At 44.8% G+C, this 143,204-nt stretch overlaps 3 protein-coding genes and 1 long non-coding RNA gene across 4 annotated transcripts; 2 read left to right on the top strand and 2 right to left on the bottom strand.

Annotated features, from left to right (window-relative positions):
* The first annotated feature begins 40,912 nt into the window (after positions 1-40,912).
* CCND2 (cyclin D2) lies at positions 40,913-69,740 on the top strand. The gene is made up of 5 exons (XM_037152889.2): positions 40,913-41,404; positions 43,187-43,402; positions 45,936-46,095; positions 54,915-55,063; positions 64,408-69,740. Exons 1-5 carry the CDS (start codon positions 41,210-41,212, stop codon positions 64,555-64,557), a joined length of 870 nt encoding a protein of 289 aa, XP_037008784.1. The 5' UTR covers positions 40,913-41,209; the 3' UTR covers positions 64,558-69,740.
* LOC128626910 (uncharacterized) lies at positions 56,431-58,363 on the bottom strand. The gene is made up of 3 exons (XR_008391023.1): positions 58,309-58,363; positions 57,665-57,718; positions 56,431-56,491 (listed from the first exon to the last, which is right to left on the bottom strand). It is a non-coding gene; the product is annotated as an uncharacterized LOC128626910 (long non-coding RNA).
* Positions 69,741-87,569: 17,829 nt separating the features above from the next.
* TIGAR (TP53 induced glycolysis regulatory phosphatase) lies at positions 87,570-119,850 on the top strand. The gene is made up of 6 exons (XM_037152895.2): positions 87,570-87,682; positions 105,381-105,418; positions 111,165-111,286; positions 114,294-114,371; positions 116,837-116,947; positions 117,825-119,850. The coding sequence occupies exons 1-6, from the start codon at positions 87,642-87,644 to the stop codon at positions 118,254-118,256; spliced, it is 822 nt and encodes a 273-aa protein (XP_037008790.2). The 5' UTR covers positions 87,570-87,641; the 3' UTR covers positions 118,257-119,850.
* Positions 119,851-130,685: 10,835 nt separating this feature from the next.
* Positions 130,686-137,977, bottom strand: FGF23 (fibroblast growth factor 23). Its single transcript, XM_037152885.2, has 3 exons — positions 137,774-137,977; positions 132,689-132,792; positions 130,686-131,241 (listed from the first exon to the last, which is right to left on the bottom strand). Exons 1-3 carry the CDS (start codon positions 137,967-137,969, stop codon positions 130,795-130,797), a joined length of 747 nt encoding a protein of 248 aa, XP_037008780.2. The 5' UTR covers positions 137,970-137,977; the 3' UTR covers positions 130,686-130,794.
* Positions 137,978-143,204: the final 5,227 nt, after the last annotated feature.

The raw sequence follows: 143,204 nt of genomic DNA, 5'->3' as shown, positions 1-143,204 counted from the left end.
AAAGTCTGCCCCATGCGTGTGCAGAGGGTAGGCATGGGGGAAGGGAATAAGTGACCTCCTCCCACCTACAAAAGAGTCTTTCCTCTCTTCCCTTCTCAAATGACCTCTAGAGCAGAATGACCTTGGCACAGCAAGCTGGGAAAGTCCCCAGATATCGCCTAGGCGCAGCTCCCAGGCCAGCCATGCACAGCTCCCTCTCTCCACCTGCAGAGGGTAAAGTGACATCACAGGCCCCCAGACGCACGTCCACTTCCTCTAGGGCCAGACTTGCTCTGGCCCCTCTTCTTGGCCCCTTTCCACCTCTGCAGCCTTCTCTTCTGGGCTCCAGGCCCAATGTCTAGCCCTTCTTTGCTTCTCCTTCTCCTTCTTTATCTGGCATTGTTTCTTTCTCTGCTGCCCATCTCTGACAGACGCTGCCCTTGTCCTTCCTCACCCTTCTTTCTCACTCTCTTGCCCTCCCTGAGTGAAGTGAAGATCCTCCAAGGAAGACAGACAGGCTTCTTGCATCCACAGAGAAGTGGACAGACCCGGGAGAACTAGGAAACAGATCTTGGAGATAGGAGGTTTTAGGGGGTCTAGTATGGCGCAGTGGAGAACATGTGTAAAGAAACTTACACATGCTCATTACACTTGATTGGACCTTGGAATAAAATCACTTGTCAGGGGTCAGGAAGTCTGAGCCAGAAATGCAACCTGTCCCTTGCTAGTGTCTTAAACTGGTGGCCTGAACTTTTTTGATTGTGTGTCCCTGTCAGTCTTAAAAACAGAGCAGTACCCTCAATATAAGCATAAAAACCTATTTCAGTGTCATAAATTAAAACATCAGTTTTAGCAAAGAGTGCTGGCTGCCTCCTGTTGTCCCTTTTCCATTCTTCTAAAGTATGAAAACCCCTGTGTTCACTGCAGCGTTATGTACAATCACCAAGATATGGGAGCAGCCCAAGTGTCCATCAGCAGGTAAGTGGATAAAACAACTGTGTAACAATCACACAGTGGGATTCTACTCGGCCATAAAAAAGAAAAATTTACCCTTTTCGGCCGTATGGATGGACCTGGAGAACATTATGTTACGCGAAATAAGCCAGTCAGAGAAAGACAAAGACTATAAGATTTCATTCATACGTGGAACTTAATGAGCAAACTGAACTAACAAACAAAATAGACACAGACTCATAGATGGAGAGCAGGATGACAGCTAAGGGGGTCGGGGAGAGGGGTGGAGGGATGGAGCGAAAAGGAAAAAAGACTCATGGACATGGGCAACAGTGTGGTGATTGCTGGGGAGACAGACTAAAGGAGTTAAAATGATGATGGGAAAATGCAATAAAAATAAAAGTTAAAAAAATGAAGATTATATTTTCCATCGTTGAATGTCTAGGTGTAACTGTTGCATTAAGTTCTGGCCAGTGTGATTGGAGGAGGAGTGATGTGTAAATTCTGGAGCCCGCTCTCCCCCTCCCCCCGCCATTTCCCTCAGGCTGCCTCCTGGGGTGTGGACTTGGTAGCAGGCCACCTTGGACTCCATGGAGCGGGATCTAAGATCTCGCTTTGTCCAGGCGACCAGAGAGTAAGGGGCTGGGTCTCTGGATGGCCGCATGGTGTAGGGACTGTGTGCTGTCCTGTGCCATCGGCCTGCAGATGCCTCTCTCAAGTTCGAGTCCCATTGTCATGCAGCTGAACCTGTATTTTGAACTATGCTGTACTTTTATGATAACATGTATATCATAGAACACATACAAAATATGAACTATGAAAAGGGTGATATTTTTAAACAAACTTTTTATTTTAGAAAACTTTAGATTTACAGAGAATTTGTAAAGATAGTTTAGAGAGCTTGCACACCCAGTTTCCTCTATTACTAACATCTTAATTGAGTGTGGTGCATTTGTCACAATTAATGAACCAAATACTGATACATTACTATTAAAAAGCCTCTGGTGTACAGTGGGAGTTTTAAACAGAAGGTTGCCACTTTCATCCTAATCCCATGTGTCTTGTGTGCCTTCTGTAGGTGTGTACCTGGGGAGACCATTGCTTTCGATGGTTCCCTGCCAGTTCTCTTGCTAGTCATATTGCCCACGAACGAGGCACTGAGAAAGGGCACCAGGAAAGGGAGATCGAGGAGGCTGAGTACTGAGAAAAAGAAGTACTGGTATCACCAAGGATAAGTCCATAAAGCTTCTTGGAAGTCAGATTTTGCCAGGAGAGAGAAGGACTGTGGGGAAGAAGGGTCTGGCATCTCCAAGGTGAAGATGACCGAGTACAGACCCTAGGAGTGGGCAGCAGCAAAGGTGAGGTGACAGCAGGTGGGGTGGTAAGGTAGCTGCATCAGGCACGTGCCCTTGGAAGCAGCACAGAGCAAGGCTGAGTCATGGTGGTAGTGGCAGATTTCTGCCCTGGGTCTTGGGTACTTTCCTTGTTGCAGAGCTTGTCTGAATTTTTTATTTTTGTCTGTTCTGCTAGGATCTGTATGTCCTGGCTCCTCGTTGAAACAGTGGGATTTTCCTTGACCCTGGGGAGCCTATGTATCTGGAAGGCAGCCACAGTCTTGGAGAAAATTCACAGCAAGGCTCCCTCTTTCAAAACAGGCCAGAGATAAGTTCTATCAGGAAAATCAAGGCCTTTTCTGTCACATATATGGAATACACCCACTGTACACACTGCACTTCCCTTACTGACCTATTCAAATTCTGATTCCTTGCTAGGGACAAGGACCAGGTTTTACATGGCTGGCCAGGGAAGACGCCTGTGGATCGAAGAAGTTCTGGAAGCAGGGTGCCTGGGATCACCTACATCTTTTCTCATTTGGAGAGAAGTGAATCCAGGGGGTTGTGCCCAGTGCCCCAGCACCCTGGCCGTCACCTAGGTCTGGCTAATAGAAACAGAGGCACAGAACAAGGAGGTCACAGACAGTCATGGGTGGGAAGAATGCAAGCACACTTACAATGTGCTATGGAAGCAACCCATTTATTTGTTTAAGCTGTGAGTATCCCTGAGGATGGGAGTGGGTTTCATTCTTTTTGGATTTCCATGTCTTGCTCAGTGCCTGGCCTGCAATATGTGCTCAGTGAATGTTTGTTGAATGAGTTGTCCACCTAAACATACTCAGCTCATTGGTGATGGGACCGAATGGACCCGGGATCCTGAGGCCTGGGGCCTACTGTTCTTTTCACTCCACTGCGCTACCACACTGCTTCGGAGGAGCCTGGACCTGGCTTAGCAGAAGTCCAGGCTACCGTTTGGTTCTGCCTGCCAACTTACTCCTCCACCCAAGTATGTCCACTCCTGCTCCTCAACTGAGCTAATTAGAGCAGTAGGCTAATGAAGACACTTGTAGTCTTAAGGTCGTTGTTTACCTGGGCTGGTTAGCTTTGACCAGGCTGAGCGCCTGGGTCCTGGCAGTCTGTTTAGGGTTGGGAAGGAACAAACAAGTGCAGAGAGTTTTGTTCAGATCAATAATGTAGTGCCTGTAGAGTAAAATGCAAAATCCTTCAGGTAGACTGGGCCTCCATACCCTGGCCAGAACCCCTGCAGCTCCGACACTCTTCCTCAAATCCTACTCTAATCGTCCATTTCCCCCAAATGTGGATGGCTCAGTCACATTTAAAATTTACCATTTCTTACAACATTTCTTGTTCCCAAGCCTTTGCTCAAATCTTCCTATGCCTAGCAGTGCCACCCCTTCTCTCCCTACCCAAATCTTACTGCCCTCCAAATTCTGAATTAAAATATCACCTCTACTAAGCGTCCTGTTCCCCTGGCCACCTGTCTGTCAGCAGGTGATGAAAATCTCACATCCTCTATATTCTCAGAGCCGGATTTACTTCCCAATACTATGGTTAATTTTACATACTTCTGTGTCTGGCTATGCAGAGCATGGAGGCCGGCCCCTTGTTTCCTGCTCTCTTACCCTCAACTCCAGCATTGAACCCAGGAAAGAGTCCCAGTGTACCCCACACTGAGGGTGGGGGAGAGTGGTCAGTGGCATCTCTTCTGGTTGGAGGAGCAGAACTTTCTTACTTGTCCACACTCTGAAGCAGACCCTCCTGAATGGACCGGCCTTCCTTAAGCTAGGTGAGGCCATTACTGTGTGAGGAGGTGACGTTAGATCTTGGGAACCATGAGATTAAGCAGAGGTCGTGTGAATTAGCCTGTCCACTGGCAGGAGGAGGAGCTAGGCTGGGCCCAGTCCTTGGGAAAGGTCACCCAGATCCCCAAATGGGCAGGAGGACTGGGTTATGGATTCGCAGGAGGCTCAGTGGACCTAGAGTGTAGAGAGAGCAAGTGTAGTCATGGCCATGAACCCATGCAGCCCCTCTTCCTGCTCTCTCCTCCTCCCATATCTCATTGTTCTGCCTTCCCTGCCTCTAGGAAGAAGAGACAAGCAGGAGCAATGGCACATGGGAGAGATCATGTCATGAGGGTCTTTTCTTTTTGGAATATTCTTCAATACCCTTGTCAAGAGGGGCTCCACATTTACAAGGTGAAATTTTATTTTCAATCCAGAACAAAACATATAAAGTTAGTATTCTTTGTAAACCAGCCCCCTCTCCCTCGGCAACCCAGCACAAACAAATTATTTGTTCAAATTAATGTTTAAAACAGTTCCCTCCAAGGAAGGGGTCTCCCATTGCAGGCTGTGAGGATGCCTGTTAGGTCAGCCGTCCTGCTGGGCAGCGTTCATGACCCATCTACCGCTTTCCTTCTCCAAAGGTCTCCAGAGAAACACCCAGTAGCCCCAGAAATTCACTAGCCCAGAGCTTCAGCAGAGCTAGTTCCCATCATCTTCCCCAGTATCTTCCATGCACCCCTCCCCCTTTCCTGTGCCTTTTCCTTCCAAAGGCCACTGGGATCTTTGGATGGAAGGTGCTTGGCAGCTCCAGGGGTTTCCCAGGCAACTGCTACCCGCCCTCAACTCTGAGTGCTGGTGATCTTCGCCCTGATGCAGCCTCGACCCTTGGGCTCAGAATCAGAGTCATTAAATTCACCTCCCTCATACTTTCCAAAAAGTGTGGGGCTGGTTTCTGGGAAGCAACTGGACTCCCCACTCCCCTGAACTCTGTTCAACTTCTGACTCTGGGAAAGAACAAGGAAACAGCCTGGGGTTCGCACTCCACGAGACTTGAGTCCTCGAGGAGGGCCAGCTCACCTGTCTGTGTATACAACCAGCTTTTCCTCCAGGACCTGCCGGGTCTCCCACGCCCCCAGGTAAAGCATGGGGTGTCCATGCTATGGTGAGGGAGAACAGGCCCAGATAATACAAAATCAACCAATTCTGTTTGGCTTTGGAGAACTTGGTGATTTTTTTTCTTTTCCTGCAGGTGACTCTTCTGACTCTATCTGGACAGGAATGGGGGAAAGCTGATTCCTGATGAGATCTGGCTATAGGCCTGTCTCAAAAGGGACAATCCACATGGAACTGTCTGAGAGGCTATTTTCTGAGAACTTTGAAAAAGTCACAGGAATCGAAAAGCATCTGAGTGCTGTATGTGTTCAGTATTTTCTCTGCTTTGAAAACAAAGTCCAAGTCATAAACTATTGATGTGGGAAGGAGACTTGGAAACTATGGCATCTAACCCACACTTTATGTAGGTGGGGAAACTGGAGCCCTCGTAGCAGCGAGGCTGCAGCTTAATACAGCCACCCTCTCCTCCTCTTCACCAGAACTCATATTCCCTTTTACCCAGAAGCCAACCTGTCTAGCCCTTCTCAGCCAACAGCTCCTCAGCTCCAGAGATTTCCATCCAGTTGCTGGATGTGTCCTTTTTGTCTGGGTCATTATGTGCATCTTAATGATTTATTCCCCCTATTAACCTATAAGAAACCGAGTCCTTGGGGTTCTTCTTGTACACTCCGAGTTAATGACTCACTACCTAATAATAACCAAGTGAGTGCTTCCTGGCAGCCATGTTGGGGCTCCTCCAGCCCGTATCCAGGGCTCCCATCCTGACTCTGCTGCTGTCCATTCATGTGATCCTAGGCAAAGGACTTCGCTTCCCTCTAGAAGTGGCACTGAAGAAGAGCTTCAGTCCTCACTATTGCCATCACCACCCCCAAACCACACAATGGCAAAAGTAAACACAGTGTATAGCAAAGCCCAGCATTAGGACAGTTCTCCTGGTACCCTCACACCTGATTATAGCCCATAAATTAAGTTAATTAAGGTTCTGGAGCTTCCACTGCTCCCTCCCTCTCAATGTCCTAATATGGAAAAAGGGTGAAATAATATCCTACAGAGCTATGGGGAAAGTTAAATAAGTTATCTGTGTAAAGTACCTGGCACTTTGAAAAATTACCCAGTGCATGGTAGGCCTGGGCACTGTCATGGGGACTGGGGCACAGTGACAGACGAAGCCTGGCCCCAGCACTGAAACGTTCACAGGTCCATGGAGGAGAAAGACAGGTCCTTCAGTGAGGACTCTGTGCAACTACTGATGCAATAACAGCAGGATGAAAAAGACGGTGTGCACCAGAGGAGGGAGCAACTATCTCCAGCTATTTAGGGAGGAAGGTCTGGGAAGATTTCACAAAGGAAAAAGTGCTTGAGCAAGAATCTGGAGCATGAGTAGGAGTTTCCTGGGCAGGCAAGTGAGTATAAGGCTAGCCAGAAGGAACACCCCATTAAAAAAAACAACACACAAAAAAACAAGAGTTTTTAAATGTCATAGCACCTTCACGGCTCATAAGAAATTAAGAAAAGTGAGAAATAGTGGCCAATGAGGCCAGAGAAAGAGAATGTGGAGTGAAAGAAAGGGTATGAGCTTTGGAGTCAACGAGACCTGGGCTCCAGCTGCGGCTCCACCACCAACCGGCTGTACGAGCGAGTCCCTTTATCTCTCTGAGCCTCAGTTTTCTCATCTGCAAAAAGGGAAGGATACCAGAACAGCTACAGCAGTCCCCCCTATCCATGGGGTGCATCCCCAGACCACAGTGGATGTCTGAAACCATGGATCATACTAAACTATATACAGTATATACTATGTTTTCCAATACATACATAACTATGATAAAGTGCAATTAGGCACAGCTACAGATAAACAACAATAACTAATAATAAAATAGAACAATTATAACAAGATCCTAAATAATGTGAAATGTGGTCTTTCAAAGTATCTTACTGTCCTGAGTTCACCCTTCCTCTTGTGATAACGTGAGATGATTCAGTGGCAGCGAGGTGATGAGACAGAGTGAGGTGGGCGACAGCCACGGTGTCAGACCACTGCTGACCGTCTAACGACATGCAAGAAGGAGGGTCATCGAGACAGGATGATGTCTTATACCCATAAATTTAATGCTCTTTCATCTCACTAAGCCATTACGGTGCGCTGGACTTGTAATTTTTGCATTTTGAGGTATAACAGTGAAACTGGCATGAATTTCTTTTTCCTGCTTCACAATTTCATGGATAGAAGATTCTTACTGTAGATCTTCTCTTTTCTTACCAAGTTGAAAACTTTTTTACCTTTTCACTTAGAGAAAGGCTTTACCACCCTTCTTTTGCACATTCAAATTGTCGGCATCACTACTCTAGTGCTTCGGGGCCATTATTAAGTGAAAGAAGAGCCACTGGAACGCAAGCACTGGGATACCGGGGCAGTCCGTCTGTCTGATGGGTGACGACGAACAGAGGGCATCCTGAGCGTGGCCACGTGGGACAAAGGGACGATTCATAGCCTGGGTGCAATGGAGCAGGGCAGTGTGAGATTTCTTCACGCCACTCAGAACGGTACACAATTTAAAACTTGTAATTGTTAATGTCTGGAATTTCCCTTTTAATATTTTTGGACCAAGGCTGACCACAGGTGACTGAAACTGCAGAAAGCCAAGCCAGGGTTGGGGACTCCGGGACTACCGGTACTGCGCAGCTGCCAATCGGCAGCAGCGCGCGGCCTCTGTGCGCCTCCTCCCGGTCTGCTCCCAGGCGCCCCCAGCAGCCTGGGCTGTGTCTGGAAGGCTGCGGGGTTTTGGCCTGGGAGCGCATGCGTGTCAGAAAGAATCATTTGGGTGGAGATCGTCACAGTGAAGGAGGCATTCTTTGTCTGCTTCAGTATTCCAGAAAAATGCTGCGGAGGGGCTGAAGCACACATGGCCATGGTGGGAATGCCTACGAAAGGGGAGGGTCGAGATTCCGTGGGCTCAGAGGCAGAATCGACAGTTTGGAGAAATTTAAATGAGATCAGTGATAGAGAAGAGAAATTGAGTGAAGGCCTTACCAGCTAGAATGATATAGTCGTTTGTTTATGTGTGTGTGTGTGTGTGTGTGTGTGTGTGTGTGTGTGTGTGTGTATTAAAAGGGAAAAAGTGGAGAGTAAACATTAAGCACACAATCAAAGTTATCATAATTATTCCTCTTATTACGGAGTTTTTTTCTGGGGGGGAAATCTGGCCATATCCCTCCTTTCCAAGATGGAAAAGCTGAGGCCCAAAGAGCTAACGTCACTCTCCCAAGACCGTGGGCAGGGCTGAGGCCCGGGCTGGGGCTGAGGCCAGGCTGGGAATGGCCAGCAATAGGGACTGGAGTAGAAGGGGCCTGGAAGAAGGCAGACGGGACTCCTCGGGCCGGGAAACCAATGGCACTGGTTCAATAGCCTCATGTAGAAATAACTGTACGTTTTAGTGTTTAAAACCATGTTATGTGCTATTTAAATTAATCTTAAAATGTTGTGCCCTGCAGGAGGGGACACAGACCCTTTTATGAGAGGCCAGTTGATGCCAGGGGCCAGACACCCAGTGTCTCCGAGGATGAAAATGCGGCCTTGACAACCCAGGGCACTGAGTGGCAGCAGTCACACCTCATGACGCCTTTTCTGTCAACTCTATGTCACCGTTCCTGCACTGGGAGCCATCCTGCTCAGCTAGGTGGCCAGATGGGAGGACTGAGCAAGAGCGGGCAAGCACATGTGAAAACAGGAGCAAACTGGAAAGCCCTCTGCCTTTGAGTGCCCCCACCACTGCAGGCTGGGGCTGTGTGTGTATGGGGGTTGGGGCTGTCTTTTGGGGAGAGAGAAGTGAGGGTGAGAGAAAGGGATACAGGTGCTCTTTGCACACCAGGAGCAGCAGGTGAGTCCATGGCCTTTCACGTGATTCTAGCCAAGCAAGAAGCCTCCTTTATTGGAGGGAGAGCCAGTGGGGGACTGCCAGGCCAGACCCAATCCCCCTTCTCATCTCAATAGGCAGTATGCACCTTATGTCTTGCCTGCTGGCCCCCTACCTCTGCAGCATCCCACACACAGGCTCCCCAAGCCTCGCCCTGCCAGAGCCACCCACACTTGGCCTACGCTGATTGCAGGCGGCAGTCCCCAGGCCCAGCACAGGCTGGCAGGAAAAGGGCTCCAACTCCCTCCAGCTCAATACCCGCCAGCTGTCGCTTCCCTCCATGCCCACCATTTGGCAGCGTGTGGCCCCACCCCCACCCAGTCTGGTCCAGCAGGCACAGCTTAAGTTTCCACAGAAACTCCGACTTTCCTGGGGTTTGGAGGGCCAGGCAGGGGGGAGGCCGGGTGGTTTGGGCCGGCTACAGCCCTGCTGCTGCTGGTTTCTGGAGCCCCTCTCCTTCCACAGCTTTTGGGAGGGTACAGTCACCGTCACCAGGCAGGCTTGGCAAATTTTGGAAGAAGAGGGCGGGGCACACTATAGTTGGTTCCTACTCCTCTGCTTTCTGAAATCCCACATAATAACAATTATACTTAAATGTCATTTTTAACCTTTCAAAGAACTTTCCAAATTTCATTTCATGACTCAACCCTTATGATTTCCCTATAAGGAAAACAGGATAATGAGGATTAAACCCCTCTTGGACAAAGGAGAAACAGCCCAGAGGCCATGAAATGACTTGCCTGTCCCATGGAGAGCTAGCTGGTATGACCCAGCGAACCTTTCTCATGCCATATTGTCACCGCCATACCCTCTCTGGGTGGTACAACATACTCACAGAGGTCACTGCAAAATCGTCCTTACCGCCCTGGCTGGGTGGCTAAGCTGCTTACAGAGCACTGTCCCGACAAGCCAGCTTGCGGGTCGATCCCCGGTCAGGGCACATACGAGAAGCAACTGATGGAGTAGAGCAGCAAATCAGCGTTTCTCTCTCTCCCACTTCCTCTCTTTGTCTCTTAAAAGCATAAAAAATTAAAAATTTAAAAAACTGTCTTTACAGTCTTCGTAGCCTCCCTTTGCGTACTAGAACCTGCAGGTACCGTGTTCGGGGATCACGCGGGGCAGCCCCACCCACCACGTCTGAGCAGCAGAACCCGCCCTCCCCGCTCCCCCCCAAAATGAAGCCCCTCCCGACTTGCTGGAAACATGTGCTTTGTGATCAGCTGTGCCCTGGGAAAGTCTTTTTTCTTTATCAACACAAAAACTCCTGAAGGAAAAGTACTTTGTGCATTTCTAGAGGGGTAATGGAAGCTTCAAAGGGTAAAGGAAATTAGAGAAGACTGGGAAGTATGAGGGCAGAAGAGGACAAGGTGTGCAACACGTGTGCGGCTGGAGGCAGGCATTTCTGGAGCTTGCTCACACTCACCGACCCCTTGGCAGTTTCTTGTGGGGACACTAACTTGACCCCAGCCTGTCTTAAGAAGAGAATGCCTCTAAGGGTGACCCATGACCCCTCATTCTTAATCTACAGGACCAAAGTCACTGAGTCCGTGCTTCTGCCTCTGTGCTGGTCCAGGGCTGAGTCTGAACCCTAGTCTTAAGCATTTCCAGACAAGGAGATGTCTTGATGATCTCTTCCTGGACCTCCAGGCTCTAGTGATTTTGATGTGCTGACTTAAGTCTAGCCTCAATCATTCCTGCTGCATTTTTGAAAGACCTCTTTTTCTGTTCTCTGTGGAGGAGAGTGGGCATGGTGCCAACAGGCAGGAAATGAAATCCCACCGCCGGTCACTTCCTCCTCTTCGTCCCTCCTCTCTCCTCCCCCCTCCTCCCATCGCCCGCCTCGCACCATCCACCCCCCACTCTGAGGCTGCTTGTCAGATGTTTTCACTGTGATGAGCAAAGCCTGTGTGTGCAGTGCCTTTATGTGCTGGAGATTTTTGCCGTAAGCCTTCAGGCTTCCCCTTGCAGCTCTGACAAGGGAAATCCCATAATGAAGGATTTCACGGAGCTCCACAGGCTGGGAGAGGCTTTTCTCTCCATCTGTCATTTTACTTCAAGCCTTGACCTTTCTGTTCCCATGTGAGGCAGGGCGAGGAAGAAGCTCGGGCTGGGAAGCAAATGTCTGAGTAGGGACCATGGACTGGGCAGGGAAGGAACTAGAGCCAGGGGTCTGCGTGTTTCTTAAATGGGGCACTTAAGGACGATGGCATACACCTCAGGGTGGGTGGGTGAAAGGCGGGGTGGGGGGTGAGGAGAAGAAAGGAGAGCCCCTGGGGCTGGCGGTAGGTCCTGCCTGCGCGTCAGATGCAGAAGAGCCCAGGAGCCTCTGAAGAGCTATTCCTTGCCAGACAGGAAGGGACATGATTTTTGCCTAGGAAAACAGAGACTTGGGATTCCCCAAAATCTAGGTTTAAATACTGGCTCCACCTCCTTGTTCGGTATGACCTTGGGCCAATCACTAAACTACCTTAAGCCTCAGTTTCCTCATTTGGAATTCAGGGGTGTTGACGCAGACTGCACAGGATTACTCTGCAGATGGAATGGGATACTATCTGCTGCTCAGTATCACACCTGTCGACAGGTAGCGCAGAATCAAGGGTGGCTTCCAGCACTCTCAGATGAGGAGAGAACCTCAACACCACCTGGAAGATAACAGGAACCAGAAAGCCCTGCTTGGCCTCTCCTGTCGCAACTCTTTGAAAGGGCTTTGCCCCAGGACAAACAGCCAGTGGGAAAGAGAGCTCAGGGCTTTGATGCCAGGGAAGGGCCATCTTCTCAGCAACTTTCCCATGTCAGGTCGATAGGGAGACCGAAAAAAAAAAAAACCACCCCAGTCTCCAAGGCTCCACGACCAAATACCCGCCCGGCTCAGCTCTGAAAGGGCAAGGCCTCCAAGATGCACAAGGATTGTAATTGTTTGAAATGTTGGTAACATTTCATCTTCCCAGAGACCTTGTTCATTTATCAGGGTTCTTAAAACCCTTTTGTTCATAAGCTTGTGGTGAGCACAGAAAACATTCTATCTAATATCAGAGCACAGCTGTTCTGCGACAGAGAGACTTAGGGAGAAAGCCCCTAAAACAAGGACAGGGGGGGAACTTCACCAGGGATACAAACATGGGAAAAGGAGCCATGGAAGGGGGGTGGGGAGGGGAGGCAGAAAGAGGGCCCCTGGAGCAACAGCTGCCTAACAAGAATATGCTATTCGCAGAAGTGTGAGAAACAGCACTGCCACACTGACAGTGGGCCTCCGAGCTCTTGGTAAACACTGTGACCACGGCAAGCCCCAGAGCTGGGTTCCTCCTCTCTGTGGGGTTCCTGGCAATCATGCAGGAGGACCGACCAGAGCCCCTAAAAATGTTTGAAGTAAGTGTGGAGCCCTGAGTAATATCTTCTTAAGGGCCAGTGTGGCTGGTGGGGGAGAAAAAACCTAGTGGAAAACTCTGCCCATCCAAGACCATAGAAGACCAGGAAATGTTTTCTAAAAGGGCTTTGATTGCTCCTGAAAGCACAAGACGGACAGAGCAGGGCCAGGCCCAGGCGTACTGCGTGACGCTAGCCGCTGGCTGTGTGAGGTGGGGGCAGACAGGTCTGGTGTGGAAGGTTTATTGGCAGCTCTTAACGATTTCGTCAGGAGCTATATAGACCTTCACATACACAGATGAAGGAACATCATGTCAAGTTTAGGACATGTGTGGATAGAGGAAGAACATGTCTTCATTTATGAAGTGTCTGAAGAGTAGAAATTGTTTAAATATAATCCCATTTCATATCTAAAGCCAAATGCAAGAAGGGGAAAATAGGTAAGTTGATGGAGGTAAATTTGCAACCCCGAAAATTACCAGTGCCTTGTATACAAATATACAGTGGTATATTCCAGAGGTTATGAGCCTGAGCTCTGGAGTCAGAAAGACCTGGATTTAAATGCTGGTGCTGGTGACCTTGAGAAAATATTTCAATGCCTCCAAACCTGGGTTTCCTCACCAGTGAAATGAGAATAAAGGCACCTTCTTCACAGGGTTTCTCTGAAGGTTCTGTGAGTTACTATATAAAAGTGTTTAGAAGAGGGGGTGCCTATTGAGCCCCTCTCAAAGTAAAAGCTATGATTGTAATAAGATGGGGGTTTACGACATTTTGTTGTAGTGACAGGAAGAAACCTAATTGGATCTTGTGTAACACCTCCAGGCCTCAACCTCCTCTGTCTGAGGCATGGGATTCCTGGGCGCCCTCTCTGACATGAATGTGGTGGGTCGAAGGAACATAGGAGCCCTGACTGGTGTGGCTCAGTGGTTTGGGCATAGTTCCACAGACCAAAAGGTTCCTGGTTCAGGTCCCGGTCAGGGCACATGCCTGGGTTGAGGGCCAGGTCCCCAGTTGGGGTCGAGTGAGAGGCAGCCAATCCAGCTTTCTCTCCCTCTCTTCCTCCTTCTCTCCCTCCCTCCCCTCCTCCCTCCCTTCTTTCCTTTAAGTAAGTAAGTAAGTAAATAAATAAATAAATAAAACCTTTAAAAAAGAAGCATAGGAAATGTAAAGGCATATACAAATGTGATCTATGATTACTATAAAGAATTCTTATTATGCAATTTATTTCCCTGTGTTCAGCAAGCATTCTAATTAAGCAAGAGCTTTGAATGATCAGCTAATTATCCCACCTGACATCAGAGATCTGATCTCTAGCTTTGTTTGGGTCCTGAGTCTAACAAATCAATTGCAAAAGAGAGACAGACAGACACAATTGGGGAAAATTAATGATCTCAAGGAATTATCAATTCTTAGTTGTGATAATCACATTATATATATATGTATATATATGTATATATGAAGGTTCTTGCATAGTTACACAGGGAGTATTTGTAGATGAAATTACATTATGTTTGGATTTGCTTTAAGATCATCTGCGGGAGGGGGACTAGGGACAGGTGTGGATGAAAGAAGATGGCTATAGGTTAATAATTGTAGAAGCTGAGTGAGGAGCACATGGGAGTTATTTAGATTATATTCTCTACCTCTGTGTTTGAAAATTTTCCACAATAAAAGGAAAAAATAATACCAAAAATATCCAAAAGGAGATCAATGATTAATTATCCATGATGGCAGCTGAGGACCTGGTAGAGGGTCCTAGCAGGGGACAGGGGGACAGGCGGGATGTGAGGGGAAGTGCAGCGAGAGGAGCCAGCTGGACACTGGACATGGACAGCTTGCCATGAACAAAGACTATGGATGACCGAGGCGCTTCACCTCTGCAGCTCCTGTCTCCTTGCTTCTAAAGCGAGCGGGTGCCACTCAAATGCCTCTTTCAATCTTAATATGTGATATTTAAGGATTTCAAAATCAAGTATACTTCAAGTATTTTCTGAATGGAACACATAAAGCTCACTTTGAAGTGAACAAAACCATTTAAAACACACCAGACATGCTCTCAGTTTGAAGACGTGTTGTGGGCAAGCATCTGGCTTAAGCAACTAACCTTTTGGTGAGGTCTATGCCTTCTTCCCCAATTTTTTTTGTGGCTTCTGTTTGCTTGTTACAGTAAAAGGTCAATTGACCAAAACACAGAGTCTGCAGAAGCTTTTCCAAAGTCTGTATTTATGAGCTGAATGTTAACTTGAAAAAAACCTCAAAACCTTTATGTTTCAGTTCTGTTCCAAAGAAATCTCTAAGAAACAGGAGTCTACTTTCCTGTCTTAGCAAGCACAGAGAAACAGAGGCAACCTGCTCAGTGATCTGGGCTAGAGACTTCTTCTGGCAACAATTCTTACTGCCCCCAAGCCTGGAGATGGAGACAGGGGCTTGGAGACAGAGTTGAGCCCATACCAATGCCATGGCATCTTCTGGAAGGTACACTGTCAGCATTAATCCTTGTAAGAATTAGTTTTATCTTATATTCTCCTACATGTGGAGTACCGAAGAAAGAAGAGCAGATAATGAAGTGCCTTTTTATTAGCTGAGTCAATTAATCAAAGTTTTACTGAAATGCTTGTCTCTCTGAACCCCTCATTCCAAACTACTTCTTATGCTTCCCTTTGCTTCTATCACAACACTTCTGACACCAGTTGTGTGGGCTGTTTCTCCACACCAACCAATTCTCCAGTTCTTTGGACACAAACTTGGTGTCCTACAGTTCAATTAAATTCTGACACTACTTGGAGTTAGCACAGAACCCACAGCTTAAGGGCTCAGGTCCCGAGGCTGCACCCACTTAGGACACAGCCACAAGCCTACGTTGCGGACCGTAGTCTTGACTGACAGCACTATGACTTCAGTGGTTCCCACACACCCATCTTGGATGGGATGGTTTGGGAGAGGGGTTCACAAAACTCAGCAACAGTTTCCTGACTGTTACCAGTTAATTTTAAAAGATATAAAGGATACAAATAAACAAATGAAGTACACAGGGTGAGATCTGGAAGGATCCTGAGCACAGGAGCTTCTGTCCTTGTGGAGTCAGCATGCACCCCTCTCCCAGGCGCGACTGATGAACTCATTGGCCACTGATGATTAATTAACTCCATCTCCAGCCCCTCCCCTCTCCCAGAGGCTGGAGGGGGCATAGGGGGAAGTGGGAACCTCGAAGTTTGCACTCTCCACCCATGTCTGGCCTTTTCGGTGCCCAGCCCTTATCCTGAAGCTCCCTGGGGGCCCACCATGAGTGGCCTCATTAGAACAAAAGACCCTCTTATCACTCCTATCACCGAGGAAATTTCAAGGGACTTAGGAGCTCTGCGTCAAAAACTGGGGACAAAAGTCAAATACGTATTTCTTATTATATCACAGCTACCCTGAGGACTTGGGATAAATTAAAAAAAAAACAACACTGCCTACAAATCTCACTTCTTCCAAAAAGAACATGATTTTGTCAGCAAGGATTCAACACTATTTTGTCCTCTCAAAAGCACCCTAACTCACTGATCACTGAGAAAGCAGATCATAGATATCTTTGGACAGTCAATAAGCCAGCACTTATTGAACAACTATTATGTACAGGCACTTGCTAGGAGCTCTAGGAGATACAGAGGAGGCAGATGGTCCCTGACTTCTTTATGTTAAGGACAAGTCAGAGACAAACCCCAGAATTTGACGCCTGGGGTTTCAACATCATGTTCAAGTTCCAGCTTCTCCTTCGCTCCTGAGGACTTGGGCCTCTTGCCTTCTATGTAATATGGTGACAATATTAACATTGACTCAGGACTGTTGGGAGAATAATATGAGATAATCCCAGAACAGCAGTTACAATAGTACCTGGTATATGGTAAGTGCTCCATAAGTGTTATCTGAGCATCTGAGAAATGTATTCATGCAAGAAGCTGCTAACACCAGGAGGCATCACACCACAGAGCAAATGAACACTCAAGGCCAAATGAACAGCAGAAGAGGGTGACTGGGGGGAGGCAACCTGGGACTGACTGGGCTGGCTTCCAGAGTGCCTGAGGCTTCTACCAACAGAGCAGAGCAACTGGACTGAGCCTCAGCCCACTGGGGGCTTCTGCCCTGAAAGAATGTGGGCTGGCAACCTCAGACAACCTAGGTTTTCTGTCCCCTGAATGGGACTGTGAGTTCTATGAGTATGTGGGGGGTTGGGGGAGGGGAAGTAGGTCAGGAAGGGCTTCATGGAGGAGGTGGCATTGGAGCCAAGGCTTCAAAGATGGATAGGGTTTCAGAGGGTTGGGGCAGAGATAATGAAGAGGACAGCTTAAGGATGGCCCGTCTTCTATCTCTAGAGGCACAGGTCTGTGGCCATCTTGCCCTGGGCTGAGCACTGTACACTGTTGGGAATGTGTCCTTCCTTCTCCTTGAAGTCCCCCTGTTGCTGCCCAAATAAAAACCTACTTTTTTCTTACCTGGCTCTTGGGACAGCTGCTACCAACCCCCCCTATCCCACAGAACAGCTCTCCTCAGATCTGAAGGCTGAACTCGTGCCAGCCCTTCCCCTGGTTTTCTCCCCTCCCAAGGACCCGGTTCTGCTGGGTTGGTCACTGTGTGCTGCCCAGCAGAGGGGGGGCCAGTCCATGAGCGGGCTCTGAGGCCTCCCCTGGCAAGACCCCAGGCCTGTGGCTGCCGTCTCATCACCCTGCCCACCTCCCGCCTTCTCCAGAGTTGCAGGGACGTGGTCACTAGCAGCCCTTTCCAGTTCAGCTCAGAGACTGTCTTCTTAGTACCCTGGCCTCGCCCACTCCAGGCCAGCCCAGAAGATCCCAAGTGAAAAACAAGATGAAAACTGAGAAGTGTCTTCCTATTTTATCACGGCATATAAGCAGCCAAAGAAAACCCCAGCTGTGCCACTTACCAGATTGGCAAGGTTTAGCAAATTATACCACCTTTCTGTGCCTCAGTTTCCCCACCTGTTAAACAGGGATGACGGTAGTCCCCATTGCAGTGCTGCTGTGAGGACTGAATGGGTCACCGTAAAGGAGGATCTGGAGCAGGGCCTGGTGCAGAGTGGGGTGCCGCTCGTACCACGTTGCTTTGTTTCTGTGGCTAAGAGGGCAGGGCGCTGGATGAGCAGACACAATCAACCTCTCTGACTTTTAGTTTCTGCATCTTCTTAAAATGGACATAATAATACCACCTCCTTCATTCAATTGTTGGAGAACCAAAGAGATGTTACATCTTCATAGTGTTAATGATTACACTTCATAGTGTTAATGATTAAGTCAGAAAAGGTTTACACACAAAAAAAAACCCTTGAAACAAATAAATAAGTAGCTAGAAAACGCATGCCCCGTCTAGAATAGTAAGGAGCAAACTCACTGGAGATCTCAGACATGCACCCCGCCTCTCCGTGCTGGCGGCTGCACCCTGCCAGGGTCTGCAGCCCCCCCAGAGAGCCCCGCCTCTGGGCCATCCCTGTTGTCTGCCACGGTGCCTAGCCAGGGGTCTTGCAGAGCACAATCACTGAGGCCAACAGCATATTTAATATGCCTACCTGACCGCCAGGAAGCCAGGAGAGTAAAAAGAATCCCTTTTAGAATTTTTCTGAACTTGATCAACTCATAGAGTTCCCCGACCTGGGAGGGTGGCTGCTGTGGGCAACAGACTTCGCATGATCAGCCACATGACTTTGAGTGCAGTGGTCAGGGGCCCAGGCTTTGGCTTTTTTGAAAGATAGTGGTTCAAGTCCCGATTCTGCCAGTTGCTGGCTACAGGATTCAGGTAAATTTCTTGCTCCTTCTCAGCCTCAATTTGCTTCTTCATAAAATGGGAATTGTAAAAATCACCTCATTACAGAGCTTTGAACACTAAATAGATTGTCTGACACAGTGCCTGGCAGGTCTAAGTGCTTAGTAAATTTCAGCCACTATTATCCACTCTGGGCTTCTCAAACCCCTGAGGACAGCAGGGCATTCGGTTGAGGAAGGTATTTTAGGGGGAAATGTGGTATCTGATTAATTTTTCTGTTGGGGGTCAGGAAAAGAAGGGTGTGGCCACGGCTTGAACCCCTGGAATGCTTCTGCCCCATGGCCCAGCATCACCGACCTGCGTCCATCCTGCTCTGGGGGCAGCGTCCTCCTCTGACTGCAACTGCCGTTGCCATCCCCATTAACACCCTCCTTCTGCAGAGACACGAGCACTCGCACAGTGTTTCTTCAGGCCAATGGCTTCTCTGGCCTGTGATTGGTACCCCAGAGATTCCATCGCAGTGCAGGCATGCCAGCTATGTCAACGTGACTCAAGCTGTGTGCGGCTGCCATCCACATGGCCCCGGAGAAGGCAGGCTCCAGCGAAAGGTTATTTGGAATGCTGCTGAATGTTGATATCTGTCAAGTTATCTTTTGGGGGTTAGACCATTAACATTGCATCTAATGTTTTATGGAACAAACAAGATAAACTGCCTGTTGAATTTCATGGAGCATGGAAAGAATTTTGATGGCTGTAGGCTGGGGTTTTTTTCCCCCTAAAACACCATAGTGTTTCTTCTACATGGTTATTTCACTTGAATTCAAAGTGGAAACAGCCCCCAAAAGTGAAGCATACAGATTGCCATAGTAACAGGTAAAACCTGGGGCTACTAGGTCGCCTATAAAGAATGTGGGTCCATCTTTCTGGCTCATATCACCCCAATCAGAGAGCTGTCTGCTCTGACCTTAAATTTTCTGCCCAACCTTGATCACACCCTGAAGAAAAATTCTTCTCCAGTCAAATCTGAATCCTCCTGGGTGCTTTGTCAGTCCCTGCCCCTGACATCTCTCCCCCCACCCGCCTCCTCCCTTCTGTTCCCCTGAAGTGAGCAATGCTCCGGATACTCCAGCCAACACCAGCCAGTTCCTGGACCTCTGAGTATACTGTGCATTTTCCAGTTTTGCTCCTGAGCTTCGTCTCCATTGCCAGAGCATCCTTCCTTTCCATCTCTGCCACTATTCATCCACCCAAATGGTCTAACAGAGTCCAACCAACTAATGGGCATATTGCCAGGCAATGATAAAAATGATGGGCAAAGCATCAGAGGCACCTCGGACTCAGGTAGCACCTCCTCCTTGCAGCCTTTCCAATCATCCACTCAACTGAATCCCTGTCTCCATCTCCCTGCACTCCCGTCACATCGAGGTGACCCCATCTCCCCTCTCTTATATTAAAGTGAAAGCTGTGTGTGTGTGTGTCTGTTCCCTATACACTGTAAGGGTGTTGAAGACATTCATTTTTTATCTTAGTCCACTTATTGATAGAATGAGAACCTCAATATTTTCTTTCTCCTATGGACCCCAGAATGCACAAAGAAGCAAATACAATGATGCTTGATGGACCATATTTATAAAAGCAAAAAATTGGTGAGAGAAGGCATCCAAATGCCTATTAAATATAAGAAGTGGTTAAATTATGATACTTCCTTACTACTCAAAACCACCTGCACTTATAATGAATGAAATAGGCCTATAGGTACTAGCACAGAAAAACTCCAGGAAATCGTTGTTAACTGAAAAAAAATCAAGTTACAGAACAGTGTATTTGGCATGATCCTGTTCAAGTTGTTAAACTCATTTTTAAAAAAATGTAAAGATCTTTCAAATGTGATTAGGAAAGTGATGAATTATCTGAAAATGTTGGGAAAGTGAGAAATCATTCTAAAAATTCATATATATCTTAAACATTTCTTTGAAGTTAACATACACTTATTTACCAATTTTTTATGTTAGTCCAAAGCTTATTTTTTAGCACAGGCCTGATGATTAGAGTTCCACACCATCTTTTACGTGTGCGCCACACCCATAAGGCACTGTTAAGGCATTCTAGTTTTATTTTCTGTGAAGTGGAATGAGAACTTAAGGACAGGGGTACAGTCATTGGAGTTCAGGGTTTAATTAACGATATGTAAAAGCCATGTGACTTGTGCAACTGAAATAACCTCACTGAGCATCAGTTTCTCATCTGTAACACACAGCATAATAATAGTAGTCACAGGTAACTTAGAGGAAAAAAGATGATGTTTGTCTAAAATGAAAAATGCTTAGTGCTCGGTAAGGCTTAGCTAACCTGCGAAGTATTTCATTCCTTATTATTATAGCACAATAAGGAGCAGCAGCAGAGGACCACCCCGCGTGGCCCTCTGGCCAACTTCTCTCTCTGGCTCCAAGAGGCTCAAAGTGCATGGATGGCAGGGGAAGTGAGTCCAGTGGCCTGAAGTCCAGGTGAATGAGACCCTGCTGTGTGACCAAACTAGACCAGGTTGCACAGCAGTATAGAGACCATTAAGTTAATTTTTGTTCTGACGGGCATTATGATTTAATGACAAAAGGTTGAACATACATGGGAAGATAATAATAATAAGATAGGTATGGTATTTTTTGGCTGCAAATGAAAAAAAGCAGCTTAAATACTAAAGTTTTTAATTGACTCAAGCGGTGGAAAATTCCAGAGGTTGGAGGGACTTCAGGAAGATACTTCATCAGCCCTCTTGTCTAGTTCTCTTTGATTTCTCAGCTCAGCCTCACTACATGTTCTCAGGCTTTGTGCTCAGGCTGGCTTCCTGCTACTAAAAAAAAGGTGACTCCAGCAACTCCAGGTTTTGTGTCTGAGACCACGTCACCAAACTACAGTCCTGAAAGTAACTCTGGATTAGTCAAGTTCACATACCTACTTCTAATTCAATAGCTCTGGCAGGATGAATGGAATTATATTGACCAGGTTGGGCCAGAGAGGGCTCACTCTTAGACCTGGTGATGGAGTCAATTTATTGAATGCTTCTTTCATGTGTCAGGTACTGTGCTACTTGGCTCTACACATGTATCTTGCCAGAAACCCTATGAGGTAAGAGCTACTAGCATCTCTAATTTGAAGTTGAGGAAATTGAGACCCAGAGAGGTTAGTAATGTTCCCAAGGTTGCACAGCTGGTAAGTATTGCAGCCAGATTCATACTTTGGTCCTCCGACTCCTGACCCCACATTCGTAATCACTAAACCACAGAATCCGCCCAGGCATCAGTCCAAAGGGCAAGCTGGATGTGTATTGCAGATGATACGTGCTGGGTAAATTGAAAGAGAAGAGAACTTGGCCAGGCTGAGGTGATGAGAAGGCAGGACTTGTGACAGGTCTTAAGCAAATATGGGAAAACTAGATCCAGCGAACCTTCAGACACAGGAATCACATTATAACACAAGTAACAAATGCAGTGGGTTCAGACAGCTGCCAAGTCTGCCACTTGCATGTAAGCCGACTGATTTTTCCCAAGTTCTTTGACTTGTCTGAGCCCGAAGGTGAAATAAGAAGTCATCAGAGTGAATCAGAGGTCCATGGGGAGACTCTAAAGAGAAAAGAGGGCAGAGAATACAATCTTGGAAACCCTGAAGGGGAACAGTAAGAGTCAGCCAAGTCGTATGAAAATGGAAAGGCCCTTGGGAGGATGTAAAGTAGGAAGCCACAACACATGGCCTCACTACAGTGACAAGTCTGGAGTAATTCTACAGCAACCTCATCACTGCCAGCAAGGAAACAGGAAAGCGAGGGGGAAACATGAATCCTTGGGAACTATAAGACTATTCTAATAAAAATCACTCCTTACAGTCACCCAACTCTAGAGCTGGATGGGGCAACGGACAACCTGTAGTACAACCAGTTTATTTTATAGATAAGAAAGGACACAATTGATAGGAAGACACATTTGACATATTATATATAGAGGCTTGTAGGTAAAGTGCCTAAGCACAGTGCCTGGAAATCAGTAGGCACTCAATAGACAGTAATTTTTATGATCTTTTGAAGTAACTTATCCAGAAGTTGATTAGTCACCAAACAAGATGAGTATCCATGACTTTTAATGCCCAGTGTAGCTTTTTTCCTTTTAGTTTTTTCTTCTATGACATATTCGAGATGAAGAATGCCAGAAACCACTGAACGGAGGAGGAAGAAAGAAGAGTTACTTAGTTTTCTCTCTCACTCAAAGCCAGCAATGGTCCTTAGTACCCAAAGTAGGGGAAACCACGAGAGCAGGAAAATGCTGGAATAAGCACTGCACAAGGCATTTTTGGATGCTGGTCTGCCATGAATCCACTCAATTATCTGACAAGTGTGGGTGCCAGCTTATTCATCTACACAATTAGAGATTTGAAAAAAGAAGTAATCGCAGTTTCCTTCCAGCTCTGAAATTCTGTGAAAGTTGTTCTGCTCTTAACAACACAGTAGCTTTCTTTATAAGAGAATAATTGAATTCTATGAAAAATTTTATAGGGCAAAAGTCACATAAAAGCTGAGCGCAAGGAAAGACATGGGAGTTGAGTTCAAACATGTGAAAAACTCGCAGTCATGGAGCCATTAGACTTGCTTTGTGTGTGGCTCTAGAGGACACAAGTGACACCACGGAGCAAAAGTGACACTGGCAGGCTTCTCTCAGTGCAGAACCAATTCACTTTCATGTGTTTTGGGGGCTCTTTTATTATATGCGTATCCGATTATAACTATTAGGGCTTCCAGAAAAATTGACTTTTTAATTATTATAAATTGTTCTTTTTCATCCCCGTAATATTTTTTGTCTTAAAGCCTATTTTATCTGGTATTAGTACAGCTACTTCAGCTCCCTTTGGGTTAGTGTCTGCATGGTATATACTTATTCATCTTTTTACTTTAAACTTATTTGAATCTTTGAACTGATATTTTGTCTCTTGTAGACAAAATTGAATCATGATTTTTAAAAATCTATTCTGACAACCACTTCCCTGTGATTGGAGTGTTTAGTCCATTCATATTTAATGTAATTACTGAAAAGGTAGGATTTATGTCTGCCATTTTACCATTTGCTTTTTATACATATTATGTCTTTTTTGTTCTTTTCTCCCTTAATGTCTGCTTTTGTGTTAAATAATATCATATACTGTGTCATTTTTAATTATTATTATTTTTCAATCCTCACCGAAGGATATGTTTACTGATTTGAGAGAGGTAGAAAGAGAGAGAGAGAAAGAGAGAGAGAAACATTGGTCTGAGAGACAAACACTGATTGGTTGCCTCCAATATACACCCCAACTGGGGACAGAACCCACAAACTACGTATGTGCTCTGACTGGGGATCGAACATGCAACCTTTTTAGTATACAGGATAATCCTCCAACCAACTGAGTCAGTGTGTCATTTAAATTTTGTTTCAATTCTTTAAAAAAAATTTATTTTCTTATTGAGTGTCATGGGGATTACAAATAGCATCTTAAAACAATGTAGCTTGAATATCAACTTAATTTTAATAATATGCAAAAAATTTTACTCCAATACAGCACTGTTCTCTTCATTCTTTTGTGCTATTATTGTCATACAAATTACATTTTATACATTATAAGCCTATCAAAACAGTTTATAATTATTGATTTATGTAATTGGATTTTAAATTAGATAGAAGGTTGTTACCAAAAAAAGGGGAAAAAAACCCTACATCTACAATGTCTTTTATATTTACCTATTTGTTACATTTATCAGTGTATTTTATTTATTTGTGTACATTGGAGCTGCTCTCTAGTCCTTCACTTAAACCACAAGAACTTCTTTTAGTGTTTCGTAAAGAGAAGGTCTGCTAGCAACAAACTCTCACTTTTTGTTTATTTGAAAATGTCCTAATTGTGCCTTCATTTTTTTTAAATCCTCAATTGAAGATATGTTTTTCTTGAGTTTTAGAGAGAGGAAGGGAGAGAAAAAGAGAGAGAAAGAAACATCGATGTGAAAGAGAAACATCAATCAGTTGCCTCCCATACCCACTCCAACTGGGGACTGAACCCAAACCCCAGGTAGGTGCCCTTACCAAGAACTGAACCTGCAACCTTTCGGTATACCAGATAATGCTCTCAAGTACTGGGCCACCCTACCAGGGCACACCTTCATTTCTGAAGGATAATCTGGCAAATATAGAATTCTTGGTTGACAGTCTTTTTCTTTCATCACTATAAAGATATCATCTCACTGCCTTCTGGCCTCCATGGTTTCTGGTAAGTCAGCTGCTAAATTAATTGAGGTCCACTTGTATATGATGAGTTGCTTTTTTCCTTGCTGTTTTTAAAATTCTCTCTTTTGAAAGTTTGACTATGATGTGTATATTAGTGATGTCCTTGAGTTTATTCTACTTAGAGTTTGTTGAGCTCTTTGAATGTGTAGATTAATGTTCTAAGATAAATTTGGGAAGTGTTCAGCCATTAATTCTTCAAATATTCTTTCTGCCTTTTGCTCTCTTCTTCTGTGACTCCCGTTATGTGTATAGTGGTGTGCCTGATGGTGCCCACCGGTCTCTGAAACTGCTCATCTGTCTTCATTCTCTTTTGTTTTTGTTCCTCAAACTGAATAATCTTAATTGATTTATCTTCAAGTTATCTGATTCTTTCTTCTGTTAGTCCAAAACTTCTATGGAGATCCCCTAGTGAATTTTTCCTTTTACTTGTACTTTTCTACCCCAGAATTAATATTTGGTTCTTTTTAATAATTTGTCTCTTGGTTGATATTTTCTATTTTCTAGACTGTAATTCTTTAGAGATGGTTTCCTTTAGTGTTTTGAACATCTTTATATTTGAAATAACTGATTTAAAGTTTTTATTTAGGAAGGGCAATATCTGGGATGGTGTCTATTGATTGCTTTTTTTCTCCTGTGTACAGGACATTCTTTCCCATTTCTCTGTGCGTCTTATAATGTTTCACTGAAAACTAGACATCTTAAGTCATATATGGTACTAACTCTGCAAATCATATCCTCCATGCATTTCTGGGCTTATTGTTCCTGTCATTGTTGTTGATGCTGCAGTTTGTTTACTTAGTGACTTTACTGAACTAATTCCATAAAGTCTGTATCCTTGGTCAGGAGCAAACACTGAAGTCTCTGTGAAGTTTGTTTTATAGTCAGCTAATGATTAAACAGAGATTTCCTTAAATGCTTCAACCAATAAATCTCCTAGCCTTTGCCAAGGGACTGTGTGTGTGTGTGTGTGTATGTATGTATGCCTTCAGCAATCTGACAGGCAGTTTACAACTCTGCCTTAACTATCACTTTCTGCTTGCACAGAGGCTCAAGGTCAGCTGGTGGTGAGTGCTTAGAGCTTTCTCAGGTCTTTCCTGGACACTTGCATATACATGTGGCCCCCTATACTTCCCAAGAACATATCAAAGCTTTTCAAAGCCCTATGGATAGCACATTTCCCAGAGTTTCATTTGAATTCTTTCAGACAGCCTCTTGTTAACTGCAGTGGATATCGCCATCTCAGGTAGTTGAAATATTGAACAATTGCCCCTGATTTGGATGACCCTGCTGGAAGTAGGCTATTCTCAGAGAGCAAGCTCTGAGTCAGATCAAATAGGGACAAGCGCTGAGAAGAGAGCTTTTCAGAAAACTGCTAGAATCAAATAAGGACATTTCTCTGCCTTTAAAAGGGCATAAAAGTTTGAAAATGTGATGGAACCAAGGGAAAATTACTTGAAGTGGCAAGTCACAGGCAGTGGTAGCCTGGTAAAAAAAAGGCAACCAGTTCAAAAATTCAAAGTGAAAAAATCATTAAAACAAAAATGCCCATAAGAAATATCTAAGGCCCAGACAAGATGGAGGCGTAGGTAGATATACTTTGCCTCCTCACACAACAAATTTAAAAACAAAAACCAACCAGAACTGCCAAAAAAACCCTGAACTGTATGGGAGTCTAACAACTAAGGAATTAAAGAAGAAACATTCATTCAGACTGGTAGGAAAGGTGGAGACAGGCAGCGGGGTGGAGAGAACTCCCAGCAAGGTGGCAGCTGCAGGATAGGATGAGGCAGTGGCTGGCGGACCAGGTGGTCCCACATTTGTGTGCGGATAAACCAGGAGGAGCAACTGGGGAGCAAGACAGAGCACACAACCCAGGGTTCCAGTGCAGGGGAAAAAAACCTTAAAACCTCTGACTGTAAAAACCTTTGGGGGTTGTGACACTGGGAGAAACTTCCAGCCTCACAGGAGTTCCTCAGAGAGACCCACAGGGTCCTAGAATGTACACAAACCACCCACCTTGGAATCAGCACCAGAAGGGCCCAATTTACTTGTGGGTAGTGGAGGAAGTGACTGAAAGCCAGCTGAGAGCTGAACAAGTGGCATTGTTCCCTCCAAGACCCCTCTCCCATATACAGCATCACAAGAAAGTGAGTTTCCCTACCATGGTGAATATCTAAGGCTCCACCCATTATAACATAACAGGTGTGCCCAAAGAAATATGGTCCAAATGAAAGGACAGATCAAAGCTCCAAAAATAGAACTAAGCAATGAAGAGACAGCCAACCTATCAGATGCAGAGTTCAAAACACTGGTAATCAGGATGCTCACAGAAACGGTTGAGTATGGTCACAAAATTGAGGAAGAAGTGAAGGCTATGCAAAGTGAAATAAAGAAAAATATATAGGGAACCAACAGTGAAGGGAAGGAAACCAGGACTCAAATCAATGATTTGGAGCAGAAGGACAAAGTAAACATTCAACCAGAACAGAATGAAGAAACGAGAATTCCAAAAAGTGAGGAGAGGGTTAGGAACCTGTGGGACAGTCTTAAACATTCCAATATCCGAATCATAGGTGTGCCAAAAAGAGAAGAGGAAGAGTAAGAAATTGAAAACTTATTTGAAAACAGAATGAAGGAAAACTTCTCCAATCTGCAAAAGGAAGTCCAGGAAGCTCAGAGAGTCCCAAAGAAGTCGGACCCAAGGAAGCACTCATCAAGGCACATCATAATCACATTACCCAATATTAAACATAAGGACAGAATCTTAAAAGGAGCAAGAGAAAAGGAGACAGTTACCTACAAAGGAGTTTGCATAAGACAATCAGCTGATTTCTCAAAAGAAACTTTACAGGCAAGAAGGGGCTGGAAAGAAGTATTCCAAGTTATGAAATGCAAGGACCTACATCCAAGATTACAGTATACAGCAAAGCTTTCATTTGGAATGGAAGGGTAGATAAAGTGCTTTTCAGATAAGGTCAAGTTAAAGGAGTTCATCATCACTAAGCACTTACTATATGAAGTGTTAAAGGGACTTACCTAAGAAAAGAAAAAGAAGGTGATCAAAATTATGAACAGTAAAATGACAACAAACTCAAACTATCAACAACTGGACCTAAAACAAACAAACAAACAAACAAACAAACAAAAACTTAAGCACACAACTAGAACAGGAACAAAATCACTGTAAAGAAGGGATATCAGTGGGGAGGCGGTGTGGGGAGAAGGGGAAAAAGTGCAGGGAATAAGAAGCATAAATGATAAGTACGAAATAGACAGGAGGTGATTAAGAACAGTACGGGAAATGGAGAAGCCAAAGAACTCATATGTACAACCAATGGGCATGAACTAAGGTGGGGGGAGTGCTGGCGGGAGGGGGTGCAGGGTGAAGAGGAGAAAGGGGAGAAAAAATGGGACAACTGTAATAGTGTAATCAATAAAATATACTTTTTAAAAAAGAAAAATTTTTAATCAACTTATGCAGAATAAATATGTAGATCTGTTTGTATGTTAACCATACCTCAATAAAGTGATCTGAAAATAATAATAATAATAATAATAATAATAATAATAATAATAAAGAAGTATCTAGGGCTATTAAGAGAAGAGAATGCATTTGTGAAATAGAATATAATATTGACAGGAGAAACCGGGAGAAGAGAGAGATTGTAACGATATAGTGGAAACGAAAAGAATTCCTGCCGGGACTCAGTTTCTTTGGTTCCAGGACATTCTCACGCCACCACTGCCAGGTGTGCAAGTGTGGGCGCAGGTGTCTGACTCCTAGTTTTCTAGGAAAAAATTGGAGTTTATTTTACAAATTTTAATATTTACATATTTCCTTCCTGATTTTTAGAAACTATAGCTATCTAGCACTTCAACTCAATTTTTAAAAATTGATGCCTTTTTAAAACTTAAAGACCATTATAACATTTGTAAAATTATAAGTTTGATATGTTGCATTTTTTCTAATACCCTTTAAAATAAACCTCAAACTATTAAAATACGAAATAGGCCTCCATGTGCCAACTGCCCACTCTGGTAAACAAGGATTCAATGTGTAATGTTTCTTCTACTTCTGGAATTGTGCGAGTGGGTTTTCCCCTGTCCCCTCTACTCAGATTACCTCTTATTACAAGTCTCTCTGGGGACAATGTAATCTGGAGATTTAGAATAGACTGGTATGAGATTAAACCATGTTAGCTGCAGCTGCTGAGTGATAGACCCATGGCTGTGGAGACATCCCACAGCTGAGATCTGTACAGAAATGTTGACACTTTCATACAGTATTTGAAATGCATTAATAATTTCATGAAGTCCTAGAGCTGAGAGAACACAACCAATAGAGTTTAATGAAAACAATAAACCCCACTTATCTGTCTTTAAGGGCCTACTGTGTGGGGGCGACTTTGCCCTCAAGTCCCCCCGTCTGCCACAGATGAAAGTAAACACTACCAAGACATGATCTGCTTGGGGAGGAGAGGTGGCCAATCTACCAGAGGAAAAAGGCTGGAAGCCCCTTCCTCAAGGGGTTTTTATTGGATTGTAATGCACAGGAATACAGGGCGGCAAGGATCAAACGGTAGATAACATTTCAAAGAATTCTGAGGGCTTAGTCTGAGTCAGTGTCTGTCAGGAAAGGGGGTTTGCAGAAACTTTGGAAGACATACTCATTTCCTGCTCAGACCCTTAACATATGAATGAAAGCACTCTTAGCAAAGCAGGTTTCACAGGATCTTTAGGAATTCTTTCTCATGCCAGATTTCTCCCCAGATACTGCTCTAGCATAGCAAGGAGCTGCACCTCTCCCCACACAGGTTTTTAGGCTTAAGTGGATTAGAGCCAGGAAGCGCTTCTCCCAGAGGACATGGGGACTCAGGCTATGTCACATAGCCGGGGGACAAGGGTCCATTGTTCCCTCTTTGTCCCAGCCCCCTAAGTACTTCCATTATTGCCTCCCAAGTGATCGAGTCTGGCTTAGGTTGCCGCTCCTATGAGGAGTCTTACCCGTCACTGACTTCTGACCATGCTTTGGGGCAAGGGGAGGAAACTGAGACAGCATTCCGTACCAGAGACAAGCCTGTCTCCTGTGGCTCAGCACTCACTCATTCTTAGCCATGGGGGGGTAGTTACAATTCCTGAAACCAGGCAGAGCAGTCCCCAACACTACTTTACTACTAGGACACTGTGCTAAGCACATTACAAACCTGTATTCCTTACAACAACTCTGCTAGGTAGATATATTCCCATTTTACAGATGAGAAAACCAAAGGTCAAAGAAAAATACTGACTCATCAATACCCTCTCAACATCCCTAGTGGGTTTCCTGGTGCTTTATTGATCACTGAAGGGCACCTCTTGCTGCATTGGGATGTTTTGCAGAGAAAGCTCATGATACGAGCTGAAATATGCCTCCTTCTAATGTTTTATCAGAGACACTCATTTTGTTCCTCAGTGCCACAGAACACAGATAAGGAAAGATCATGCACAGTTTAATTCACTCAACGCATAGTTGAGAAAAGGGGGTGCAATTTGGGGTTTTATTAATAAAAGCAGCCTCCAAAAGATGGGATAAACATTTTATATTTCCTGTCTAGACAGGTAAATCTTCCATGGTACTGGGGGATGCTTTGTTCCAGGAATGCAGGGTGAGGGAAGGTCCATGGGCCTCGTTTGTCTTGCTGTAACCACCTTGATTGTCTGAAGGTTCCTTAAGTTGTCCCTAGTTGTTTTCTCATTAGCCTCACATTAAGAAGGGCCACACTTTAAGGTGGATATCAATGAACTCTTCGGGATCTATAGGAGGGTGGCCTGCTAGTGAAGGGCTGGTGTCCGACTGAATGGCTGATGAGAAAGGGTAGGCCAGCCTGGGGGAGAAGGATGAGGGGATGGCATCCTCAAATATTCGACCAACTGTCAGCATCAGTGAGGGAGATGGCTACTTCTGCCTTGTATCAGCAGCCAGAGACAACATTTCTGGGCAGAAATTGCCAAGAAGCAGGAATTGGGGGGCCCTTAAATAGCCCTTTAGTAAGTGACCTTTAGTAAGTTATTTAACCTTCCTGCCTCCAGGGTCTTAATGGCACATAGTTCTTGGGAAGATCCTCTAAGGCAAGGGACCTAGCTCAAGGCCCACCAATGGTAAGCAGACAGCAGTATTGCTAAATTTAGATGCAGATAAAGCATCCTGTTCAATCTAAGAACAAAACACACAGGCTTAGAATTGATAGACAATGAGGTTACCTCATAAGACACAAGTTCTTCATCAGTAGAAATATTTGAGCAAAGACATCACCTTTAGGGATGTTCTAACAGGGTTCCTCTGTGATAGACAGGGCTATGCACTGGGAGAACCATGGGATTCCTTTACAAGCCTAAAGGGTTGTGTTCTCATACAGATCTTGCCCCCAGCTTGTGGCATAGCAGGAACTAGAACCAACTTCCCTGATCCTAAGTCTAATGCTCTCTCCACACACCATACACCATACTTTTCAAAACATTATATAGGACACTATCTAGAATCTACCCCAAATGTAATCGTTTACTAATTACTACAATTTTCTCTTTTTCAGTAGTCACACTTTAAGAAGAAAACATGACTATAAACACAAATTTATAAAGGAAATAATTTATATCTAAGTGAATTTTATCAGAGTACAAAGGACCCCAATACATGCAGCTCCTCACACATTGAAAGTAATGAAAGTGGGGAAGAACAGTGGGCACAGCAGAAAGCTGCACTGTCCCTGGTGCCTAGAACATGCCAGAAAGCAAGCAGGGACATCTTGTCTAAAGTTGCAACTCTAGGAAATTTGCTTTATTTCGTTTTCACCAAAAGATCCATCTGATGCTCCATGACTTTCGTGAGTCCCACAATGCTCTGAACTGTCACTTAGTCACCTAAAGAAGGATCTGCAAAGTAGGGGCCATTCAAAATTGAATGTCTATGTGTGCTCTGATGGGGGCTGTGTTTGAGGTATAGAAATAGGCATTCGGTAAGTCTGACTTCTGTGCTGGGATTAACTTAAGCAACCTGGAACAGTGATATATTCCACATCTTTGTAGATTCCATGTAATTTTGAAAACTGCCATCCTATTCTATTGACTTAGGGTAAGGGAAACAGCCTTCTCCTTCATCTGACAGTGTGCATCGTGTCTGTCTACAGAAGAGACTGAATTTAAAAGGTTGCAACCTATGATGAATTAATATCTCCCAGATACCTAGGGAGTGAGAATATACCTAAATCTGCAATTTAAGAAATGTTATGTAAAACATAAAATATATTAAAGATGCTGTAAGATATGATTTGTATTTTTATGATGATATTGATAAAGCCATTTGGAATGTTAGAAAAGTAGAGCTGAAAGGGAAATTAATGTCTTTTAGTACAGCTAGCTAAATTTCGTAGATAAGGAACTTCAGAAATAAAAATGTCCAAGTGACCCCCTGGTTGCAGTGCTGGCTGGTGGTAGGGTAGGAACTGGAGTGCAAGTATTCTGACTTCTAGCCTATTACCATTTACTTCACCAAGGTGGTGCCATCGACAAGGGCAGTATTTTCTGCATCAATTTTAAGAGACATCCAGACTAATAATCAGTGGTCTATGTTCTGCTCTGCCAATGTCTGGGTGACCCAGGACAAGTAAATGAGCTACTATGACATTAGCTTCCCTAACCAAAGGAGTGAAACACTAATCAATACCCTGTCAGATTCAGGGTGGGCTCATTCAGACAAGAAACAGATGCTCTCGGAAATACAGCTACTCAAAGAAAGGAATGTTCTCAAAATGGTGAACTAAGAAAGCTGCTCTATCTTTGGCGACTTTAAAAGCACTAATAACCCCAAATACGTGACCCAGACATTCAGCCAACTGGTAGTTCCAATGGATTATAAACGAATTAAGGACATAATTTAAGAACATAATAAAAACACTATGTAAACCAAGTAATAATTACTTCATCGGACTAGTTCTGAAGAACAGGTAAACGTCCATGTCCCTGGTGTGAGGTAGGCTGTATAACATGGATAAAACATGCCATTTCACTCTATGCCCTTGTTCTCTGTTCTTTGTGATTTTTCAGCATTTGCTTATGGAATATTAATTCTTTGCCATATTTAATCACTAAACAATATGCTTCTTAGGGACAGGGACTGTGGTATTCAACTCTTTTCCTTCCTGCCTGCCTTTTAAAACACTCATTGGGTATCTAACTATGTGCCCTCTACACAGCCATGCCTCGCACACTGCTTGGCACATGCTGAACACTCCATTCTTAACAAATAATTTAATGAATAAATCACAAAAGCCAAGGGCATTTCTGAAGTACAGAAATCTCAGTGTACTGTATTTGACTCCTCCGTTAAAACCATTTAGATTCTACCTCACAGATCGGAAGCATGCCCTCGGTGTGCTCTGCAGGGTCTATGTACAGACCTGTGATGCTATCACTTGAACACATATGCGATTGCTCAGCATGAACAACCCCGGTGAATACTGTATAGAATTTCAACCACAGACTCGCAGACACAGAAGGCATATTCTATGACTGGTCAAAATGTCATGAGGTTCTACAGTGTACTCTCCTTTTTCCAAACATGACTGTATCTAATCTATGGTAGAGAATAAGGCTTTCCTAAATCTAAAAGATCTCCACTCATTGGGACTTACAAGTAGCCTAGGTAAAGTCTCACTTGTCTAAACGAAAAGTCAGACTTTGATTTCTTAAGGTAAGTATGGTTTTCATCCCAAGTGGAGCAAATTTCACTGGAGTGCCATTACCGACTGACTTAAATCATTTGCTAGATGACATAAAATTGCTGGTAATTACACTATAAAGAGTAATTTTATGAACTTTTCTTGTACAAAGGCAAGTAAATTTAAGCCTTGTTCAGCATTCTGTTAGGGAAATTTTACATTAGATATACCATTTTATTCAAAAAGGGTAACATTAGAAGACTATATCTTCAGAAGCAGGGGGTAGAAAAACTTGCTATTTACCAGTTAATTGGAATCATACCAAAGAGATCTCTTGTGCTGCTCCTTGAAACAACTAAATTTCCTGAGTTTAAATGATTTCAGGGAGACCCTCACACAAAATGGCCTGCACACATTTAACCTCTGATAGAGACTGCTCTCTCAAAATATATTTTTTAAAAATAATGTTTCATGATCCTGCAAAAACTTGCATCCATGGGATGCCAGATGTAAGACACTTCACCTGAAACCTTATGTAAACTAACCCAGACCATTTGCTTCAGACATTTTCCTTGACACTAGGAAAGAGTCTGGGTCCCGGGTTTGCATTTGCTTGATGAACTAGCTGCTCTCAAAAGCGGAAACATATGTGGGCACTATGAAGGAAAGAATTTGGAAGTTAGGCAAAGAAAGTCTTTTGTTTTTGTTTTTTTAATCCTGGGTGCTTTTTTCTTCACCTAAGCAATAGGTTATGTTAAATTTTGGTGACTGTTTATTTTCGAATACACAAAAATTTAGTGCTTTTGGTGTTATTTTCCAGGACGAAAATCTGACTTTAGAATCTGTAATTTCTTAACAATTCGATGACAATTTTTAAAGAAAAATAAAGTGAAGGCTCACATACACACTCACTGGAAAAAAGAAGAGAAAGAGGAATTATCATCATCATCACCAACGTCGTCATCATTATTAAATAGGGTTTGAAGGAACTTGCCTCTATATATCACAAGGAAAGAATTATTTGGTTTAGACCAACTAATGGGACCACCAATGGGACCACAATGAGAATGTGGTATGAGATGGCTAACAGCAGAAATAAATTAGAATTTTTTGCTCTAATTTCATGTTCCACAAAACCCCGTCAGCTCTGGGTATGTGCTTTTTAAAGTTATTTACATAAAGCATAGGCACACACTTTACTTCAAGTTTATGTAAGAGCAGATGCCCTTACTTTAGGCTGAGCAAAGAGGAAATGCATTCTTCCTAAGAGTCGAAATCCAACTTAGTTTGGATTGTCTAGCATACTTATACAAACTGCCTGCTTTCAGGTTAATCCTAAAATAGAAAGAAATCTCTCTCTAGAGGTGCACATTTTGATGATCATACAACTTTAAAAACAACCTGTTTCACATTTCAAAACTCATTCCTTTCAATGCCAACAAAAGACCACCAAGAAAATAACTTTAGAAAAATTTTCAATCTGCCTCCTGATAATTGCCTAAACAAGGGGGGAAAAAGCCTAAACAAGAAAACTATTTCTCCAGTTTTTGTTAATTAGTTTTTAAATATTTGGAGAATATGAATTCAGCATGTTGTAGAATTATGTTACAGACTGTACTAATAGATGCTGGCAATCCTTGTGTTTAGAGATAGAAAAATACAATATAAAATGAGGAACATTTACTAGAAATATTTTATATCACTTTGATTTGGTTGTAACTGATACAGAGTTGTATAAAACCATGAAATTGAAAGAATATTCAATCATACTAAGAAAGTGGACATTTTAAAGGGAAATGAGTGTTTGAGCTTTGACGAAATTAAAGTGTTTTAAAAAAAACAAACAAAATATGACCATTGCTCAAAAAAAATTCTGATTGGGGTAGTCTTGACATTTTACTAAGAATTCAGATCTACAAAGTTCTAACTTGACCTCCCACAACTTAAATGTCTGAAATTAGGCAGGAGCAAAATTTAAAGGACACTTGTCTTTTTGCTCCTAAAATTTAAATACTTCCTTTGGTTCCAGTTCTTTTTTTCTTCAATAATTTACCTTTTTTCCTATCTTTGTACACATGAACCAAGGGTCCATCAAATCAGGCACCATAAAGCAAGCACTCAAATTCACTTCATCCACAGCAAGTGTTGACATTTTTATTAATTTTAACTTTCTTTTTCAGAAGAGACACAACAAAGCCAGTTGGGTTAGATCAGCAACCATTAAACGAAAAACAAGTAAATAATAGGTTAAAAACAGAGTGACTGTTAAAATGAAGGAAGAAAGTACTGCTCATAACCAAACTGTCATCGTAGAAAAGAAGTATTTCCACACTTGAAATCTGATTCTAACAGAAAGCTTTTTCTTAACATTTGAAACAAATAATTCCAACTCAAATCCACATTTTCAAAGAAGCCTCTAGCTTTCCACATCTGACTCTTGCCACAATTTCTTTATCTCCTAAAAGCCAGTTCACGGTTACTGTTTTTCTCGCAAAATTCCCACTCGTAAATTTCAGCATAATCTTAGAATTGCTACTGTGGGTTTTAAAATGGCATTTCAGATAGTACCCTCTAGATTGGAAGATTAAAAACTCTGCCCAAGTTTAAGAGAAACGAAGGTGCGTGGGCTCACTCTGCAGATGCAGCTCTCAGCCATCGCAGGCTCGGAGGTTCCCCGTCCGGCCCCGGACGGCCACGCGGCCCTGCGGAGCGGGAGCGGAGCCCCTGCACTCTGCCCGTCTGGGCGTGGGGCGCTTTGCACGAGCCTGTTTGTGGACGAATTTGCTCCTCACAGAGCCAGAGTGGCGTGAGTGTGCTCACACCCGTCCTCGGAGGACAGACCTTTCACGTCACTATCTCGGCGTCCACCAACTCAGCTGGTATTTAAACAGTGAATGGGGCGGGCAGCGGGGAGGAACTGGTCTCGCGTGAAACGCTCCTGGTGTAAAAGTCACCGACGCGCGCCCGGCCCGGGGCCGAGACGCGTTCGCGGCCCCTCACGGGGCAGAAGGTAGAGGCCGGGTGGCGGGGCGCAGCGACCAGCAACCGCGACACTCGGGCTACTGTCGCTACCGAGCGGAACTGGACCCCAAACCAAAGAAATACACCTTTTTCGGGTCCGGAGCTGCTTGGGATTTCAAAGTCAAGCACATAAACAAACAAACCAACCCTGTGGGGGCGGAGACGGCAGGGGCCGGGGTCTGGGGCAGGGCCAGCACGCCCGCCGCGCCCGCGAGTCCGGTGCGCCCCCCGCGGCCCCGCACCCGCGGCCGCGCCCGGCCCGCTCCCGCCCGCCGCCCCCTCCCCCGCCGCTTCCTCCGGCTCTCCCAGCCCCTTCCCCCACGTGTGGGTGACGTCAAAATTCCGCGAAAAAGCCGCGTGGTGGCTCCCGGAGCGGAGGCGCGACTCCGCCGCCCGGAGGCCCCCTCCCGGGGCGCCCGAGGGGCCGCGCAGGCCGGTTCCTCTTCCTCCCGGGAGGCAGGGCCCGGCTGGCGCCGCGGGCCGGGCGCCCCCCGCCCCTCGTCGTGCGGGGAAATTAACTTTTATAAAGCCGATGCATTTCCAGAGCTATTTTCAGCCGCGCGAGGCGTGTCGTGCATCTGAATCAGACAGGAAGAGGGGGAAGTTCGGGTCTTTTTACTTTTTTATCTTCGCAAGGGAGGAAAGAAAGATGCTAGGTGGGCGAACGGACGCAGGCGCGATCCCTCCCGCCCCACGCGCGTCGCATCTGCCGCCCCACGCGCGAAGCCCGGGCCCGAGCCGCCGCGCGCCGCGCGTGCCCCCCTGGGCGCCCCGGGGACGCGGCGGGCGGCGGCGGGAAGCCCGCGTCCCCCTAAAGCCGCGAGGTCCGGGCTTGGGGACGACTCCCGCCGGCGCGTTCCTGCCCACCCGCCTTCCCCCGCGCGGGTTACCGACCTCTCCCTCTTTTTCTCTGGCACGTTTTTTTCCTACTTTGCTCTCACTTTCTTCTTATTGTGCACCTCCCGCCCCGCAACCCTCGTTCTGTTCCCTGTTCCTCCCCGAATTCCAGGACCGCGAAGCCGGGACTGACATACGTCGCCATGTACTTTTTCTGTAACCGTCGGGCTTTCGGTTCGGGTTGTCTGAGCATCCATCCCTCGAAGGAGAAACACATACACAGTTCTACTCTTCGGAGGAGGTCGGGGAAGGCAAGGGCCCCCATTCCTGCGCCTGAACTCACTCCCCACCCCCATGTTGGCCTGAGAGGCCGGACACAGAGGCGGCGGGACTCGAACTCCCGCGACTCTGAAGCTTGGAGGCGATGGCGGGATCACCTGGCTGGGCGGCATCCGCCAGGTGAGGTTAGGAGTATATGCGCATAACGTTGCAAGTTCCTGCAGAAATGTGCCTATAAACACCCAACACCCGGCTGCACCCTGCACCTACAGGGTTTTGTACACTTTCCAACTGAAACTCCAAAATGCAAAGAGTAAGGAGTGGGGAGTCGGCAAGGGAGGGAATAAAAATCCAATTAAAATTGCTTTCACTCATATTTATCATGGATACTACAAAGGGCAGGATATTTTTTTTCCCCGTGAGGGGTGAAAAAGGGATGAGGAAGAACCAACATTCTTTTTTTGTTTCTTTCTTCCTCCTCCCTATCCCTTCCCCCTCCAGTTTTTACCTCAAAGCCACAGCACAAGCGCTTGGTTTTTCTCTAAACGTAGGTCTACACTCAAAGAAAACGCGCACTTTTGCCGAGGAGGCAACGTGTATTCCACTACCCCCCCCCCCGCTTGCGAGGTGGAGTGCTTTTTACGCAGAAAAATTAAGGTTTTAACACATGGTCGGAGTTGCGACCAGAAGGGAGTACTCGGTTTCCAGTCCAAGCCTCCCGGAGACATTCCTGCCACCCCTGCACCCGGTCGCACCCCACCCAACGCGCCGGAGACTGACGCGGGGCTGGGGGCTGCTGCCGGGCGAAGCTGGTGTTCGGGAGCAGCCTGTGATAGGAAGGGGAAGTGATTGGGGGAACTCGGCGAGGCGAGCCCGCCGCGCGGGAAGCGGCGGAACTCGTGGGTCTCAGTGAATTAAGAAGGGGGAGGCCACCCGCGCTCCTCCCCTTCTCAGCCACCTCTGCCCCCGCCCCGCTCCCCAACGGAATTTTCTCTGCAAAGCCAGACTGGGGTAGGGGTAGGGGTAGGGGCGGAGGGAAGGCGAGAGGGCCAGGGACTGGAGGGCTCGCCACCCAGGCTTTCTCCACAGAGTCGGCGAGGCCCAGAGGACGACCACCCGCCTCTTCCCTGCCCCCCTCCAGGGGACCCTGGGCTGCGGACGCTGTCCCCGCAGGGAGGTGGAGAGGGGACCGCGCCGGTCAGTTTTCAAGAGGCTGGAAACTTCTGTCCTTGCCTGTTGGGGGCAGATTTATACTTTAAAAATACCTCTCTCACGCCCCCACCCACCAGCAGCTTTCTTTGATCCATTCAAAGGTGGCTGAGGTTAACTTTGAGTATTTCCTTTATGGGGGTCTTAGAATGTAACTTAATGTATTTACCCAGAGTGACTTAAAAGCTTGAGCCGGGAAGTCCAAGCTGAGTGAAATCAATAGGTGATTGTTAGGGACCAACCCTACTCCGAGGGACACTGTACTCAACCCGCGTGTCGTCGCTTTGCGTTCGTCATCCCAGAGGGTTTCACTTTAAGTTTGCAATTTGGGTTTTTCATTGAGCTTTTTTACTTTCTGAAAGCGAATGGCTTCCTCAGCAATTAGCCATTTTCCTCACCAGCCTCTTCCCTCCCCTTTCTTTCTATACAACAGATCGGACGCTAATTCCCGCGGCTATTGATAAGGTCGGAGGCGCCCGGCCTCTCCCCAGCCTCGCCCGCCTGTCCCCGCTCTCCTTCCGCCTTGCTTTGGCTTCCTTTTGATGTAGCAGGGAACTCGTCCTACTAAAAAAAAAAAAAAGAAAGAAAAAGAAATAAAGAAAGAAAAGAAATAAAGAAAGAAAAAAAGTAAAAAAAAAAAAAAAGAAAAAGAAAAAAAAAGAAAAGAAAAAAAGTAATCTGCCCGGTAACAATCAGCGCGCAGTAGCAGGAGCCCCAGAGCCATTGGCTATGCAAATAGAGGGAGGGGAGACGGCGCCCCAAACTCTTACTCACCCTTTTAAAGCGATATCCCCACCCCCCCACCCCCACCCCTTCCGCCCCACCCTCTTTTAGAGGCTGGCCCCGGGGCCAGAGTTAAGCGGAGCACCTCTGGTTTATTCACTCCCCGCCTGCTCTGTTCCGCCCCCCTCCTCTCGGGGCACTGAGGGAGCTGCTCGCCCAGCAGCCCGCCCCCGCACTTGCTGTCCACACCCCGCTCCGGGCCCCAGTTCTCGGTGAAGGAGGCGCTCCGCTAACCTCACTGTGTCCAGAGCCCCGAACCACGTCATGCTCGCTGCACGTGCCGGCCGAGCCAACACACTGGGGCGCTGGGCTCACTCCCCTTCCTTCCGAAGGGGAACGACACCGAGAGGCAGGGTGTGGGGTGGCTAGAGGAAGGAGGTGAGGAAAGGCCACCGTATCCCCTGAGAAAGCAGCCTTGACCCGGGGATGTGTACGAGCACGTGTCACAGCCGACCACGCGGCCAGCGTCTCCACCGCGGTCCGGCTCCCCGGGAGAAAGCCTAGTTGGCAAGCGAAGCGTGAACTCCAGGGGTCGGCAAGGATACAAACGCAGGGCCCTGGGTGGAAGTCGGGGGCCCCAGAGAAAAGGGACGGGTGGCGTTCCTGCGGGGGGGGGGGGGGGAGCCAAACCTAATCCCTCCCTCGCCACCCCTCCCCTCCCTCCCCCCCGGGCTATTTCCTAGAAAGCTGTATCAGTGTGGCCACGCTGGGCGCAGACACTTCGGGCGGCTTGTCAGCAGATGCAGGGGCGAGGAAGCGGGCTTTTCCTGCGTGGCCGCTGGCCGCGGAGGAACTGCTGACCGCCCTGCCCCCAGCCTGCGGCAGCTCCGGGCGCCCCGCCGGGTCTCCCCATGGCGCCCGTGGCGCCCCCCAGAACTGGGCGGTTTCAGCCCGCCCAGGGACACATTCTACCACGTCGGAGCAGCCGCCTCCTCCCTCCCATCACGCCCCCCTTCCTCTTCTTCCTCTCTGCACACTCCTTGCGTGGGCGGGGGGGGCGGGGGTGCTGGGAGGACGGTTTCTAGTCCCTTTAATTGGGCTTTTCGAAATGGTCAGGAACATAAATTTCAGGATACGACTTTTATCTCTGGGTATGCGAGGTTGCAATTTTCTACAATCGCACTCCTTATTTCTCTTAAGAGAGATCTATTTCTAAGTTGAGCCCGCCCCCATCTTCAAGTAAAATGCCCATCAGTCCTGGACCTTCAGTACAAGAGCAAGAGTAACAGGATGAGCTTTGAAGAAGCCCGTGTTGGAGGGTCGTATTTTGCTATGAAGCATCTACACAGTGTGAGAAATTAAAGGGAATAAATAAGAATCGATGTTTTTTGTGGGTTTCCCTACCCGGGGCCCCTGGCATGCGAGGCTGGATGGAGGGAGACGGCCTCGGAGAGCAAGGAGAGGGGTGGGGGTGGGGAGCGGGGGACCGCGTTTGAAGTTAGGTCGGGCCAGCTGCTGTTCTCCTTAATAACAAGAGGGGAAAGAGGGAGGGAGGGAGGGAGGGAGGGAGAGATTGAAAGGAGGAGGGGAGGGACGTGAGAGGAGGCAAGAGGAGGAGGAACCAGAGAGGGGAGCGCGGCTAGAGGGAGGAGAGCTGCCCATCCAGTTTGCGTCACTGCCTCGCAGAGCAGAAGAGGAGAGCGAGCTGGGGAGAGCGAGGCTGTCTGGAGGGGAGGGCAGGCAGAGTCAGCGGACCCCGCGGCTCTCCTCTCCCGCCGCTCGTCTCTTTCCCTCCTGCTTCCCTTCTCCGCCCTTCACTTTGCCCCGAAAGCCTTAATTAGCCAAAGGAAGGAGGTCAGGGGAACCCTTTCCCCTCCCCCCTCCAAAAAACTTTTCCAGTCCGAAGAGAGCAGGGGACTGAGTAGTCACCCGCTGGCCATGGAGCTGCTGTGCTGCGAGATGGACCGTGTCCGCAGGGCCGTGCCCGACGGCAACCTGCTGCACGACGACCGCGTTTTGCAGAACTTGCTCACCATCGAGGAGCGCTACCTGCCCCAGTGCTCCTACTTCAAGTGCGTGCAGAAGGACATCCAGCCCTACATGCGCAGGATGGTGGCCACCTGGATGCTGGAGGTAGGTCCGCTGACGGACGCTGTGTCTGTTCCCACCCGCATTCTCGCCCCCGCCCTCGACATAGGGACCCTAAAGCTGGGAGAGCGACAGCCACCGTGAGCGCCTCCCTTTTCCTGTGTCCGAGGATACCCCGCGCCCTTTAGCGAGACGCGTGGCTTTATTTCTGTCCCTCGCAGGACCCAAGATTAACTGGGGGGGGGGGGGGAAGGAGGAAAATCCGAGAGAAACGAGGCTGTCCTGGGGCGGGGGTGGGGGAGCATCTCGAGCGCGTGTGCCCGCAAGTGGCGGCTTCTTCCCACCCTCATTCCGACCTGTCCTTTGCGGAGCCGCGGTTGCTTTCAGGGCAGTGAAGAAGGGAGTAGGACCGTGAAATCGGGAACCAGGAAAATAAAAAAGCAGCCCCCCTAAAGGCCAGAGCGTGTTCGTGCTAGCCCCAGGTCCCCGCATGTGGTCGCGACTCCGCGTTGGCACTTCGGGGGGGAGGGGAGGGAGCAGGGCGGAGGAGAAGAGGAGGGAGTTGAGGAGCCCTGGGAGTCACACTGAAGAAAACGCGTGTTTTAGGGGAACCCAAGCGAAGCAGATCTTTACTCTTGCTCCAAATCTCTGCCGAGAGTCAGCCGTGTGCCCACGTATGCACGGCTCTGGACCTGCCGTGTTTTCGCCATGTTGCTTTGCAAAACTCTGGTTGGAAAGGCGAGGCAGCATCGCCGCTCCCCTCGCACCCCGTTATCGCCGCGGCTCCGCTGCCCCTCGCGCCCTCGCCCCCAGCCCCCATTTCCCCGCGGTTACTTACGGTTTGGCTCGCCAGTTCCCTCCGCGCGGAGATTTGGGTGGGGTAGGAAGGGGAGGAGGTGGTGTGTGTCGGGGGATATCGGGGCACCCCGAAAGGAGAGATCTGGGCCCCCTGCCTCTCTGAGGCGGCGCCCAGGTCCCCGTCTCCCCCCAGCTCGTCCCGGAGTCCCCGAGTCTCTGCCCTTGTGGGCCGCAGCCGGACACTCCCGCCACGGCTCTCACCCCTTCGAGTTTCCCCTCGGGATCTAAAGCCCCGGGGGTCGAGGAGCAGTCCTTTCCGGCGCCCGAAACCTCCGTTTCGGGAAGTCTAGGGCCTCTCGGGGGTTTTCACGCCAAAAGGGCTTTTCTAGGATATTTCCTCGATTTTTAATTATTTTTTGAAACCGTCCCCCCCCCTGCGCCGACTGCGGCCGCCGCAGCTGCGGCGCTCTTCCTCCTCCCCGCCCTCCCCCTCCCGTCCCCACGGCTCCCCACCCAGCCCCCAGATAGCGGCGCCTGGGCCGCGGGGACCCCCCGGGACATTTTTTCCAATTGTCGGGAATGATAGAGAAGGGTCTGGGGGTCCGGCGGGGACCAAAAAAAAGACTCCCGGAGCCTCCAGAATATTTTTATTGATTTTTTGAAAAGATGACGAAATCCAAAAAAGAGTGAGTGAGTTAGAGTGAGCGAAGAAGTGAGGAGCCAAAGGGAGCGGCGGCGTGGAGCTGCGGGCGCCGCTGCGCGTTTCTTTGCCTCCGCGTTTGGAATCTTTAATTCACCTTTCTCTCTCTCTTCTTTTTTTTTAGGCTTCTGGGGATACCCCAGCACGGATGGGCTATTTAGATGCACCCGAATTTCCTCATCTTTATTATTCTTATCACACTGTCCCCCTCCCCCATCCACAAAAAATTAAATATTTTTTGTAATTCCCATACATTATGCCTTTTCATTTTTTTCTCTTCCTGATGTTCTTTTCAACCCCCCTCCCTCCCACTCTGTCCCACATTGTAGGTCTGTGAGGAACAAAAGTGTGAGGAGGAGGTCTTCCCTTTGGCCATGAATTACCTGGACCGCTTCTTGGCTGGGGTCCCGACTCCGAAGACCCACCTTCAGCTCCTGGGTGCTGTCTGCATGTTCCTGGCCTCCAAGCTCAAAGAGACTATCCCCCTGACGGCAGAGAAGTTGTGCATTTACACCGACAACTCCATCAAGCCTCAGGAACTGCTGGTAACCACTGTCCCCTTTCTCCTCCTTCCAGCTCTCTCCTCGCCTCTTACACTTCTACCCACAGTTCTCCAAACATTCTTAGGAGAAGAATAATTACCCATCACTGGAATGTTCACCCTTATGGGAGCTATTTCTTTTCATGAGAGAGGTGTGTGTGTGTGTGTGTGTGTGTGTGTGTGTGTGTGTGTCCCCACTGTGTGCAGGACACTGCTAAATACTGAGACGGTGTGCACGAAGAAGATCCGTGGGAAGACATGTCCTGCTGAGATTCATCTGCAGTGGTGTGTGTGTGTGCCCGCACACGCGTGTGCAGGGAAGGCACGGAACACCATGGTAATACTTTAATAAAATTCCAAGTTTTTAATCACTGTTTTTTCAATGTGAAAAAATAGCTCAACTTCCCATGGGAAGCAGTGTGTTCACATGATGGCAGTGTGTCGTGTTGTGTCCCTTGAGAGCCTGGAGTTCAGAGGGCATGCCTCATCGAAGTACCTATAAAGTCTCAAGATACTTACCCATAGTAGCTGTTTTTGAATATCAACTCACTGACTTTGCAGCAGTCAAAATGTGGCCCTGGTCGCAGGAATCAGAGACATGGGTTCCTCCCTCTAACGGGGCTGTGCCCCTGCGACCACCAGCAAGCCTGTTCCCCACCCAATCTAACTCTTTTTCCCTACACCTGCACACTTAAGACGTCCATGTGGCGACAGTGGACTGGTAAAGGGGACCTCCTTCAGTGGTCTGCACACCTTTCTCTACACTTTAGAAAAGAGGGCCCCCTCCTAACCCCTTCCCCCTTCTCACTGGCAAGGCCTGCACAAAGTCCACAGAGCCGACTGGCTGCTAGCACTGAGGTCTTTGTGAGAGGCCTTCCTTTCTGGGGCTGTGCTGCCATCTAGTGGCAGACATGTGCAAGGGTGGGGGAGGAATTGCCGAGAATGTAGAGGGGCCTGAATGACTTCACCTTTGAACCGCTGCCAGATTTCAGCTGCTTCTGGTTTGGTCTGAGAGGCCCAGAAAGGTGCTTTCTTCTGGGAGATCTGCTTCCTTTAATAATGGTACAAGATGGGTGGTTTTTACTCACATTCTCCAGTGAGACAGAAAGGGCTGAAATTTCAAGATGTCTCAGAAGACACGGATTGTTTAGTAGTCTGCGAGGTATTTTGTTTTACCCCAACACTCTGTACAAAGCCAAGGCAGACTTTAAACTGGGTAAAGAAAAGATTGTTAAAATTGGCAACCAGTCTGTTTTTCTCACAGGAGACCGGGAACACTAATCTTCATGTGTTTGATTTGTTTCCACATGATGGTGGACTGAGTTGTACTTCGGGACACCCCAATTTTTCCAGGACCAGCCAGGCTCATTTATACTGCTCTAGACAAACATGCCTTTTCATCCCCTGTTCTTTATCCCCGAAGTGGGGATCTGGAGGAGTCCTCGCATTGTACAGCTGAGAAAGCGGAGCCTGAGGAAGCGAACCAGCCCAGGCCCCAGGCCCCCAGTCAGTGGGTGCTGGGGAGCAGGCCTGGGGCCCTGGTCCCTGGCCCAGCAAAGGGAAGGGAGTCAGTGTGCTGAGGGGTGGGGGGCAGAGTGCATGGCAAGCTGGGTTCTCTGCCTGTTGTGCTCCTGAAGATGACCAGTAGATAGGCCCATTTTCCCTTAAGTTACACATTTTCAAGGCGTTCTTCTCAGCTTGTTTCCCTTTGGACAAAATTCCCCAGAAATATCTCCATAAGGGAGAAAAGCAAGGCATATTACTGCTGGCAAAAGGCCCCCGGGATGCAAGTTGTGTTGTTCCCCCTCAGAGTTTGCACTGAGAGATTCTGCAACCCTAGACAAGCACCTTCAGGTGCACAGTAGGGTTGCTGATGGCCATCCTGGTCCTTTAGTCATGGCAGCAAAGGCCTTTGGAACATGGAGGTAAAAGGGTGCTCCGTGGCTGAAGATCATAGCCCCAGCGATTCCGCATGTACGTATTGAGGGGAAAGTTTTAACAGCAGAGAAAAATGGCATCTTTTTGGCACCAACTACAAGCAAGCTAATTGGTTGCCAAGGATTTGGGCCAAGGAACCTTATTTTGAGCTTTATCTGTGTGCATCATTTTTCCATGAGGATAAAAAGACTTAATCCAGTGATGGAGACATATACAATAAACTACTCCCCAAGGGCCACAGTGACCTTGGCAGCATCGAACTGTAGGTTCAGCTTTCTGGGCGGGCGGGCAACAGCATCCCATGGGAGTCAGGGTTGGGTGGGGGCAGGGCAGCCAGAGAGGAAAAGAAACAGAAGAAAGGAGAATCTTGGCAGCTGCTACCTGGGCTCTCATTATTTTCAGTGGAGCCTGACATTTGAAGCACAAGAAGAGCTGTCAGCAACTTCAAAGCTTTAGGGGCACTTTGACAAATGGGCGGCCTTACAATCTAGTAGCTTCCTAATGAGCATCATTAAAACTCTGGATCCCAACCTGCCAGTCGCCCCCATGCCAGGTCAGCCCGTGAATTTTATCCTCCTCTCTTCTCTCTTCCCCACCAGGAGTGGGAGCTGGTGGTTCTGGGGAAGTTGAAGTGGAACCTGGCAGCAGTCACTCCTCATGACTTCATCGAGCCCATCCTGCGCAGGCTGCCCCAGCCCAGTGAGAAGCTGCCCCTGATCCGCAAGCATGCACAGACCTTCATTGCTCTGTGTGCCACCGGTAGGAGCGGGCTGGGTTGAAGAGCCAGTTAGTCCTTTGGGGGGTGTGGTCAAGGGAAAGCCCTGGGGGGGGCTTGGGGACTAGTGGAGGGGTGGTCCTGAGTAGCCTAGAGTCCAAGGTTTCATTCTTGGGCTGTTCTTTTCTTCACATGAGCTGGCATACTTTCATTCTCTACTGAACTCATAAATGGTTTATGAGGACAGGTGTGGTAAGGAAAAAAATAGTGCCTGTTAAAATATTCTTTATGATATCTAAAGTACTCTTTGAAGATTATATACACTGTTCTCTGGTTGTGTTTAAATCTTTAATCTTTTGAGGAAAAGGATAGCTTGGAGATAAGCCTAAGAGGAAATTTGGGGGTGGGGGCAAATACAGGTAGGTGAAAGAAACACTGTCGAGATAGATACATTGCCTGCCCTGAGAAGTGGTAAGGGAGGCCAGAAAAATTCTCTGGATTCTAGGGCATTTGTGGCCTCCTGGCTGTTCCCTCTGCTGGGTGTGGGGGTGAACCTGGTTTGCTTTCAGCAAGGACTCACTTTCTGAGCCTGAGTTCTGATGACCTCCCCCATGTGCTCCTTTTTTGACTTGGGTTGCAGCTTTAATATATAGCAGTGGCAACAGCAGGCAGTGGGCTTTTTCACGTGAAAACTTTTCTACCTACCACGTTGATTCCACAATTGATACATAGTGCTTACTGGCCCATTTGCTTTGCATTTTCCAGGTAAACTAAAGGCAGTATGGTTTGGTACTGTCTCAAAATGAACCCTGGCCAGTGTCTACCATTTTCCTTGCGGTAGTGGCCATGGGGGAGAACCTGGGACTTGAACCATTCCAGGGAAAGATGTCAAGAATTAATATTTTCACAGTCAGAAATATTTGGTAAAGATCTGACAGATGTTTTTCCGGGAGGGGAGTTTGGCTCACGTTTGCCAAGAGCAGTACGAATTGTATGGGTGAGAACTCTGGGGGGTTAACTTCCTCAGCACAGTGTTACCTGTTGCTCCTGAGTGTGCACAGATGGTCGTACAAATGCAGTGGTGTATATGCTGAGTGTTCACAGTCAAAGGTTGGGCTTTGCTACTTATATCGGGTGACCTTAGACAGGCCACGTAACCTCTCTGAACCTCCATATCTTCATGCTGGTAAGTTCACGATTCCACAGCCTTTTCAGAGTGGTTGGGGATGTAAAAATCAGAAGAGGATATGCAAGAAGTACTTGTGAACTGGGGGATGTGTAGGGCAATGTGCTGTGGTGCTAATTGTGAAAAGGCCCGCCCTTCTGACTTTCACTGTCCCAGCTGAGATGGATGTGATTATTTTCCCTCCTCCGGTCCCAGTGGGCATCCTGTGCTTTGTCTTCACCGGCTTGAAGGGAGGGTTCCGTGCCACCCACATTTGATTCCAGGGCTCAGGATTCCTTTTACTGGCCTCCTTTGGTCCTTCCAGGTCCAGACCAGGCCTCACGGGTGTGTATCCTGCGCCCCTTCGTGGGAGAGTCAGCTGCCCTTCCTGCAGCTGAGGGGCCGTTCTTCAGAGCCCCTGTGGACTCTTGCTGCTTTTAGACAGTAGCCATTCTTCTGCTTCCTCCCTTCCACTGTCTGTCCTGAACCCCAGAGGTCAGGTCTCATTGACTCGTCATTTTGACCCCCAGACCCTGCTGTCCCTTTGCTCTCCCATGCCGTGATTCACTGTAGCGGGAGGGGTCAACCAGTCCTTTTCTCTCTGGCCCCAGGACAGCTGACCCCGACTCTCGGTTCCCCCATTGCCCAGCTGTTGATAGCCAGAGCTCCGCTTTGACCTTGTCTCTTGACTGACAGACCTTTTGGGTTCTGTCCACCCGTTTTCCTCTCTCCTCTATGACCTGTGATTGGGATAGGGTTGGCGGGTAGAGTAACCCAGGCGTGGACAGCTGCCCAGGTTCTGTAAAGGCCCGTTCTCCAAAATTGGGGATCCCATCCCCCACTTCTGGCCTTCTTACCCAGATCTTTGGGGTGGCTGCCAACTTTGGGGCCAGAATAGGGAGCCTGGGATTCAGGGACTGAGGACGGAAGTCTGAGGGGAGGCAGAGGAAGTCACAAAGATTGCCTTCCTTTCGGGAGCCTGGAGCTGGCTTTGGGTGGGGGATGGGGACGGACAGGAGAAAGAACACCTCTCACCAAGTGGAAAACCACGGGCCAGGTACTAAGCCCCAGGGATGGGACTGGTCAGAGCAGAGGGAGTTTCTCAGAAGTGTCCAGAGTCTAGAAAGGGTGTCCCTGTCCCTTTCCCTGACCCACCCTCGGGCTGGTGTGAGTGAGTGGGTCATACAGAATCCCCACTGTGTGCAGGTTCACACAGTCGGATGGACAGGACAAAAGCCAAGGGCTGCTTTTTTTCGAAAGAAACACCCTCTAGTTAGATGAGATTCTACATTCTGGGGTCAGAGTGTGATGGTTGGGGGCGTGCCCAGGACCGACTGGTAAGTAGCAGGTGCAGAGTCACTGAGAACCACAGGTAGGTGTGACACTGAGCTCCTCCAGCCTGCTGCCTATATGTCACATCTTTCCCCGAAATCCTGGGTCTTCTGTCATGGAGCTGAAGAAGCACCTGCTTCTTCTGAGGCCCGCTGGGGTCTGGAGGGGGGGGCGGCCTCACTCAGGCTGCGTGGCTTGTTTCAGGCAGAAGCTGGTTGTGAAAGAGCTGGCAGTGGTTGTGCAGTCTGCGGAGAGCGTGTGTGTGTGTGAAAGGGGAACAGAGAACCGAGCCGGAGCGCACCGAGGGGCCTCAGGAAGGGTAACGGAAAGTCAGCCTTCCTTCCAGGGGCTGAAGGGCAAGATGGTGGCAAGACAGAGAGGTGCCCTCCTGCCCTTCCCTGCTCAGCCCAAAGTGGCTTCTGGAGAAGAGATTGCCTCAAACTGCCTGGCAGTTCCCTCTGAGCTGCCCTGGGCAGCGGAGGCAGTGGGGTGAGGCCTCGGCCTTCGCAACTGCTAGCTTCTGACATCCCCTTCCCCACAGCTCTGATTCTGGGCGAGCATCCTGGATGCAGAGCTTCAGCACCCCCTGCTTATAGCTCTCATGGTGGGGCCCCCCGGTCTGTGAGCAGGGAAGGTTTGCACTCTTGCCTTAAGAGGTTTCTCCCTCTTTTTTAAAAAATCCTCACCGAAGGGCATGTTTATTGGTTTTTTAGAGAGAGGAGAAGGGAGAAACAGAGAAATGTTGATGTGAGAGAATAACATCAGTCTGTTGCCTTCCATATGCACCCCGACTGTATAGGCCCCAACCACGGACCCGCCCCGACCACAGACCCGCCCCGACCACGGACCCACCCCACAGCCTTCTGGCGTGTGGGACGTCTCTCTGAGCCGCTGAGGCCACTCGGCTGGGGCAGGAGATTTCTTGAGGCAGGAAAAAATGCTCCACAGATGATTCCAGTTAGTCTAGAAGAGCCAGTGGCATTGAGTTTGATGTTGGTGTGGGAGTGGGGAAGTAAATGCTTAACCTCCCTGCCCATGATACCCCACATCTCCTCAAGATGAGCCACTAGGCTATTGGTGCCAACACAGGAGGGCCCCTCCCCAGGCTCCCTCCTCAGGGACTGAGCCCCTGTGACAGTGGTGACTCTGTGCTCTCCTGGACCTCCTCCTGGATTTGCCCAGGGAGCATCATGACTTTCTACCAGCAGGTACCATTACAGTGAGACAGTGGGGGCCCAGGGAGGGTCGGGCCTTGGCCTCCGATCCAGAAAGGGAGGCTGGCCTCCCTCGTTGCCGGGAAGGAAGAATTGAAACTGCCTTTCCAGCTGTGAGCCTCCAGTGGCCTCCACAGCCGAAAGGTCATGGGGCTGAGGGGAAGTGGCCAGTTGAACTGGGGAGAACCCAGACTCTTGGTTCTGTAAGTGCCCCCCTGTGGGGACAAGCAGTGTAATGTGGGCTATCTCACTTCCCATCTAGCTGTCAGATGAATGAGAGCAGGCATCTTGCCATTCTCCAGACTCTCCCTCCCCTCTTCCTCACACTGAGGCCTTTGGAGTTAAATTGGCATTACTTAGTCATGGCATCCTTGCCTCACAAGGACAGGGTGTGTTATTCTGGGGATGGTAGGTCAGGTGTGTTCTGCCAGCGTCATTCGTTGGCTGGGGAGCAACCTGGGTTCTGGCCTTTTTAACTTCCACCTGACTGCAGGTTGGAGGGAAGGGAGTAGAGACAGATAAATGCCTGAGTGGGTCAATTCTCTTTTCTTGGGCCCTTCAGCCTCTCGCCCTCTAGTGGTGAGCAAAAGCAAAGCAATCGTTCTTGTACTTCAAGGATTTGGCCACCAGGGTCAAAACCGTCTGTGCTAAATTTACCCGCAAGGCCATGGAATCAATGATTTTAAACCTGTTTAGTGCATAACTCTTTCTGCAGTGAAACCTTAACAAGCAGTTCAAACGCCAAGCCGACAAACATGCGCACGTCTCAATGCCTTGCCCTGATGAAGGATCCCAGTGGCCTCCAGGCCCTGTGGTGCCCTTGGCTGGTGAGAACCGCTTGCGTGGCTGGCACAGCTCGCTGGTGGCTGGGACCAGTGCCCACCCCTTTCACCCTTCAGCCAGGGCTCGCTCTCCTGGGCTTTTTTTCCACCCCTGATAGGAGAGAGGACCCTGTGTTCCCCAGGTGACCGTGAGGAGTATTTGCCTTCTGGTAAGTTATAAAGATCACTGGGTCCAGAGTCCGAAAGTTCTGGCCTTAACCCCAGGCCCAGCATTAGACATTAGACAAGTCAGTTAACCTCTCAAGATTTCATTGATTCACTGGTATCGATGAAGGAAATGTTTCACAGTAGATGAATTTTACATTGTTACTAATATTTCACTTTCCCTACCACACGGATGAGCAAGCAGATGGCTCAGAGCCGCCTGCATTCACCGTGGAGCTGGGTTCCCCTCAGGTGCACCCCCTACCCCCACCACCTCACTAGCCTGGGGGAGGTTGTGCCAGAGGCAGAGGCGTCGTGTGTGTGTGTGTGTGTGTGTGTGTGTGTGTGTGTGTGCGCGCGCGCCCGCGCGGGCATCATTCTTTGGCTTGGGTGGAGCACACCTGAATGAGCATGGACTGTACTGGGAGGAGAGTTGCCACGTTTTGTCTTTCATTGATTGTATGCCCACGACCTCTTTCTGTTCCCCTGTGCGCTTTCAGCTGTTCCCATTGCTGACAAATCAGCACATGTCGCTGGGGACTCGACGAGGTTACTTCTGGGATTTATCCACCAGTGGGCTCGGTAGATTCTCCAGGTAGCACAGAGTCTGCGTCCTCCCGGCCTGGGCATGTGTGGCCTGTGCTCGCTCGGTGCCGGCCCACAGTCTGGGGTGCAGGTGCCCTCCTCCTCACTCCCCCCGGACAGACTCCCCAGCAGTCAGAGCTGCCCATCACAACTCCATAGCGGGTCCCAGCGGTAAGGACAGTGGTGGTGAGGACGATGAGGGTATGGCATCGGCTGACAGGTTGTTTACCATGAGCCAGGCTCTGTTCTTCTACGTGAATTATTTTAGTTGGTCCCCAGACCAACCCTGTGAGGTGGGTATAATTATTACCCTCATTTGCAGGTGAGAAATCAGAGGCTCAGAGGTCAGGTAGTGTGCCTGTCTCCACACAGCTCTAGGGCATCAGCCTCCATGCATCCCCCTTCCGGTTCTTGGAGCTCCGTGGCTCTGCTGCCCAAATCCTACCCAACTCCTTGGAGAATACACCTAAGTGTCTCCAGTGCTTCTGTCCACTTCGGTGCCTCCTTTCCTTGAGAAGTTTCTGTAGAAGTTACCCATGTGTACACCGAGTCATTTGGCATGCACCGTGCCATGCCGTACCACTGTGCTGGGGGACCATCTGCGTTGTCGGGAACAGCGAGGAACATGTTGTAATAACTCAATCAGAATGGGTCACTGGCAAGTTTGTTGCTTCTCACTCTGCTTCAGGAGAAGGAGGGATCTCAGGGATCACAGACATCTCACCTGTCCCGGTGGGCAGCTGAGGGTGGAGACAGAGTCTCACTCTGAGTGTCTTCTGTACTAAGATGCGGCTTCTTAGAATTTTTGACCAAGAGCCTTACAGATTTTTACTTGTTAAAAAGTAAAATGATACTAAAGGAAAATTTACAGCATTTTATTTCTTCAACCTAATGGTAGCAAACTTCATATACACATTTTTCGTGTATGCTTGTAGTTCATCTCTATGCATGTATATATTTATATACTTATGAAAGCTTGTGATATTAACACCCATGCATGTTTTTCTGCCTCCCCCCACCTTAAGTGGATATCATGAGCATTTCTCAGTCCAGTCGTGTAGCCAAAGTTTTAAGGTTTCCAGGAATGGCTGGATTAGGTAGAACCTTTAATGGGTGAGCATGGGGGTTGGCTGTCTAGAGCTATTGCAAGGACACGACCCTTCAGATGTTACAGTCTTTTGTTTTTCTCTGCTGTTTCCCCACCAGCAGAGGGATGTGTCTGTGAGGTGGTCCTGGGGTAGCCCCTGATGCAGTGCCGAATGAGATGCCTTGTGACTGCTGGCTGGTGGGAGCCATGCTGCCATCCACTGTCCCTTCCCTGCTTTTCTCTTTGGGCGTGGTTCTTATTCCAGGTATTTGAGTAAAAAAACAAATGAGAGCTGGAAGGTGCCTGGGAGATTAGCTAGCCTAAGGTCTTTAAACTTTTTGACCTAAACAGTAAGGGGACAAAGACATTTTATAACACAACACAGGAGACACATAAATAGGTCAGACTATTACAAAGTTCCTCAAAATGGTATTTACTCTTACTACATGCACTACCTCCTGATACTTTCTATCCTATTCTTATCCATTAAACAACAACCAAAAATGCTGGCATGCCTCACTAATGAATTTCAAAACCCGCTAATGAGTTGCACCTGGAGGTTAGAAGAAAGGCTGATTTTAACCTCACCCTGAATGAGACACATGGCATTCCAGGGGCTGAGTGAGGAAGTGACTGGTTCAAGGTCCCACAGTCTGCACCTGGCTTCTTAGTGCCCATGTCGCCTCCTGTCTGATGAAGCACGCCAGCTGGGCAGCTGCTCCAGGCTCCAGATCACACTGGTCTGCTGCCATAAAGGGTGGCAGTGGAGCAGCAGCTAGCCTGACTTCTAGCAGCTCCTCTCGCCCTGGGAGGACTCTGTGCTACCCCGATCTGTCAGCAGGCAGCTGTCTTCATGCACACTGTGCTCCCCGTTTGGGGGGATAGAGGACAGTACCACTAGGACGCCCTCCTTCGTGTTTTTTTAGCAAAACAAGAAGCCACTATAGTCCTGCTTAACTCCAGTGCCTGCTGCACCCCTGGACCACCTGTATATACCTCCTGGCTTCCAGACATTAATTAATTTGCCATAAATAGGAGTTAGTTTTGCACGGAGAGGGATGAGAACGATAGGTACACATGAGGTGGATATCTCTGGTCTGAGGCCTAAGTGAAGGGAAGGGAGGCCAGGGATACCCTCCTGCCCTTCCCGGCCAGATGCTCCCACCCAGCCTTCTGTGGGCCCAGGGCCATGGGCTGGCTTCCTCCTCTGCATTATGAATGTCACAGGGGGAAGCTAATTAGGTTATTGGGCAGAGAAACACTCCTGTGACCCCATGTGGAAGGGACCTACAGCAGAGTAGGAGGCAGGGGACTTGGCTTTGTTAGCGTCCGTGGGGATGGAGACGGACTGGAGGAGCTGGTGGGCAGCAGATTCGGGCAGAACATCATAGTGTGTGTCCCTCAAGGGGTGGAAATGGTGAGTGGGCTAAGGAAAGAAAGCCAAGGAGAAAGACAAGACAGACCGTTGATCTGTCAGATGGCCAAGCCTGCTGTGTTCATGGGACTCAGCAGGGTCAGGAGGGAGGCGTGTGCAGGGCAGCGATTGGCATGTTCCTAAGAACACCACTCACTTGTACTGGACAGTGTGGTCACTGGTAAAAGTGCTTCTGTGGACTGTGTTACAATCTGGCATTATATGGGAAGAAGAGGAAATACTAGTTGGAACTGCTTGTGAAGGTTCAACCTAATATTTATGCTGTAAGTTGCAGTGCAACCCATGTCTCCCCTCTATACACCCCACCCCACTTCCACTTGTAGCAAATTCCCTGGAGTGAAGCTCACACTAGAGGTAGCTCACTGGGCAAGATATGTTCCACTCCAGGACTGTGACTAGGAGTGAGCAGACTAATCTCTTTAACACATCAACACAAGGCAGGCGGAGGGGTCGTTTCAGATGGTTAGAAGTGTCCGATTTCTCCTCCACAACACTAGTGTAATAATTGTGTGCACCTTATGTGGCTGCTGTGTGGACTGTGCCCCCTCAGTGGACAGCGCAGGGGCAACCTGCTCCCTGCTGGCCACCAGCTCCTTTTGAGGAGTACTCAGAGAAGACAGAGCCATGTAGGCTCCCCAGATGAGCCTTCTGTACAGTGGGAGCATCCTCTGTATTCACTTTTGTAGAAGTGGGAGTAGAGGGGGTTGGGGCCCTACAGATTTACCCTCATCTTGCTCTTCTTTAGCAAACTACTTTTTTTCCCCCAGCAAGAAAATGGGATCTTCGGGCCATAAAATCTAAACCAACTTACCCATCTGATGGGGGTGCAATGGTTGATCTCAAGTGATATTCCTGTGTACTCTCCTTGGGTGCTGAGGGTTGGAGAATAAAGGAAGGGTGACCTGTGCATGCAAGTCTCAGGAAGTAGGGTCTGTAGGCTTGGGGTCACTTGGGCAGCCGATCCACCCCATTCAGTTTCGGAGCATCTTCAGGCTGGGGAGCTCCTGGATCCCAGCCCTTCCTGTGCATGCCCTGACCTTCTGCCTCTTGTTTTCGCAGATTTCAAGTTCGCCATGTACCCACCATCGATGATTGCGACTGGAAGTGTGGGGGCTGCCATCTGTGGGCTGCAGCAGGATGAGGAAGTGAGCTCGCTCACTGGTGATGCCCTGGTGGAGCTGCTGGCCAAGATCACCAACACCGACGTGGTAGGTGGTGGCCACCTTCTTGGTTGTGACCACGTCTCCTTTCTCGGCTCAGGGAAGGAGACGCTTTGATGAATGTGTGGGAGGTATTTTTGTTGTTCTGGTTTCTTTGATAAAAGAGCCATTCAAAGAAGTACAAAATCCAGCAGGTAAGGCCTTTTCTGAAGGTTTTGAAAGTCTGTGTGCCATTCATGGAGCAAAGAACTTAGCAGACGGATGCAAGAGGGAGGGCAAGCTGGTTACTCACTTTCCTTCATAACGCCCATAGCATGAGCTTCCCGGTACCTCGGAATCGTCGCTTCCTTTCCGTGTGCGTGTGCGTGTGCGTGGGGCTCTCTGTGCTCCACTGTGGAGCCCTTGTGTCTGCTCGCACAAGGGCCGGAAGGCACAGGGAGGGGAAGGGGCAGCCAGAGCAAGGATCTGCGGTCCTGGAGGGGTGGACATGCAGATCCCCCCCCCCCACACACACACACACACGAGAATGGTGTCAGCCTTGACCGACCCCTTGACCCTGCCTGCCTACTTTGCTTCCCTTTTGTTCAACCTGGTAATGGATTAGAAAGCACTGTGAAAAGAATACAGTGCCATGCAAATGCAAGGAACTATTCTTAGATGTAGATTTTTCCATGCTGAGTGCCCGTTGGAAGGCCCAGAGGCTGTACTCTGGTTGTTGGAGTTGGAAACTCCTTACCAGAAGAAAGGTTTTGAGACAGATCAGGGTCAAGTGAAGCTCTTTCTCAGCCTCAAGAGGTTGCAGTCCTCAGAAGGTCCAAGCCAGGGTGGTTCTGGGAGGTTGGGAGGTGAGAGCGCTGAGGTAGCCAGCCTGGGAGGTGGGGGAAGGGTGCTGGGGGCAGTGGCAGGGCTGGGACTAGAACCTGGAAGCTCTCATGGGGGTCTGGGAACTTTGCACTCCATCCTTGCTGCAGCTCTGGGATCTTTTTATTTGAAAAAGGCCTTTGGTTTAAAGGCACCTCGAGAGCGGGGCGTCAGCTCCAAGGCCCTTGTGAGTCACCATGGTGAGGCTCAGGAATGCAGGGGAACTTTGTGATGGTCCCTCTGGGTGTTCCAGGGGGATTCTGAATGTCATGCCGTGGAAATATATTGAGTTAGGGATAATGTGGTTGACAGGCCTGTGGCCATTGCTTCCACCAGGGACGCTGAGCAGAAGGTTAAACCCCAGAGAGCCCAAGGCTGCTGCTTTCTCACCCACCCACCTTGGCAATTCTGACCACCCACAGGAGACAACTCGGGGAGGTGTTGAAGGTGTGCTACAGCAAACCCAGGCCCTCCTCTGGTGGTTCTCAGATAGGCTTTTAAAATGTTGGCTCCAAAATGCAGGCTTCGAACTGTGGTTTCCAGAATACAGATGGAAATGACTCCTCCTGTGCAGCTTCAGGTGAAGAAGGCTTTTTGAATCCTCTGGAGACAAACCTTGGACAGAACTTAATGGTTGTAGAAATGGCACACTTCCTCCCTTTTCTGAACATCTCCCATTGCAGCTGCCTTGCAACGAAGACTCCCAACCAGCTTAGGACAAGCCCTTCCTTGACCCCCCCCCCCAGAGACAAAAATGTCAGGGACAGGAGTTTGACCCCCAGGCACTGTAACCTTTTCAGATACTTCCATACCTGCTGCCCCACTCAGTGGGTGTCCAGCCTTCTCCCATCCCTCTCTTTGTCACCCCTTACTAGTTTCAAATGGACAGAGGTCACTGTTGGGGTGCCACCAAGGCTCTCGGACTACACCTTGCATTTCAGAACTGCGAACTAGGCTCTTGTGTCCTGCAGAAACTGTGTTGCCCCTTTGGGGCACAATGTAGCCAGTCCACTCTAGTCGGCTGCAGACTGGGTGAATGCACACCACCCCTCAGTTTCATAAACCCCAGCTGTTAACTGGGTGCATGGGTGTGCCTCCTTCTCACAGGTGGGCCTGGGGTTGAACACTTTAATATTAAAAAAACAAGCATGTACCTAATGGAATCTAAAATTTAAATTTATACCTTTTTTTCAGAGAACAATTCAAGCCCTCAGTAAGCTCCAAGCTTATCTCTGGTTATTCTCTTGCTGAGAAAGTTCTTAGCGGAAAGGCTTCAGCAGCCTTGAGCCAGGCAATCTGTGTATGCCTCACTTCCAGGGCCGGGCCGAGCCTCCTCCCACTCATCAGCCTGTGTTCTCTGAAGCGCTGCAGCTTAGAGTGAAGGAGTATGTAAGGGCTAGCATTTAGAATGCCTTAGCTTTTAGAGGGAGGTGAGTTTTTTCCCTGAGCTCTGTTACCATTTTGTGAGTTAAGAAGTGGTATGTTTCATTCGCCCACTTACTCCCCACTCTCTTCTGGAAGTGTGCATGGAAGGCCCGCTTGCTGCAGGCTGTTGCGTTGTGAGCAGGGCATGGGCCCCAGGTCCCACGGTAGAAGTTGGGAGGGATGGGGGTGGCTGGTGCATGGAAAATAAAAGATGAGTTTCCTGCCTTCAACCTAGCAACAGTATGGAGAATCAGGAATGAAGTATGTAAAACCCTCCCAAATGCAGATCACAAATGAGTGGATGGCAAATAATGTGTTAGAAGCTATACATGCAGTAGAAAATCAACTCAGGAAGGTGCTCACCAGGCCGGATGTAAAATGCAGGCTTCCCAGCTGCCTAAACTGGACAGAAAATGCCTGTGGAATGGAAAAACAACAAGTGTCCTGAACGTGCAACAACGTTACTCAGCCTTAAAAAGAAATGAAGTTCTGGTGCAAGCTACAAATGTGGTCAGATCTTGAAAACATGCTGAGTGAAATAAGGCAGACACAAACAGGCAACTATTTTACAATTCCACTTAATACGAGCTTCCCAGAATAGTCAAATCCATACAAACAGAAGGCAGACTACAGGTGACCACGGCCTTGGGACAGGGGTGGGTGGGGGTACAGAGAGGTGCTGGTGATGGGTGTGGGGTTCAGTCTGGGCTGGTGACAAAGTTCTGGGGCGGGACATGCTGGTGCTGGCCCAGCAGACTGAATGGCCTTGGTGCCAGTGCACACTGAAAAGTGATTGACTGTAAATTCTTATGTTACCCACATTTTGTCACATAGAACACAGGTGTACCAGTACACATGCATACAGTGTCCCTGGGCCATGCTGTGAAAGGCCCACAGGTTCGTCTGGGGCTCTCCCACCAGGAAGTCAGGCATGCAGCATTGCACTACCCCCCCCCCGCCCCCAGCTCTAGGCACTGAATGAGAATCAGGAGGAGCCAGCATCTTACCCTGGAATCCCGCAGCTCTCTGCCTGCCCTGGCACCTTGTCATTTGTGGTCTCTTCGAGCTCACAGTCTTCGCTGTGTCGGGATTTCCAGGGATCAAACTGTTGAAAAGGGGGTCCCTTGATTGGTTTGAGACAGCCAGATGAGCTTCTGCAGCTCCCTGGCCACTGCAGAAAGCTTTGATGGAAGGGACCCATGCGGCTCTGAGAAAGTTGGTCTTTGTTGCTCCCTCTGGTTGCCAAAATAAACCAGAACGCTTCATTCCAAACAGAAAGCTGAGTGAGAAGCCTGACAGTTTTACAGGGAATAAAAGTCTCAGAGGGTGGTATATTTTAAGTACTTTTTCCTTCCACTCATAAGTGTTGCTAAAAACAGGCACCAGCCAGAGACACAGTTCTGGCTTTTGGTGATACCTCCACCGGGCTTCCGTTGCCAAGGGTACGTGTGGGAGGAGGGATCAGCTGCCCCGGTCCCCTTGAACCTTTCCCTGCTTCCCCGGCAGAGTCAGGGCTCCTCTTCCGTCCCCCGGGCACTCCACTCATGCCTTGTGCCAGCGTTTATCTCACTCTCCACTTGTCTGTGGAACTTCTTGAGCAAGACCCAGCTTTTACTGGGCTCTCTCTGCAGAGCCCCTGGCAGGGGTGTTGGGGAGCACTGCCGAGGGCCAGGGAGGAACAGAACAGAGCGTGGGCACGGGGGTCCAAGGGTGTTTATTATCCTCTGGTCTCTCCATGGCTTTTTTCCGAAAGCGATGTTATTTCTTAACGTTAATTGTGTGTTAGGGTCCTTGGAAAGATTTATCTGACTTTCTCTTAAAACAAGTCATTTCATTTTCACGTGACACAATTTTACTGACTCCCTAATGAAAAAGTAGAATTGAAACTGACAGGTTGTGATGATGTCGTGAAATTATTGGAAAGTATTTAACAGAGAGACATAGACTTATAATGTCACCTGGGCATTATATCTGTCCTCTTCCACCTAGGTTACATCAAAGCTGTCTTACATTCTGAATGTCGCCCAGAGAAGGTCCTGAGCTTATCCCTTCCTGGGGGTCATTGTGGCAAGTGATGACCCTGGTTGTCACCGAGCTGTTGCAACAGCTCACAGTGAAGTGGAAGAAGTGTCTCTTTTGACTGCATTACTCCTGGGGTCCCTAGCATTGTGTCTTGGCTCCCCTTACCTAGAAGCCCCAACACCTCACAGCATAGCTTATCCTAAAGGCCAATCCTACTGAGACTGTCCCCTGTGGACCATACAGGGCCTGTGGTCAAGAACCTTGTGAAGAGTTGCTGGAAAGGAAGCTGGGGGTTGCAGGGGGGAGTGGGTAGAACTGGAGGCTGGTGCTTCCCTCACTTGCCTTATTTTTCTGTGGGACTCATTTGGTATGCAAGGAAATAAGCCAAACAGCCTGTGAAGAAAGGAAGAATGAGATAGTTTCCTAAGTTGTCTCTGCCTGAGTTGGCTGCGGGTCTGGGGCTCATTCAGCTCTTTGTACCCCTGTTGAGTGCAGTGCGTGTGTGGTGACAATGGAGTGATGCAGTTACACTGAGGGCTAATGGTAGGAGTTCCGTCAGCTCATTCATGGAGGCAGAGGAGGGTGCAGGGTGCAGAGCTGGAGCCAGCAAGCAGAGGAAGTCCGGGGCCCATGTAACGAGCTGGAGATCACAAACACAGCTGTCAGGGCTCCGGGGCTGGGGGCGTGGGCAAGGAGGGGGCCTGTCATCGTCAAAGCTGGAGGCTTGCCCGACCTCCAGTGCTGTGGAGAGCCACCTGTCCAGGCTGACAGACGAGCATTATGGCTCTCCTTTTAATCAGCTTAATTTGGGGCATCATAACACAATGGCTGGTACTTTCGGAGGCTGATGGAAAGCAGAGGTCTCAGAGCTGCTGTGCTTTACATGCACGTAGCATCTCTTCCTTGGGGATGCTGTATAAGTTTTTTTTCCAGCCATTTGGGCTAGGTCTCCTCCTTTCTTGGAGATTCTCAGGCCTACATGTCTTTACTTGGAGCTGAGAAGAAAAAGAGGTACATAGGAAAAAGAACTCTGAAACTGGGAGACTTGCCTCTTTAAGGCCTCTCTTAGCTTTTAACTAGTAACTTGGGGGCAAGTCAGGCTTAAGTTTGTAGCTTAATAAGGGTATTTTGCTGTCATATCTCCAAAAGCCCTTTGTACTCCCAAATTCTCAGATTCTGTAATTATCTGTATATGTTGTCTTTTGGAAATACTTTATCCCACTCTTCTTAGCTTCGCCTCCTTTCCCGAAACTTCCAGCTCTTCAACTGCCCCCCCCTTCTATTGCCTTCTCTCACCTTGACCCCCTAGCGCAGGCAGCTCTGCCGGGTGGGAAGCGGGGCTCCTCTGTCCTCCAGGTCACTGCCTGCCCCACCCCAGTCCCAGGTGCTGCGGTTGGGAAGCAGGGAGCTCGCTCCTCAGGCGGGAAGAGGGTGCTGAGTGCAGTTGGCAGACTGGTTGCAGGTAACAGCACTACCATTTATTTCTCCTTCCACCTGCTCCTTGCAAGTTCAGGGAGGGGTGAGCACTGTCTGAAGGAAGGGCGTGCTGATGATGCTGAAATTCTCTCCCACCATCTGAGAGTAGGACGTTGGACATCATTCACATAAGACAGGCTTTTGCCCTTAAGTTCCCCATCTAGCTAAGAGCAAGAGATTTGTGCATTTGAAACTTGAGCTGATAATGGCCAAGCCATTGTGAAGAATTAGAATCTACAGAGGCAGAGACCTCTGAGAGCTTTTCAGGAATGGGGGCGTGATTGACCCCAGAGAGCTGAGCTCCCTGCTCTGTCATGGATGAGTCTAGAAGAGACCATGGAATGGCATCAGGGTCCCCCACTTCTGGGGTAACTGCTTTAGTTGTTGAAAAGGGAGTGAAGAATGCAGAGTTGTATGTTTTGTATGAAATCTTTTTTTCATTTTATTCAGAAACTGTTGTGCACGTGTTTGTGGCTGGAGCTTACACAGATGTGACACTGGATGCAAGTGTTGTACTGAGCTCCTGTGGCTCTGAAAGTCCAGGGGAAGTGACCAACTGCCACATACCCCAGCCCTCCCTGGAGGATTCTCTCAGGCATTTTCCTTTAAGGTCTCAGTCTGCTGGAAGAGAAGGCCAATACCAGGAAAAGTAGGAACGCTGGTGGCTCAAAAGGGAAGACTCTACATGGCTCTAAATCAAGTCTTTTAGCTTTCTGGAGCCCTGTCTTCCTCATTTGGAAGACCATCTACTTTAGGGATGCTGGTGTGGTCAACACCGTGGTCATATTATTGGTGTAAGGGGTATGTGGACCAGATTACCTACCTCTCCTCCTTGGGGGAAGATGGAGCCTCTGAGGTGGGAAAACCAGACAAGATTGGCCGGGAGGCACGAGGTGCCTTGTGGGGAGGCAGGGTCTTCCACAGCAACTGCATAGCAGGAAGTCTTCACCAAGCAGCTGTGCCGAATGAAGCCCTCCAAAGAGAGCTTGTTGCTGACACCTGTCGGACGTTCCTTTTTTAATGCAATGGTTCAGAGCTGTTGTCTGTCCATATACACGGCATACATACATGTGCATGCATGAACACATGGTCCCTTTAGGTAGAATCCTGCCATCCTTTTAGATAACAATAGCTGTTTCATGCTGTATGCTTCGGGTAGGATTTGTCTTCCATGGAAACCACAACTACTAGTTTAGAAGGGTTCTGATTAATTCCCCTGACTCCTGAAAACAAAATTTTAAACATAATCTCAGTGGCTCCTGAGGTACCTCTACAGTAGAAGGGACATCACGTACTAACTTCCTGGATTCAATTCATTATTCCCTGCAAGGAAACAAAGAGGGGTGGGGAGAGAGAAATGGTGTTAGCTTCAGTTCTATGGCCAGTGTTTCTCAGTGAGGCATGCAGGGGAGTGAGGAGAGGCATAGCTGTTGAGTCTGTACCTCTCACTTCTGGGGGTACATCTCCCCACACCGAGAGGATTCTAGCATTTGAAGATGGATGATATGCCCACCACACAGCCCCTAAGAACAAATCAGCCTCTTCAGATGGTGTTCAAATGGAGCACGAGCTGTCCGTCCCAGCTTCAGAAGCAAAACCAACAGTTGGACCCACTTCTGTCTCTGCAGGTCCTTCCTGAGGGGCGGTCAAGACTAGTTTTGACTCATCATGTCCTGTTTTGCCTTATATGTTAATGCCCACATTAACTTTCACTTTCAGGTTACTTTTTTAAAAAAACTGGAAAGCTTTAAGGTTTTCAAATGTCTCCTACTCAAGTGCCAGTGCCCTTAGAAACATGACATCTTTAGCCTTCACCACCTAGACCTCTCAACAGGGGGTGAGTGACTTAGCAGCCCCAGTGCTGCTGTGTGGCCTTGGAGGGGAGCACGGGAAAGGTCTGAGCAGCTGGTGAGAGGCCCGCCGGCTTCCTCACCACTCGTGAGAGAATTATGCGAGGTGGAGGATGTGACCAGGAGAAGCCGCAGGAAGGAAGGTTGGCAGGTGTCAGTAGGTCATCTGGCTCCATAGCCTCTGCAGGGTAGCACAGTCCCTGGTTCCATAGCCTGTGCAGGGTATCACGGGGCCCTCTGTGGCTGGGTTATGTCTGTCTTCTTTGACCTTCAGTCTGCAGTGCCAGTCACAGTGTCCCCTTCACCAGTCTTGAGCAAATGCTAATACATACCTCATTTTGGAGAAATCTGAAGAGTTACTTCAAATCTAAAGAATTCTTTCTGGACTGATTATCTATTGTTACTCATTATTAAGAATGATCATTTGTTGAACTGCCTCGTAGCACTTCATAGGTAACGTCTCAGTCGACCTTTATCCAGGTAGAGTTTCATTACCCTTGTTCTACAAGTGTGGAAACTTGGAGAAGTTCAGCAACTTAGCTGCTGCCCACAAGTGTGGTGGGAGGACAGCACATCACCAGCCTTCGTCCTTTCGTTCTTCTTACTTTCTGGGTGACATTTCGTCTCTGCCCTTAGCACTCATTTGCTGCTGTTCCTGATCTTTCACAAAACCCTGTAATTTGAAATGGAAAATGGACAAGAGATAGGAAAGGAAAATTTGGGCAAATGAAACCTTTGCTCCCGAGGAATTAACTCCAATTTTATTTTACATCTTTAGAATATAAAGATAATCCTTATGTGCTTGGCAAAGGGTCACCTCTGTCAGTGAAACTTGTAGAGTGACATGGACAGATGGGAAGCACAGATGAACCCAGGGAAAGGGCCAGGCAGAGTCAGTTGAATATGTTTTCCACATGTATATGCTACTGGCGAGAGGGCAGAAAAGCAACCTTGCAGAGGACAGAGGTTGGATATGATCACTGGCAAGTCCTTCGGCTCACCCAGTGCTTGCTAGTCGCAGCCCTGGTCTCTGCCTCGTGGAACCCAGGATGTGCCATTGCATCCATGTCGGGCAGCTAGCAGAAGCCTCTGCCTGGGGCAGACACACTCAGAATTTTCCCTACCAAATATAGACTAATGTCAGAGCAATCCTGCAAATTCTTGCTTATACCCAAACTGGACAGTACAAGTGTCCAGAACTTTGTAAACATTCTGTGTTCTATTTTCATGAGAGTTAAAGGAATGGTAAATAAGCAGGAAAACAGAATTTTTGTTTTTAAGCACTTGCACAGTGTACGTGAGGGTCGGCACAGCTCAGCCCATTCTCTTCTTACCCTCAGGTGCTGTTTGTCTACTACTAGAGCACTACTGCTGGCCTTCCCCTTCCCTCTGCCCCCTCCCAACTTCCCCGAGCAGAAAGCACCTGTGGCCCTCAGATCACTGGGCATTGCATGCCCATCATCCAGGCCAGTGCTTCTCAGGTTGTCCCATGCATTTAATCACCTGAAATTCTGTGTTTTTCACAAACTCCCAGGTGACACTGAAGCATGAGCTTGGAGTAGTGAGGTTCTATTGGCATTTTAAGAGCACATCTCCTTTACTTCACATTCCTTTGTACTGGGAAACTAGCATGGAATTATGGGAGGCTTGAACTGTGTGCGTGTGTGCGCGTGTGTGCGTGTGTGCGCGTGCGCATTAAATGCTCTGTGCCCTGTGATGTTGCTAACAAGCTCTCTGGTCTGGCCATTCTCCTTGCAGGATTGCCTCAAAGCCTGCCAGGAGCAGATTGAGGTGGTGCTGCTCAGCAACCTGCAGCAGTTTCGTCAGGAGCAGGGGGATGGAGCCAAGTCAGAGGAGGAACTGGACCAAGCCAGCACCCCTACAGACGTGCGGGATATTGACCTGTGAGGTTGTCAGTCGGGCCACATGGGAGAGATGTGTTCCAATCTGTTCTCTCCTTCTCTCTGGTTATTTTGTTCTTTATTATGTTTTAGGATGAAACTTAAAAAAAAATTCTGCCCCCACCTAGATCATGTTGAAAGGTCTTTTAGAAGTGAGAGAAAAAGGTCCTATAAAAATGGAATAATTAAAAGCATTTGGTACCTATTTGAAGTACAACAGAAAGGAATCCCTTGTGTATGCGAACAGTTATTGTTTGATTATATTAAAAGTAATAGTATAACGCTTACAAGAAAACTGCAGAGTAGCTAGAGAAAATGTATGCCTGCAATATGGGAACTAATTAGAGGAGACTTTTTCTTCATGTAAACTAGCACATATACACCCCTTTTAGGATAACTTCAAGGAACTGCGTATGCCATTGATGGCATGATTAGATTGCAAAGCCATGAACTCGAGAAGGAGTTAGAAATGAGGAGGGATATGGTGGGGAGGGAGGACAAAGCAGTCTCAGCGTGACCGAACCATTTTGGATGGAGAAGCACCTGTGGTCTCGGCCACCTATTGCTAAGTCTAGAGCGTTGCTGGATCTCTAGTTAGGAACTCTTGCTGTCTACAGTAGCTGCTACCTAAAAAAGATGTGTATTTCCCAGTTGGACACAGGTGATTGGATCCTGGGTTTTATGTTTTTTGACATCCTGCTTCTTCCAAACATGGTTCATTGCAGACACCACCATATTTTGTCTGAAGGGGTCAGTGTAGCTCTGGGCCATTCCCAAAACTCCTATGAAATTGAGGCAGATGGAGACCAAGGGTGGGATCTGGAATGGAAGCTCTTAACGAATTAAAGAGTAATGTGACCTTGGCATTCCTTACTTGGAGAAAACTAATTTTTGGTGCTAATTGGCATGTCTGGTCCACAGTTTAGCATTGTTATAAACCATTCCATTCGAAAAGCACTTTGAAAAATTGTTCCCGAGGGATAGATAGATGGGATGGTTTATGCAAATCATGCTGAATAGACTTCTCCCTTCTCTGGTGCCCCGCCCCTTCACCCCCAGTCCTGGTACTATTCACTTCTGGTATCTGACATTCTCTGGTACATGTTTCTGGTCTCCCTGCTAGGACTGAAGAGACAACCCTTTCTGCTGACATTCCCATCACAACATTCCTCAGAAAAGCCTAAAAACAAAGATCTGTTATTCTGATGTCATGTACGGATCTTAATTCCCACCTATATACTTCTCCTTTGGACATGGAAAGAAAAGTTGTTGCTGGTGCAAAGACAGAAAGCTGAACATCAGTGTGGCATTTTGTTCCCTTTTCCGTTTTTTTATCAATGTCATTGCAAAGGTGTATTCAGTGTACTTGAATTTTTTCCCTCTCCTGCTTCTTAAATGCATTCAGTCAGCAAAGAGGTTGGAGCAACAACTTTTTTTTTGCACAATTATAATTGACAGGTGATGAAGCTATTTGTTAAAATATTTGCCTTTTTTAAGTAAACAAGAAAAATCAGAACAGGGCTATTTGAACAATTATTTTTTACATGGATTCTGCCTTGTTTCATAGCATGAGGGTTGAAGATGGCGAAAAATCTAAGGGTCTCTTATTTTTCATTTTATTGTGTTCAGTTTTTTTATTACTTTTTTTTGCGCTGCTAAGAAGCTAAAATCATACATCCTTATTCACATTAACAGTACCTAGCTGTAATGTTTTTCACAAAGTGTGCTGCTATTTTATAAACATTTTTATAATATATTATTTTACTGCTTAAATTCAAAGTCCTGAAGTAGATGGTTGAGATAATGAGTTTCGTACTGGAAAAGCCCTTCCATAAGTTTATCTTCTGGTAGCGTATTCACAGTTGTTTTTTTTCCTTTTGGTTTTTTTGGTTTTTTTTCTTCTCTGATCACATTCTTCAAAGACAGAGTGTTCTTTACCTCAGGTTTACTGGACAAAATCAATAGCTACAAAAGAAAATGATTCGCATTTTTGTTTTCATAATACCTCACAACCATACAGTTTCTGCTAGGGAGCCCATGAGTGTGGGGGAAGCAGGAGGCAGGGGAGGCAGGTGGGTCTGGCCCAGGGTCTCACACCCTGGGACCTTTTCAGTAGTGAATGTCACCAGGCTTCCATTTCGACTCTGGTATCCTCATCATGATGGAAAAACAGTTGAACTAAGGGATTTCCCCTCCTGCCATGGCAGACATTGAGCACAGATGTTTATGCCTCGGATGAGGAAGTCATTCATAATTTGCACTTAGGTATCAGGTGTCCGGAGACAGGCCACTTGGAGACCCTCATCTTATAGCTCTTTTTGAAGCAGGGCTTTCCTCGCCAGGGCCCTCATCTTGCAAGGACCATTTCCTCTCTCTTCCCCCTTCCCTGACATGGGCATCCCTAGTTTACGGTAATCACAGGCTTTTTTAGGTCTGAATCTGTAGCATGCGGTGTTGTGAGAAATTCCTCCCATCCGTCTCCACCGGGGACAGTCAGCCCTGTGCAAGGCCAGGTCCTCTGCTAAGTGGCACTGAATGTTTTCTAGGTTGAAATCACATTGAATTGGCATGATTGGCAAAACAGGTCAGATGATTGATTACTGGATGGTAGTTGAAGGGAGGTGGTGAGACTGCTTCTTTACAGAGGTGCAAGTCCAAGGTGAATGAGACTCTTGCGGGGTGTTTAGAAGGGTTCAGGACTTGGTGAGTTGTTAGCATAACCCTAAATTCTAGGGAATTGCTGGTGGGGTAGTGAGTGGTGAATTCTGAAGTTTTGGAGAGGAAAGGTGAGCGTGGTGGGGGCAATCTTTTATCAAGAGCCTGGTTTGCACGGGACACTCGTCTGGTCCCTGAGGAGTTCCACAGAATGGTCCAAGGTGTGGTCCCTGGAGTTCTTGGGTGTCTTGGAGCCTGAAGACAAACTGAGGTACAAACTTTACAGTGACCAGTGACCAGTCCTTAAGCTCAAATGGGAGAAGTAGCAAATGAGAGAATCTGACAAGGAAGGAAACAGGCCAACAGACTGTCCTGCAGTCTGCGACTTTCCACTTCTGAAGCCCCGGATGTCACTGGGGCCTTCCAGCCTTTTCTGCTTCCTGTCCTCGTCCTCATGTGATGAAAGGTGTCGGGGGGGGGGGGGGTTGGGGGCAGGAAGGTGCTAGGTTGTCTGGTTTTTCCTGCCTGTTCCCCGCTTTAAACAAAAGAAGGATCTCTGATGTGTAAGTGGTTGGCACCCTCTCTTTGGATCTTGGTTTCCTTGGTAGATTTTGTCCCAGAGGAGCTCAGTTCTTGTGATTTTTATTTTTCTCTTTCAACTCCCACTAAAGGGGTTCCAGACCTGTTTGGGTCTTTTTCTATCTTAAAAAAAAACTCTACTTCCTCCTTCCTGTGTTTTTGTTTTTGTTTTTCCATCAGTGGGGGCTAAGTTGTTCCCCTAGCCTGCCAGATTTTGTTCCTTCCCCTATTTTGGCAAAATCCTAAGGGGAAAATCCTAGTATGCCAAAAATATATGCTAAGCATAATTTAATTCCATGCGGGTTCATAACAGCCAAGAAGCCTGTAGGTAGAAATGGGGTGGGTCGCAGAGCAGAAGGCATCCCAGGTGCTGAGAGGACGGCTCCTCAGAGACGGGCTGTTCTTGGAGGAGTCTTCACGCTGGAGCTGCCACAGGACCCTGCTGAGGAGCTTACCGAGTCTCACAGCCAGGTCCACCTCAGTCCGCATGCTTTGTACAAGAGGCTCTTCTGCCTTTTACCATCCTGGTCGGGGCTCAAATAACTCAGAGGCCACAGGGACTTAGAGGACAAGGCTGGGGGAGGAAGCAACCATGACTGCATCACGCTGTACACCCTCACTAGCGGCATGGGCTTCCCCCAGAGGGAGCTGTGGCTCCCCTGCAGTCTGATCCCTTTACGGCCTCCACGCTGCCCTAGAAGCTCAGACTGACAGGCTAGGAACCTTAGGTAGGATGGGATGGCTTTTCTCAAAGAGGGCAGGGGAATTTTCTCTCCGTGGGCCAAAGGGAGCAGGGCTGGGAGAAGAAATAGACTCGCACCTTATATCATGTAAATAATGATTTTCTAGTTCAAGAAGATGATATTGGTAGTGTGGGAATGGGAGGTAGGGATGGGGAGGAAGTCTGAGTAAGCCAGTTGGCTTCTAAGCCAAAAGGATTCCTCTTTGTTTATCTTTGAGACAGTCCAACCCTTCGAATAGCTTTAAAAGGGAAATTAATGCTGAGACGGTAAAGTCCCCTTAAGCCAACAAACTAGCTGTAGAACGAATGCGGGCATCTACCTGTGTGGGTTTGGAGCAGTTTTCAAGGGCTGCTCCTGCCCTTATCCATTTGTTCAAAATAGGGCAGGAAGACTCAAGAGGATGTTTGTGACTTTTCATAATTCTAGATTCTAAAGCCGAACACCATTCAGCTACATTTCTCAGAACTCTTCTCCTACATTTGTGTGTCTCTGCCTTAGACTTGGCTGGGCTATCAGACCCAATTCTTGGCTCAGGTTTCAAGAAGCCATTGGCAAATGTACCCATGCATGCTGTGGCTGCGTCATTTACTCCTTTGCCTGTAGCCTACTTTGGGGGAAAAAGTGCCTTACTGACTGTAGCCATTACAGTATCCAATGTATTTTGACAGGTGCCTATCCTTTTTAAAAAAAGTGATTTTTTTCATGGGTTTCAGTTACTATTGCTGGCCAGCTCTTAAGTCCCCAGCAGATCTCCAGGCCATGGGATTTTTCCCATTATGTTCATTACCCTTGTGCCATGTACCTCAGATCTCTCTCTCTCTCTCTCTCAGTTACAGTTTCTCGCCTTGAACTTTTTTATTATTATAATTTTTTTGCTTTAAATGAGTGTGATGCCATATCGAGTCAATGTAATTCTCTCACAATGTACTCTATAAGAGGTGTGGGTATTTGTTTGGTCGGGATGCTAGCAAGTGCTAAAGTAGTGTGAGCAGTATAAACAGAAGGTGTTTAGGAAGTTTGGAAAAATGTTTTATTGGCTATGATGGCGTCATGATATAGTCAGCTGCCTTTTAAGAAGACCTATCTGTTCAGTGTTAAGCAATTTTAAGAAGTGATAACGTATTATTCTGACTAGCTTAAAAGATGGATTTGAAAGTGGTTTTGGATGCAATTAGATAATGCTATTTGGACAATAAACTCACCTTGACTTAAATTCTCTGGCCGTTTTGACTTATTTATAGACCAGAAGTCCCCAGAGTGGAATTCATCTTTCTTGTGTCAGAACTTTGCTGGCAACAATTGATAAGTGATATAAAATAAACAAGTTCTAACCTGGGAGGTGACCTACATGCGCGTCATCTTATGGCAATGCAAGTAACTGGTGGCACTTTTTTCCCTTTAGGATCACCCATGCTACCATCTTATAAATTAGAAACCTCCACCCACTTTCATAAGGTGGGTAAGTCACTGCTGTCATGACAAGGACTCAGATGCCGGCCCTGATTATTGCCAGCTACTCCCTCTTGGCTGTGAGTGAGCATCTCCTGGCTTGGGAGGTGTCCGTGGGCCCCCGTGCCATCCCCACATTCCCTGCCCCTACAGCATTCCTGGCTCCCATCTGACTCCTGGCCTTCTGTGTGTCCTTCCCATGAGGTCTGGATCACAGCCGCACTGGTGGAGGGGCGAAGAGGCAGAACCTGGGGAGGAGGTGGGAGGGTTAACATGGAAGTGAAGTGCCAGGCTGTGGTCCCAGCAGCTCCCAGACCTCATCTTCTCAGACCAGCCTCCTTTCCAGGAGCAACGAGTAATGTAAAAGGCAGTGTCTTAATGGTCATTTTGATGTTAACTGTAAAAACTTTTCTCAGTAGTCCTGGTTTCCGATTTAATTACGATAACTTTTGGCAGTGAGATTAATTCTGCTCATTGGGAACACTAAGGTTAAGACAAGTCCCTGTTTGTCTCGAGTAACAACACCTAACAGTATCTTAATCCTGCAAGGACTCTAGAAATTCCCCTTTGTCACCATCATCTGTTCTGGTGGACAAGCAAGCAGGAATAACTTTTTTCTTGGGTTTCTGCCTAGTGGAGTCTGCTGGGCCTCCAGGGAGTTTCCCAGGTTGTCGCCCTCCCCCATCGTCACAATTCTGCAAGATCCCTCTCTCTCCCCTCCCACCCCCGTCTGCTTGCCCTGCAGTACTGGGGCTGTGTTTGTAAATAGTACTACGATTCCACTCCTTCCCATTGTTGTTTAGGTGCCTCCCACCCAGGGCCGTGGGTGTTTAAAGGTGGGAAGAGCAGACAGCAGGTGCTCCACTCCCCACAGCCGGCTAGTGGCACATCGGACGGCCCCTTTTTTGCACTGTCATGTTACAATTGGAAAACCTCAAATTTGAGACAGAAGTGCCCCTTCTGAAAGCAGAAACCAGTGATGAAGACATAGACACCCAAGGTCTATTAGTTTGTGCTCTAGTGAGTGTGTTTGAATTTCTAATGATTTTCTGAAGATCTGGAACTTTTGTTCAGTACACAGAGGTCACACCAAAATAAAATGTCTCACTTGGCTTAGTAATAGTTCAAACATACTCTCAGGAAGCAAGTCTTCAAAGCTGAATGTCACACTAGATTGTCACTGCCCTGCTCTTACCCAATAACAAGGATAGCCAAACTGCTGGTGACTGGGTGTCAAGGGGCCAGGGTATCAGGAAAAGGAAAGCAGAGCATCCATAGTAGCCGGAGCGTGTGTGTAGGGGGCCTACATCAGGCTTTCGAGGGAAAACGGTAAACAAAACCTGCTCGCCATGACCTCCGAAACTTGCTGTAGGGAGGCGAGGCCCACAGGCCTGTGAGACCGTGTGGATTGCAGACACCTGCAGAGTGAAGCGAGGCCCAAGGTGGGAGGGGAGCTTTCTGAGGAGCGGGGGACAGGTGTCCTCACGCAGATGAGTTTGAGGAAAACACTTCTGGTAAGATGCAACATAGTTTGTAAGCAATAGAGACTAAGTTTGACCTTTTCCAAAAATAGAGGGATGAGAAGTGATCTTAAAATTGAAGAACAAATATTCAAATAGCTTGACGAGCACACAAAATGTAATTAATGGATTTTAACGCTATAAACACAGATGTTATCCTCGTTAGACAGGGTCAACTCAGCCATTAATGTGATTTGGGATGCCCACCTGCCTAATTTCTCCCCAGGCTTACAGAATAAGGCTGACACTTTGGAGTTGATGACTTCAATCATGACTTCCATATTCCCCACTCTAGGCTCTGGCCTCTGGGCTCAGGGCTCTCTGGGAGCCTCCCCAAAGTGGACGAGCAGATTCAGCACTGGCCACAGGCCTAGTCAAGCAGGACAGTTCAGCCTAATAAAACAAGACAGAGCACAGCTGATTCCCCTCTGACCCTACCTGGGTATCCCTCTGCAGCTTTGAGTTGATGATTATCCAAAACACACTTGCATTTCATTTGTGATTTGCTTTGGCTTTGGCTTTGACTAGTCACCCTGGTCCTCGCCCCCTGCCCCCACCCTCCCATCACCCTCTGGCCCCTGTAGGACTCAACATGGATGTGTAAATGTAAGGTGCTTCCTGGAAAGTCCACTAGGTGGCACCAGTGCCACAGAAGGGAACAACATGAATCAGTGCAGCCAGGTGTAGGATGCTCAGGACCCAACACCTTTCTCCAGCAGACCAGCAGGACCAGCAGCTCCCTCACCTTCTTCTGTCAGCATTACCACCGTCTGACTAGCTTAATTACCACTGTCTGATTAGGTGGGACCCATGCCTGCTTCCAGTTCTTCTCAGTGTCTAATTCAGAGATGGCATACTGGCAGCCCACAGATCAACTCCAGCCTGCAGATATATTTAGTTTGACTCCCATGGTGATTTAAATTGCCTTGGACTTTCTCGCTAATATAAAATGAGAGCTTTCATATACAAGCTGGGATGTTAACTACTCGGGAAGTCTACCTTCTGGCAACGACAGGCCTGAGAGGCAGTGGGGCTGCAGTGGAGGACTCTGCTCCTTGCCAGCCCCCAGCACCCACCAAACCTGCTTCACTCATTGATGTCACCTGCCTGTCCCCTAATGCCACAGACCCCAACCTTTCTGGCCCCCAGGAATGGTTTTGGGGAAGACAACTGTCCCACAGACTGGAGGCAGCGCCCTCCAGTTGGGATGGCTTCGGGATGACACAAGTGCATTTGGCTGTGCTGCCCAGTTCCTACAGGGCCGGGCCCACGTGGCTCAGAGGTTGGGGACCCTTGCCCTAATGAGTTTGCAGCTCTGCAGCCTAACCTGTGCCTGTTTCACCTCTCTAGCTATGCAGAAGGACTCCTGTAAGCCTCGGCTGGAACAAAAAGGCCTGAGACCCTCTCTCCCCTTTATTACCCCAAACAAAAAAGACCTGCACTCTATTAGGCTTTGTAATCTTCTTTATCCCTTTATGGGTTTTTAGTTGGGGCTGGGCCAGATTTTTGAAATTCCTTCGAGACCTGGCTGCATAAGATCAGTTTTTTCCCTCTGCTATTTGTGTGTTTTTAGTTCCCAGGGCACCATAATGAACCCATGAGAGGACCAAACTGTGAGATTCGCTGTGAGATTCTTGAACCTGTTGAAAAAGCACAAGTTATCCCATCCATCAGTAACAGCAACATCCGTCACTTGATTTCCCACGTGGGGTGCTGGGCCCTGCTTTTCCTTCAGCAGAGGGCTGGTGGTACACCAGGCACTCTCTGCACCAAACTCCTCGCGCAACAAATGGCTCCTCGGCACCTGCGTTTCCAGGCACTCGGGCAACCTCAGTGACTGATGGCAAACAACAGACAAGAAGTCAGTCATAGACAACTGCTACTTAAGGGCTCCAGTGGACTGAATGCTCTGGAACCCTATGCACGTGCCTGATTCCGATTCTTTTCTCAGTGACTCGTTTTCTTCATCTGTGCAATGGGTGACATAACAACAGTACCTCCTGGGTTTGTTCATTTCGGCCCTTCCATGGTACTGGGCACATGGTCAGCACTTGCTAAGTGCTTTCTGTCCTCAAGGCTAATCCTAATTAGCCAGAGAGCCATCTAATCCAGTCTTTTTAAAAGTTAATTTTACAGACAGGTACCAATCTTTTAGCTATGCAGTACAGTCAAAACTTAGGCACTGAGGTGAGGGGTCTTTAGATAATTAGCAGCTAAGTTCATTTTGTAGTGTTACAGAGCTGTCTACAACCCCCTAGGGAATCAGATGCCTCATTTTGTAGCTGAGTCCATGGAGATCTCAGTTTCCAGTAAAGAGTCGGGCTGGGACTGGAACCCAGAGGTGGCTGACTTCAGGTATTACATATCTGCCACCACACAGGGATGCTTGATTCATTTCTACCTTGCCTACTGAGAACTGCGCTGGAGGAGTGAGATGCGCAGCTGAGGTGGGGTGAATTGGCTGATGAAATCATTGGAAAATGGACTGTCACTTTCAATGTAGACAAAGCCCAAGGAGAAAGAAAATGGCCTTACAATTGAAGGAGAAGTTTGTCAGGGAATTTAGAGCCTGGCAGTAGCGTTTTCTTTCCTAACACTTTTGCCTAAGCGTCTTGGTTACTCACAGTAATTCTGTTCAGGTTTCTCCCAGCACATTTGGCTTATAAATGTGTAGCCATTATGCTTCTCAGCCCAGAACTCACATCTGCAGGAATGTAACTGTCTTCCCGTAGAGCCCCTGTTGATGGGAAGATTCTGACTCTGAGGCCATCCCCATTGGTTTTCCCTCCAGCCCAGGTTTGCATTCTAGGTTGGGTCACCTGGTCACAATGCTCAGGGTGGGGTAGGGGGGCTGGGACAGCCTCCAGTTCAAGATGGCAGAGCCTCTTCAGGATCAACAAATTTCACATACTGATGTAAATAAATTCGTAATGCTTTTGATTAATGCATATAGTCTCTAAAAAATTTAAAGTGGGTGGGTGTCGGCCACTCCCTCACAACTTTGCTATCAAGTTACAGGGTGGGGCAACCGTAGGTTTACAGCTGTGAGTACCCAAACAGAGTTTACTCTTTTATTATTATTTATTAATTATTGTATTATTTCCCATACAAACTGTAAACCTACTTTTGCCCCACCCTGTATGGTAAGAGCAAAGCTGAGACTGAATTTCGAAGAACATCCCAATTTTAGCACACCAACAGGCAGGTCCTAAACAGCTCACACCTTCTGACCCCCAGGTCTGTGACACCCTCAGGCCTTTCTGACCACCACCTTGCATGAAAGTATCACTCCTCCAGGCAAACATTTTACAGGTAGGATTCTCTTACCTTTGGAGTCAGCAACAAGCAAGCAGAAGGCCTCCTGATTGTGTGTGGCTGGAGGAAAGGTTGTTAAAGAGGCTCAGCAAGGCTCTGAGGCAGCAGGCCAGTCTCCCTAGATGCTTAGCCCTGTTTACTCAGGGTGAGGAGAGTCTTGGCAAAGTCTAAGCAAGCCAATACACCTGCCTTGATTTCAGTGAGGCCCATTCCTAACTTGCATCGTGATAGTAAGCAGGCTGCTGTTTTTACCAATAAAATCTCATTCCTGAAATTCAGGACACTAATTAATTAGTAAAGCATGCATTATTAAGCAAGATACAGAAGTTCTTATGGACTATGGTTTTCCTGATTTAGGGCGCAGATGGACCATCCTTAGATTGTACAATATTGATTAGACTATGTCATGGACTGTTTGTGTCCCCCCAAATTTCTATGTTGAAACCTAATCTGGATGAGACGGCATTTGAAGATGGGGCCTTGAGGGGTGATTAGGTCATGAGGATAAGGCCATTATGAATGGGATTAGTGCCCTTATATCAAGCCAGAGAGCTAGCTTGCTCTTTCTGCAGCCTGGAAGAGGGCTCTCCCCAGAATACAACCATGCTGGCAGCCTGACCCCGACTTCTGGCCTCCAGAACTATGAGAGATGTCTGTTGTTTAAGCCGCCCAGGCTGTGGAATTTTGTTTTACCAGCCCCAGCTGACTAAAGCAATGCTTGTTGCATCTGGCGTATAGCTTACCTAAATCATCCACGGAGGCTGCGTGATCCAAAATATTTTAAAGAAAATCACAAACATTGCAACCGTGGCTTTTTGATGTTTCTTACTCTTGGATATAAAAGACCTGTTGTGCTGCTCCTACACCATGCCGGGGCTTGGAGCCAAGGGACTGTCTAAGGCCCTGTCTCCTATGCTGTGTGCCCACTTTTTTTCTGGGATCTCACTGCCTCCAGGAGAACTCCACCTGGGAAAGGGGCACAGGCCCTGATTTCCTTTCAAACTCCAACGCATGCCATTTAAAAAAATCACATTTCTACTTTGTTCCTATTGCTCAGGGAGCCCACCAACATCTATGCTGGAATCTATTCTTCATATCCCTCCCCCACTCAGGCCAACACATCTGTGTAGTCCAGGGGGCAGGGAAGCCTCACTCCTCTCACCACATTCCTTCAAGCCTTTGCTTACATCAAGATTCTTTTCATTATTTTCCAAGGAGAGAGATTCTTTTCCTTGGCTCTTTTGTCACCTTCCCCTCCTGAAAAAGGGAACACAGGATAAAGGGCCAAAAAAAAAAAAAAAAAAAAAAGGGCAGGGGAAAAACACTGATTACTATTTCAAAAAAAAATTATTCTGTGGCAGATACGATGCCCTGAGGCCCTGTAAGGGCTGTGCCCTGTGCCCTTCTTTGTTTAGGTTCACCCAGCCCTGGCGGCATTGAAATGGAGAGAACTCTTAGCTTCTGCAGGTTTCCATTCATGGCTCAGTTCAATGAGCCTCTGGACATCTTGGTTAATACTTACTTACCTGGAGAGTCTTCATGCCTCAGATGTTTTAATAGCAATCACTTATATTTTCCATTATGTCTCTGTAAAAAATCAAAATGAAGGGACTATGGAAAATTTGCTTTGATAGGACACTTCCTATCACCTTACTTCCTGTGTACCCTAAATCTTTTCAGGAACTAGGGCCCGGGAATGAGGATTTCAGGACGATACAGGTCTTCTCTTTTTCTTAGCATTCTATCAGAACTGTGGCAAAAGCAAGAGAGCCTTGACCTTCCCAAGTAATACCCCGTGGTGCTTACTGTCTACCCGGAGTATTGCTGATCTTGTCATATATTTATATAGTACATACAAATGGTCATAAATATTGTGACAGGGAGGGTCAGGATGCTGTGGTGGAAAGAGAGTTTCACTCAAACAAGAAGGTCTGAATTTGAATCCCAGAGCCACTACTTACTGGCTGTAAGAGCTCTGAGCCTCTGCTTGTTCTTTTATAAAATATGAAACCTCACTAGATTATTGAGAGCACTCATTAAATGAGGTAGTTTATGTGAAGTGCCTAATACATAAGGAAATTCAACAAGAATACATGCAAACACATCAAGTACTATGTTAATTATTTTTAAAGGAGCTATATATGCAAATGTTATATATTCACTTGGAGGAGAATATTTTTTTTGTGGCTCCTGAAGAAGGAGAGTTGTTGATCAAGTAGGAGTAAAACCATATGCATTTACAACTTTCCTAGTATCCCCTTAGTGCTTTGGCCATTCTTCCAAAGATCAATGAACTTGGGCTTGGGGAGAAATCTTTTTCCCACAGAGTGACCGGCTAAAAGGCAAGGCATGAAAAGGGATTAGTGGATGCATGTATTCAAGTAAAGGGGAGATCCCCAGAAGCACGTTGGGTGTAGAAGGCATCCTTCAACTGCCCATCAGCTGAAAAGCTATTTGACTGGCAGATACAATTTTTTTGGAACCAGCAATAATGGGGAACTATCGGTGACAGATGTCAGATGTTGGCAGGGCAGCTGCCAAAACAAATCTTCCTCTACCTTCCGACATCAAGCTGATGGAAGACTGGGCACAGTTGGCCTGGCAGCCTCTTCTTTTGGATCATTGATCGCATTATTATTTTTCAGTTGCTGGATAAAGCAGATGGTTTACCACGTATTTGTGATTTTCTGTTGACTGAGAAACTCTGTGCTTCCATCAGGGTGCAGCATGTAATCAATTATGACAGTGGGTGGTGTAGGAAAACCCCTGCCAGGAAAAGTCCAAGGCTTTCTCTCTTATGAAATTTGCATAAACCACTGCAATTTCCAAACTTAAAAGCAATAGAAGGAAAAAGCAAAGTAGTGGTGTTAGAAATAACTTGGGTAATTGCGAAACCACAATTCTGAGTAGGTCCCAAAGACTCTCAGTCTGTACTAATAATATTGATGTCAGTTTTGTCTGTACATTTTTCATCTTCAACTTAAATATTTTTGTCTCTATGCTTGTATTAAAGAACTTTAACTCTGAATCATAAAGTGACATAATCAGAAGTAAACTGAACAAATACCAAGTACACACATACCCATCAACTAAGATTTTTTTGAATATTCAGATTTGTATCCTATTAAGTAGTAATAATAAGTTGGCTTACTTAGTAGGTATGAATGAACACATACACGAAATAATATGTGCCTTCTCCCCTATTCACCCTCTGGATAATTTTCTTTGTGAAAGACATCTTGCTTCATTAGATGCATATATCAGTGGAAAAAGTCCTTTGGTAATAAAATAGCACAAGCATTTTTAACATTGTAAATATTATCTAGAGAAACTCTTGATGACATATTTCTTTCTTCCTATTTTAATGTATACGTTTTTTCTTATAAAATCAGGCTCATAGTAAATAGTTTTCTATACTACCTTTTTATTCCCCGTTTAACCACATGTCAGGGGAATGTTAGCATATCATTAAATGTCATTTAGGACCATGGTTTCTAACAATGACAAATATTGAGTGGGCTCTTACAATGTGTCTGGCACTATTCTAGGCACTGAAGACATAGAAGAGAACAAGATAGTCCCCGCCCTTAAGGAACTTACATTCTTATAGAGAGAAACAGGCAATGGACCTGTAAAATCAGTAAGTAATTGATGTAATTTGAAATCTAGTTGCTATGAAATAGGGTGGTCATGACCATATAGGCTACTTTGCTTAAGGACAGGCCTCTTGAGGAGATGACTTGAGTTAAGAACTAAAGGCTGGGAAGGAACGCAAAAGCAACAGAAAATTCAAGGCTTTGAGATAGGAATGAGCGCGACAGGCCTAGGAACAGAGAGAAAAGCATTATGGCTGGAGCTTGGTGAAGGGGCTTGAAGGGGAGAAATGCGACTGGAGACCTAGAGAGGGGCCTGGTCACCTAGGCATTGTAGGACCCATGTAAAGGGTTGCTATGAGAATCCATTAGAAAATCATCCAGCATGTAAGTGACATGATTTTACAGACATAACTTTGACAGCTGAGTTAAGGAATGATTTATAGCAGCAATTGTCCACCTTTTTCATTGCACAGCACACATAAACTAATTACTAAAATTCTGTGGCACGCCAAGAAAAGACTTTATATTTTGCTGACTGACAAAAAAATAGGTAGAATTTTGATTCATTCACATCAGATGACTATTATTGTGTTGGCTGTTGTCATTTTTTCATTTGACAGTCTAAGGGAAAAGAGGTCAGTGCCCTTGACTAAATAAATAGTCAGGTAGTGCATGTTTTAAAAATTCTGGCAGCACACCCATTGAAAGTCACTGATTAATAGGGTACGAATATCTGGGCAGTGGAGCTGTGTTAACTGGCTGTCAGAGTCCATCCAGACAAGAGATGAGGAAGGCACAGAATAGGACGTAGTAAGGTCACAGAACGGGTAGTGGACTCAAGACATGATTCAGTGGTAGAGATCACAGAAATTGCCTTTTTAGCTTATTTATTCATGAAGATTTTCACACCACAATAAATAAGCATGATTCAGACATATATAGACGCTGTACCCAATAATGAGTAAATCACATTCTTCCCAAGCACATATGGAACATTTGTAAAAAATGACCGTGGACTAGTTCACAACAGGGCTCCACAAATTTCAAAGATGTATATCTTTAAAGGTCTTTGAAGTCCGGGAGATTTAAGCCTTTAAATATTTTAAAATAATTAAATTTTTAAAATTAAAAATAAATAAATAAATATTTTAGTCTTACTATCAGAAGAAGAAGAAAACCTTCAGTTAAAGAAAATTATAGACTTCCGCCAAGATGGAGGCATAGGTGGATGTGCCGTGCCTTCTCACACAACCAAGATTAGAGAAAACTAAATATTAGCAACAGAAAACACAGCCAGAACACGGAAAATTGAACTTTTCAGAAGTCCGTTAACAACAAATTCTTCAGCCTGGCCGGTAAGGGGCGAAACCAGCGGCTGGCGGAGCAGGGTTGCACAGGAGGACTCGGCCAGACACACTCAGGCCCGAGGAATCCAGGCGCAGGGTCAGACCTAGTGAGCGACCCAGCGAGCGACCAGGCGAGCGACCGCGGGGGAGACAGCCGGGCCCGGGGCTGCGGGTTGACTGAGGTCGCGCATTTATGCGCCGGTGGACAGGCGAGGGAGTGGGCGGTTGGACCGGGCCGGCAGGTCCCCACGGCAAGCTGCAGTGGAGGGCGCCGCCATTTCCCTGCTCTGACCCCACCTCCACATGCAGCGTCATAACCCAGCGACTCTGAGTGGCCCGGCCCAGGTGAACCACCTAAGGTACTGCTCCTCCGCACCCAGCTGTGACAAGTGGCAGAGAGGGTCGCCATTTCCCCGCTCTGGCCACGCCCCCACATACAGCGTCACAACCCAGCGACCTGGGAATCCAAGGCGCCGCTTCTCACACTTAAAGGGCCCGAACAGACCAAGAATGGCGCAGGAGGATCTCAGAGCCCCAGAGCCAATAGATCTAAGCAATGAAGAAATAGCAAAACTCACAGACGCACAGTTTAAAACATTGGTGATCAGGATCCTCACAGAACTGGTTGATTATACCGACAAATTAGACAAATATATGAAGGCGAAACTAATTGAAATGAATGGAATTGCACAGGACACCAATAGCAATGAAAAGGAAACTGGGACTCAAATCAATGGAGTGGACCAGAAGAAAGCAAATAATGGCCAAACAGAAAAGAGTCAAGGAGCAAGAATTCAAAGAAATGAGGAGAGTCTTAGGAACCTCCAGGACATCTTTAAACGCTCCAACATCCGAATTCTAGGGGGTACCAGAAGGGGGAAAGGCACAGCCACCAGTGGAAAACTTATTTGAACAAATAATAAAGGAGAATTTCCCCAATCTGGCAAAGGAAATAGACTTCCAGGAAATCCAGGAAGCTCAGGGAGTACCAAAGAAGTTGGACCCAAGAAGGAACACACCAAGGCACATCGTAATTACATTAGCCAAGATTAAAATGAAGGAGAGAATCCTAGAAGCAGCAAGAGCTAAGGGGACAGTCACCTACAAAGGAGTCCCCATCAGACTGTCAGCTGATTTCTCAAAAGAGACCTTCCAGGCAAGAAGGGGCTGGAAAGACGTATTCCAAGTCATGAAATCTAAAGACCTACAACCAAGATTGCTCTATCCAGCAAAACTTTCATTTAAAATGGAAGGACAGATAAAGTGCTTCTCAGATAAGATCAAATTCAAGGAGTTCATCATCACCAAGCCCTTATTATATGAAATGTTAAAGGGACTTATCTAAGAAAAAGAAGTTAAAGAAACATGAACAGTGAAAGGACAGCAAACTCACAGTTATTAACAACCACACCTAAAATGAAAGCAAACTAAAAGGACAGCTAGATCAGGAGTGGAAACATAGAAATGAAGATCTCAAGGAGGGTTAGCAACAGGGTAGTGGGAGGAGGAGAAGGGGGAAAAAGGTACAGAAAATAAGTAGCATAGACAGTAGATAGAAAATAGATGGGGGGGCAAGAATAGCATGGGAAATATAGAATCTAAAGGACTTGAGACACATGGTCATAAACTAAAGGGGGGGTAATGATGGGGATGGGGGGGTAGGGTGGAGGGGAATGAACGGGGGAATAGAACAACTGTAACAGCATAATCAATAAAAAATTTTAAAAAAAAAGAAAATTATAGTGCTGGCCAGGTGGCTCAGTTGGTTGGCGTGTCATCCTCTACACCAAATGGTTGCTGGTTCAATTCCCGATAAGGGCTCACATGGGAGGCAACTAATGAATGTCTCTCTCTCACAACGATGTTTTTCCTTCTCTCTCCCTTCCTCTCTCTCTAAAAATTAATAAACATATCCTCTTGTGAGGATAAACAAATTATAAACAAGAAGAATAGAAATTTCACTTACTCTGATTAACCAACAGGCCCAGGGAATTGGTCACGATGTAATGAATTTCACCCTTAATGTTATTGTTGAAAGTATGTAAATGCCCAGGGAACTGATGCCAACCCACAATCTCTCCTCCCAGATCCCACATTCCAAGTAGATCAAGTATTTTCACACTTGGCTCATCTTCAGTGAAGACTATAATTAAATCTTTATTTAACTGAGTAAAAGCCCAGGACTCACTGCATTATTGAGCCTACAGAAATTCGTGATGAATTTGATGGGAAATGTTTTTGTTTTTTTAAAAATGTATTTTGTTGATTATGCTGTTACAGTTGTCCCATTTTACCCCCTCTATTCCCCTCTGGCCTGCACACCCCCTCCCATCCACATTCCCCCTTTTAGTTCATGTCCATGGGTCATACATATAAGTTCTTTGGTTTCTACATTTCCTATACTATTCTTACCCTCCCCCTGTCTATTTTCTACCTACCATTTATGCTACTTATTCTTTGTACCTTTCCGCCCTCTCCCTCTTCCGCTCCCCTGCTAATAACTCTCCTGTGGTCTCCATTTCTGTGATTCTGTTCCTGTTCCAGTTGTTTGCTTAGTTTGTTTTTGTCTTTGTTTTAGGTGTGGTTGTTGATAACTGAGTTTGCTGTCATTTTATTGTTCATATTTTGAATCTTTTTCTTCGGTAAGTCTCTTTAACATTTCATATAATAAAGACTTGGTGATGATGAACTCCTTTAATTTGACCTTCTCTGGGAAGCACTTTATCTGCCCTTCCATTCTGAATGATAGTTTTGCTGGATAGAGCAATCTTGGATGTAGGTCCTTGCCTTTCATGACTTCAAATACTTCTTGCCAGCCCCTTCTTGCCTGCAAGGTCTCTTTTGAGAAATCAGCTGACAGTCTGATGGGAAGTCCTTGTAGGTAACTGTCTCTTTTTCTCTTGCTGCTTTTAAGATAAATGCTCTCCTTATCTTTAATCTTGGGTAATGTAATTATGACGTGTGTTGGTGTGTTCCTCCTTTGGTTCAACTTCTTTGGGACTCTCTTTGAGCTTCCTAGACTTCCTGGAAGTCTATTTCTTTTGCCAGATTGGGGAAGTTCTCCATTATTGGTTCAAGTAAGTTTTCAATTTCTTGCTCTTCCTCTTCTCCTTCTGGCACCCTATGTTTTAGATATTGGAATGTTTAAAGATGTCCTGGAGGTTCCTAAGCCTCTCCTCATTTTACTGAATTCTTATTTCTTCATTGTGTTCTGGTTGAATGTTTCTTTCTTCCTTCTGGTCCACACCATTGATTTGAGACCTGTTTCCTTCCCATCACTGTTGGTTCCCTGTGCATTTTCCTTTATTTCACTTAGCATAGCCTTCATTTTTTCATCTCATTTGTTCATTTGCTCATCTGACCATATTCAACCATTCTGTGAGCATTCCTGATTACCAGTGTTTTGAACTGTGCATCTGATAGGTTGGCTAGCTCTTCTTCACTTAGTTGTATTTTTTTTTCTGGAGCTTTGATCTTTTTTTTTTTTGGTCTGGGCACACCTGTTACATAGTAAGGAGCAGAGCCTTAGGTATTCACCAGGGCTGTATGTGAGGGAAGGGTCTGAGAGTGAACAATGTTGCTTGCTCCACTCTCCGGTTTTCAGTCACTTGCCCCACTATCTACAATCAAACTGGGCCTTTCTGGTGCTGATTTCCAGGTGGGTGGGCTTGTGTATATTCTAGGACCCTGTGAGTCTCTCAGTGAATTCTCCCGTGAGGCTGGGAGTTTCTCAGGCCACTGCCTCAACCCCCACAGGTGTTTTCAATCAGAGGCTTGAGGCTTTATTTTCCAGCGCTGGAACCCTGGATTGTGTGGTCTGTCTTGCTTCCCAGTTGTTCCTCCTAGTTTATCTGCACTCGAATGTGGGACTGCCCGTTCCTCGATCTGCCACCTCTCCAGGTCCACCAGCCACAGCCTCACCCAGTCCATTACCTGCCACCTTGCTGCAAGTCCTCTCTGCCCAGCTGCCTGTCTTAGCCCCTCCTACTGGTTTGGATGTTTCTTCTTTAACTCCTTGGTTGTCAGAATTCCATACAATTCAATTTTCTGGGAGCTCAGGTTGTTTTTTGTTTTTAAATTATTGTCCTTCTTTTGGTTGTGCAAGAATGTACAGTGTATCTACCTATGCTTCCATCTTGGCTGGAAATCCAGTTAACATTAGATTAAGGTGAAGAACCAAGGATTACACAAGCAAATAGATTTTTTTTTTTTGCCATGTACTGAAATGAGAAGGACTTGAAAAGGAGTAAGCAGTCTTTGGAGGTAAAAATCAAAGTTCCGTGTGGACAAAGTTAGCTTGAAATGCCTATTAGAGAGTCAAGTGAGGATACTGAATAGGTAACTTAATAAATAAATGAGGAGATTGGGGAAAATTTGCAGGCTGGAGATATAAATAAGATCTATATGTTGGATAAGATTACTTAGGAGACTGAGCAACTGAGGAGAGAAGAGGACTAAGGGCAAAATCCTGGGGTATTTCAGCATGTGCAGTGTTGTCTGTTCCCCCACACTGTCCATCACCTTTGCAGTTAGAAAGAGCCATGTGAATACTGGGGACAATGAATAGAGGAAGTATCTAAGAACTGCTTCAAGATACCCATTCTTATCTCTTGTCCCAGTAATTATGAATCCTCGTGTTGACATCAACGTGTCTGTCAACCCAAGCCCCTGGGTGACTGTATCATGGAGAACAGCCCCTTTTTTATATATGTCATACTCATAGCATGAAAGAAGAATAAAATTTTATATGTCAAACCACAAACATTTTAGGGTTAATTTGTTACTTCAGCATAGCTGGGCCTAGCCTGACTAATTCAGAATTCTACCATATGAAGTACTACAACGAAGCACATTTTTCATTTTTTTAAAAAGGGCATATGTAATTTGATATCTTTTCAACAAAAGTATATCAGTTGTTATTTCTAGCTTCTATCTAAAGTAAGTTTAAGCCCTGGCTGGTGCAGCTCAGAGGATTGAGCGAGGGTCTATGAACTAAGGGACTGCTGTTCGATTCCCAATCAGGGCACATGCCTGGGTTGCAGGCCAGTTCCCAGCAGGGGACTTACGAGAGGCAACCATACATTGATATTTCTCTCCCTCTCTCCTTCCCTTCCCCTCTAAAGATAAATAAATAAAATCTTTAAAAAAATAAAATAAAGTAAGTTGAAATGAACTCCCTGTTTATTTCATAAGCTAAAAAACACTCCCTAAACCATTGTAAATAATGCAGGATAATATTAATTCTTTCAAAGATCTGCATTTCTCACCGCACCACCACTGACTTTTTTAAGTTTATGAAGACATTTCTTGGATAATTTTTAAAAATTAATATTGGTGCTTTATAATTTCCTAAATTTCTCCTAAAGCAATCCTCTCCCATTTTATCTGCTACTTTTTAGATGTATGATTCATTTGACAAATTGATCACAACAGATATACTTTATTCATTCATTTAACAAATTTTAACTGGGTCCTTACTGTGTTTCAAACATTATGATAGAAGCCAGGGAAATAATGAAACAGAGTCAGCACTTACTCTTACAGCTACAGTTTGGATACTTATCTGGGGTCAAACTCAGATCTTGAGAGCTGAATTTCTGCATTTGTAAAACTGAAATAATTGAGAGTTTGCAGAGTTATTGTATTAAGTAAGACAAAGTGAAAGGCTGTTTTTTACTTAGGCTTTAAAGATGCACTCAGGCTGCCTTAAATAGAAAGAGGATTTATTGTAAAAACTAGAACCTACAAGCTATCTAGTACTGTGACATCTTGAGGAGCCAGGGACAGGAGATCTCTGCATTACTTACTGTATATGCTTCTGTCTGTGTGTCTACCTGGTTCCTCCATTATCTTCGCTGGTCGTTACTCTCTATGAATCTGTTGTTGAGGTTGTACTATTTGTGATTTCTCTTTCTTCATTGCTTCAGTCTACATGCTCCTCATACCTCTAACTCTGTCTCATAGTTTCTCTCTATGCTTTCTTTCTGCTTTAGTTCTCACAAGTAACTCCCTAATTAATTTCATTTTTATAGGTCAAACTTCCAGGAAATCCTATTGGACTGGTTTATTCATTTAGTCCTTCAGGACATAGGTATGGAGTACGTGCTATGTACAGGCAGCATACCCTCATGGTAACCTGGACCCCAGTGTTAGAGCTCTGTGAATGATCCTTCCACCCTCATCCTAAAAATGCCTCCTGTTTCCCTGCAAGCTTATTAGAGATGCTCAATTTGGCCCCCATTCCAGACCTACTAAATTGGAATCAACCTTTTAACAAGATCCCCAGGTGATTTGTGAAGCTTGAAAATCATTGCTTTACACTTCTAGATCTTAAAACTAGCCACACATTGGAAACAGCTGAGAATGAAAAAACTTGCTAATGCCTGGGTGCCTCCCACAGAGGTTCAGATTTATTTATTTTTTCTAGGATGTAGCCTGGAATTCAAAAGGAAGACAGTTCAAACAGGCAGGTAGGTTTGATACTCTCTGAATTAGTCCTGTGTTGCCACTGACCAGCTGTGAGCTTTAAACAAGTTGATTAATTTCTCTCTGCTAGATTTCTCATCTTTTAAGTGGAGATAATATAGCCTATCCTGTCTGCCTCAGAGTTGTTCAAAAGGCCAAATGGGACTATAAATGTAAAATTGTTTTGATATGTGTGCCTTACTTCACTTAAGTTCTTTAAATCCATCTATTGCATTTCACTGAGGATTCAACGAACCAAATGCATTATTAAATATGAGAATTTAGGTAAAATAGTGCATAAAGACAATGTAAAGTTCACACTGTAAAGCTTTACCAATGGAAAGCGAACACTGTCAGGCTTAATGTGTCACGGCTGCTGTTATCCCATTTTACCTATCATGTAATTGAGGGCTCAAGAGGTTATGGAACTCTCAGAAGGCCTGGAAGACTATTAGAGAGAACTTATTTACTAGATGCCTTAAAAGCAAAACAAAATAAACAAACAACAAAAAAAACCAGGGGGAGTGGGGAAGACTCTAACCAAGACCATGGCAGCAGAGATCAAGACTATTGCTATGGGGGAAAGGGTTTGTATTCAACTCCTATACAACGGGTCCAGTGCAGATTTATTGTCAGAGGCCAGGGTAAGAGACAGAACAGAAAATTACTAAGAGGAACTTGGTTAGATATAAAGGGTCAGTGGAAGAGGAGCTTGATTCGAAATTAAGGGTGAAAAAGGAGTGGTCACATACCAAGAGGATAAGACCTTGGTAAGGGGATTTTTGATAAGCTGGCTTCACAAAATTTTGGGGAAAACTGTACTCAGCAGACCAAGGATGAGGCCTAGCCTAGAAAAGAGCACAAAAGACCCCGACTGTAGTTTGCTCCAGAAGCATGCCTGTCAAGGCGGAGTCAGGGGCTGAAACTGGGTGGTCTATGTCCACACATTTTGCTGACCCTACAACTCTCGAGTCCGGGTTGGACAGCTAAACCTCATATCACCCAATTTTTCTACAGCTGCACGCCCACGAAGTCAGACTACTTGGCTGCATTCCAGCCTCAAATCAGATTGACCCCAAATCCGAGCGTTGGTTCCCTTATCTGCACTGCAACTCCAAGATACCAGCTTGCTCCGGGAAGAATCGTTTCCCATGCGGACTGCAAGGCAGGCCCGCAAGCACCTGCTGCGTACCAATCACAAGCCCACGCGCGGGGCCCAAGCAAAGGCCCTGGGCGGGGCCTCAGCTCCCACCAGTCTCCTCAGACCTGCTGGCCTCCCATCACCCTGATTGGCGTTCCGGAGATGACGTAGGAGCCGCCTCAGCCGGTAGCCCCAGAGCCGGTGGGCCGGCAGGGTTTGGCGGAAGTGGTGTGGGCGAGGTGAACCCGCAGTGCGGAGAAGCGGCGCAGCGCGGTGGAGGGGATGGCAGCAATGACACGCTTCGCTCTGATGATTGTCCGACAGTGAGTATTGCTGTCGCAGTGTGCCTTTCTGTCCTCGTCACTGAGTGAGTTTTGTTGTGGGTGAAGGGACGTTGGTCTGTCATCCCTTCTCCCTGCTTGCCCACCCCTTGGAGAGTTGGCTTGGACCGGGGATTTTCTAGGTGGTTTCGTACTTGCTGTTTCATTTCGACACCTCCCCCCCCCCCCCCAGCCACCCCCGCCCCCTCCCAGCCATCCCCAGCCATCCCCAGCTATCCCCAGCCATCCCGAGCCAAGGAGGCAGGTGTTAATATCATCAGCCTTGTGTTACAAATGAGGAGAGTGAGGTCTAGGTCAGTAAATGGTCGAGGTTCCCAGACACATGGGTGACAGACTGCAGCTGGAGAAAGACAACTTGGTCTCCACACCTCTCTGGTGCACCATTTTGGTTCCCAGCAAATTGCGAAGACTGCGGAATAACTAGTCCGAGACTGATATTTTTGATGGTGGCTGTTTTCACTTATCCTCCTCTCTCCGTCTCTGCAGTTCTTCCTTGTTTCCCGCTCCTTTGCCCCAGGCAGTCAGCCCCACAGACCTGTTTCTGAGGTTTATTTCTTCCCTCCAGAGGCTACATTACTGGAAGAGGAAAAAGGGTCCCGCCCTCCTCTCGGCCGACTGCATGCCCCCAAACTAATATTTTAATAGCACTACATGGAGCTAAATGCTGATATGTCTTTATGTCTCATCTTTTTCCTTCTCAACACTTACATTGTCTGCTGTTAATGGGAAGTGAAATTCAGGGTGGGTTAAAAGCACAGATTTTTTTTTCAAACAAGAGAGACCTCGGTAAGAATCGGAGCTCCAGCTACAAGCCTTGCAACCTGGTCTCCTGCTAACTGCCTTAACTTTCCGACCTCAGTTTCCTGATATATAAAACCGGGATCATAATAGTACCTACCTCACTGAGTTAGTGAAAGAATTAAATGTGAGCAAGATAAAGTGTATAGCACAATGGTGGGGAAGAAATATATCAGAAATAACTTCTCTTTCTATAAGGAGAACTCCAATAAAAATGCAGTTAATCCTCAAACGCCTATGTATAGTTTATCAGAGCAGCATTTTGAGTAGGTATTATGTGCCAATGGACTGGGTTACATAAATAAATAAAATGTCATTTTTAACTTCATGGAGGTCACAAGGAACACCAATATGATTTAACCTTATCAAGCTGACTTTTAACTGCTATCTGTTCTGTCCCATTCTTTTACAGGAAGATAATCTTGGGAATCATCTGAAATTCACAAGATTTTAGGATTCACAAGATTTTAACAACTAAAATTAGAAGTCAAATTCTTCTATATCTCTTCTTCTTTCCCCTCTTCGTTGATAGAATACCACCATTTTATGACCTATTTAAGCTCATAAGCTAATCAGTAGCAGAACACAAATTAGAGGCCTGACTCTTCCAATGTTAGAGCACTTTCTAGTTGCTCAGACCCAGCTAGCACAGTGCCTGGTGTATAATTGAAGCTCAGAAGTTGTAGGAAATCTGGGTTAAAACACCTCTCAGAAAGTCAGGTGATCCCTATTTAGATGCTTAAACAGTAGTTATACCAATGTGGATTTTATCCCCTCCCTGATTCTTAAAGGCTTGATTTTTTAACTACTCACAGGATTTCTGTAGAAACCAATTTAAAAAATGTCTTAATAAATGATGTCAGGCACTGTTGTAGTGAAATTCTGACAACAATCCAGTGAGCTAAGGATTGCTCCTCTATTTGCAGATAAGGAACTGAGATGCAGAGTGCATGTAACATGGTTAAAGCCACATGGCAGGTTGGGGAGGTGGGGTCTGAACCAAAGCAGTGACTCTACAGCCCATACTCTTAACCACTGTATTCTTCTGCATCTTTTTTTACTGAGTTGCTTAGAGCCTAGTATTTGTAGATTGCTTAAATATCACCAGGCATTTTTGAGGCTACTTTTTATTTCTCTTAATATAATTGTGAATAATGATAAGAATAGTTTGTTTTATTCTGTTTTGTTTGTGGAAAAGTAGGATTATAGTAAGCTGCTTCCCTGCCTGGACCATCTCTCTTTTCTCCTTCAGAATTTTCAAAGCTAAAAAGTGACGATTCTTTTAGGAAAATAAATGATTTCAAACTTGATTGATAATCACTATCATTAAATATAGTAACTCAATGGAGTCAGCAGGATTGGATCATTTAGCATAATACTGGGAAAGGGTAGTTGAGGTTTCTGTTACCTAATTTTGTATAACCTGTGAGTCAGGTTATACAAAATTAGGTAACAAGTCAAACACCAAGTCAAACAATCAGTTTCAAGTCAAACACCTTGAAACTGATGGCATAATCAATATTTTTTGAGTTGGATAATTTTATTGAACAGTGCCTCTTCAGGTAATGCAAAAAATCTTTAAGTTCAACCAGCTCCTTTATAACTCTTGTGCTGTTACCGTGCATGTGTTTACCTTTCTTTATCATGTACTTGGGAGGGAAAGTACCTTGCGTATCACTTTTGGAATAGAATGCCCAATATTTCAAACTTTAAGTCTACTAATATTATTAAACTGTAAGTTCCCATGATTTTATAGCACAGCATTGTCGAAAACACCAGTGTGTATTGGCATTTCCGTCACCTAAACAATAGATTGGAGGTCCTAGTTCCCTTGAAACATTATTTGTAGATGTTTGCAGTCAGTTACCTGCAGACCATCTATTTCACTTCCATTTAAAACTAGCTCTTAAAACTGAACATGTTTTTAATAAGCTAAATTTAATTCACTTTAATGACTGAAAGATGACGTATTAGTAAAGTTATTGATAGCAAACCTGATGTTTTTCTTACTCTACCTCTAGCAGTAGTTAGCTTACTTTTTGTTGGGTGCTAATCATTGTTCTAGTCTTTAAAGAAAAACAAGCAAAATAAATATTAAATCATCTGTAAACTTTTATAAAGGTAACATATAATCGTTATCATCCTGTGATATTTGTTTCCTGGGAGTGGGCTTGATCCTAGCCTTTGCACCTAGGATTAATCTGTATATATGCACAAATATCATCATGAATTGGGTATTACTTTCGTTTATCCCCGGACATCCAGGGAAAGTCTCCATGTTACTAACCCTTGAAATCTTCTATGCTTTCAAATGGATTAATTGATGTAGAGGAATTAGGATAAAGCTGTATTCAGGATTAAATATCAGGTGAGGCTTTACATTTCCGTGTATGCTACAGCATATCTATTTTGAAAACTTGCCCTACATGTATACTGATTTCCCGTGATTTCTTTCTCTTGCGGCACATTGTGTGCTTGATTGTTGAATTCGAATTCTTAAAAAGGATATACTTGGGAAAGTAAGCTTTCTATGTGATTTCTGAAGAAATGCCATAGAATATAAATGAGGACTAACAAGGTCAAATATCTTTTTAAGTGAAGAACAGGGTAATAATCTGTTAACAAAATAATAACAGGGTAACAAAATGAATGATGCCTAATTCGTGGGGCCTATAAATGTCTGGTCATAAGACTTCACTTCTTGGCAGAAGCATTTGGATTCCTGCAGAGTTGAGTGTTGTGTTTTAGAAATGGATCACACTGCAGATTTTGAGTGGTGTTGTTCCTGACTCCTTCAAAATATATTCCTTTGACCTTTCAGCTCCCTTCACCTTTTCTGCCTCTGTCACAAGCCAAACTTTGCTTAAAGGAAGTAGATTAATAGCAAAACTGTTTTAGCTACCTACTTTTCTTTCCCACTCCCAAAGCTAGATACAGACCTCTTGATAAAGCTGATAAAAGCTGTAAAACTGAATACGTACAAATGCTTTTGAAAAAAATTATACTTCTAGAGTTCTACTCTGTTATATTTATAAAGTGATTTGAAGGCAGAAATGATATATAGAATGTCACTGATTGTTAATAAAGCAATAATGAATGCAAAAGTCTCTGTTGACTTATAGCTAAATGAAATCCTGTGTTATATCAGAGCTATTTTTTCTTTCACTAAACTGTCAAAGTACTTGATATTCCATTTTTTGTGGGATGACATTTTGATGATATAACCCTTTATCAAATCAGCTATTTAAATTAAATTAAAATTTTTGAGCTGTCTTTTCAGCAAGCATATAAAAAGTTATGATCTCTGCTGAACTTGATTTTGTAGAGGCCTGGACTGGCAATATTTAAAAGTTTTTCCTCACCCTTAATTAAAATTTATAAATGAATGAGGTTGTGATCCACATAGAGTCGGCAAAACCTTTTAAAATTTCTGTATAAAAGTAAATACGGAATGAGGGTGCTTCTTTGAATTCTGGTGGAAATTGAATTTGGCTACAAAGCCACTGTCTACAAAGCTAGAAAGAGAATGTAACTTGTGTTTAAATAGCAGTTCTTTCATTCTTGGTCTTAGTAAGATTATGAGGCTGAGACAGAAAGTGAATCCAGTGTTTGAGAACCATTTTCTGTATCCCTGGATATTTCATTCGTCTGAATGGTTACTATCCTCTTTCACATCCATTTCAAAAGATTCCGAGTTTATTTCAGAGTATAAGGAATCTTTCATTAATATTAATAACCATGATATGGTAAGTCAACAGTAAATAGTTCTGTGTAATTTCATTTACTTGTCATATACTTTTTAAAAAAAACTAATAAATCGACATATTTAGAAACAAAACAATTCTTCCTAGGCTTCCTGTTCTCTTTACCCCACAGATGACCACACTTATTAGTTCTTTGTGTATTCTTCCAGTGTTTCTTTGTTCATATCCAAATGTTATTCTTATTTCCCTCCCTTCTAAAATGATGGATTTAAAAAATCTGCACCTTCCCTTTTCTACTTAATGATATATGTTATGTTGGTGATATTTCCATATCTTTACATACAATCTTTTCTTTTTAGGGGACACAATTACATAGTATTTCATTATGTAGATATACTATTGTTTATTTGTTAATGTAAAAAGTTCCCTGTTAATGGACATGTAGTTTATTTAGCATCTTTGTTATTGGAAATAATACTGTGACAAGTATTCTTTTAAATATAGATGAATGCAGGTTCAGTAATAGGGTTGCTGGGTCAAAGGGCAGATGGATTTGTCATTTTGATGGATATTTCCAGATGACACTCCATAGTCAGAGTACATACACTGAGGTTCTGTTAAGTTCCAAGATTTTCTCCATATTAGGGTGATACAGCCGCTGGCTGTGCCTTTAAGGTACTAGAGCCAGGTAGACACACAAGTAAAAATTACTTAGCATGCAGGTGATAAATCAGTCAGGGTAAAATGGCAGCATGGAGTTGGGGCATTTAAATGGATTGCTGATGTGGGGAATAGGGCTGGGAGGGAAGGCAACCTAAAGAGCTGGCTGCCTATGTTGGGTCTGAAGGAGAAAGTACCTGTTCACCAGGTCTAGCAGCCAGTGTTTTAATAAGCCCACCAGGGGATTCTGATACACACTCCACTTTGGGGACCAGTGTTCCTGGTAGAGGAGAAACAGGAACAGATTGGTAACTCTTTTTTCTAAACAACACAAAAGGTTCCAGAAAGACCTGAGTTTGTGATTCTGTCTTTAAGATCTGATGGAGTTCCTTTCCGGATCTAGTAGCTCAGTCCCACAGGAGATTTTCTTTTCTTTCTTTAAGTAGTGCTTCATTTAAAATAAAGTGGGAGTTATCAGACTTCATAGTAACAGGGAAATACAAATTAAAGTCATGGTGAGATAAACCGTTTATGTGTCAGACTGGCACAAATTGAGAGCTCTGACATTACTTGTGGGGGAGCTTTGCCCACAGAGCCTCCCGTCCACCATGGATGAGAATAAGTCTACCAAGATAGGATCTGCTAGGGGAAGAAAGGTGGCCAATCTCTCAAAGGAGAAGGGCCAAGAGCCTTTTCCTCAGTGGGCTTTTATTGGGTCCAGTTTGCACAGGAATACAGGTAAAGCTCATCAATCATTATCAGGCAGTAAGGATCAAACAATAGATAACATACAAAGAACTATGAGGGCTTATTCTCAGTCAGGGTCTGTTAGCTAAAGGGCTTTAAAAGTTTGAGAAACAAACTCATTTCATGCTTGGACCTTTATCAGAAAATTGAGAGCATTCTTAGCAAAGCAGGTTTCACAGGATTTTATGTATTCTTTCTTAGGACTGATTGCCCCAGGCAGAACCTGCCCTTTCCAGCACAGGGCTGCACCACCCTCTGTCATTGTTTCAGGCTTAAGTCAGGCAGGGGAGGTAAGGCAGCCAAGAGATTAGAAGACTTCTTGCAGACAGAATGAGGACTCAGGCTGTGTCAAAGCTGAGGGGCGAGGGTCCATCATCCCCTTTTGCTGTAGCCCCCAGGTCCTTCCCTGAGGGCCCCCCATGACCATGCTTGTCTTAGGTTGTCCCTCCCTTGAGGAATCTTCGTCATTGGCTAACTGGCCATTCACTGGAGGCCAGGTAGGTGAAGTAAAGTGGGCAGAGGCGGCACCCCTACCAGGGAGATAAGCTTTGTTTCCTTAGTGGCTTATGGTCCCAAGGTCTCTCACTCAACCTTAGCTATGGGGGGTTACAGCTTCTGAAACCAGGCAGGGCAGTTCCCAACATCTCCCCATTTTTTGTTTGTGAACCCAATTGTAGTTGTTAAGCCTGTGAAACCTACTATTTGCTGTTTTCGAATGGGATCTTGAGAAAACAATTTCCATAATACATCATAAAGCACAAATAAGGATTAAGACAAGGAGGCACCCAAAGGCTGTTAGGACCCAAACTTGTAAATTCAGTCCATGGAGCTAGTTCTTAGGGTTCAGCCATTGTAAATTATCATGGAGAGTCTGGAACACTTTTTGTTCAGTTAGGTAGTTGATGTCACTGAGCTGATGGTGGAGCTCAAGCTGGAGCTGATCAGTTTGTCCTTTGAGATTGTTAGAGAACTTGCCCTGCAGGTGATTACGCATATCTGCCCAGGAGTGTTGACTGGAATTCCACCATAATGGAGTAACACAGAGTTTAGAAAAACCAGGACAGCAAATGAGCTGTTGCCTTAAGGCAAGAGCATCCTGTTGCTCTCCAAGCCAGACAACAGCAGATTTTGTGGGTAGATAGTTGAGTAAGAATTTCCTGATCAATTTGGCTTTGTTGAGTCATTTTCTGAGTAGTATTAGTGAGGAGAACATCAACTGCATGAGCAGTTTGAATGAATTCGGTAAGGGCTACAGATGCAGTAGTTGCGACTCTAGTTATTACAATAGTAGAAACTATGGAGGCAATAAGCATGCCTATAAATCAGGGGATTCTGACATGGGCACGGGTCTTATTGAGAGCACTTAACTCTCCCAGATTGGCCCACTCCTGAGTAAGGTTAACAGGAACCCAGGCCTGAGCCTGTCGGCAAATGACAAATATGGTGGTTAGATTTAACTGAGTGACGTTTTGCACAGGTTAAGCAGCTGGTATATATAGTGCCGGGGGTAGTAGTAAAAGTATGTATAGTAGAAGTTCCATTAAATGTAAATTGAGGTGTATCAGGGATGGCTACAAATAGATAAGGATGAAAAGTAGAGATAGTAACTCAGGTACATTTAATATTCCAAATGTTGAAGTAACCAAAGGCATTATCTCTCCTTCGGATGAGTTGAAATTGTCCCATCTGATGGTCAACAAAAGGGAGCCCCATCTTCCAAGTAGAAGTATGCCATGGGCTGTATGATTAAGACTTTTTATTCTGAGAATAGGGGCTCCTGCTTCTCCACTATGCCAACTAAGTTTATTGTACATTTTGAGGGGTGCTATTGCCAAGCCTGCTATGGCATATACCTTCCATTTTGCACCCCAGTTTCCTATTACTAGAGGGGTACTAGTGATATTAATTAATGATGGTGCTTGATCATGGCATAATTTCCAAGTGACTGGTTTGGTCGATCCACCATCTATTTGACATAAAGGAAGATTGGGTGGTTTGGTACCATTTCCTTGCCTTTCTCCTATAAATTCTATTGCTCCAACTAAGGAAAGATTTACTGCAGGCAGAGACTGAGTGGCACAATTAGTTATTGCATAGGCATATCACTTAGATATAATAGGCAAACAGAGGGTATTGGTTAACACAGAAAAGCAAGCAGGCAAATGGTTAGAGACATACACAGTGCCTTCTGGGGTGGAAGCCAATGATGTTTTTCCTCTAGGGGTCTGTCCGGAGGGAGCCAGGTGCCTCTGGTCCACTCAGTATCATTACTAGACAAAGGAGGCTCAGGATTCCACCAAGTGTGGAGCTTAAACATAGGTGAGTCTATAACATGGCTCCAATACATATGATCAGTTTCAGAGGCTAAGCCTAGCCCTCCAAGGCAGGTGAGCAGGCCCAAGATTAGGGCCACCTTGGTAGAGTTTGAAGAAACAACTGACAAATAAGCTAGGAACCTGTTCATTGGAGTATCCCCGACTCTTGATTGTAAAGGGTTTTTAGGTTGCCCCAAATTACTCCCTGAGGTTGATCCGGGGAGTTGCTCCTGTGAATTTGTTTTCTGGTGACAGCATTCTTTTGCCTTGGTCCTTGGGGACATCTGCTCCACCTGTCCCTCTAGCCAGTGTACTTTCTGTCTGGCTGTTGAATCCTGATGAACTGCCAAATCTGTTATCGGGGTGGGTCCCTTATGGTATGATTTCACTCTTTGCTGAGAGCCACAGTAGGCCTATGGGGATTGAAACACAAGCATACCCTCTTCCCATGTTAATAGCTCAACCGGGCCCTCCCATTTTCCTTCCCTTAATGGGTCTTTGTACAAGACCAAAGGGTGTGGACTTGCAGGCCTGTTTTGTACAAAGTGTTTCTCTATAGGGGACTTCAGATTATCATCACAATTAAAAAAAAATGTACATATATATTGCTAGCATGGTTAAATTCCTGGGGGATGTTTCCTGACTCCCCCTTTTTTGGTTGTTTAATAAAGTTTTAAAGGTCTGGTGAGCTCTTTCAACAATTGCTTGGCCCGTAGGGTTATAGGGGATACCTGTTTTATCCTGAATTCCCCATTTTTCTAAGAAAGCCTGAGTGGCTTGTGCAATGTGTCCTGGGCCATTACCAGTCTTGATTTCTTGGGGACGGCCTAAGTGGCCGAAGGCCTTCAGCCAACGAGCTCTAATAGTCTTTGCTGACTCCCCGAAGAGGGAAGTGGCATGCAGGGAGCACCCGAGTAAGTGTCTACAGCTATATGTAAGTATTTTAATCTTTTGAAATGGGGGTAGTGAGTAGCATCTGTCTGCCAGATCATTTGAGGTTGCAACCCTCTGGGGTTAATCCCAAGAGTAGGGGGTGCTTTTGAAAGTGTTTGACAATCTGGACATTCTCTCATCATTTGTTTTGCCTGGGCTCGTGGAATATTAAATTCTTTACATAGGGCCTCACTATTTTGGTGAAAAATTTGATGAGACATTACTGCAGATTGAAAAGTATCTGCTAGGCCAACAAGGGTATCAGCTTGAGAATTACCCTCTGCCATAGGTCCAGGCAAGCCTGAATAAAATCAGATATGGGTAACAAATAAGGGGTGCTTCCTTTTATCTAAAAAAAGACTTTGCAGGGTTAGAAATAGACTCAGTAACTGAGGCTCAATGGACCCTTTTAATGGAGCCTGATCTATATGAAGGAGTATATACACAGTATAACCAGGGTCACAGACTAAGTTAAGAGGCTCTTTGAGCCAATGTTGGAGGGCAAGAATAGCCCCTGAAATTTCTGCCCATTGTGTGGAAGTATGCCCTCCAGAAAGAAAATGTTTCTACTCATTCTCTTGTTTCCAGGTGATAGCAGTTTTCCCTGAACCATCAATAAAGATGGTTCTAGCTTAAGGAATAGGTGTGACACTGAATTTTTCCCCTATATAGATATTAAGAGTGGGGAGGTTTTGGAGAAGTTTATCAGAAGGTAAGTGAATATAAAAATTGCCTAAAAAATCAGTGGCTGCACACTGAAAATCTAAAGATTGACTATGAAGTTGTAGATGCACTTGGGTGAGTCGAACATGTATAACAGCTGGGTTGTGGCCAAAAAGCTGTTACTCTATCACGGCCTTTGATAATAAGCTGGCATAGTGCAGTAATATAGGTAGTTACAGTGCACTGGGGTTGATGGGATAGAAGTAGCCATTCAGTCATTTCTAAATTAGGTGACAGCTGTTTGATTAAGCCAGTAGGTGTCCCCAGTGTGGTGAAGCAAAAATGTCTGACAGGTAATTGTCTGTTTACCCTAGTGAGCTAGCTGGAAGAAAGGTATTGGTTGAATAAATCTAATTCCTGTTTAGCCTGATTACTTGAGGATCTAGGAGAATTTAAGTCTGAGTCTCCTTTAAGGGTGTTGAATAAGTTGGTTAATTTCCCAGTGGTGATCCCTAAACTGGGACAGATCCAGCTGATGGTGCCTAAGAACTGTTGTAGACCGTTAAGTGTTAAAGGGACTGGTACCTGGATCTGAACTATTTGAGGCCAAATGGTACAGTGAAATAAGACATGTTCCTAAATACTGTCAAGGCTGATAATGCTGTACCTTCTCTGGGGCTATGACTAGTCCTGCCAAGGAGCCATCGTCCTCAAGACAGAGCTAAACTTGCTTTAGCTCTTCCTGAGAGGCTGCAGCAATTAGGATGTCACCCATGTAATGATAAATGATACTTTGAGGAAACTGAGTTCATACTGGCTGAACAACCTGATGAACAAAATGTTGGTAGATGGTATAGTTATTGAATGGTTATTTAACATGCCCTTTGGCAGGACTTTCCACTGGAACCTCTCCATCGGTCAAAAGTTATTAAGTACTGGGACTGAGAAGGCAAATCTCTCGTGATCCTTTTCTGCTAGGAGAATGGTAAAGAAGCAGTCTTTTAAGTCAATGACAATAAGGGGCCATTCTTTGGTATGCATGCTGGATTTGGAACCCCTGGCTGAAGGGCTTCCCATGTATTGTAAGATTTCATGAATTTTTCCGAGGTCATGTATAGGTCTCCATTTCCCTGTTTTCTTGGGAACTATGAAAATAGAAGTATTCCATGGGCTGCTGGATGGTTCTGTGTGCCCTGCCTCTAATTGTTGTTGTACAAGCTCTTGAAGTTTTTCTAGCCTCTCCTTTTTTTTAGCAGCCACTGGTTAACCCACACAGGTGTATTAGACAGCCAAGTAAGGGACAAAGGAGAAGCCTGGACAGTGGCCGAAAAGGAAAAGGTGGCAGGGTGATTTGTACTCCTTATCGAGTGAGGGGGTCCCTGCCCCAGATATTTTTGTGGGGTAGGGAGGACATATGGTCAAATTCATCTAACCTGACCATCCGGACTAAAGCATTTAAGAGTCTACATACTTTTGCAGGGCTGAGAAATGCCCACTATTCCAGTTATAGAAATGTCTGTCTCAATTAACATCCACCCTGGCGGCCAGTACTGGCTAGAAATAACAGACACATCAGCTCCGGTGTCTAAGAGGCCATGGAGTTCTCTTTTACCCTTATTTTCAATATAGGCTTTTTTAGATTAATGGAGAGAGTCCAAAATATTGATTGGTTATTAGTATGCCAAAGCTGTGCTCCCCCCTAACTACTTCTTGAGTGTTTGGTACCTCATAAGGCATGAGGAGGAGCTGGGCAATGCGGGTCTGAGCTAGGTTAATATAATACCTGAGTGCCCTGAGCATAATTTTTATTTCCCCTTAACAGTCAGAATCAACAACTCCAGGTTGGACAAGGATGCCCTTAGTTGTCATACTAGACCATCCTAAAATCAGTTCTACTAGTCCTGGGGGTAATGGCCCCCATACTCCTGTTGGAGCAGTGACCACCTCATCTTGCTCTTTTAAGATGAATTCGGAGGTGATGACCATGTCCAGCCCTGTGCTCCCCCTAGTGGCAGCGTGGAAGTTGGAGACCTGGCATCTTCCTGAGTCCATAACAGCTGATCGCTGTTGTTGGAACTCCTGTTGGGGTTCAGGGCACCGGAGCTTGTATCCCTCTTGTTTCCCTGGAGTGGGGGGCAGTAAGTTTCTATCCTTAGTGGACCATAAGTGGGCCTGCATTGATTGGCCCAATGTTTGCCTTTGTGGCACCAAGGGCAATCTTTCATAGGAGGTTTTTTATTTTTATTACAACATTCTCTCCGAGTGTGTCCAGCCTTGCCACACTTGAAACATTTAATTTCCCCTTTCAAGGTTGTGGCAAGCAGTGCTGCTGTATGCTGTTCTATTCCTACATTTTGACAGGCCTTTATAAATTGGCCGACATTGGTAGTAGTTAAGTGGATGGGTTGAAGAACAGCTTTGCAATCATTATTGGCGTTCTCAAAAGCTAACTGCAGTAGGAGTGTATCTGCAACATCCTGATTTTCAATTTGTCTCTGAATTGCTTCTTGTAATCTGTCAACAAAGTCTAGATATGCTTCTTTGGCCCCTTGTCTAATATTAATAAAGGGCCCAGAGCTTCATGGCTCAGCTTCAGGTAAGGTCTTGAAGGCTGGAAGAGGTGTGGCAGAGCGGTGGGTAGAAGTCTGAGGGTCCATGCATGCCTGCTGATCCAGTCTAGTATATTGCTCTAGCCCTAAAAGCATCTCATGAGTGACTGGATTTCCTGTCCTTCCATTTTCATTCGCCTGAAGGCGGCATCTTATCATATACTCAGAGTGCCAGACAGTAAACTGAGCGGGGGTTAAAGCCATCCTGGCTAAGGCAACCCAGTCACAGGGAGCCATTTGAAATGCTTCTGTCATGGCTGTTAATAATCCTACTGTGTAAGTGGATTGGAGCCTACTGTCCTTTATATTTTTAAGTCTTTGAACATTTCATAAGGTAGAGGTTCATGTACCAGATTTTGTCTGCCCTGCTGAGTAATGATAGGGAAGGCAGCAAAGGACTGCCAGTCTCCCTCCCTGCTCACGTCTTTAAGGCACTGATACATGGTAGTAGTTACTGGCAAAGGGGCTTGAATGGCTGCCACCATTGGGGTGGAAAAATCAATAAGGGGATCCTGATGCCTAAAGTTTTGCCCCCAAGTAGGAGTGGAGGGAAGAATCAGAGACAGGGAAGGTATCTCCTTGTTTTTAAGGAGCAGACTTAAGTCTTCCTGATTGGAGGTGATAAAAGTGGCCTCCTCCACTCTCATCTGAAATGAATTTTCCCCTGCCCCTTTAGCCTTAATATCTGAGTTGGGAATATGAATGGGAGTGAAAGCAGTCCTGACCATTCCCCAAGTAAAAAATTCTGATGCCCGATAGGGGCACTGGTTTCCTGGTGCCACTTCAATTTCTGTCCTACCTTTTCCCATATTTCCAAATCTAAAGTCCCCTTATCGGGAAACCAGGGGCAATATTTTTTAACAATATGAAGTAAGTTAATTAAGTTCTGCTTTTTAACCTGACAGCCCAAAGCCTTAAGAAGCTGCTGAATTTGTCTAAAGTATGGCTGTTGTTCTTTAGAGGGGCCATTACCCATGGTTGAGAATTTGTAGAAACCTTTAAAGAAACTCCTTAACAAATAAATGAACCTTGTCTGAAATGTGGGAGAGCTTTGCCAACAGTCCCTTGTCCACTGCAAGCATGGCAATTACAAAACCAGTTTCAGTTTCACTTTCACTCTGCACCCTCAGATCCTGTTTCTTGAGGAGAGTGCAGTGGGTGAAAATGTGCTGTTGGTGGAAGACAGTCAGGGAGAGGGGTACCGGATATTTCAGGTATCCTAACCCCGCTTATGGGTCTCAGTTTCTCTTCCCGGTCATCTGGACCAGCTGGGAGCGCTCAGAGCTCTGGGTGACCAACCCTTAAATTGCACTTCCCCGGATGAGCCAAAAGTTAAATTATGTGATGTGGAATTCCCTGGAAGGCTCCTGTACGTCTCAGAGATTTGACTCCAGACACGTCGACGAGGTCTCCACTCACGTAGGGATGCCCGAGGGATGCCCGAGATCTCAAGCTGAAGGGAGGAAGTGCCTCTCTTTTTCGGGGCTCAGCAGGAAGCTGAAATGCTCGTAAATACCTTGCTACAAAAGCTGATAAAGGGGAAAGTCTTTCCTTTCTCCTCCCCAAGCCTAAACCCAAGCGGGGATTCGTGTTGCAGGGGATGGGGCTGTGAATGCTTTTACAGTGTGCCTCTCATTGTGTGGACTTTTTTGCTTGTGGCTGGTGGGAAACCTAGTGTTCTGACCCAGTCCACGCCCTAGCTTATCCTCTCATGGGTGCCTTCTAGTGGCGAGCGTCCTTGTGGTTCTTAAATGCTCCACCCATGCCCATGAAATATAGCAAATGCTTGGGAGAGAGAAAGCAAAGCTCCTATTCACGGAAGAGGGTGCAGGGGAGAGAAATGAGAAGAAAACCACTCAAAGGGCTGTATGACAGAAACTTTTCCTCTTATCTGTAACACACCTGGGGGCCTTACTGAGAGATGCCCCTGTTCCTGAGGGGATGAAAGTGCTAATTTTCATCCTCTTAGGCATGCCATTCCTGAGGATGGCTTGTAGCCTCTGGTCAAAGCAGGTCCCGAACCCTCTGGCACCCTCAGGGCGCCAGATGGGAGGAGCTTTGCCCACAGAGCTTCCCATCCACCATGGATGAGAATAAGTCTACCAAGATAGGATCTGCTAGGGGAAGAAAGGTGGCCAATCCCTCAAAGGAGAAGGACCAAGAGCCTTTTCCTCAGTGGGCTTTTATTGGGTTCAGTTTGCACAGGAATACAGGTAAAGCTCATCAATCATTATCAGGCAGTAAGGATCAAACAATAGATAACATACAAAGAACTATGAGGGCTTATTCTCAGTCAGGGTCTGTTAGCTAAAGGGCTATAAAAGTTTGAGAAACAAACTCATTTCATGCTTGGACCTTTATCAGAAAATTGAGAGCATTCTTAGCAAAGCAGGTTTCACAGGATTTTATGTATTCTTTCTTAGGACCGATTGCCCCAGGCAGAGCCTGCCCTTTCCAGCACAGGGCTGCACCACCCTCTGTCATTGTTTCAGGCTTAAGTCAGGCAGGGGAGGTAAGGCAGCCAAGAGATTAGAAGACTTCTTGCAGACAGAATGAGGACTCAGGCTGTGTCAAAGCTGAGGGGCGAGGGTCCATCATCCCCTTTTGCTGTAGCCCCCAAGTCCTTCCCTGAGGGCCCTCCATGACCATGCTTGTCTTAGGTTGTCCCTCCCTTGAGGAATCTTCTTCGTCATTGGCTAACTGGCCATTCACTGGAGGCCAGGTAGGTGAAGTAAAGTGGGCAGAGGCGGCACCCCTACAAGGGAGATAAGCTTTGTTTCCTTAGTGGCTTATGGTCCCAAGGTCTCTCACTCAACCTTAGCTATGGGGGGTTACAGCTTCTGAAACCAGGCAGGGCGGTTTCCAACAATTATAAGTGATATGAGGATGTGGGTTACTCCAGAGAGGTATAAAGGGGTATGACCACTTTGTGAAGCTGAATATTTGCATACCCTGTGGCTGAACAATTTTAGTGCTGGGTATGGGTGAGCAAACTTTTATAAAGGGCTATCAGATAGTAAATAGTTTAGGCTTTGTGGACCTTACGTCTGCCTGAACTGCCTAGCTCCACTGTTATAGTATGAAAGTAGCCAAAATGATGTATAAACAAATGAGGGTGACTCTATTCCAGTAAAACTTTGTCTACAGCTCTGGCTGGTATGGCTCAGTGGATTGAAGGCAGCCTGCATAGCAAAGGGATGTTGGTTCGATTTCTCAGTCAGGCCACATGCCTGAGTTGCAGGCCAGGTCCCAATTAGGGGGTGCATGAAAAGCGACTACACATTGATGTTTCTCTCTTGCTCCCTCCCTTCCCCTCTAAAAATAAATACAAACTAAAAAAAAAAAAAAACCTTTGTTTACAAAAAAGAGCTTTTTGCTTATCCTTGAGTGATTATTAAATATAAGCATGCATCATAATCACTTGGTAGGTTTATTATATAAACAGATTTCTGGGTCCCAACCTCTGAGTTTCTGATTCAGGGTATCTGGGTGGGACCCAAGACTTTGCATCTTCCTGCAAGTTTCCATGCAATGCCAGTGATGCTGGTCCAGGGACCACACTTTGAAAACCACTGCCCTAGATAATCTGATGCACTGTGTACAAGCTTATTCATAGCAGTATAACCCCAAAATGGAAATGTTCTAAATATCTATCAACAACAGACCATATAAATAGATTGTGGCAAAGCCTTACAGCAGAGTATTACACAGTAATGAAAATGTAAGGAACATAGCTACATTCCTCAACATTGATGTATCTCACAAAATGTTGAACACAAGCAACATGCAGAAAACTGCATATAGTAAGAAGCAATTCATTATAAAGTTCAACAACAGCTAAGCTAATCTATGCCCTAAATTGGTGGGAAAGCTATGAAGAGAGGTGAATGAACTTTAAAATGTCCAGGTAATGGGTCCCCTGGGGGAGGGAGGTCATGGTAATTGGAAAAGGGTCCAGCAGGGTGGCATCGATCTATTAACATGGAGGGTGGGGTTATATTCGTTTGTGTTGTTTTGTTTTCTTCACAGTTTTTAAAAGATAGAAATGCATTAAGTTAAATCTTTAATTTCTATAAAGCTCTGTCCAACCTTATAAAGCTCTTAAAACTCTTGCGTGCTTACGAAAAGCTAAGCAGTATTCTAAACACTTTGTATTTACTCAGTCATCATAAGAGTCATGTGAGATGGAGACTGTTACTGTCCTCAAGACCCAAAGCAGTTTTGTTCCTGAGCCTGATATATGGCAATGAAGTTTACTTCAAAGATTTTCACCTCTCATTGACACAGAAGGATGTAAATAGGGGCCGTAGACATTTGATTCCAAATGAGAAAATTTGTTCTGAAGAAATCTGTTCTGTTCAGAATGTTTATCTCCCATGCCCAATTCTGTGCCCAGTATCCACACAGAACAAGCCAATTTCTTTCTCAAGGGCAGCCACTGAGCATCTCTGTGTCTCCAGTGCCTTGCACTGTACTTAACACATAGAAAGAGCTCAAGGAAGTGCCAGCTGAATTCTCCTTGATAGCCTTTTGTGTATTGATGACGGCTTTAACTGTGGTTCTACCCTGGCATTCAGTCTTGTTCCAGTAACTCTGCCTTCTTCCCCCTCCAGCCTTAGTTGACTGTGATTTTGTGACAAAGCTTCCAGTCCTTTCACCCTTCTGGTTGCTTCAAAATTGGTTCGGTTTATTTTTTTGATTCTTAAATGTCTTAGCCAACCCTCAGTTCTTCAGCATGGTCTGCAAGATAGTTGTCAGCATTACAAAATGGAAGAGCTTGGGCAGAGATAGGACCTAGGAGAGGCTGGGTGGAGTCTGAACGTTTGTGTGCTGCTTTCCCATTCAGTCCACTCGCTCATTCCGTTCAGCAGTGAACAGACTGACTTTCCCATTTAGGTCCTGCTGACTGTGAAGATGATTTTGGTCAACACGCTTATTTTAACAAGAATATTTAACAAAAAAATAAATGTACATATACATGTTCCCACCTGCAATTCACTTAAGATTGATTCATGGCCTATACATTTTAATTTGGGCAGGGTGAAATCCTTATCTTGTCAATTGAGTGCATTATATTATTATAAATATTAGTTTAGAATAAATTTTACAGGTTAAATTATGAAGTATATTACATATGTTGCAAAAGGTAAAGATATGCTTGCTATCTTTACCTTTCATTGCTGATTTTTTTCTCATCTTAAAAATAACCCATTTGGTAATAAAGGTTTTTTTCCTACCCTCTCTACTTTAGTGGACAAACAAGATTAAACAAGGAGAAAGTAATTCAAGGTTGGTATATTATTATTTTTCCCTCTCTCCTTTAGAGTTCATGTGTGTGATGTGTGAGTTATGTAGGCCTGGTGGGGCAGGGTGGACTGGGCACGGGCCTGTACTGAGTTGGGATTACAAAATAAAGCATCTTAGTCACAGAAATGAGATCAGAGCAGATGGTGACCAGAAGCACTCTTAAGTGAGCTGGATGTAAAGGACGGTATTCCCGTTGCCTCTGGGTAGCTTTAAAATGCCCCCCAGCAGCTGATTAAACTGTCTTAAAATACAACTGCCTGGATTTAAGATGATTTTGTATTTGGAACCATAAAGTTTACTAGCTGATGTTAATGGTATTTTTCTCCTAAGATATTTTAATTTAAGTAGTAACAAAGAGGATTAAAAAAGAGAACTGTTCTCACAGGGATGCTTACTTTATTCTGAACAGGTCCCCCTCCCTTGTGTTAATTTGGGCTCAGATCTTTTAATCTCCCTATGATCTGGCTTGTCTGGCTTTGAAAGAATATTTTGGTGAACTTTCAGCTAGACCTGCTATTTCTGTGCTGTGATTATAAAAGCATTTTATTTAATTTTTTTCGGTTCAGGAATTGGGGTTGGCAGAAACTGATTTTCCTGCCCAGTGTGCCTGAGCGCCTGTCCTGGGTTCTAGTCAGATAATGGGCCTTTTATTTTTCAGTTCTTGCACCCACCCCGAGTTATTCTTTGGGCTTTTGTCTCTGACCACCTTGTCCTTCAGTGCTGCTCATTTGTTTCATATATTACAAGTTGACAATAGACCATGAATAAAAGTTTTTGTGTTCATACTTTTTTTGTAGGTTTCTTTTGTGTTCTTTTTCTGATTTTGTAAGTTAGATGCTTATAACCTCCTTTTTTTAAAAAAGCATGCCAGACCTACATATTTTTAAGTACTGTTTTGGTTGCATACCTACAATTTTGATATGTATTCAGAAGCAAGCATCTGAAATTTCCATTGTGATTTCTTCATTGATCTCTGAGTTACTTAGAACTGTTTACTAGTTCCCCAGTGACTGGGCTTGCTTTGCTGCTGCTGGGCTCCATCTTTTATGACTGACCTCCATCTAGTCATCCAAGTGATGGCTTGTGTCCTGACAGTGGTTTACTTGGTGATACTTTGAAATTTAACATGGTCTATTTTTGTAAGTCTACCAGTGTGTGTTTGAGCAAAATCTATGTTTTCTAATTGTTGGGTATGGAGTTACAGATCAAATAATCAACCTTGATTTTTTTGTTTAAATCTTCTATACTAATTTTGAAAATTTACTAATTTGCCTGCATGATCTAAATATCAATTTATGAATGAAATATGTTGAATTTCTGACTGGATGGCCAATTTATTCTTTAATTGCATAATGTGTGCTTTTTATGTCCCACTTTTATATAGTTAGAGTCTATTTTTATTAGGCACATTCCACTTTAAAAATTGTTATATATTCCTAGTGAATTGGATCACTGGTTACTTACAGTGATCTTCACAGTCCTTACTAAGACTTTTGTCATAAAGTCCTACATTGCTGAGAGTAATATAGGTACTCCAGCTATTTGGGGGGTTGCAATTTGTCTGGTATATATTTTTCCATTTTTTTCTTTTTAACCTTTCTGTGTACTGATGTCTTAAGTGTTATAACTTCATAAATACCGAGTAACTGATTTTGATTCTTTTAAAAAATAGAATCTGCCTTTTAATTGGCAAGAGTAGTCTATTTACTTTTACTCTGGTTACTGATATATTTGGCCTTCTTCCTTTGGTGTTCTGTTTTCTCTTCTTTTTCTAATTTTCCTTTTTTTTGTTTTATTTATTTTTTTACTTGCTTTTACTTCTTTTTTAAATTTAATTTTATTTTTTTATTGATTATGTTGTTACAGTTGTTCTATTCCCCCCTTCATTCACCTCTACCCTGCACCCCCCATCCCCACCATTCCTTCCTTTTAGTTTATGACCATGTGTCTCAAGTTCTTTTGAGTCTATATTTCCCATACTATTCTTGCCCCCCCATCAATTTTCTATCTACGGTCTGTGCTACTTATTTTCTGTACCTTCTCCCCCCTTCTCCTCCTCCCACTCCCCTGTTGCTAACCCTCCTGAGATCTTCATTTCTATGTTTCCACTCCTGATCTAGCTGTCCTCTTAGTTTGCTTTTGTTTTAGGTGTGGTTGTTATTAACTGTGAGTTTGCTGTCCTTTCACTGTTCATATTTTTTATCTTCTTTTTCTTAGATAAGTCCCTTTAACATTTCATATAATAAAGGCTTGGTGATGATGAACTCCTTGAATTTGATCTTATCTGAGAAGCACTTTATCTGTCCTTCCATTCTAAATGAAAGCTTTGCTGGATAGAGTAATCTTGGTTGTAGGTCTTTGGATTTCATGACTTGGAATACCTCTTTCCAGCCCCTTCTTGCCTGTAAGGTCTCTTTTGAGAAATCAGCTGACAGTCTGATAGGAACTCCTTTGTAGATGACTGTCCCCTTAGCTCTTGCTGCTTCTAGGATTCTCTCGTCATTTTAATCTTGGCTAATGTAATGATGATGTGCCTTGGTGTGTTTCTTCTTGGGTCCAACTTCTTTGGTACTCTCTGAGCTTCCTGGATTTCCTGGAAGTCTATTTCCTTTGCCAGATTGGGGAAATTCTCCTTTATTATTTGTTCAAATAAGTTTTCCACTGGTGGCTGTGCCTTTCCCCCTTCTGGTACCCATATAATTCGGATGTTGGAGCGTTTAAAGATGTCCTGGAGGTTCCTAAGACTCTCCCTCATTTTTTTTGAATTCTTGCTTCTTGACTCTTTTCTGTTTGGCCATTATTTGCTTTCTTCTGGTCCACTCCATTGATTTGAGTCCCAGTTTCCTCTTCATCACTATTGGTTTCCTGTGCAATTCCATTCATTTCAATTAGTTTCGCCTTCATATGTTTGTCTAATTTGTGGCTATAATCAACCAGATCTGTGAGCATCCTGATCACCAGTGTTTTAAACTGTGCGTCTGAGAGTTTTGCTATTTCTTCATCACTTAGATTTATAAGCTCTGGGGCTTTGAGATCTTCTTAAGCCATTTTTGGTCTGTTCGCGCCTGTTAAATATGAGGAGCGGAGCCTTAGATGTTCACCAGGGTGGGGCCGTCAGGTCACTGGGTTGTGACGCTGTATGTGGAGGCAGGGTCAGAGCTGGGAAATGGCAGCACCCTCTGCTGCCGCTGGCCTCTGGGGCCTGCTGGGTCCCGTCTAACTGCCCACTCCCTCGCTGGTCTATCTGCGCACAAATGCGAGACCACAGTCAAATCTTGGCCCTGCTCCCTCGCTGGTTCCCCGCAGTTGCTCGCTGGGTCGCTCACTAGGTCCACCTGTTGCAACCCTGAGCCTGGGTTCCGTGCGCCTGAGTCCGTCTGACCGACTTTTCCTGTGCTACCCCGCTCTGCCAGCTGCTGATTTCGCCCCTCTTACCGGTCAGGCTGAAGAATTTGTTGTTATCAGACTTCCAAAAAGTTCAATTTTCTGTGTTCTGCCTGTGTTTTCTGTGGCTAATATTTAGTTGTCTCTAAACTTGGTTGTGTGAGAAAGCACGGTGTCTCCACCTGTGCCTCCATCTTGGCGGAAGTAGGAGACTCACTTGCTTTTACTTCTTAAGTGCTGCTTTTCTTTTCCTTATCCAACCCCTTCTTACCTTCCCTACTGGCTTTGATAATGGTCATGATAAGCCATTTTTATTCTTTTAATGGTTAAAATTGTCCTTTAAACTTTTACCATTCATACCTAATAAAGTATAAGATTAATATCCCATCTCCTGAAAAATACAAAGAACTTTTGATACTTTTGTTTATTATCTTAATCCTATCTTTTTAAACCATAGGAATGTAGCTTTATTTAATTTGTTATTGAGATACTATTTATATACATTTACATATATATTTACCAGTTCCTCATCATTTCTTTTGTATCCCAGATCTTCATTCCTGAAATATCTTTTTTATTTTTATTTTATTTTTTCCCTTATTATTTAACCCCTTTACTCCCACCTCCCCCCAGTCCCGTAGTCACCACACTATTATGCGTGTCCATGAGTCGTTTGTTTGTTTTTTTGTTTTTTTTGCTCAGTCCCTCCACCCCCTAACTCCCACACCCCTTGCCCCATATTTGAAAGTCCCCCTGGTGCAGATTGCTTGATGGTAAAGATGGTTTCAGTTATTTTTATTGTAGACAATTCTGTTTTTATACTATTTAATTTCTTTTGGTCTAGATAATTTTAGACAGTGCTCTTAGCACTTGGCAGATCCTGTTCTCTATTGCTTTTAGGCTTTTATTGTTTCTGTAAGAAGTCTTCTCTCAGCCAAATGATGTTCCTTGGTAGGTAATTTGTCTTTCTCTAAAACAGCTGCTGGTATTCTACAGTTTATCTTAATATATCTAGGAGGAATTTTACATAATATTTATCCTGCTTGATATACATTGTGTTTCCTTTATTTGTAGATTTCTGAAAAATTCTCAATCATTATCTCTTCATATTTCCTCTCCATTTTTCCTTCTCTTTCTGGAGTTCCAATTAGATGCAAGTCGGGAATTCTCATTCTTTCTGTTATGTCTCTACTACATCAGAGATATGTTCCATGTGTAGCCATGCTGCATTCTGGGTAATGACTTCAGGCCTGTCTCTGAGTTTATTATGCCTCTCTGCAACTGGACCTCCCTTTATCCATTGAGGAGATTATTTTTTCATTAAGCAATTCTATTCTTCATTGTTACATGTTCTATTTGGTTCTTTTAGAAAGCTGTCTTGATAGGTTTTGATGAGTTTCTGTTATTTGCTTATTTTTGTGATTCTGCCTTTATGTTATTTTATAATGTATATTTTTATTTTGGTGTCAGAAGTGTTAATTGGTTCTAAATCTGTTACTTATTGTTTCCATTGTTTTCATTCATGATGGATTAATTTCTTGTGTGTTAAGTCTTTGGTTAAACTATTTGCTCTAAATTAGTAGAAAACTAGTTATCCTTTATTGAGAATGATTTGCTTTGAAAAGGATTTACATTTGATTTTACTACTGACCTGAAACTACAACACATTAGCTTCCTTACAGGATAGCTATAATATTTGGGTTTCAGCTCAAGGTTTTTGGTTGTTTTGCCTCGGAAACTTTTGCTTATATCCCATGAGCCCAGGAATGCATCTCTCTCTCTCTCTCCTCCTCTCTCTCAATTGTTTTGTAGCAGGATAAATCTTTAGAGTATCTAATCAGCCTTTCTTCTGTAAACAGAGATTTCCAAAGAAAAAGAAGGAAGGGAGGGAGGGGGGAAGAATGGAGGGAGGAAGGAAAGATACAATATGGAACATTTTGGCAGTGGAGATAGAAGGAAAAACTTTCTTCAGTGATGATCCTACCACCCAAACATAACACCTGAGTTGAGTATATAAGAGCAGAGCCAGCATTGGTAATAAAATATAACTAATAAAAGGATGGGAAGATGTGAAGAAGTAGAAAGCTTGAGACAGTTGATTTTCATTATCATCCAGTTCCCGTTAGGCAAACATTCTTTTGGGAAAATTTGAATACTTGAGCCTTTTATAATGGATTATAGGTTAATTTTACATGTCAGTTCTCTGAAAACTTATGTGGAAAAGTACCCAAGGTAATATTTAAATAAAATATAAGTAAATGCATTTATAGTTTCTTACATGTGATTTAATTTGCATACCTTATGTATATTTTTGAATGGTTTGTTCATTCTCTTACTGTCATAGGACAAGGGGTAGATGAGCCTCTTTCAGAAACTGGATTTAAACAAGCAGCTGCTGCTGGTGTTTTTCTAAATAATGTGGAGTTCACTCATGTTTTCTCCAGTGATCTCATTAGGACAAAGCAGGTAAGTTCAGAGTCAAGGTTTAGGGTGATGAGTCCAAAGTTTCAGCAGTTGTAACCTTGAAAAATATGCTACCAGAATCTGTAGGGAACTAAAACACACACACAATACCCCCAGTCTTCCCTTCTCCTCAATAGAACTTTTTCTTCTTTTTTTTCATTTTTCTTTATTTCATTTTTGTAACTTTTAAATTAGAATAGCTTGGGGAAAAAATCTAACAGACTGTGTAAAATAAAAGCATAAGACAAAGAAAGTGTCAGGAGAGAGAGAGAGAGTCAGAAGAAACAACTGATAGGAGAATTTAACTCACAAAGACATCAAATACTGGAATAAGTAGATGCAGCTAAATAAAACAATATTACTGCAAAGAAATAAAAGACATTTTTGAAATATCATAAATATCTTTAGAGAATAGATTGACTATAAAAACAACACCAGAGATTTAAAAAAGAACCAAAGCAACTACTAAAAGCTCAGCAGAAGAATTTTTGTGACAACTATGAGGGAATAACAGGGCTGGGAGTTAGCCTCTCCTGAAAAACAACTAGAGGACAAAATTTGTCAAACACTCTTTTCAGATATTGGACTTCAGGTGATGTGAGTTTATAATCCCCAAATGAAGTAAGACAAATGAGGTGAGCCCTAGGATTGTCCTGAATTTTCTGCTGAAACAATATCCAGACTGTGGCAGGAGAAGCCAAATAGAGCCCAATGGTCTCAGTAAGTTCAGGAGATAGAGCTTAGAATTTGGGAAGGTTAAATAATTAAACTATGTGAGACAGCATGAGCTGCACAGAGAAAAAACTCTAGAAATATGTATAGGGAATCCCCTTAAATCTTCAGTGGATTATTAGTCTGCACATATGTAGAGCAAAACTGCATGAAGCCAGGCAAAACACGGCTTCAGGGGAGAGAGCAAATGCTGGGGAGTTGTAAGCTGAACGATTCTTAGAACTCGTGGGGTTTGGGAATCAATTTGAGTTCCCATCAGCTGAAGTAAAGAAATATCATTGAATACATAGAGCATACAGCAGAGTTGTCATCGGGTCACACCTTAACAGGTGAGGCTAAACTGTCCTTAGAGGAACATAGTGAGGAAAGAAATAGAAGATATAACAAAAAAACCCACAAATTTATCTTTTAGAGATAAAGAATACAATATTCTGAAATGAAAATTTCACAGGATGAAATTAACAGCAGAATAGACACTGTAGAAGAGGTCAGTGAACATGAAGACACGGAAACAATATTCTAAAATTACAGAAAGAAAAAAGACTAGAAAAGAAGAGGTGAAGTTTCAGTGAAGTACAGTACAATATTAAGTGATTTAATTTACATGTAGTTGAAATCCCAAAAGGGAAGTGAGGGTGGGAGATGAATACAAGGAATAAAAACGAATATTTTGAGGAAATAATGACTAAAAAAAATTCCAAATACATACCCAGTGCAAATTCTTTGAAAAATTAGGTGAAATATAAACTTTCTCTCAAGCAAAAGTTGAGGGACCTAAAAAATAGAACCCGATGGGGAGAGTGTTCCATTTTTTTTTTTTAATGTTGTTGGTCCATTGGGTTTTGGCCATGGCGCCAGGGTAATTCAGTGATTGAAAGGGTCGTTTTTTTTCTGTAAAAGGTGCCAAAACATGGGGCTTTCTATGTGGAAAGATGTGAACTTTGTGTTGTGTGTTTACCTCACACAACACAAAAATTAACTTGTGATTGATCATAGCACTAATCTAAAAGCTAAATTTGTAAAACCTCTGTAAGAAAACAGGTGGAAAATCTTTTTAAAGGTTTTTTTGGGACAAAGCTGATAATTCTACAGAATTGTTGGAAGATAATAAATTATCAGATGCAGAAAGTGTAACAAATCCTGGTCAGGATAAAGAAAAACCCACTTCCACACTTATCCTAACAAAATGGCAAAACTCCAAACAATCAGAAGGAAAGGCATCATCTATAAAAGGCCAATATTAGGCTATGAACACATTTGTCAATATCAATAATAATGTCTTTGAAGTGCTGGGAGACAATAGGATTAACCTAAACTTTTACACTCAGCAAACATTTTCTAGAGTGTATGTGAAATGAGAACATGTCAGACAAATAGGCTGTAAAGAACTTTCAAAGGGTAACTGAAGAAGGAAAATAATTCTGGAAGGAAAACCTGAGTCTCAGGAAAGAATGATGAGCAAAGAACTTGGTAAAGTTTTAGGTAAATATAAACAACTGTTGACAATATAAAACAGTAATAATGACAATATCTAATTTCTGGGGAGAATGTTAAAAAAACAAGGCAGGTTGTAGACTTAATTTCTACCGTTTTGCAAATACAGTGTTTCTTGTCAATTAAAAATAACCAGGCATGCAATGAGAACAAAATGTGTATGAAAATAAATAAAAAATAAAGGCAGCAGAGGCAGCCATGGGAGTTATCTGGTAATGGGAGATATCAGACACAGGCTTTATACAATCATTTAATGCATAGGTAAAAGTTGTGGAGACTATTAGCAGAGAGTCGGAAGCTCTAAAGAAAAATCAAGTGTGAATTCTAGAACCAAAAATAAAAACTAAGACTTGATGGATTTGGCATCAATTTTGACATACCTGAATGGAGAATTAATGAACTACAGCCTTTTCTGTAAAGGATCAGATAGTAATTTTTTTGTGGGCCATGTGGTCACAGCTGTTCAACTCTGCTGTAGTACTTTGAATAGCCATAAATAATACATAAATGGCTGCATTCTAATAAAACTTCATTTACAAAAACAAACGATGGTCTGGATTTGGCCTGTAGGATATAGTTTGCTGACTTCTGAACTACAAGTTATGTTAGAAGGAAATATGAAAATCTGGTATGAAGAGACAAAGGACTAGCAGTGCAAAGAGAGGCAAATTTCTCAAAGAAAAATTAAATCTAGTTCTTTTTTTATTCACTAAGAAACCATGTATTATTTTGGCCAGAATGATTATTTTTATGAGAAGAGAAACAGTTATCTTTGATTTTTCAGACTGTGCATGGGATTTTGGAGAAGAGCAAATTTTGCCAAGATATGACAGTAAAGTATGATTCAAGACTTCGAGAAAGAGTAAGTAACTTATGTATTATTCTTTGCCAAAAGTTATCAGTAACCACCTCAAGTTATCACATGGCTAAAAAATTATTCCTGCTAGGGATATGGAAAGAGCTAACATTCATTAAGAATCTGTCATGTAGCAGTCACTGTCACAAACTCTCATACATGGTATCTTATTTAATTATTAAAATCATATCATATACATCTTGAATTATAAAAGCAAGGTATACTTATAAGAATTTAACACAGTACCAAAGAGTTTAAAATAAAGTTGAAAAGCTCTCTTTCTCAGCTTCCCAATTCTACCCCCTGACTTTAAGCATATATAGCCCACTTTATATAGCAGCAATGAATCTTTCTGAAACTGTGATTTAGCTAAAACCATAGAACAGTTTCATATCTGAGATTTTACTCCAAGTCTCCTAGACTTTTTATTATGGCCTATAATATTGACCTATAAGCTGGTTAATGTCCCTGTCAGTCCTGTGATTTCTTCTGTACCTGGGCAGAAATGTAACAGAATGGCTAAGGCATCTTTTTAAAAAAAAATACATTTATTGACTTTAGAGAAAGAGGAAGGGGGAAAGAAAAACATCGGCTGGCTGTCTCCCATGTACCTTCAAACCAGGGCGTGAACCTGCAACCTGGCTATGTGCCCTGACTAGGAATCAAACCCCAACATTTTGGTGAATAGAAGGATGCTCCAACCAACTGAGCCATGCCAACCAGGGCTGGCTAGCACATCTTTAAAAAATTCCTTTTTGTAACTTGCATGTGTTCTCTGTTATAGTTGTGTGTGTGTGCCTGTGTGTGTGTGTACTGCACTCCTCGGACTGCTCAGTGGACTGCACTCCTTTCTCCACCTGGCTCTTGCTTTACCCAGCAGTTCAAACCATTCGTTCTTCATTCTTCACTGTCTCTCACACCACACATCTGTCATCATCTGGTCAGTTCTGCCTCTAAATGGTTCTTGAATCCTTCATTGATTTGCAAATCCACTGCTGTCATCCTATTGCAGTTCACTGTCACCTGTCACCTAGATTTTCCTGTTTTCACTGCACTTTCTTTTCCAAACTAATGTCTACACTGCAAGCCAGAGTAATCTCTGGAAAATTTGGTTGCTGCACACCTGTATAAAACAGTTCACTACTTCTCTTTTATCCTCAAAGGTAGTCCCTGCTCTGACCTGGCTGTCTCTCATTGTGCTGTGTGATTGGATCTGGTGCCTCCACCTGCCTCCTTCCTTTTCCCTTGTGCTCACCACTTTCTGGCCCTGTTCCAAGTGGTGCACGTTTATTAATCTTCACAACAGCCAGATGTGAAGATTTAAAAACATGTTTTAGCACCATTTTATTTTATTTTTTATTTTTTTTAAGATTTTATTTATTTATCTTTAGAGGGGAAGGGAAGGAGAGAGGGAGAGAAACATCAGTGTATGGTTGCCTTTCGTGCGTCCCCTGCTGGGAACTGGCCTGCAGGGAACCTGCCTGCAACCCTGGCATGTGCCCTGACTGGGAATCGAACCACGATTGTCTGGTTCACAGGCCCACGCTCAATCCACTGAGCTACACCAGCCAGGGCTAGCACCCATTTTACAAGTGCAGAAACGAAGGCACACAGAAATCAAGTCCATGCTCAGGGTCACAGAGCTAGTTTGTGGCAGAGCTCAGATCAAAGTTGAGGCCATCTGGCTCTGGAGTCCCATGTTTGGATCCCTGGTAATAAGCCTCTCGAGCATGTTGGAGTTGCCCAAACGGCCCGTGCTCTTTCCTCACTGAACTTCTGAATTTGCCTCCACTCTCCCCAGAATACTTGCTCTCCAGACCTGGCCCAGTTCCACTCACCCTGAGGCTTTGGCCTTCTCTGATCCTCAAATCCAGATTGGGAGTCTCTGCTGTATGTGTGTCTGTCCAGTATTTCCCTCCCTCACAGCACTTTTCCATACCGTTCCTAGGTTAGTGTCCCCACTAAACTGTGATGTCCATAGGCACAGGGAGCCGTGGGTCACCTGCTCTCCTTCACTGCACTGGCCTTACTGCCTAATGTGCTTCAGCTTAGCCTTTGGAATATTTAACCAATGGATGTTTCCATTCTCGAACAAACAGAACAAGTGATGATTATTAATGTTCCTCTCTGTAACAGAGGTTGCTCCAGATATAATTGAGGATGTAAGAGTTGGACTTGTGGATTATAAGAGCACCTGGCAAAAAATATGCATATGCTCCTATAAAAATAGTTCACCGTTGGACTCTGTTTGATGGTATTGTTAGAATCTTCTGGTTTCGTCAATGCAGCTGTACATAATGATTTATCTCTTTCAATATTTTATTATGGAAGTAATCCATTATTATTGTGGGGAATTATGAGTTCAGAGGAGATGTAATAAGTAGAAAGAAACCACACTTCCTGGGGTGATTGCACTTAATTGCTGTATTGCATATTCACTGGATGCACTTTTGTTTATTGGACCATTGCAGAAATACGGGGTTGCAGAAGGCAGGGGGCTGAGTGAGCTAAGGGCAATGGCTAAAGCAGCTGGGGAAGAAATACCTGGGTACACACCACCTGGAGGAGAGACCTTAGACCAGGTATGTAGCCCTGGGGCATGCTGATGAACTTGCCAGTATCACCGTAGCTGAAATCTGACTTCTTTTTTGGTATGTTAGCTGTTCCTAAATTTTAGATAAGCAGTTTGAAAGTTGTTTGGTTTATAAAACAACTCTACATGATACCATTTTTTTCTTTTGAAGCTACTGCCACTTTTTCATTGAAAATATTAAGTTGGTAGTCATAGCTGATAGTGAATTTAAAGAATGTGTGCTATTGGATGTAACTATTAAGAAAACTCTTTGAACATTAAGCAGTAACTTCAGCAGTGGTAGTGGTAGTCAGTAAAGTGTGTGGTGATGTTCAAGGACAATGACAGGCAAGATAATTCAAGCCATAAAATCCTCAGGCTTCTGCTGCCTCTCCAGCTCTGTGATAGTATCACCACACTTGCATTTCTTTGGATCGTTCTGCTTTCAAATTGTATTATTGGTGATTTTCCCCCTTGTTCATTATTTTAATAATTTTTTTGTACAGACTTTCTATTAACTTAGTAAAGGAAAGGTTTTTTTTTCCTTGTTGTTCTAAGTCAGCTGAAGTGTCAGATGTAGTTTTGTAGTTAATACTATTTTGTGGTTGTCTGTTTACTTGCAGACTTCTCTAACTAGACTCTGAGTGCTTTGAGTCAGGAGTTAGGAATTGTACCTTAGTCATCTTTGTCCCCAATGTGCTTCCATAATTCCAGAAATATGGTGGGCCCTCACTAATATCCATAGAAATATGGATTGAGTGAATAGAAACATAGTGTTTCACCTACTCATATGGAACTTACAGTGACAAAATAGAAAAATCCAGTCAGGTTTTGTGTTTCTGTTTTAAGACAGACATTAATCTACCTCATTGCACCTTTTCTTGTAGGTGAAGATGCGTGGAATAGAGTTTTTTGAATTTCTTTGTCAACTGATCTTGAAGGAAGCAGGTCAAAAAGAACCAATTTCCTCAAAAACTTCAAGCACCAATTTGGAAACTTCTTTGGCAGAGATATTCCCTTTAGAAAAAAACTGTGCCTCCAAATTTAATTCAGACAGCAGCGCTCCAGAATTAGTAGCCAGTGTCTTAGTTGTGAGTCATGGTGCCTACATGAGAAGCCTGTTCAATTATTTTCTGACTGACCTTAAGTGTTCCTTACCAGCAACTCTGAGCACATCTGAACTTACATCAGTCAGTCCCAACACAGGGATTAGTCTCTTCATTATAAACTTTGAGGAAGGAAGAGAAGTTAAACCAACAATTCAGTGCGTTTGCATGAACCTACAGGATCATCTAAATGGAGTGACTGAAACTTGCTAAAAATCTGTTTTGAGCCTCTGAGGGAGGCAGTGCCTTTGACTTTATTTATTTTCATCCTCTGCTATTGCTGATTCGGAAACAGTTAAAAAGCTTTCTACTGTAACAGGTATTAAAGCTTGAATGGAATCATAGCCACATAAAACACTAATTGAAAACCATTTAGAATTGACTTTTTGTCTGAGTGCAGCTGACATTTTCCAGAGTATTTGTACCACTCTGCTTAGTTATATCTCTGGATTGTAAATGGGTGAAGGAACTCAGTATTGCAAATTGGGGGATTAATAACCTGATTATGTTTTTTTTCTTTTGATATTTTTCTTTAATGTCTGAAAAATCTAGCTTATTTTATTGGCTCTTGATAAGATACTGTATGTTTTGTGCTATTCCATCCAGTGCTTGGAAAAAGGAACTATTTATAATTTCCACTGAATATTTATAGTGTTAATATGGTATATTTTTAAAGTCCTTTAAATGAAAAGTGCTTACCATTGTAAGTTTATATAAAGCAAAATGACACAAATTTTTAATACAGAAATCAGCTATTGGAATTGTTCACTCTAGAAGGTTTGATATGTGAATAAATGAAAATTAGGGTACAGAATGATCTGGTGAGGAGGAAGTTAAAGCGTCACTTGATTTGAAAACATTGAAGAAGGAATCTGAGCAGGAAAGATTAGATAAGAAAGAATCTTTCTGTAGGCTGAAGGGTTTAGTGTGGGGACAGCTCCAAAGAAACTAAACAGGTACCAGTGTACTGCACAGAGACCTCAGAATAAAAGTATGTGCTTCACTCAAGAAAAATGGCACTCTGATAACTGCAGATGTGAGATTTGTGGAAGGCACAGATGAGGTTGCCTCTTTTTCCCACCAGATGGCAGTGGTGAAAGGGATTTGGGTTAACTTAATTTTGTACGTATGATTAGGCCCTTAAAAATCCTGCCTAAATGAAGACGTGTTTTACATGTAGTTGCTTTTCAGTTGTCATGTTGATGAATGTTCTGAGTCTCAACTTCTAAAAGAATTAACACTAAATTGTGTCAGTTAAGGCTAAAACCATGTCTAGTCAATATTTACTTTGAACATCATTGAAGCCATGGGTGCAGGGTGGCATTCTGCTGTTCGTGTGTCCAGCACCAGCCGCTTTCCTGCCGGTATTTGAACAGAGCATGTGGTTGAGCACCAGGGAAGTACACTGCAAATGAAAATTGGACAAAACAACTGAAGGACAAATAATTATAATAATATATGCATTCCCATCATCCAGAAATAATATCCCCCCTTTTTAGGACATAACTAGTTGTGATATAAGTCAGGGTCCTTACCCAGTCCCTGCAGTCCTGCGCCCTCTTGCGCTCTGCAGCGGTGCCTGCCGCAGCCAGTCTGCATGCATGTCCATCCATTCTTCACACTTCCACCTGGTGTCATAAGGCCACAGTATTATTTTGGTGTCTTAAAAATATACATAAATATCTACAAGCTGTCTGTATTCTTTATTTTTACTTATTTTATCTTGGGGCTTTTATGTTGATTTGTATACATCTATTTAATACCACTCCTGTTGAATAAATATGGCATTTTTGTGTATTCTCCTCTATTAGTGGGTATTTATGTATATTCAACATTTTCCCATAAAAACTGCTGCAGAGAGCAGCCTTTTGCGTCTCTTCTCCTGCTGGGCAATAAAACACGTGCATCTCCTGTGGCCAAGAGCTAAATTGTTTTCGGAATGGCTGTTCTGTTTTTCAGCCTTGTTGGCAGTATACAAAAGTTCCTATTTTCCACATCTTTGTCAACACTTGACTCTTGACAAAATTTTGTTAATCTAATGAGTGAAAAATATTACGTTGTTATTTTCATGAGCTTTTCTGTGATTACCAATGGGTCGGTGTGTTTTTTTTTCCGTGTGCATGTTGATAATTAGTACGTTCTCACTGGTGAAGCACCCAGTGTATATATTTTGCCTGATTGCTTCCTGGGCCATTTCGGTCTTTTTAGTGAGTTACAGGAGTAATGTCGCAAATACCTTCTGGTTTACTTGCCTTTTACATATATTTATCATGCACTTTTTCTGTTCTTATATTCTTTAAGTTTATTTTTCAATTACAGTTGATATACGGTATTATATTAGTTTCAGGTGTCCAACATGGTGATTAGAAATGTGTATAACTTACAAAGTGATCACCCTGATAAGTCTAATACTCACCTGGCACCATACTTAGTTATCACAGTGTTACTGACTATCTTCCCTGTGCTGTACCTTACATCCCTGTGACTGTTTTTATAACTGGTAATTTGTACTTGTTAATTGCTCCTACCTTTTTTGCCCAGCCCCCCTTCCCCTCCCATCTAGCTACCATCAGTTTGTTCTCTGCATGAGTTTTTTTCCTGTTTTGTTTTTTAGGTTTGATATAGACGCTAAGTCATATTTGTCATCCTCTGACTTATTTTACTTATCATAGTACCCTCTTGGTCCATCCATGTTGCAAATGGTAAGGTTTTATTCTAGTTTACGGTTAATATTCCATTGGGTATATGGATGACATCTTTATCCATTTGTCTATTGATATTGATACATTATTAGTAACTAAGGTCCAGAGTTTATTCAGATTTTCTGTTTTTGCTTAGTACTCAAAACTTCCAATCCCATTTGGTGCCACAGTACATTTGGTTGTCACAGCTCCATAGGCTCCTCTTAGCTATGACAGTTTCTCAGACTGTTCTTTTTCTAACGACTTTGGAGGTTTTGAGGAATACTGGTCAGGTGTTCTGTAGGATGCCTCTGTATTGGAATTCGATGTTTCTGTCATGATTAGGGTGGGGTTAGGGTTTTTTGGGAGGGAGAGACCATAGAGGCAAACTATTATTTTCGTCACATCAAGTGCACGTACTGTCAATAGGGCTATTTCATTTGAAGTACTGACGTTGATTTTGATGTTGTCCTTAATCACCTGGCTAAGATAGTGTTTGTCAGATTTTCCCACTGTAAAGATACTCCCCTTCAACCCTTTCCATGCTGTACCCTTTGAAAGGAAGTCACTGTGTACAGTGGAGGTCAATGCTGCCCTCCTTGAGAACAGAGTATCAACATGAATTATTTGGAATTCTTTTGCCTGAGAGATGGGACTCATTTATTTATTTATTCATTTGTTTAAAATATATTTTATTGATTATGCTATTACAGTTGTCCCATTTCCCCTCCACCCTGCACACCCCCTCCCACACATATTCCCCACCTTTAGTTCATGTCCATGGGTCATACATATGAGTTCTTTGGCTTCTACATTTCCTATACTGTTCTTATCCTCCACCCGTCTATTTTCTACCTACCATTTATGCTACTTATTCTTTGTACCTTTCCCCCCACTCTCCCATTGATAACCCTCCATGTGATCTCCATTTCTGTGATTCTGTTCCTATTCTAGTTGTTTGCTTAGTTTTTTTTTTAGGTTCAGTTGTTAATAGCTGTGAGTTTGTTGTCATTTTACTGTTCATATTTTTTTGTTTTTTTTTTCTTAGCTTAATCCCTTTAACATTTCTTACAATAAGGGCTTGGTGATGATGAACTCTTTTAACTTGACCTTATCTGGAAAGCACTTGATCTGCCCTTCCATTCTGAATGAAAGCTTTGCTGGATAGAGTGATTTTGGATGTAGGTCCTTGCCTTTCATGACTTTGAATACTTCTTTCCAGTCCCCTTCTTGCCTGAAAGCTTTCTTTTGAGAAATCAGCTGGTAGTCTAATGGGAACTTTTTTTTGTAGGTAACTCTCTTTTTCTCTTGATGCTTTTAAGATTCTCTCCTTATCTTTAATCTTGGGTAATGTAATTATGATTTGCCTTGGTGTGTTCCTTCTTGGGTCCAACTTCTTTGGGACTTTCTTGGACTTCCTGGAAGACTATTTTCTTTGTCAGATTAGGGAAGTTCTCCATTGTTTTTTTCAAATAAGTTTTCCATTTCTTGCTCTTCCTCTTTTCCTCCTGGCACCCCTATGTTTTGGATGTTGGGATGTTTAAAGTTGTCCCAGAAGTTCCTAAGCCTCTTCTCTTTTATTTTTTTTTTTAATTCTTGTTTCCTCATTCTGTTCTGGTTGACTATTTCTTTTCCTCCTTCTGCTCCAAACCGTTGATCTGAGACTGGTTTCCTTCCTGTCACTGTTGGTTCCCTGTAGATTTTTCTTTATTTCACACAATTTGACCTTCATTACTGCCTGGGCCTTTTTTTATGCTGTTGAAGTACCCAGTAAGGTCCTGGAGCATCCTGGATGCTCCAGTGTTTTGAACTGTGCATCTGATAGGTTGGCTATTGCTTTGTTGCTTAGTTGTATTTTTTCTGGAACTTCAACCCGTTTTTTCATTCAGGCCGTTTTTTTTGTTTGTTTGTTTTTTGTCTCTGTGCACCTGTTACGTAGTAAGGGGCAGAGCCTTAGGTGTTCCCCAGGGCAGGGCAAGTAACTGTGTTGGGTCGCTGTATTTGGGGTTGGTATCCAAGAAGGAACAGTGGTACTTGCTCTGCTGTCTGCCGGTTTTCAGTCACTTTCCCTGCTTCCCACAAGCAAACTGGGTCCTTCTGGTGCTGATTCCAGGGTGGGTGGGTTTGTGTACATTCTAGGACCCTGTGCATGTCTCCAATAAAGCCACTCATGTTTCCTGTGAGGCTGGGAGTTTCTTCAGTGTTTGCCTCAACCCCCAGAGGAGTTTTCAGTTAAGCTTTGAGGCTTTATTTCCTGGTACTGGAACCCTGGGTTGCGTGTTCTGTCCCTCCCTAGTTGTTCCTCTCAGTTTATTTGCACTCGAATGTGGGACTGCCTAGTCCGCCAGCTGCAAATCCTTTCCACCCAGCTGCTGTCTGTGCCCCCTCCTCCTGGTCCGGATGCATGTTTCTTTTTTAACTCCTCCTTGGTTGTCGGACATCCATACAGTTCGATTTTCTGTCAGTTGTGATTGTTTTTTATTTTTAAATTTTTTGATGTCCTCCTTTTGGTTGTGCAATGAAGCACATTGTGTCTACCTGTGCCTCCATCTTGGCTGAAAGTCTATTTATTTATTCAATTATTTCTTTTCTGTGTAAGATTTTGAACTTTTGAGTTAATTGACACTTTTTTGTTGGACCAGTATATAGTCCATATTGAGGGACATTTCATTTATACTTGTAAAGAAATTATATTCTGTAGTTGTTTGGTTTAGTGTCATTAATGCAAATTATATGTAGTTCATCATTAGTGTGGCTCAGCTATCTCCATCCTTGCTGATGTTTTGTCTACTTGCAAATCAGTTGTGGAGAGAGTGGTGTGCACATTTCCAACTAGGATTTGTACGTACTTGTTTCTCCTTTCAGTTTTGTCACTTTTGCTTCATTTGTTTTGTGGCTGTTTTTAGAAACAAACATGAGTTTTATGTCTTCCTTATCAATGGGTCCTTTTAGAATCATAAAATATTCCCCTTTTCTACGGCAGTGCTCCTGAGTTTGAAGCATATTTTGTATGATATTAATATAGTAAGCCTATATTGCTTACTGTTTTCACTGTATGTATCTGTTATAAACCTAGTTGTGCCCCCCCCCCATTCACTGAAGGACTAGTGCCCAGTTGAAGCCCTGGCCCTTAGTGATGCAGAAGTTAACTTATTTTGGAGATAGGGCCTTTAAAGAGGCAATTAAATAAAATGAGGCCAATAGGGTGGCCCTCAATTCAATCTCACTGGTGTCCTTAGAAGAAGAGGAAATTTGTAGATCCCAGGGATACATGTGCACAGAAAAAAGACTGAGAACACAGGGAGAAGCCAGCCATCTGGAAGCCAAGGAAAAGGGCTTCAGAAGGAAGGAAACCTGCCAACATCTTGGTTTCAGACTTCTGGTCTCCAGGACCCTGAGCAAGTTAGTTTCTGTTGTATAAGCCACTCAGTCTGTGGGATTTTACTGTGGCAGCCCTAGCAGACTGACACAACACCTTCCCATCTTTTCTTCCCAGTGAATATTTTATAGACAGCATACAGTTGGGTATTTTTATTTAACACAATCTGACCATTCTTGCCGTTAGTTGTGTTTTATTTATATATAGTGTAATTATTGATATGATTGGATTTAGTCCATCATTTTTTATTTATCCCATCTGATATTCTGATATTCTTCCTTTTCTGCCTTCTCTTGAGATAATAGAATATTATCCAGTATTCTCTTTTAATACTTATATTGGCTTTTGCCCATAACTATGTGTATTATTAATATTATTTTGGTGATTACTTTAGGAATTACAGTATTCAGTATCCTGACTTATAATAGCCTACACAGAGTTAATATTGTATCACTTCCACATACATGTTACAGTCTTGCAACCATGTTGTTTCATTACCCTTCCCATCCTGCATGGTAATTTTTCCATGTGTGTGACACGTACATGTATTATTAATCCCACAGTGCAGTGTCATAGTTTTTGCTGTAAGCAATATTTTAAAGAAATCAAATAAATAATTAAATGCACAAATCATATTGTGCATTTTAATAGTTTTTCTTTTTATTTTTTTCTATTTCTGATGCTCTTATTTCTTTCCCAGAGTTTTTCCATGTGTTGTTACTTCTTTTCAGCCTGGTAACAGGTTCTCTGAGTTGTCATTTCACTTTCACTTTTTTTCCATCTTCATTTCATTCATGTTTTTGCTGGATATGTAGTTCTGGGTAGGTAGCTTGCACTTCCTTTGAAACTTCACAGTGTGCCATTCTGTTGTCTCAGAAGATGAAACTATGGCACCAGCTTTTGAGAGAAGGAAAAAAAAAACCCTTTCATTGTGGCATCTACCAGCAAGGGGACAGGCTCAAATTTGTCTTTCTGGACCAGGGTTTGGGACAATATTTAAGGGGTCTCAGCAATGGATCTTCCTGGATAATGGACCCTTCGGTTCTGAAAGGGTTCCAGTGTTTGTCTGGGTTCTGGTCATGTCCCAGTTCATTGTTTCTGATGTGTGTGTGCAGGGTGGAGGGTGCGGGGGAGCAGTTAAGGGTTCGCCAGTGCTCATATCCAGTGCTGTTTCCAAGATTGAAACTTTGGTTCATGTCTGGTTAGAAACAGGACAGGACCAGTTGGAGCTGATTCTTCAGTTACAATGAGAAATTAGCCATAAGTCTTATAGTTGTTCACCTATATGTAAAGCATCATGTAGCAGCTTTCAAGATTTTATCTTTGTTTTCAGTAATTTGGCTGTGATATCAGAGTGTGGTATTTGTGTTATTTTGCTTTTGGTTCGCTGAGCATCTTGTAATAGTACATTAGTTTTTTAACCAGTTTGAGGAAAAATTTAGCCATTCTACCTTCAAATATTTCTTATTCCTAAACCTTTTCTGCTCCTATCTTTCTGGGATTCCACTTACACATGTTTTGGACAGTTTGATATTATCCCACAGATCACTTATATACTCTGGTTATTATTTTTTTAAACTTATTTTTCTCTTCAGATTAGATAGCTTATTTTAACTTTTAAATGTATTTTTAAAGATTTTATTTATTTATTGTTAGAGAGAAAGGGAGGGAGAAAGAGAGGGAGAGAAACATCAATGTGTGGTTGACTCTTGTACACCCCTTACTGGAGACCTGGCCTGCAACCCAGACATGTGCCCTGACTGGAAATTGAACAGGCAACCCTTTGGTGTGCAGGCCAGTGCTCAGTCCACTGAGCCACACCAGCCAGGGCTAGTAATTTGTTAAATATTAAATGGCTACATTTTTCTTTCATCTCTAACCTTCTATTAAGCCCATTTAATAATTACTTCAGATATTGCATTTATTCATTCTAGATTTCTATTTGGTTCTTTTCTATTTGCTTTCTCTCCTGAGATTTCTAATCCGTTCATTATGATTGAAGTTATAAGTCCTTATATTTAGTTATAATAGCTGCTTTAAATTTCTTCCTTGCTAATTCCAACATCCAGGTCATCTTATGGGTGATTTATGATGATTGTATTTTTTCTTATTATGGGCCATTTTCCCTTATTGCTTCTCATAAAGTGTAGATGATACCATGTATTGAGTCTGGATTTTGTCATCCTTTACAGATTAAAGGGTATTCAGTTTTGTTCTACCAGACAGTTAAACTAGGGACAGGCTTCCTTATAATTCTCTCTTAGAGCAGGTCAACTCCAGTACTGAATTTAGTTTTAGGGTGTATCCCTTTTTCTGGGACGTAGTCTTTCCTTCTAAGGTGTGGCCTTTCTGTGGTCTCAGTCAAACCGTGATGCACTTAGTGAATCTCTGCCCTGGCTCTCGGGTTTCTAGTGTTTCTCAGCACTTTACGGCCTCTGGTATCACTCACTGTTCATCTCCCATGTCTGGAGCAGATGGTCTTTGTTAGGTCTGCTGGGTCTTTCTCCCTCTGCATGTGCGGCCCAGTCCTTTGCCAGAGCAGCGAATGCTCATGAAGGCCTCTGAAATCTCCCTGGAGCATAGCTCCCTCTTCTCAGCTACTGAGTCCAGCTGTTTGATCGGCTCAGTGAGATTGCCATCTGCCCGCATGTCAAGTGTTTCTAAGTCAGAAAGTGGGATGGTCATGAGGATCAACTTGTAAGTTTCCCTTCTCATAGTCTTTTGCTACTCCACGCCTGAAGACAGTTGCCTTGTATATTTTGTTTTATAGTTGTTTAGGCAGGACAGCAAGTCCGGTCGCATTTACTCTTTGATGGCTAGAAGTGGAGGCTATGTGATTATAAATATTAACTCAGTTAAGATGCACAAGAGTTCTGTATAAACATTAAGTATCTGTACAAATATGTATGATGGCTGAGATAATATCTTTATTGAGCAAGGATTTATAATTCTATAGAGAAGATAGAGATTGGGCTTTAATTACTAGAAACCCTGCCTATGATAAAGTCTGTGAAGCTTCCGGCAGCCACATGTATATAATATAATACAACACATTTATATATACATATATATTACACAGATACACACTTACCTTCTCTCACCCTTACCCTACTAATTGTGTTGTGTTAAAACCTTTAAAATTTTCTTTGTTTAGGAACAACTTCTATGGACAGAAAAAGGAACTCTTTTTGAGCCTGTGGAAGGAAAGTGCCCACAGGATATGTTTTTTCTCTCTCTCTCTCTAGCATTTAGTTCTCCTTCTATACTGGAAGAAGGCCTGTTTATTCCCAAATGGTAATTTTGCTAATGCTCCATTCCTATGAGTTACCAGATTTTAAAAAGTCTGTTGGACCAGAAACAAAATTGAAATGCTGGGGAGGGATGAAACTTACAAGCAGAGATCAACTTATCTGTGTAAAAAAAACACAAGAGAGAATTTTAAAACCAATAGTCTGCCTTTTGTAAGTCTGTTATATGTGTTCAAAGGCATTTGGCCTGGTCTCCTGTGTGTGCCCTGGTGGCTGTACATTCCCCTTCCCCATAGTAAGGAGGACTTCGGTACTCTGACTCTTACAGGGGCGCAATCAGAGAACAGTCTCCTTAGAATTTGTCAGAAGGTCATTTAAACACCAGTTAAAATAGTCCTATGCTAAGTTCTTTTACATTGTTAAAAGGGGGAAGTTCTTAGCTAAAGTCAGGTAGTGAAAAACTGTAGGCTAAGGTGACATAAATTTGCAGAGATGTAAATGTATAATAAGCACTCTGCTTCCTGTGTTTTGGTTGCTAGGCAGATAGAGATTAAAGGAGGACTTCTGAGGACATGAATATCAGAGAAGACTTGCGGATTTATCATCTGTCCTGCTGTGAAGTCTCACAGGGCATTAACACTGTGTGCTAAGTACAGAGCATCTGATTTACTGGGATGTTGGTGTGGCTGTGTCAGTGCGTATTTTTCAAGCAAAAAAAAAAAAATCTCTTTAAAGAAACCATTTTAGAGCTATAGTTGTCAGAAATCCAATATTGATAAAAATTTTCCTTAATGTTTCAATAATTCCACCTGAATTAATCAAAATTGCTGAATCTATTTACAAACCAATGAAACCTGAAACACTGATTCAAAAGAATATATGCACCCCTATGTTCATTGCAGTGTCTTTACAATAGCCAAGATATGGAAGCAGCCCAAGTGCCCATCAGAGGATGAGTGAACAAAACAGCTGTGGTGCATTTGCACAATGGAATACTAGTTGGCTGTACGAAAGAGAAGGAACTCACCTTTTGCAACAGCATAGGTGGACCTGGAGAATATGCTGAGAGAAATAAGCCAGTCAGAGAGAGACAAACACCATACGATTTCACTCATATGTAAAATTTAATGAGAAAAAATAGAAACAGACTCATAGATACAGAGAACAGACTGACAGCTGTCAGAGAGGAGGGGTGTTGAGAGGCTGGGTGAAAAAGGTGAAGGGATTAAGCAAAAAACAACCCCTAGTAGATTCAGACAATGGTATGGTGATGACCAGAGGGAAGGGGGGGTGGGGGAGGTAGAAGAGGGTACAACAGGGATAAGTGGTGATGAAGGGAGACTTCGGGTGGTGAGCACACAATACACTAAACAGACGATGTATTTGAATTGTACACCAGAAACCTATATAATCTTATTAACCAATGAATTCAATAATTTTTTTTAAATGCTGATGTTCTTTTATAACTTTGCTTTCTCTGGATTTTCCCAGTGCTCCTCTCCCATCATCCCTTCTATTCTCATATTCTGATGTGCTTTTATGTAGTAATACATAGAGAAAAATCTATCAGAAGTTGAGATTAATTTTATTTTTCTTTTAAACAGAAGGATAAAGGGGTTACATTTTATAAATATCTGTAAATATAGAGCGATAGGCAAAGTCTTCCAAATAAATAAATAAATATTGCCACAGGCTAACAGATGTAGGAAACTATGGGTGCTACCTTGGCTCTGCCAAAGAGCGGAGCCCCTGATAGATTGAGTTTGTAAGATTACAACCAATTTTCTACTAAAAGTCCTTTGGAAATTTTCCATTTCATTAGCTGTACTGGGGTGCTTCCAATAGTTTTTATACACTATAATATCTCCAACAGGAAGTGAAAACTATGTAAAGAAAATATTTGCCATGCACTGCTATACAGTATTATAGTTTTGGTACTTCATAGAAAAATAAGTCCTTCAAGTTCAGCTTAAAACCATTAGGCAAAAACAGTTGTCCAATGTCTCTCTCATAAGCAAAAGGAATGGATATTTCTAAGGTTGGGTACATGATAGCAGTGGGGTAAAGGGTGACTGAGAAGAAGCTGTGGCTTAAATCTACTTTGCTTGTTAGTAGTATTCTGCTGTTCGGGTAGCCACTTAAATAGAGGTAGGAAATGGGCTCGGTTGTGGGAGGCCCTAAGGCACCGGGTAAGGTTAGGATGAGGACTGAGCAGCAGGCCCAACTGGCTGGTGCCCTTCAGCTGCTTGGCAAATGAAGTTTGGTTTCCCTCAGGGTGGCACAGGGGGCTCTTGGGCCTGGAGGCTGTTTTCATTTAATGCCCCCAGGATTTCCAAGTGCATTAAGACCTCTCAGCCTAGAAGTGTTTTAACTAGGCCCCTAGCCCCTGCTGCAGGGCAGTGAGGAGATCATAGTGAAGAGCTGGCAGCGAGGCTTTTTTCCTGACTCCTGTACTGTGGTGCCCTGGTTATTGGACTTCTCTTTCCCCCAGCTCTTGATGCCTCTTCACTCAAAGGGGCAGACTTTGCCAGCTTATGGGGAACCTAGCCCAAAGCAGCCCCATTGTCTCAAGGCCCCCGTCCTTACAGGGAAGTGCAGATTTTATGAAAGGCCCCTTTAGGAGAGGTTGAATTTATTACCATTTTGAAAAACAAACCCTAGCAGGCTAGATTTTCAGGTGTCAATACCAAGGCTCTTCATCAGGCCCAACTCGCTAGAGCCAAAGAAAGGGCCAGAGGCAGGGTTGTAGGGCAGCCGTGGGGGAGCAGACCAGGGTCATTCTTGGCCCTCTGACTTTGGCCACCTTGAGAGCGTGGCAAGGGGCTCCCAGCCCATGGGGAGCTTGAGTTTTCTAGCTTGATTTCTGCCTTAGTTCTCAGGGCATTCCACTTAAGTTCTGACCACTTACTGCCAATCTTTTTGACAGCTCTGCTGCAGAGATGCTGAAGGAAGAACCAAGGCTTGAGATTAGGCTTCCTATCAGTTTGCCCAGTTCAGCAGTTACTGCTCTAGGTCAAGGCTGCAAACTCAAAGGCCAGCAGGGCCAAGGCCACATAATGCAGGGACAGCGGAGAAGCAGCTGGCATGGGCTCTTCCCTTCACCTCCAGAGCCGTGAGCTAAGGCCTTGCCTTGTTTCCAGTGCGAAACCGATTAAGAGAGTCAGAGGGCGGGGGAAAAGCTCTTCTCTCCTCAGTGAAGGGGAACTCTAACTTAGGGGGCTTCTTAATTCAGAAAGCTGGCTGAAGTGGGGCGAGGAAGGCGTCGAAACTTTCTCTTCTCAGGCCTTAGATTCTCAGGGGCTTTCCCGGGGAAGGAAATGGACAGAAGGGGCTAACTCCGCACACGCCCCACCTCCCCTTCCTCGGCGCGTAAGGGGAGCCAACCCTTGAAAGATAGCTTACACTTCTGAAAGGGGGCTGAAAAGGGCTCCTTTCTGCTGCGCCTAGGTGAATTTAGGGAAGGGGCGGCACCTCTCCACGCCCAGCCCCCCGGCGTGAGTGTTGCCCCTGTTGCGCCTGAGCACACCCAACGGGTCGCTGACCGCAGCGCCGCGGTCCTCGGCGCTGCGCAGCTCCTGGGAGCAGGAGGCCAGCGCGGGGCTCACGCGAGACCGAGGCTTCAGCACGTTCAGCGGGTCGGGGTCCGGGTCGTCGTCCTCAGCGCTGCGCGTGTGCCGGCGCGGCGGCCTGGGGGTGTTGAAGTGGAAGAGGGGAATCTCGTTCCTGCGCGACAGGAACTGGGAGTAGGGCGGGGGGTTCGTGCCCGGCAGGAAGGCCCCCTTAGCCCGGCCCAGGCTGACGAGAAAGCGGTGCTGAGGCGAGTGGTACACATCGTAGCCGTTCTCCAGCGTCCGGTGTTGGAACCTGCAGCTCTCCGGGCTGAAATGGTGCTGAAAGGGTAAAACCACGCAGGCGAGGGCCAGGTGAGGGCGGCGAGCCAGCATGGCCCCAGCCCTGCGCACCAGCCGGGGAGTCCCCGAGGGATGTCCGTGTTGGGAGGCGCTTCATCCCTCTGGACAACGCCTTTGGGTACGTTTATTTAACCCCTGCTGGGGAAACGTGATTTTGACAGGTGCTTTAAGCCCTCCACACAGCTTCTGCCTGCAGTGAGTGGCCACCACAGGCCCTCCCAGCCCTGCCTGGGGCTGGGCTGGCCTAGCGCATGGCAGGCTGGGCCTAGGGTGGACGGAGCCAGCAGCACCCTTGTGCCTGGTTCCCCGAGGGAGGGCTGACTTAACTTCGACTTCGTCCTTCCTACTCTCTACCTCTTTGAACCTTTTTTGGCTGAAAGGTGGTTTGGGTCTCTCTCCCTCTGGAGAAAGGAGGTGGGGTATAGTTTGCGGGGTCAAACATACAGTGAGGGTCCTCACATCAGAGAGATAATATCGTTTAGGCGTTAGGGACATAAACTTTGGCAACAGATGTCCTGGGTTTGTGCCCTCACTCTGCTACTACCTAGTACCAGGTTTTATTGAGTGCCTGCTAGGACTTTTACATATCACTTTTAATTTAATCCTTAAATGCCATGACATAATATTTTACAGATGATAAACTGTGTGTATGCCTGTATGTGATCAAAAGCTATTTATTTATGTATACACTTAATTTGCTGTATTTCTTCAACAAATATTTCTCTTGCTCTGGGTCCGATACCATTACAGATGCTGGAACAGGGCAATAAGTAGAAAAGAAAGTCGCTACTGTCATGGGATTTCTAGGGGGGCTGTCTGGCGGTCGGAGGCTCCTGAAACAAGCAGTCCCACTACTGCATGGTCTCAAAGTCCTTTGGAATGCGCCTGCAGCCTAAAGGCGGAGGAGTGCTTTGCTTATCTATCCAAAGGACCAGCCAGCACAGTTTGGGCAAAGACAATTCATTAGAGATCTTTAACTAGAGGGAGCCCCACACGGCATATGGTCCACCCACTTTGCTTTTTCCATTAGAGGAAACTGAAGTTTAGAAAAGTGAGGGGCTTGCCCAAGGTCAAGGAGGCCTAGTAACAGACTATGGTTTCTCACCCTTTCTAATGCACTTTACAACATGAATTTACATGACTGAAGGACCTGGGAGCTACATGCAAGGTGCTGTATTAGACACAAAAGTGGATACTAATGGGCAGTTGAGGCCAAGAGTCTGGGCTCCAGAACCAGACTGCCTGAGTTCAAACCCCAGATGTATAAACCTAGGCATTTACTCTTAGGAATGGAAAAGGTAACTCAGTGAAGATAAATCATCAAGGTATTCTGCAAATGGAAGCTTCATAGCCATAAACATCTATATTCTGTCTAAGAAATTAGATAGTTTTTGGCAAATGGTGACCAGCTTCAAAAGAAACTCACCGATCCAAAAATGTTGCCTCTGAAGTCCATGCAGAGGCATCTCCGGCTCATCACACCTGTTATCACGACAAAGCCAGCTTCCTCTGATCTGATCATCAGGGCACCTGTGGGGAAAATCATTCAGCTCAAACCTTGCTGTGCATCCAACTTCCACCTTTGAGCACTTCTCAAAACCCACCTTCATGAATCCTCCCTTGATTGATTTTACTGGTGGTGATGATTTCACATAACCCTCCCCTAATACTTCTGTGTTCAGCCTCATTTCTTCAGACTCCTGCACTCTCCCACCTTCACCCTTCCCTGGTGTCCTTTCACCCGAGCACTACACCTGTTTTTCTCTGCCTGCACTATCTTCCTTGCCTCCTTGCCTGGCTATTATACTGCTTCCTGTTTGTGCTGGTAGTTGTTTTCTCCCAAAGCTTCTTGCCTTTGTGATTTTAAAATCTGTACCAAGATGTCTTTCAAGGATGCAGGTTGCATACAGAGCCTGATTCTCCCCAGGTAGCTGTGCAAAAGTCACCGGTACATCAGTTCAATACCCACCACATGTCAAGAACTGTATTAGAACTGATCTTCCCTCCCTTCTCTGCTTATTGAAGTAACTCATCCTTCAAGGACAGACTCAGATGACACTGTTTCTGTGAAAACTTTCCTAATCTCCCTCATCAGTAATTGCTCTTTCTTCTCAGCTCCCTTAGCACAATGCCAATACCTCCATTACAGCGTGCATTTCATTCTGCTCTCAAAGGCAGATTCTCTGGATCTTTCCTTGTTTTAACTAAGGTTACATACCTAGTGTGTCCCATAGAGGGAGCTTCTTAGAAGCAGAGGGCTTATCTTTCCATGTCGAATATTCAGTAGATATCGGGGATGGATGGAATTTCTTCCTGGGTCTTTTTTGCTGTTCTTTGTCTTGTTCTCACTTAGCAATGTCCTCTCCATGTACAGGCCCTCATTCAATGCCCCTCTCAAAAACTAGTCTCCAACAGGGGCCTGAAACCCATTCATATATTACCTTCTCCTTAAATAATTGTTAATGGCTTTATGTGAGACCCGTTTACCCACCCCCATAGAAACTTGCAATTTAACAACTACCAATGCCTGGTTAAATCAAGTCTAAAGCTTTCTGTTTTGTGGCAAGAGTACAATTCAGCAAGATGTATGCCCCAAATGCATTTAATAACCTGACATTTTCTATTGAAAACCTGTCTTTAAGTCTTTGGGGCCACTTCCATTTGTCTATCATAGAATTTCCCCCTGAATCTCATCTGGCCTCGCAGCCCCTGGGGAGGAGCTCAGGTAGGGGTTTGAATCCCTCTTGTAGAAATGGTGTGTGCTTAGTAAATGGTGGAGCCTCGTGGGTTGACTGCAGCCTGTCTCCCCCCCCCCGACCCCATGTGGGCTCAATACCAGACCTCTGAGGAGAGCAGCAGCAATCTTAGATATGAGCTGAGAAGAGATCCTGGTCTGGACTGAAGTCAGAATGATGTGGAACAGAGGGAGTGAGGGTGGGAGCAAGCCCAGAAAGAAGAGAAAGGAAGAGGCTTAAGAGGAAAGTTAATTTGTTTCCAAGTGTGGCTGAGGGTTAGCCTTGAGGGAAGCTTCTGGAAGTGGGATGGGGTATGGGCAGTACAGAGGATATTTAAATTACTCCATAGTTGGGTCTGCCTGTGTGTCTCAAATAGATGGCTAATTTTGTGGTAAGCCCAGAGAGAAACAGAAGAAACTTGAAGGGAACAGTTTCAATCCTGATGAATTTTCAGTCCAACTAGGAAAAAATTTTTTGAGTGATTGTGAGCTAAGATCTTTACATATTTTAAATCCTCAAAACAGCTGTTGTATTGTGAGTATTATTAATACTGGTAATAGCAGCATCCCGATTTAAGTGGTATGGAAACTAAGGCAAAATTTAAGGTCAGGTCAGTAAATCTAACATCCTCTTCCTACCACCCCGCAGCTTGCCTCCGACAGAAATCATTACATGTCGAAAGACAAAGTCAAGTGTGAAAACACAGGCTGCAGGCCACGAGTGGCCCAAGCTGCCATGCCCCTGAGTGGGTCAGGAAAGAAGGAGCACTGAACCAGGAGCGGGGAACCTGGAGACTTGGAACCTGTCCCAGTTGTGCCACTTACTAACTTTGCAACTGTGGGCAAGTCATTGCTTAGCCTCAGTTTCCTCAGTTGTGAAAAGGGAACAGTAATAGCTGTCCTGTCCACTTTTTATGGTTACAAATAGAATCAAATGGGATGGTGGCTGTAAGAATGACTTGAAAGTGCTGAGCAAAGGAAAAGCATTGCACAGTTTTGCTGACCTGCCATTGCAACACCTGATGGTGGGCCCACTGTGCACAGTGTGTGCGTATACCTGCCCCTGGTCTCCAGGGCCAGTCCCAGTGGAAAACAGCCCACAGAGAAACAGTGAGCAGCTGCTGGGGAGGATGCTTAGACTTGAATCTAACCAACATGAGCCAGTGATAAAATTCAGAAAATGTAAGGGACAGATTTTCTTCCCTTTGCAATTTCAGAAGGCATGTTTTCACAGTCTGCACAGATTCAAGGGCAGATTTCAGCAGAAGGAAGAAACAAATTGCTGGTCACTGCTTGAGCCACAACCTGTTGGAACCAGGCAGACTTCACGGACATTTCTCAGTGGCAATGGGTGGCGTGCATAGCCCTGATCAAGAAGTATAGGTTTGGGGTCATGACCTCTAGGTCAGTTACTGCCCATGTGACCCCAAGTGAGTTAATTTCTTTGACCTTTGTTTTCTCATATGTAGTAGAATCACTGACCTCGTTTGGTTGTCTTGAGGATGTAATGAGACAATATTTTTAGCTACTATAAAAACACTTTCTCAATGCCGGTAATTGTGTTATCCCTTTACCTCAACTTCTGCTATTAAAGTAGAAAATTATCTGCTGTGTTCTAGTCTGATAGCCAGTAAATGACAAATAAGATGATACATGTGAACTGCTTTGAGCTCCCCAAAAGAAAGATAATATTTTGAAGGCTTAAAGAGCCTGAGGATCATTTAGCTTCAAATAAAGAAAATGTCAGTGGGGAAGATGGAGGAAATAAAAATACCTGGATCTAGAAAATGACATTAACCAAGGGTGATAACCATCTTTTGTTCTGCTGTTTCCACAAAGTGGACAGAACGAGGAGTGGGAGGGTGGCCTTGCACATAGTAGGGCAGGAGACACAGACATTGGAGAGGCTCAGGGCCATCGGTGCTGTGAATCCTAAGGGGGGTTATAGACCCTTGTAGGCAAACAATTTCACAACGACCAAGAACCCAACAATGGATTGAGCACTCAACTATTGATCAACAACTTACCAAAACACAGCAACCAAATGAAAACAGATTTCACTGGAAATCTATAAATTAAAGGTGGGGGGCGGGGAACCATCCCACACCTTTCCAACATAGTGTAAGAGTGTTGCTAATAGTTGTCCTGTCTATCTACATGCACCGATATTTCCTCTTTTCTTTTTGGTAACTTTTTACCTTACTTCATACATCATTTGGTAATGCACATAATAAATCATTTGAATAGTACAAAAGATTACATTACCTAGGAAAAGCATTTGCCTCCCACCACCCTGACCTGCGTTCGCCTTCCTAGGTCTGTGGTGATTTTCAGAGGCACCATGCTTAGCTAGTGTCTATAGTTGACAAAGCAAAATCACTTCTGTGTAAAAAATAATAATCTGAAATCAGTTCAATTTACTTTGCTTCTTCTCAGTCATTTTAATTCATTCCAACTAGGACTCAGTGCTTCTCTGGGCTGACACCACTGGATACTTGAGGGAAAGCTATAGTTCAGCTTGCCTGCTCAGCAGGCTGAGCCCCACACACTGGAGCGAACACTCAGCCCGCCAAGCCGGCTCACGCCAGTCTGCTCCATGTCATGTGTAGGAGGACATGTCTTTGGAGCCTCCTTTCAGTGAAGGAATTCCATGATTCCAGACAAGTTTTACAAGCATTCTCTAGTTGTATGAAGCCCTTTTGATCTATGGGAATTGAAATAATGCACCATAATCTCCTTGTGAGTTTTAAATCAGCTATCATCTCATCTTGCAGTGGAAGATGAGATGGGAGCATCTTGCTACCCTACATCTTGCAGGGTAGCCCTCCCTCCATGGGAGCTGCAAAAGTTGCATTTCCTATAGGTCTGATAATGAGCTAGGAGACAAGAAGAAGTGCTTGAAGGGCTGTGTCTTCCTTTGCAGTTACAGAGCTGTGCATGAAGCGAGACACATTGTAGTTTCTGTTAAATACCCATTGCATAAAATGAGCAGCACTTTGGATGTATCAAGAATATCCAGATTTGTTTCACTTTCTGCCATTAGACTCAAATTTGGCTTCCAAGATGTTGACTCCTGAATCCTACTGTATTCTTTTGGGTTCTGGAACTTTTTGATGTTTGAAATATTTGAAGAGACCTTTTCTCCTTCCTGTAACCTAACACCATTCATGAACACTTGAAGAGGTTTGAACTATTTGCTTTGCAGGTGCATATATCATGCTAACAGGCTTAAGAACCTTTGATTCTTATCAGAATTAGTGCCTTGCACACAGCAAGTCCACTGCAAAATCACTAAATAATTTAGTACAACAATATAGGATGTATTTTTATTCCTATATGGTTTCTTTACTTATCAGAGACTCCGATTACTCTTTCATCCCTTTCATTTTATCTATATCAAACCAGCATGTTGTTTCCTGTATCCTTAGAGTTAGTTTTACATGTTCTCATAAAATAGAAGACTTTTTTCAATATCCTCCACCCTCTTATATAGGTGCATACCAAGGGGCCCCCATAGGAATCATAGATAACTGACTACTGTGGCCTATGATCCAACTTTCCACAAACCTAGTCTTTAAAAACGTTCCAGTTGCTCATGTTGTCAAAGAGTCCCACACTCACTCATTTGCTACTGAGTGCACCTTTGAGCACACTAGGTTAAGAAACTAGGAGGCTGTATCAGCCCTCTATCATTGCTCAAGATTTCCCCAAGTCCCTGGCAGCGGGACGGACAGAGGAGCCCCCTTTCTTCCCAGCAGGAATGAAGCCCCTACTCACTGTAGATGGTCTGGTGGGGTGTGCCATCCACATGGCCGTCCTTGTGGATCTGCAGGTGGTAGCTGTTCCTGGCTGTGGCCGTGTACAGGTGGGTCAGGCCAGCCCAGCTGGAGCTGAGCAGCGGGGAGGCATTGGGATAGGCTCTGACTACACAGCACAGGACACAGACCAGGAACCCAAAGCGGGCCCCCGACATCACTGCTCTCTGAGTGGCCAGCGCCGAGTGTGAAACCTGACACTGCCTCCCGGACTCCAGGGCTGGCCACCCTGGTCTTTTTCTCCTCTTTTTCCTTGGCGGGGATCTGGCATGAAGATCCCTGGCTGGATTCCCTCCTTTTTCCTTGGGCTTTTAAAGGGTAGCAGTGTGACATCAATCAGGAAAAACTCCACTGTCCACATCCTCTGTGTTGTAATCAGCTCATTTGAAGAGAGTGAGGAGACCGCTGAGGCTCACGGAAGGCACGTCAGTTACACACACGCACACTCACATACACCCCTTAATTTCAAGCCAACGCTTCAAAAAGTGAATGATGTGTGGGCAAAAGTTATCTATGACTCTGTTGACCTGTCCCATTTCCACCAGGAAATGTGAAGGCAGCCAGCGGTTCCGAAGAAATCCAGCTTCAGTCATGTGGTCAACAAGCTCCTGTGCAATTAATCTCCCAATGAGTCTACTCATTTTGGTTTTCTCAGTACTTTTAATTCCAATCAGCAACTACGTGTCCAGTGCTTTCTCTGTGTACAGCCTCAGGTGGGTATTTTGAAGAATACAGGAATAATACAGGACACCCTCCACCAAATGGCATCCTCTGAGACTCCCTGGAGATATGGGAGCAGGGAGTAGAGGTGCCAAAACCAAGCTTGCCATTCTGGGAAGGGTTCAAAGGAGAAAGAAAGAAAGCAAGGCCTTGAGGTCTCTACTGCTGAACAAAATGCTGAGGCTTGGTTTCTCAGTTTCTCTGGTTGGACTGTCGAGGGCAAGTAAACTGGTATTATGGCCTTCTCAATGGTATGGAGACTAACTCAGAGAACTCATGAAGACTGGAAGACTGTTGGCTGAGCACAGGAGGTCAGAGCCCAAGAAGGTCTCAGGAGTCAAGTGGCAGGCCAGGGTGTCCCCACTGTTAGTGTCTATTGGGTGCCTGACTCCTAGGACTAGCTCCTTTCTTACAGATGCTGTTCACAGTTGTGCCCTCTGGGAAGCTACAGGTGATGTAGGAAGATAGTCCTGCACATGAAGTTCAACAGGGAGCAAGCTGCTGCGATGCATACCAAAATACACACACCCAAGGAAGCCACTATTTTTCCAGTTCCCCATTTGCTGAGTATGTACCACATGCAGGCATGAGACTGCACCATGGTTGATAGAAGAGGGAGCAAAACGTGACCCCTGCCTCAAGGAACTCACAGGCTAGTAGAAGAGGCAGATAAAGATAAGTAACCACTACACAAAGCACAATGGGATGTGCAATCATGTAGGTGCAGGCAGAGAGGGGCCATCTGTTATCCTACATTTGTATAGTTTTCATAGTTTATAAAGCATTTTCATGTGTATTAGCTCATTCAAATCTCACTGCAACTTTGTGAGATTGGCACACCAGGCATTATCAACATTTTAATTTCAGACATGAAGAAAGGAGATCTTGGGGTTCATATGTACAAAGTCACAAAGCAAATAAATGAGAGAGGTAGGACAAGGTCTTCTGATTCCCAAGACTGCTTCTCTAATAATAATCACGATGGCGACTAACACTGAGAGCTTACTAAGTCCTTTACTTGGAATAGCAATTTACTTAAGCTTCATAATAAACCCATGAAGATATGCTGTTATTTTCCTTATATAGATGGGAAACTGATGCACACAGTTTAAAAAACGTGCCCAGTGGAGTACAGCTAATATGTGGAGGAAGTCAGATGGGAACATGGGCAGTCTGACTCCAGGCCTCCTGAGCACTTTGCCGATGCACAAACCCCACAAGATGTTAGGGCAAAGCTACAAGAATGAGGGGATTGGTGAGTAAGTGCAATAGAAATGTGGCATAGTGCTTTTTAGTTTATCTCTGGCAAACCCAGGCCTCTACCCAGGATGTGTTCTAAGAGGCAGGGTGCTGTCTATCCAAGTTAGAGAGAAGACTTAGGACATTTAAATGCTTATGTACATACTATATACACAATGGAATTCTATGCAGCAGAGAGAAAGAAGGAGTTACTACCCTTTGCAACAACATGGATGGAACTGGAAAGCATTATGCTTAGTGAAATAGGCCAGGTGTTGAAAGACAAATAGCATATGATCTCACCTTTAACAGGAAGCTAAACAAAACAAACAAGCAAGCAGAATAAAAACAAAGACACTGAAACAGAGAACAAGGGGACAGTGACCAGAGGGGAGAGGGAAGAGAATTTAAGGGGAAAAAAAGGGGAGGGATTTGGAGGAACAAGTATGAAGGACACAGGGACAAGAACTAAGGGGGGAGGGAAATGGGAGGGAGGTGGGCAGCATGGGGCGGGGTGGGCTGGGATGGGAGAAATAAACAGAAAACTGTACTTGAAAAATAACTAAATAAAATTAAAAAAAATAAATGCTTATGTACATGCTTATGAAAGCTAAGGGGGAGGCCAAGGGGGTGGAGGGATTGAGCAAAAAGGAAAAAGAACTCATGGACGTGGACAACCAGTGTGGTGATTGTGGGGGGCATACAAGGAGACTAAATGGCAATGGAAAAAACAAAAACTAAACTAAACTAAACTAAAATTAACATGCATGTATAAGACTCTTTTGGTGAGTGTTGTCGTGTGCACCAAAAGGTTGCAAGTTCAATGCCCCTTCCGAGTGTGTATGGGAGGCAACTGATGGATGTTTCTCTATCACATCGATCTCTCTCTCTTTCTTTCTCTGTTCCTCTCCCTCTCCTTCTCCCTCCATTCCCCCTCCCTCACCCGTAAAATCAATGAAGATATCCTCACCCTGGATGAGGATAAAAAAAAGCTTGTGTTTAAGGCAGTCTTCTTCAATGATGTTCACAGAGTGATTTACAAATATAGTACCTCATCTTAGCTAGTTGAAGAAACAGCTAGCTTTCAGAATTGAAATACAAACCATTCAGGAACATTTGACAGTTGATAACCTTCAATTTCCTCTTCTGCTTGAGAATGGTAAAGAGATGAGAAGTTCCTGTGACACAAGTAGCAGGCACTGAGAGACTTCTCTGTGCAAGAGAAGGGCTTTTAATTCAGCAGAAGTGAATCTTTGTTCAGTATAAGGCACTGTGAGAGAGGAGCTGAGTTATTAGGATGTGTAACAAATGCTAAGGAGGTTCAGAAAAGGGAGAGAGCATAGTGGGTGGACACCCTGGTCAAAGAGGGCTTGGAGGGATGAGACACTAGAGGGAACCTTGTAGATGGACAGACAGGGAGGGGTGCATCCCAGCACCTGCCAAGGCACGATGGGGAGACGATCCAGGTATCTTGGCAGGAGTAGAGCTGGTCATTGACTCGGTTCCTAGGGTGAGTGGAGGAGGAATGTCCCTTGCCACTTTAGCTTGGAAGAAGAATTGATGTGCTCTTACTCTATTTCCAAAGTCTTCCCTCCAAGAGGAAGCCTAGTAGGTAGATCTGAAGGCAGAGGACAGCCCAGGGGAGTAGGTTTATTTCTCAGGAGAATGGGAGGAGGAGAGAAGAAGCATTCTCCATTTGACAAGAGAGTAAAGAAGGTATAAGAAACTCAGAATAATTCTTCTCACCTGAATTTTGGGAAAAATTCTGTGGAAGGGAAGATTTACCCAGAGCAGGCATTCCAGCTCCTGGCTGAACTCCCTGGGAGTTGGCTTCAAACCTGGCCACCCGTTAGGACCACCATAACTACCCAAGGACTAATTTCAGAACTGCCGAGTCAGCAGGGGCAAGCCCAACTATTTGCATTTTTCCCCAAAGCTACTTGGGAGATTCTAATCCCCCACATTGGATGTCAACAACACTGAAGTACTTATCAAGAAAGAGAGTTTGAGTTCCAACCACACACTGGAATTAGTACAGAGACCAAGGCCCCCTTCAGCAGCCTGCTCAATTTTCCATTCCCCTGCTAGGATTTCCGACTTAGTGAGTGCATATTAAGATGTAAATGTGCCTTTCTAGGGAATTTTGGCAGTGAACACTAAATCAGTGCTGTGTGCCTTGGAGCAACCTCTTCCTTGAGCCCAATGGGTGTGGCAATTCTTCAAAAGCCTCTGAGAACCTTGACAGGAAGAGAGAGCCCAGAGAAAGTAGGTTTCGGTTCTGTGCACCTAGAGGGCACTCATCTGTCACAATCCCAGTCAGAGGATCTGGGAGCTGGTGTGACCTTAGGAGCCAAACGATAAACACTGATACCAGATGGGAGCAAGAAGCCCAGGGAGCAGGCCAGTGGCTTGCAGTTTGGGGATATCACTGTCCTTGGTGCCCAGGTGGCTGCCTGGGATGCAGTAGGTTGGCACACCTGACCTTCTCCATCTGGCCCTGCAAGTCCTTGCTCTGACCTTGGGAGAATTTGCCTTGGGAACTCTGTGGAGGCCTCTGGTCCTGTCCCTGTATTTATTTACAACCTCTAAATATGGAGGGGGATGTTAGGAATCTCTATTCCCACAAGTTGATTTTTTTCCCCTTAGCTGTTGACTTCTTTTTCTCAGAATCCTTTCTGAAAGGGATGATCTGCCCCAGGTCATATTCTCTCAAAGTAAAGACTTCTCAACAATTTTCAAACAATAACACCGTCTTTACTATTATTAGGCTATGATGAAAAATGGTGGAGGAATTAAGGGGAAAGAAAAACCAGGAGCTAGAGGAGGTGGTCACAGGTGGCTCTCACTTTTATTTCCTTTTTGAGACTCAGTCTAATTGCTCTACTCACAGGTGGTGGGACCTGGCAGGCCTCTGCTCCCTGTTCCCACATGTTCATGACCTGGCTTCATCATTTCAGAAATGGTTTTGCCGTTGTCTTGCTTATCCAGTCCCTGGGTTTAGGCAGATGATGTCTAAGGACAAATGGTTGTTTCTTTTCTCTGAGTTGTCTGGGGAGGGGTTATGGCCTTCCTGAGTATGCTATTCCTGTGTCTTGTTCTCCTAACAGTTAAAACATGCTTCCTTATGCCCAGTCAGTTTTGCTCTAATGAATCCACTCAACGTGGAACTATTCATAGAAAGCCTGTTTTATGGCTAGTACTTTGTAGAAAATCATTAGAGAAGCCTAAGAAAGAAGAAATGCAGATCTTTAAGGAGCTTACAGTTTCCTGGGCAGAATAGAGTTCACATTTGTCCAGAGTCACAGCCTCCAATGTACATTCACACCTAGTGTCCACATTGGATGCTCCCGTAGGGTAGGCTGGGAGGTCACTTGAAGAACTCATCACCTCTGAGTCCAGAGCCAGTACCTCCCATGGGGTACTGCTTCCCACCA

This window comes from Artibeus jamaicensis, unplaced genomic scaffold (assembly GCF_021234435.1).
Source record: "Artibeus jamaicensis isolate MK-2021 breed Jamaican fruit bat unplaced genomic scaffold, CSHL_Jam_final contig_1028, whole genome shotgun sequence".
Taxonomy (NCBI): Eukaryota; Metazoa; Chordata; class Mammalia; order Chiroptera; family Phyllostomidae; genus Artibeus; species Artibeus jamaicensis.
This window is presented reverse-complemented; position numbering and strand designations above follow the sequence as displayed.

Bases quoted from the DNA above. Each gene is read 5' to 3' on its own strand.
- TIGAR (XM_037152895.2), top strand. From the start codon at position 87,642: ATGGCAGCAATGACACGCTTCGCTCTGATGATTGTCCGACA. The intron at 87,683-105,380 runs GTGAGTATTGCT...TCTCTACTTTAG, and splicing joins GCTCTGATGATTGTCCGACA to TGGACAAACAAGATTAAACA. The intron at 105,419-111,164 runs GTTGGTATATTA...TTACTGTCATAG, and splicing joins CAAGGAGAAAGTAATTCAAG to GACAAGGGGTAGATGAGCCT.
- FGF23 (XM_037152885.2), bottom strand. From the start codon at position 137,969: ATGTCGGGGGCCCGCTTTGGGTTCCTGGTCTGTGTCCTGTGCTGTGTA. The intron at 132,793-137,773 runs GTGAGTAGGGGC...TTTTCCCCACAG, and splicing joins ACCCCACCAGACCATCTACA to GTGCCCTGATGATCAGATCA. The intron at 131,242-132,688 runs GTGAGTTTCTTT...TTACCCTTTCAG, and splicing joins GAGGCAACATTTTTGGATCG to CACCATTTCAGCCCGGAGAG.
- CCND2 (XM_037152889.2), top strand. From the start codon at position 41,210: ATGGAGCTGCTGTGCTGCGAGATGGACCGTGTCCGCAGGGCCGTGCCC. The intron at 41,405-43,186 runs GTAGGTCCGCTG...CCCACATTGTAG, and splicing joins TGGCCACCTGGATGCTGGAG to GTCTGTGAGGAACAAAAGTG. The intron at 43,403-45,935 runs GTAACCACTGTC...CTTCCCCACCAG, and splicing joins TCAAGCCTCAGGAACTGCTG to GAGTGGGAGCTGGTGGTTCT.